Consider the following 121,782-nt stretch of genomic DNA (forward strand, 5'->3'; position numbering starts at 1 on the left):
TCTTTCTCATTTGCTACAGTTGTCATCTCCTCACTGGCTAGATCTGTAGATGGAATAAAGAACAAGGCACCTCCGGAATTGAGTTAGGCTAATAAAACCAGCAGAAAATGGATGAGATCAAATAAACACAAGTGAGCTAAACCAGCAGAATATAATGTAACAACAACAACAACAAAGCCCCCAATTACGTTTTTAAGGCAGACATTATGACAAGGGACATTCTTATGACATTACAACAAATAGGGACATCTCTAATGTCTCTCAGACCAGAACCTCAACTTTCTCCAATTTCTTTTTTTCATGATTGTATCAGAATGAAGCAATAATTTCCAGGACAACTCTATCTTTCATGAATTACAGACTATTTGTCCTCCCTTTAAATATTTTTTATATACTTATCCAGTAGTCAAAGACCCTTCTTGACTTGTAAAAAATCCTGTTGACCTAATTACTGTGTCTAGTTAGGTCCTATACATAGACTGGGACAGATGAGACTCTCATCTTTACAGATGAGTAACAGACAAAGAAAGCAACAACAAAGAGACAGCTAACAGCCTAGAATCTATGAAAGCTATAGGAGACATGAGAAGAAAACAGCGGTCACCAAGAATAAAAGAATATAGTAATTTCAAAAGATATTTACTTAAGAAAACAAAAATAATCTTGAAATCTATTTTATGCTCTCAAAAAGATGTAAAGAAAACCTGGGCTCCATAAAACAAGAGATGAACCACAAGATAATAAGATAACAAACTGATTGGAAAAGGAGCTGGCAGAGTTAGCAAACAATGTCATGGTAGAATTTAAGAAGAATAAAGAGCAGAATTAACAGCACATAAAGCCAAATCAGTTTTGTAAAGTTTCAATATCAGAAATTCTCCCATAATGCCAAGGGGAAGAACAAAGAGATGACAGTTATTGGAGAGGAGATAAACGATATGGAGAGAAGGCAATAGAAATCCAATACATAGATATTGGTTCTCCTGAAGGAGAGTCAGGACAAGAGAACCACAATCATCAAAGACATAATGGGAGGAAATTTCCTTGAGCTGATAAAAGACCTGAAACCACAAACTGGAAGGAATTCACCATGTACCCAGAAAAAAAAAAAACTAGATAAATTGTGATTTGAAAGTATAAAGAGATAATTCTACAATTTTAGAAATATAAGAAACAACTTCTGCTGTGGTTTGTGTACTGCTAATGAACAGTTAAGTTTTCACATTCTTGCCCAGTTGTGAACATAGAGTAGGATCACAACTTGTCAATAGGAGCTGAGGCTTCCTGTGAAGAAAATATATATTTCAATGTATAATCCTGGAAAGGGAAAGATCTTGGTTGAGAAAAGAGGACTTGGAAGGTGAGCCTTAAATAGGAAGAAGAGGGAATTCCTTTCTCTGCCTGACCCTCATTCTCTTAAGCCTGGAATCCAAAGAGTTCCAACGTGCTCAATGTACTTCCAACAGATAAAGGAACAATGGCGTGTGCCATATAGAAGCAAGTCAGGGACTAAATTAGGGAGTTAGTGATTTAGTACGTCAAGATCATAGAACATTACCTGGCTCATAGTAAGCACTTGCTAAGTATTAGCTATTATCATTATCATAAATATTATTTCTATGTGATTAATTACTGTCATTTAGTATAGTGTTATTATTAAATGATACACCTTAGACTCAACTGGGATACAGAGATTTAAGAGAAGGGTTTGTGCACTTGGTCTAGAGGGATAAGAAGGAGAAATCTCCCCTCTCTCTCAGAGACCACTGTTGGCCATGGGGATCAGTGATAGCTCTAAAGGAAAAGAGAAGCTAGGGTGAGGACAAGAAAGCAAAACTCTTGGCTCTCAACTGTAGCCATCTCATCCCTCCCAATGTGGAGTTAGTCCCTCCGGAGCCAACTTTGATTAACAGGATATTTATTAAGTTAGCTAAAAAGGAAGAAAATATCAGGCTGGCTTCATTCTTCTCCATAACATATTAAATTTCAAAAAAGAACATCTGTAAAATATTGAGGATGAAAAGTTTAAGCCAGGAACCCCACAACAAGCCAAATGGCATTCATGAGTAAAGCCAATTGAAAGGCATTCTCAATTATGCCAAAACTCAAAATTCCTGCAAACCCTTCTTTAAAGAAAAATTTATCTCACGATTCACTCAAGCCAAAAGAGAAAGAATTTTTAAAAAGAATTTAAGAAGGCCAAGTATGAAAGAGGCTGGTGATGAATACTGAAGACATTAAACAAAAAATAAATTAAATGTAACTGTAGTAAGAATAGTTACAAAACAGAATACAAATGTCATACATAATTCTAAACACATAGTAATTTTTTAACAGTAAGGCTTAAAATCCCAGCTTATACCAACATAAACTTGGGAACTGTGTGAGGTGGAAGGAGTAAAGGAGAAGGAGAAATATGAGGAAGTAGAGTGCCCTGATATTTTTTACTTACAAAGATATTATTTTATTCTCTATTTTAGCAGTTAGAAAAATATAGGGTTGCGTGTGTTATTTTAAAACAAAATGTATGCCTTCCAAAGTACCAGGGGAAACAATTAAGGAACACGTAGTCCGTACAGAAAAAAAGAGAGAACAGAAAAAAGAAAAATTAACAACAGACACACAAAACAAGAAGGCAGAATCATTAAACCAAACCAAATATTTATTTGTATTGATATAAAATATAACATGGAACAAAGACATAGTATGGATCATTTTGCACTGTAAAATACGGCATCTGTAAGAAGTCCTCAGAAATACAAGGAGATATAGACAGAAAAATAGTAGTAGTTAGAGACTTTAACATGCCTCCTTCAGTTCTTGACAAATAAATAGAACACAAAAATATAGAGGACCTGAATATAATTTACAAGTCCGACTTAGTGGATATGTAACAGAATGTTAAATGGAATATTTCCTATGTCTTAGAGTTTCACCCAAGGCTGCAGAACCAAGGACGATGAATGCTCAGTGCCTATATGTTCTGAAGAGTGAAACAAAGCAAAAACATTCCAGAACTGCTATTTAAAAAAAAAAAGGTGACCCCCCCCCCAAATGGTCTTGCAACCCTTAATCCACCATCTGCTCTAGATTATTTAAGAGAATGATAAGGTTTAATTGTGAAGGCATTCTTTGAAGAGAGTGGTCAGATGAAAATAAAGAGCTGCAATGTGTCCCCTCCCATCCCCTCCAAATAAGCGTTCAAGGAAAACCTCTGAGTTTTTTCTGGGAAACACCTGCTTGGAGGGAAGCCTGACATCTTACTAGTCATTAGCCACCTACTAATCTTCAGAAGTTTGCAGGCCCACCTCAGGCTGCCACAGGAGCCAACCTCAGAGGAGCTAATGTGTGTGGCCCCAAATCTGCTGAGTCACAGACATGGTGACTGCCCTTTGCCCAGGGAAACTTGAGGGCTTGGGTAAGTGTTTCTTGTGGGCCAAATTCTTCACCACATTATTATCTTATTACAGAAAACAAACAAAAACAAAAAAAGCATACTGGTTAAATAAATCATGGCGTAATCAGATGATTGGAATGTTATTGAATCAATGAAAAATGTAAAATCTTTGGCATGAGAAAATATGTTCATGATATATTTCTAAGTGGAAAAAGTATATAACAAAATATCATGCTCATTGTATCCATTGTGGGAAAACTGAAAAATTATACCTGCATAAGGGTGGGCATATAACAAAGTAACCAAGAATAAGACTGAATATCTCAGACTTTGGAAATATGCCAGGATTGAGCTCCTTGGTACTTGTCTTTCCAAAGTCCTGATGGTAAATCACAATCCAGTGAGAAAGGTGGGGGCTTCTCTAAAACGAGGGAATGTTCTTGATGTTAGTCATCCAGAGAAGAAGTTAGTCCTGGAGCAGGAAGTGGTGGGGAGATAAGGAAAGCTTTCTGCTCTGTGCAGGCCCAGAGGACAGGAAACCCAAATTTAAGTGTGGAGAAGTTCACAACAGTTCTTATGGGAAAAGCATGCACATCTTATACTTTTTTTCTTGAATTCCAATTTATATATTCAATTTTAAATTTCCTCTCTATATATTCTTCCCTTTTATTCACAAATTACATGGATCAAATTAACTCTGCATTATAATTATATTAATAAGGAATCCCCAAATTAGCTTTAATAAATGGGAAAAGATTTAATGTTATATATTTTAAATAATGCCTCTGAGTCTTTCCAAATTTGGCAGATATACAATCATCAGTCTTTTCAATCCAATAGGAATAATTGGCAACCAGAAATTTTAAATATATGTTTAAACAGAGTAATAATGAAGGAAAACTGTGAATGTAAATTCATTATAATAATAATGAGTAGGGGCTTCCCTGGTGGCTCAGTGGTTAAGAATCTGCCTGCCAATGCAGGGGACATGAGTTCAAGCCCTGGTCCGGGAAGATCCCACATGCCCGGAGCAACTAAGCCCGTGCGCCACAGCTACTGAGCCTGCGCTCTAGAGTCCGCGAACCACAACTACTGAGCCCGTGAGCTACAACTACTGAGCCCGTGTGCCACAACTACTAAAGTCCACATGCCTAGAGTTCGTGCTCCACAACAAGAGAAGCCACCACAATGAGAAGCCTGCGAACCGCAACGAGGAGTAGCCCCCACTCACCACCACTAGAGAAAGCCCGCGTGCAGCAAAGAAGACCCAACACAGCCAAAAATAAAATAAATCAATTTAAAAACACACACACAAAAAAAACACTCTGGCCCTCGGTCCCCTTTCTCCAGGCAAATCAGAGCTGACCTTTCCCCACTGAGGAAGGGCTTTGAGGTGGGAAGCAGAGTCTCACAACCAGTCCCCCAGTTCTGTCAGTGTATATGGAAGCTGTTAAAAATGCAGATTCCTGGGAGCCACCCTCAGAAATCCTGAGTCCACAGGTCTGCCTTAGGGCCTATGAATCTACATTTTAAACAAGCTTCCCAAGCAGCTACAGCACCACACTTTGAGAAAACTGCACCTATACACTTTTTAGGTACCAAGTATAGATGCTGTCCATGGGACCACTGGGAAGGAAGTGTCTCCTCTCTGAATATTTGGGGTTTCCTGGTCAGCCTACCTTGGTGGATTACTGGGGTATAGAGTGGGCTTCAAGGTCTCAGTGAACCTGACATAGCAAGGAAAGCTACATGGTAGGATGGCCATACATGGAGGGAGACAACTGGAGTAGGATGCCATGGAATTGGTGATGTCATATATCTCAAAAATCCGTTTGTACGTTTAGTACAACTGCATGTGAATCTACTACTATATCACAACAAAAAGTTTAAAATGAAAATTCCTAACAGAAGTCATCCAGCCACTGGCATGGGCAGGAGAAGAGGTGCTAGGATGTTTCCCAAGGATCTAGTGTTTGTGTCAGTTCCTAGGCTCAGTCTTTTGTATGAATTTGGAGGAAGAGGGGAATATAGTTAGCTGTCAGGATGTGGATGGTGCTGGACAGTGTGAGAAGATAGGTGCTGTAGCTGCTATGAAAAAGAGTGCAAAAAATTGATGTGAACAAACACTGGTCCAAGGGACACAGATTGGTCCTGCTGTCAGCAGACTCTTTGAGAGTAGATCTATGTGGCTGGCTGGCTGTCAATCTCTAGATGAATGGTAAACAATGGCCAGCAACTATGAACGTGAACTATTTTGGAAAGCATCCTTGGAAAATGGATACAAACAGGGGGCTCAGTTAGAGCCCAGGTGGCTTGACAGTCCATGGAAGCAGAAGCAGACCTCACTGTTGAACAGGACTGCAGCAGCTAGAGTGAATTGGGAGAACAGTACTGAGGTAAGGGTAAGAGGACAAGCCATCTTGGTGACGGAGTCCACCACCACCAGGAAAGAGACCTGCTTTGAAAGGACAGTCAATTGGACGTTAATCTAGTGTGAAGGTTTTCTGGAGACATTCCATCAAAAGCAGGGGGCAGTGGTTCTTTGGGTCACCCATGCCTGTCTTTGACCTGGACACAGTTGTTAACAATAGGGAGAATCCTGAATGGTGTCTTTCAGGGTTTTACACAGCCCTGGGGCCAATGAGATTGCATACCTTTTTCTGCTGCCAGATTCATTGAGACCCTGATCCCCACCATGCACTCCAGTAAGCCACCAAGGTAAACTGTTTGCCTTGATAGGCTAACCCAGCATTCTGCACTATCCCACAGTCTTGATAGATGACAGTCTTAACTCATCATATGCCTACACAGATGCTACTGTTTCCCTGATAGATGTAGCCAGGGACACAAAGTTCTCTGGTTGAAGCCTTAGTAGGGCTGCCTCCACTGCTCCCTCGCCTTCGGGATTGGGGATTGGACATTTGATAGGTAGTTTGGGCTGCTTAGTATGAGTAGAGTTCAAGTCTAAGAAAGAAAGACACATTCCCTTGTGTGTAATAAATCTGATTCTCAGTTACTCAGATTGCAGTAATCTAAGCACTCTGGTTGAAGATGCAGGTCCACTCAAGGCTGTGCTTCCAGTATTGACTGCAGTCTTGAATCCCACACTGGGTGATTGCCCTCAGCTGGAGCCGGCTTCAGGACAAGACTACAGGGACTGCAAGGAATAGGTAGAGTCCTGGTGGGAAAGGATAAGCCCTACAGCAGTGCATTAAGCCTTCACACAATGAGTATTGAATGGATAAAGTAGTGATTCAGTCTACATGTGAGCAATTCCAACATGGGTGGAGGGGGTGGGGGAAATTATTTCCTAAAATAACTCATCTTCAGACTCTTAAAGAATTATTCCTTGATTTGAATTAAATCTATCTTCATTTAACTTCCAGTCCTTTGCCCTACAAATATCTCTTGGGGCCATATCAAGTCTATCCATTCTTTCAAATGAAGACAGCTGTCAATGTTCCTGAGTCTTCTTTCTTCGATTCCTTTCATCTGTCCTCATCTGGTGGCTCACCTCTGAGCATTCTCCAATATATCTACTTGCCTCTTAAAACCGTGGTAAAAGAATGCAATACTCCAGGTGTGGTCTGATGGGCATCAAGTACAATGAGATGGATCACTCCCTTGTTAAAGATGGTGTGCTTTTATTGTTGTTATCACATCAGAAATTTACTGGGTTAGCTATATTTGCTAAAACCTGCCTTTCCACTCTTCCCTCTTTATGCAGTTGTTTGTGGAGCCAAGTATAAGTTGTAACATCTAGAACACAATGCCTGATTTATGGTCTAACTCATTTTTTTTAATGGTCTAACTCAATATAATAATAATCATTATTATTAACTTCATCTTATTAGCTATGACCATTATAAAATAAAATTACCACTTAAAATGTTAGCTCAGGCCCCACCTCCTTTATCCTCAGAAATGGAAATGCTACCTTGCAATACATCTGCTTTTGAATTTTCAGACCACATTGTTGTATCCCGCCTCTTTTAGCCAGCCCACCTCTAATTAAGGCCCGCCCCCAGGGCGGCCCCTCCCTGGCCCCTCCCCTGGCCCTCAGCTGCTCAGCACCCGCCCACTCCTAGCCCGAGGCGGGAAACGCTGGACGTAGCTGCTGATTGGCTGGCTGGGGCGCAGCTTGATGGCGTCGGGCTGGCGAGCGGAGGTCCTGGCAGTGGCCCGCGGGCGACAGCTGCCAGTGTGAGGGGGCCCGTGGTCAGAGCGTGCCGTGGCCTTGGGGAGTGGGAAGTGGAGGTACGAGCCCTCCTTATACTTCGCCATGAGTTTCCTGATCGACTCCAGCATCATGATTACCTCCCAGGTGAGCCACCGCGTTCCGCCCCAGGACTCCTCAGCCTCCCTTTCCCGAGTCGTCTCCTCCGGGCCTCAGCGATGCGGGCTGGCCCGGAGTCTCGGTCTTCTCGCCCGCGGCCAGTGCCTGCCTCACCCGTGCCCAGAGCTCGGGGAGGGTGTGGGATTTGCTGCATCCGGTTTCCTGCCACCTAGCTGTCAGGAGGCGTCCTGCGGCGGTCCGCGCCCCCCGCCCAGCCTCCATTCCCCCTCACCCCACCCCACCCCCAGGTTTTCCGTTCACTTTTGGGAGAGGTCAGGTGGCCTTAGCTCTCAGAGCGGGTGCCGTGAGAAGGGAGCTGCCCCCAAAGCGCGCCGAAGCTCTGGACTGCGCCGCTGATTCATGGATTAGGGAAGAGTGTGGTTGCGGGCGCGGAGGGAGTGACTCGCCAATCCCTGCTGGCTCCTGGGGACACGTGAGGGCTTTGCTGGTTTAGCTGTCAAATCCTGAATCCGGATGCGGAGAAATTTGCCGCCGTCACTTCAGAGATCTAATAAGTATCAGGTTTCGTTTGTACAGTAACACCTCCATCCTTCATCCTCTATTTGCTGCCCACGCTTTCGGATCTTTTTCTAACCCTCTTTCCTTCCCGATTGGCCACCTTCATTCATTCGTACAGTCAGCAAACTTTTATCGAGCATTATATAAAGTTCTGAGGATACAAACCTAAAATAAGACAGACTTGTCCCTGCTCTATAGAAACTAAATCTAGTGAGCCTTTTGCTTTTACCATGTCAGTTCATTGAGTTACTGTTTTATTTTCTTCACAGCATTTATCATAGCACTGATATTTATGTATTTGTTTATGAATTTATTTTTTGAGATAAATTCTTCATAGCTCTATCCTCCCTCCAAGTGCAAGCACTCAATAAATATTTGTTGGCCAACTGATAAAATTTGTAGAAGCTCAGACTACCTAATTACTGATCTTCCCTCCACCCCACCCCCATTTTTCCAGTAGTTTAAAGTATTCTTTCTTAATTGTTCCTTTTTTTCAAGTGGCACATGACAGAAACAGTTCCTTCTGGGGGTTTAAAGTAAACTAAATCTTAGGGTTTTTTTTTTCTGTTTTTGTATTGCTTTATCCTAATGCTTCTGTCTTCGGAGTGGAGCATTGTCCTTGTTTCTTGAAATCCTTTTATTAAAACATTTTAGAGAGCATGAAACAAGGAACATCCTGATACGATAAATTTTTTGTTTTTAAAATTACCATTCTTTATAAGTTTTCATAACTATAGTTTTTATTGGCTGCATAATATTCAAATGCATCAATGTACAAAAATCTGGACATGTAATTCTCTTGCTTTTCTAACTTTTCCATGGCTTCGTGTTGCCCTTTATGACAACTCAGGGTTATTTTTAGCCCTAGTACCAACTCAAGAAAAATGACAATATTTAAGTAGCATTTTTTTCACTCAGAATAAAAATAAGAATGTCAGTGAGGAAATTGGCATTACATTATAACACTAAGATGGTTATAAACATTTTTAACATGGATATAATTGATTGACAAGTTGAACCAAGAAAGTGGCTTTCTGATCTTGTATGCCATATAATGTAACTTTCACACATGCATTCACATGCAATATTAAATTTAATTCTCAAGCCTACTCTTTACAAGTGAGGAACTAAGACCCGAAGAATCCTTTGTGTGGAATTGTTCTCTGTCCATATATTTATGTGGCTACTTCATCATCATTTAGGTATCAGTAAAAATGTCACTTCAGGGAGGCTTTACCTGACGCCCTACCCCCAGTCAAGGTAGCCTCCATTCCAGCCACCTTCTGTCTCATGTCCCAGTTTTAGTTTCTTCTTCATATCTATCACTTGTTTGTTTGTGTTCATTAGATGTAAACTCCATGAGGTCCAGGATACTCTCTGTCTTGTTTCTGCTGTATTCCCCAGCATCTAGATCAGTTTCTGGCACATAGTAGTCCTAGTAAATATTTAATAAAAAGCACCTTTCTGGAGAGGTGTGAGTACCTTAGAAACACCTTCCCCTCGTTTCTCCTGTTTTGTATGAACTGAAAGATTTATTTGAAACGAAATCTGAAATCAGAGGTCACATATTGAAGCTGGTCTGCCTCAGACAACATCCTGGTGTAGAGATTGTCACAGGATAAAGTTCACATCCTTAATGTGGCTTATGGGGTCTCTTATGATGAGACCCAGCTCTCACCTCTTCACTTCAGCCTTGGCCCTCACCATTTCTCACTTCAATTTATAACACACTAGCCTTACTAAACTTCTTTTCGTTCCTTAACCTGGCCATGCTACCATGCCTCAAGGTTTCCACCAGTCTGTTCTCTTTCTGGACCTTTTCCCCGTATCCCTCCACTTCTTTCTCCTGGCTAACTCGTATTCAGCCTTCAGATCTCAACATGGATATCCAAAAAACCTCTTCCAGACTGGACTAGATGTCCCTATACATGTTTTCCTAGTACCCTTTGCCCGCTTCACTTATAACAGCACTATCACATTGTTTCATAATTACTTGTCTGTCTCCTCCGTAGATTATAAATTCCTTAAGGCAGTGCCCATGCTCTCTTGTTTGCCATTCTACCCCTAGGGCCTGGCACGTATTAGACACTAATAAATATTTGTTAAATAAATAAAAGTGTAAATAAATGATCCAAGAAAGGGATCTTTTATTGTCAGTTCTTTAATAACTGTCCTGCCAATGGCCATCTATTTTTTCAAATCTGTAGCTAATTTTCAATGTAGGAGTTATTTTTTGTAAAAGCAACTGTTATCTAACCTCTGTCTTCAGCCTTCTCTACAGTCGTAAGACTTATCAGTTCCAAAGTACACTCTTAAGTCCCAAGGTCAAGACTTTGCACAATTTCAAGTCTTCTTTTTGAATAAGAGCTGTGCACTTTCTATTTTATTTGCAAAAATGTTTGAAATCACTTTTACCTTTTGCATGCTTTTTGGATCCTCTGTAATCTTGCCAGAATTCATATTAATCTTGGACTTCTTGAATTCTCCTGGTATTTTTTTTATATTAGTTGTGTAAAACTCTTTTTAAGTGTTTCTTCAATGTGAAAGGAGCCCACAATGAAATATAAAGGTATGTATCTCTTTCTCTTTTTCTTCCGTTTCCCACCCCCTCATATAGACTTATCAATTTCACTTGTTTTCTTTTCCTTGTCTAAATCCCATTTCAGATTGCTCTTAGTGAAATATTTTATTCTTTTTTCATCCATCTCCACCATATACACTACTCCCTAAATTTCTAACTTCTCCATCTGCAGTCATGACTTCAGAAGTCATTTAAATATGGCCTCTAAACTATAAATTTAAATGTCTCCTGTGGTAATGTTTTTCTTTTTTTAAGATGTTGGGGGTAGGACTTTATTAAATTTATTTATTTTTGCTGTGTTGGGTCTTCGTTTCTGTGCGAGGGCTTTCTCTAGTTGTGGCAAGCGGGGGCTACTTTTCATCGCGGTGCACGGGCCTCTCACTATCGCGGCCTCTCTTGTTGCAGAGCACAGGCTCCAGATGCGCAGGCTCAGTAGTTGTGGCTCACGGGCCTAGTTGCTCCGCGGCATGTGAGATCCTCCCAGACCAGGGCTCAAACCTGTGTCCCCTGCATTAGCAGGCAGATTCTCAACCACTGCGCCACCAGGGAAGCCCCTGGTAATGATTTATAATAGCCAAAGGATCTCCCAGGTAGTCTAGGGGTATTTTCTCCTAATCTATTCACCCTCTTCCTTTTCTACTCAGTCTGGATTCATGGATCCAAGCTACTTTCTCATACCCTCTTGTTTCTTTACCTACATATAAAAGTCCACGCTCGGATCACTGCTATAGTTTGTCTACTACTAACTCGGGCCTAAAGCCTTCTGTAGAAAATCATACAACTGTGCAGATTGCCAATGCCATAAGTTTATGGACACGCTTAGCTCACTGAATCATTTTTTTTCTTGACTTTAATCAGCTGCTTGTTCCCTTCCCCTCATAATTTCTCTGAGTCTTTATCACTCTTTTCAAAGCTCCCTTTTCCATTTTCACCTCTCCTACTCTTAGCAGACCACCTTGCCTCCTACTTTATCAACAAAACTGAGGCCAAGAGGTATGAGCTCCTTCTATTTCCTATATCTTAATCTAAGCAGTTATTTATATCCGCAACCATTCCCAATTCCTTTCCTCCCATGTGAGAAAATAAGGTGCCCCTTACTCCTGTTTAAGGCAATGTTTTCCACCTGTGCCTTTGATCGTGGAGCAGCTTATTGGGAAGTGGTTAAAAGCACAAGCTTTGGAGTCAGCCACCCAGACTTCAGCTTGAATCCTGATTCCGAAACTTACTATAAATGGGTTAACTTCTGTTAAGCCTCAGCCTTCTCTGTAATGAAGACAATCAAACCTACCTTATCTGGTTTTCATGATTAATGAGATTGCAAGGCTAAGCACTTAGAGTTCCTGGAATATACCACATGGTCAGTAAAAGGTAGCTGTTGCTAATAATAATAAATTAATAACATCATCAACTCACCTCCAGTGTTCTATCAGTTCCTTCTCATATTTGTTTATCTCTTTACTGCTTTCTTCCCCTTGGCCTGTAAATGTTTCTCTTTACCCCACATGCTTCCTTGAGCTACTCTCTAATGTTTTCTCTCTGTCTCATTCTTGGCTGTCCCTTGGGTGATTTGTGCTTATTGTCTCTACTGCCTTACCTGCCCCCCTCCCCACCGCGGGCATCCCCAGCCCACTAGAGTCTGGTTGCTGCCTCCACCTCACTACTCAAACTGTTTTCCAAAGGTCAGCGTTGACCTACAAGTTACCAAGTCCTTTGAGCATTTTCAGTCCTGGTTCTATTGCCCGTCTCTGCTTCATTTAACACTCCTTTAAACTCTATTTCCTTGGTCTCAGGATACCATGGTGTCCTGGTGCCTATTATTTCTCTGACCATTCCTCCTCTGTCTCCTTCCTGGTCTCTTCTTCCCATTCCTTCCCTCTACTGTTTTCTTCCTGGCATATTGCCTTCTTCACTCTACATACTATTCCTGGGTGATCTCATATTCTTTGGTGGTTTCAGCTCTTAGGTGCATCTCAGCCCTGCCTTCCTAATCTGTCTTTTATGTCAATTTGGATTGCCCTCAAGCACTTAGCACATCTAAAAGTGAATCCATCATAGTCCTATCTCCCACCCTCATTCCCAAACCTTTGTTTTCTTGCAGTAGTCTTTGTGTAAAGTGGGTGGCCTCACTCTTCATCCTGTATCCCAAACTAGTCACCTTTGATTCATCCCTGCTGATTTTACCTTCTAAGTACTCAGATCTGTTGCCTCCTCTCTAACCACCGATGTCTTAATTCAGGCCTTTATCATCTTTCATCGGGACTGCTGCAACAACCTCCTATCATGTTTCTTTTTCCACAGTGTTGTTTCCCTCAAATAGCTACCATAATGCTCTATACAAAATAAACCCAGCCATGTCTTTTCTGTATTTAAATAACTCCTCATCACCTACAGACTATGATCCAAGCTCTTTACAGTGGCCTCCAGGGCTTTCAGTCATTAGTTCTCTGTTCCTCCTCTCTTAGCCTTATTTTTAACCACTTCTTTCTTTGAATTTTATCTTCCAGCAGCACCAAACTGTGTGTAGTTACCAGTATATACCATACTATCGGGTTGGCCCAAAAGTTCGTTCAGGTCTTTCCGTAACATAACATCTTATGGAAAAACCCGCACGAACTTCTGGGCCAACCCAATATTTCTTACCTTTGTGCCTTTACTCATGCTCTTTGCTGTCTGAAAAGAAAGCCCTGTTCTTCTACCCCCACTACCTGTCTTTTACCTGCCTAATTCTTTTTCATCTTTTAAGAGTGTTTGTTTGTTTAATATTTTAGGGATGGTGGAAACCTTTGAGTGTGTGGTGAATACCTTGGAACCTCTCTCTAGAGAAATGCATATAACCCCCAAATTTGCACATGATATCAGGTTTTAACCCTAAATTAAATCCTCCTAAGGTATTATCATCCCCAGAAAAATGTGTCCTAACCCCCTGCCAGATTGGTTTAGTTTCCCTCTTTCATATTCTTTTACAATATCATGTGCATGTCTCACATTATGATTAGTGTCTTTGCTACTATACTATACCTCCTTGAGGTAGTAACTATCTTACTCATCTTTTTGTCCCCAGCACCTAGCACAGCACATAGAAGTTATTACCAAAAAATTGAGATTGAATGTTCCTGAAGTACAAAACATCTTTCACTGTGGACCGTTTATCCATTCAGCAAACATTTATGGAGAGCCTGCTATGTGCCAGGCATTGTGCTGGGTGCCGAAGATACAAAGATTAACAAGACAAACATGATCCTTATCTTCACAGAACTTACAGTCTAATGCCTTTTTAAAAAGCATGTATTTGGGCTTTCCTGATGGTGCAGTGTTTGGGAATCCGCCTGCCAATGCAGGGGACACGGGTTCGTGCCCCGGTGCAGGAGGATCCCACATGTCGCAGGGCGGCTGGGCCCATGAGCCATGACCGCTGAGCCTGCGCGTCCGGAGCCTGTGCTCCGCAGCGGGAGAGGCCGCGGCAGTGAGAGGCCCGCGTACCGCAAAAAAAAAAAAAAAAAAAAAAAAAAAGCGTGTATTTAAATTAGACATTAAAAAACTGTGTGGTGAGTGCTTTTATAAGGGAAATACAGGGTAGAATAGGATTATCTAAAAAGAGCAAGTTACCTGTATTTGGGAGACCAGAGAAGGCCTTCAAGAGGTAGTAATAATTAAGTTGCTATCTGTAGGATAAGTAGGGAGGGGACTGGAGAGAAGTTCCCATCAGAGGATAACATCTGCCAAGGTCTTGGTATGAAAGAATGTTGTATCTAAAGAAGCAAAAGCAGTTCCATGTGGCTGAAAATATGAATTTGGTGGGTAGGAGGGACACAACAAGAGGAGGAGGAGTCTGCTAAACCATGCTCAAAAGTTCACACTTGCTCCTAAAGTCAGTGGGAAGGCATAAAAGATTTTTTTTCCTGAAATAATGCCATTTGCAGCAAAGTGGATGGGCCTAGAGATTATCATACTAAGTGAAGTAAGTCAGAAAGAGAAAGACAAATACCATATGATATCACTTATATGTGGAATCTAAAATATGATGCAAATGAACTTTTTTATGAAACAGAAACAGACTCACAGACATAGAAAACAAATTTATGGTTACCAAAGGGGAAAAGGGGTGGGGGAGGGATAAATTAGGAGTTTGGGATTAACAGATACAAACTACTATATATATAAAATAAACAACAGGGTCCTACTGGATAGCACAAGGAACCATATTCAATATTGTGTAATAAGCCATAATGGAAAAGAATATGAAAAAGAATATGTATATATATATGTGTAACTGAACCATTTTGCTGTACACCAGAAACTAACACACCATTGTAAAGCAACTATAATTTTTTAAAAAAATGTTATTCTTCAATAAAGTTCCTAGCCAATATAAGAAGAAAAGAGGAGTTGTGTCAGAGTGTGTGTATGTAGAGAAAGTTCTATTTACCAGTGGAAAACAAATGAGCTTTAGAAAGCTGAACAGAGCTGTCATGTGGCTACTGTCTCTGATGCCAGCTTGAACCAAAACTGACAACGTGAGATCCTGCAATCTTTTGGCTTTATACTGAGATGGAAACCACTTTAGTGGATTAGGCAAGATGGTGGAGAATCAGAGAAAGATCTATGAAGGAAAACATATAGAAAATATCACTCTGTCTACTACTTTCCTTTTTTTTTTTGCGGTACGTGGGCCTCTTACTGTTGTTTGCGGAGCACAGGCTCCGGACACGCAGGCTCAGCGGCCATGGCTCACGGGTCTAGCCGCTCCGCGGCATGTGGGATCTTCCCGGACCGGGGCACGAACCCGTGTCCCCTGCATCGGCAGGCGGACTCTCAACCACTGTGCCACCAGGGAAGCCCCACTACTTTCCTTTTTTAAAAAAAATCTTAAAAATAACTCCTTTTCCTTGAAGTTGTTTTGTTTTTCTAAATACTTGTAAGCAAGAATCATCTGTAAGAAGCAAGTTTCAGTGACTCCTTTTTTATTTGCTAATTTCTCTGGCTCATAAAATGACTATCATAAGATTACGGAAAAATATATACTTTAATTTTTTGTCTAACTTAAACAAGGATAATTTCAAAAATTGAAGAGCCTTTCAACATCTAGTCCCAGTGTTGAGGACTTTAATAAGTAGACCTTATATGGGTGGATGTCGTCTTTAATCTCTGAAATAAGCTATTTAGTTAGGCGACCTTTTATCGTAAAATAGTCTGTAGAAGACATTTCTCAAAAGATTATGTATATTGACCTTCTATCTTCTTTCTCCCCCAGATATTTTTCTTTGGATTTGGGTGGCTTTTTTTCATGCGACAACTGTTTAAGGACTACGAGGTGAGAAGAGATCATTTTGATTATGCTAATATTATATGAATTTAGATTGTTTTAAATGAGACAAGAAAAATACCTCCATTAAAGAAAAATCATGTTCGAGAAAAACAAATATCATATGATATCACTTATATGTGAAATCTAAAGAAAATGATACAAGTGAACTTATTTACAAAACAGAAGTAGACTCACAGACGTAGAAAACAAACTCACGGTTACCAAAGGGGAAAGTGGGGGGTTGGGGGGGGTAAACTGGGAGTTTGGTTTTAACAGATATACACACTACTATATATAAAGTAGATAAACAACGAGGACCTACTGTAGAGCACAGGGAACTGTAGTCAGTATCTTGTAATAACCTATAATGGAAAGGAATCTGAAAACGTATATATATATATAAATATATATATATATCTGAATCAGCTGTACACGTGAAACATTGTAAATCAGCTATACTTCAATTAAAAACAAAATGAGTTATGCTTGAACTTCCATGACCTGTGATGGTCAAGAAAAAAAAATAAAAATCACGTTTACTCCCAAGATGGGAAGTTTTTGCCACTAATATAATTCTTAAATTGGAGAATATAATCAAGCTTAGTTGATTTTTTTTTTTTTTTTTAGGCAAGTCGTGTATAGCCCAGGAGCCAGGATCAAGAAATATCATGCCTTAGTCATATCAGTATATATACCAATAGCAGACAGTTATTCTTTGGGAGAGAATTTAACTTATAATGTCTCATAAATGTGCTCATTCATTTGGTATCTGGCCTTCAGTGTTAATTACCAATCATACATCCTAAGTTAATACCAAATTCTAAGGTTGGTTCGATTCGTATCTTAAGCCTTGAATTCAGAAAGACAACAGCCTACACTGGACATTTCCTAATTAATCTTTCTCATTTAGTAATAAGCTCAATGGTTATGGACTATCTGGGGTCATTTCTAGTATGTTCTCCATTAAACTTCCCCAGGGAGTTTGAGTTATTGTCTGAAATAGCCCAGAATTCCAGAGATTCTGTTCTGCTCAATACTTTAAGGCCTCCTAGGGAAGGTTCTAAAACTGGTCCAAGGTCTGCAGAATGTTGAAGTAACCCTTTTAGCACTAACCTGTATACATAAATCTGTAATTTTTTTTGTCAGTGTGCATCAGGAATTCTAAATGCTGCTTCTGACCCTGTCACTTCATCTTCTTGTGCTTTAAATTTTTCATCCACAGGAGGAGGATGATAATAGTGACCCATGAATTAGAAGTACTACCTGCTTTCATCTGTTCCTTTAGCTCCAGACTAGTTACTGTCATGGCCCTGTTTCTAATAACTTGAGAATTTCCTTAATATAAGTTTTCTGACTTGTAACCAGAAGGTTATCAACTCAATATTTCACATAAGGAAATGACTTTTAGTCTCTATTTGACTTTTAACAGGTGCGTCAGTATGTGGTACAGGTGATCTTCTCTGTGACTTTTGCATTTTCTTGCACCATGTTTGAGCTCATCATCTTTGAAATCTTAGGAGTATTGAATAGCAGGTGAGTAAGAGTACTAATTAGCTATCCTCTTAAAGAGACCTATGTTACTTTCTTTATGGTGCAAGATTTACTGGGATCCCATACCTGAAAAAATGTGTCTGATATGGGGTTAATATCCAAAGCATATAAAGGACTCATATAACTCAATAGCAAGAAAACCAAATAATCCAATTTAAAAATGGGCAAAAGACCTGAATAGACATTTTTCCAAAGAAGATTTACAGGCCAACAGGTACATGAGAAAATGCTCAACATTACCAGTCATTAGGGAGATGCAAATTAAAATCACAATGAAAACAGTAAAACCACACCTCAGATCCATTAGAGTGGCTACATCAAAAAGACAAAAGAGGGCTTCCCTGGTGGTACAGTGGTTAAGAATCCGCCTGCCAATGCAGGGGACACGGGTTTGAGCCCTGGTCTAGGAAGATCCCACATGCCATGGAGCAACTAAGCCAGTGTGCCACAACTACTGAGCCTGCGCTCTAGAGCCTGTGAGCCACAACTAATGAGCCTCCACGCCACAACTACTGAAGCCTGTGTGCCTAGAGCCCATGCTCCGCAACAAGAGAAGCCACTGCAATGAGAAGTCCACGCACTGCAATGAAGAGTAGCCCCCTCTCACCACAACTAGAGAAAGCCCACACGCAGCAGCAAAGACCCAACACAGCCAAAATAAATAAATTTTTCAAAAAATTAAAAAAAGACAAAAGATAACAAATAGTGGTGTGGATGTGGAGAAAAGGGAACCCTTGTGCACTGCTGATGGGATTGTAAATTGATATAGCCACCATGGAAAACAGTGTGGAGGCTCCTCAAAAAACTGAAAATAGAACTACCATATGATCCAGCAATTCCACTTCTGGAAATATATCCAAAGGAAATTAAAACACTGACTCGAAAGAGTATCTGCACCCCATGTTCATAACAACATTATTTACAATAGCCAAGATATGGAAAAAACCTAAGTGTCCATCAAAGGATGAATGGATAAAGTGTGGAATGTATATACAATGGAATATTATTCAATCACAAAAAATGAAGAAATCCTACCATTTGTGATAACACGGATGGACCTTGAAGGCATTATGCTAAGTGAAATAAGTCAGACAGAGAAAGACAAATACTGTATGATTTCACTTATATGTGGAACCTAAAAACAAAAATAAGAACACCAAACTCATAGAAAAAGAGATCAGATTGGTAGTTGCGAGAGGCGGGGTGTTTGAGGACGGGGAATTGGAGGAAGGTGGTCAAAAGGTACAAATTTCCAGTTATAAGGTAAATAAGTTCTAGAACACTGCTGTGTGATATATAGGAAATTTAAGAGAGTAAATCCTAAGAGTTCTCAACACAAGGAGATTTTTTTTTTTGTATCTATACGAGAGAATGATGTTAACTAAACCTTTTGTAATAATTTCGCAGCATGTGTAAGTCAAACCATCATTCTAGACACCTTAAGCTTATACAGTGGTCTATGTTAGTTATTTCTCAACAAAACTAGAAAATAAAATTTATTATCACAACCTGGAAGTTTTACTGATATCTAAGCAGAGGTCAGCAACCTTTCCTGTAAAGAGCCAGATAGTAAATATTTTAGGCTTTGTGGGCCACACCGTTTCTACTGCAACTACTCAGCCCTGCTGTTGTAGAGCCAAAGCAGCCATAGGCAATATGTAGTCAAATGGGTGTGACTGTGTTCCAGTAACTTCATTTATAAAAACAGGTGCCTGGCTGGCCATAAGTAGTGATCTAAGTAGTGTAGAAAGGACTATGACTCAAATAGTCTAAAACCAAAATTATTGTTTTTGGTAGCTGATGTCCCCCAACTTTTGACTCATTTATAATTAACAATCCCATATAGTAAGACACCTCACTCAGTTACTTGGATTTATATTCCTCAAACAGCTTATCTTAAAGAGTATGGAAGTAGCATTGCTAAAATCTCGTTCTTCTTTAGGTGCTTTTTTGGGGGATTGGGTAGGCTGAGACATGTCTTCAGTTATACCTATTTTTTCATACTAACATTTGGTCCTACTATGTAACAGAATTATGGACCGTGATCATATATTATTACCTGTGCATTGACCATTCAGAATACTTTTCAAAGGAAAATCTTGGACCTGACCAAGAGTATTCTTTTGGCTCCTCTCTAAACAGAAGTGGTATAGCCTCCTATTCAAATATGTAATCTTGTTGGTATCCTTAATTTTCTCAAGAGAATGTCATTTTACCCTCAGCTCAAATGACAGTTAAAATATATGATTTGCTTTTAATTGGCAATATGGATTACACGTGTCATTTCAAACCCACTGCCTCCCAATATCTTTCAGAAACTTAGCTGAAATACTAAGTATGATTGCCTGGAGGATGTGCATATTGTTTGTTTCTCCATATGCTCAAAAGTGGGTAATCCAGATGAGCAAAAGCTGTCAGTTTATCTTAACCAAATGGTATTGGCTCTCTGTAGGGTAGCCTTTACTGAATAGCTCTTTATTTTATGATTCCTGCCATCTACACTAAGGAGTAAGCAGAAGAAATAGCCCTCTGAGACTCATCAGTGTTTCTCTTGAAAGGATGTTGTGAAGAACATTGTTAATTGCCCTCATATTTTCTTCTTTATGAAATCTTTGGAGAAATTTCAATATGATTGTGGTAATAATTCAGTAATAATAAATCAGTAGTAATTATGCTTACTTTATGTAATTTGTTTTTCTTACATACACTATGATTTATCTAACTGATCAATTTTTCTATTTTACATTGACTATTAGAAAACGTAAAGCTAAATTTATGACCCACCTGTAGCAAGTTTCTAGAACTTTATGGTGAGCATTTTCATAATAACCATCAGGCCTGCCCTGATATTCTACCTATATTTTGCCACTGTTTTTCCTTCCTTTCTTATTTCCTTATAGTTTATTTCATCATCCTGTATTTTATATGTACTCATAAACCACTTAACCACTTAACCTTTTTTGAAACAAGGCCTAGTTTTAAGTAAGTTTAAAATCAATAAACTTGACACCATCGAGAAAGTGAACAGATATCGCACAAATTGGAGAAAATTTTTGTAAATCATGAATCTGCTATGGGACTTCAATCTAGAATATATAAAGAACTCTTACAACTCAATAATAAAAAGACAAATATCACAATTAAAAAATGGACAAAGGATCTGAATAGGCATTTCTCCAAATAAGATATGCAAATGGACAATAAGCACATGTAAAGATGCTCAACATCTTTAGCCATCAGGGAAATGCAAATCAAAACCACAGTGTAATACCACTTGACACCCACTAGGATGGCTATAACCAAAAAGACAATAACAAGTGTTGACAAGGCTGTGGAGAAATTGGAACCCTCATTTGCTATGGGTAAAAGGTAAATGATACAGCCACTTCGCAAAATAATGGCAGTCTTCAAAAAATTAAATATAGTTATTATATGACCCAGCAATTCCACTCCCTGGTAGATACCTAAAGAGAAATTAAAACATGTCTACACAAAAAACTCCTATATGAATATTTATAGCATTGCTATTTATAATAACTAAAAAGTAGAACAACCCAAATGTTCACCAACTAATGAATGGATAAACAAGATGTGGTATATTCATATAACAGTATGAATATTATTCAGCCATAAAAAGGAATGAAGTTTCAATAGATGCTACACATTGTTGAACCTTGAAAACATTATGCTAAGTTAAAGAAGTCAGTCACAAAAGATCACATATTACATGATTCCACATACATGAGATGTCCAGAATATGTAAGTCCATAGAGACAGAGAGTATATTGGTGGTTTCCTAGGGCTGGGGAGGTTGAAAGGAAAGGGGAGTGATTGCTAATGGGTACTGGGTTTCATCATGGAGTGAGAAAAATGTTCTAAAATTGATTGTAGTGATGGCTGCACAATGATGTGACTATACTAAAAACCATTATATTGTACACTTTAAACATGTGAATTATGTCTCAATAAATTGTTATAAAAAGAAGCCCTAAAATATTTTAATCAATAAGTAAAATATATTTTATAAGCAGTAGTAAAAGTGGTCATGCAAATCAGATGTTTATACTGAGAGTACAGAAGAAGTATTTATGTGTCTTTATAACACATATTAACATTTATTTTCTTTTAACTCATATTGAAATAGGACTCCCAGTGGTAAGTGAAACAAGTCATTCTACCAATAATATATATTGATAAATGTTATTATACATTGTCTATGAATATGACTAGAGCATTAACAGTCTCAATTTAATAAGTAAAATTCTTAGGAGGTTAAGATGGCCATATATACCTTTCAGAACTTTGTATTTTTTAATCTCTATAAATGAGCAGATAGTAACAACCTAGTTGACTAATTAGATGGGATATATTCAGTATTGAGTTCAAAGAGCAAGAAATCCTTTGGAAGACTAAAGAGAGTGAAAGTAGCTGCCCTCTTTCCCTCCTAGTGATATTCTTTGACATTTGTTTCAGCTCCCGTTATTTTCACTGGAAAATGAACCTGTGTGTAATTCTGTTGATCCTGGTTTTCATGGTGCCTTTTTACATTGGCTATTTTATTGTGAGCAACATCCGACTATGTGAGTATTTTACCCTAGTGTCAGCACATAAGATGAGTATTCTTAGGGATTGAGGGTGTAGAGAGTTTCATTTCTATATTACTTTCAGTAGCTACTGTTGTTTGAGGGCACCTCATACACAGCATCTTTAAAAGATTGGTACAAGGGGCTTCCCTCGTGGCACAGTGGTTGAGAGTCCGCCTGCCGATGCAGGGGACATGGGTTCGTGCCCTGGTCTGGGAAGATCCTACATGCCGCGGAGCAGCTAGGCCCGTGAGCCATGGCCGCTGAGCCTGCGCGTCTGGAGCCTGTGCTCCACAATGGGAGAGGCCACAACAGTGAGAGGCCCACGTACCGCAAAAAAAAAAAAAAAAAGATTGTTACAAAATAAATAATGAATGATTAGGTTATTTGTCCTGCCACAGCTTTATTTGTTTCTACTATAATATCTTTCCTTTCATTTTTCCAATGCAGGGTACTATTTGTACTTTCTGATTTGTACTGGGAATTGTTATTAGTACTTTATCAGAAAATGACCTTCCCCCCCCCTTTAACTGTCATTTTAAAAGACTTCTTGCATTCTTTTTCTTTAATTTATTTATTTATTTATTTTTGGCTGCATTGGGTCTTCGTTGCTACACGCAGGCTTTCTCTAGTTGCGGGGAGAGAGGGCTACTCTTTGTTGCGGTGCAGGGGCTTCTCATTGCGGTGGCTTCCCTTGTTGCAGAGCACAGACTCTAGGGCGCACGGGCGTCAGTAGCTGCAGCGCAAGGGCTCAGTAGTTGTGGCTCACGGGCTCTAGAGCACAGGCTCAGTAGTTGTGGCGCACAGGCTTAGTTGCTTCACAGCATGTGGGATCTTCCTGGACCAGGGCTCAAGCCCGTGTCTCCTGCATTGGCAGGCAGATTCTTAACCACTGCGCCACCAGGGAAACCCAAGAATTCTTGCATTCTTAAAAAAAAAGAAATGTCTCCCCTAACTCAACCCGCATCTTAATTTCAGCCAAAATTCTCTAATGATGGTAAGAGGTTTAGAAAACAATTTCTAAAACTTATATTGTTCCATCATTCATTTGCCAAGTGAGCAAGCCAACCAAATATTAATTAGAATGATCCCATAAACTTATGTAGAGAAAGCTCGTTATCATATATCTATTTCACCTTGTCTCCTCTTTCTTAGTGCATAAACAGCGACTGCTTTTTTCCTGTCTTTTATGGTTGACCTTTATGTATTTCTTCTGGAAACTAGGAGATCCATTTCCCATTCTCAGCCCAAAACATGGTGAGTGTATATGTGGTGGGGAGAGGGAAAGTGTTGTTTATAATTTTCTAATTTGAAAAAAATCAATTTTGAGTTATAAATATCAAATATATATACACATAGTAAATATATAGTAAATATATAAACACATAGTTGCCAATTGTGATTATTATCATCACGGAGCAAACAGGTTGCTATGATAGAGAATAATGCAGATAAGGATATCAAATTTAATGCAAGGCCTTAGCATCAACCTTTCTGAGGAGGTGGTATTCAAGCTGAGATTTAAAGGACAAGATCAAAGGTAGACCCAGCAGGAAGGCACAGGAAACATCATGTAAAGCCCTGAGGTAAAAAAAGACTGGTGTATTCAAGAGTGAGTGAGAGACAGAATGGAGACTAGTGGTATAGATTTTTTATTTGGGTGACTAGATAGCCGGTGATGTCATTTGCTGAGATAAGTAATACAGAAGAAGGAAGATAATTTTAGTTTGGAATATGTTGAATTTGATTTGCCTGTGTGCATCTAAGTGATATTCCGTAGGTAATTGGACACACAAGTCAGGAACTTAGGAAAAAGGTATGGATTTATCTGTCCTCTTGGAGATAATTTCAGGAATCTGAAAAGTTAGACGTCAGCTAAATGCCATTAGGTGAGACTGGGGAAACAGGCAAGATCACCCAAGGAAAATATATAGACAGAAATGAAAGAAGGAATTCTGGCCCATGCAGAGCAAAAAAAAAAAGACCAAGAAAAAGCAAGTAGAGAAGGAAATGGGAAAACCAAGGGAAATTGTGGTATGAAAGCCAAGAAAGGAAAATAATTTTAAATAGGAATGATTCAATGTCATAAATGATTAAATAAAACAAGGATTGGAAAATGTTGTTGCATTTTGCAACCAGAAGAAAATTTGTGACCATATTATAATAATGGCTAAGAGTCCAAGCTCTAGAGCTAGACTGTTTGGGTTTTAATCCTGACTCTGCCCCTTGTTAGCTGTGTGGCCTTGACTAAGTTACTTGACCTCTCTGTGCCTCCATTTCCTCATCTGTAAAATGTGATATTCAATAATATCCACCTCATAGGGTTGTTATGAGGATTAAATTAATTGTAAGTAGAATACTTAAAACAGTACCTGTTATATAACAGGTGTTTGGTGAGTGTTACCTATTCTATTGTCATTACAATTATTAATGAAAGTACTTTTCATTGGGTGAAGAAGAATGGGTTAAAAGCTGAATTGCAGCCAATTGAAGAATAAATGGAGTTGAAAGAAGCTTGGCTATTAAGGGGTAGATAGAGAGGACTGGTAACTAGATGTAAACTCAAGGCCAAGGACAGACTTTTTCTTAGGAAAGAGACTTGAAACTGAAAGGAAAGAACCAGCAAAGGAGGAAAGATTGAAGATACAAGAGATAAGAGGACAGGAAATGGAACAAGATTTTGGAGGAGGTGGAAGGGAAATTAGATCAAAAGCACAGGTAGAGAAGTCTTAGCTTCGGACACCATCTTGTTCTGAGGGGGGCAAGTTGGAAGGATGATTACAGATGTAAATATTTATAGTAGAATGAAGGTAGTTTATGTCTAATAACTTCTTTCTTATATAATAAGCACATTAGCTAAAAAGAACAGATTGGAAAAATGAGTTAAAGAGTATCTGCTGAGGGGTAGGGGGAGAAATGGCTGACCAAGGGCGAGAAAAGGATTCCTTAGTAGTGTGTGATTTCTGTTAAGACTGGAGACCATACACCTGTAATGGCATCAGTGTCAGTATGCATTCTAGCAGTTTGGGGCAGCTCAGTCATGGGCACAGGGAAGGCAGAGTGTTAGACTGATCCAGAGTTGGGAGTTTGCAGGATCAGTGCTTCAGGAGAAGAGTAGAGGACTGAAAGTCCTGGAGAGAGAAGTTAAAGCAAACAAGCTTGGAGTCCAAGCTCAGCAAAGAAGGAAATGGAAGGTTGGAGGAGGCAAAAGATTAGAGACCAGCAGTCATAATGACCTCTAAAATGGTGTAGTGGAAATACAGGCACAAGAGGACTCAAATATTGGAAGCTCAGCTTCAAAGCTAGTAGAATTCCTGAACGGCAGCTCTGGCATTAGGCCTTAGGAGTGGTTGGCTGAAGTGATTCTATCCTAGAAATAGGAAGTGAAAACAAACTTAAACTAGTTTTTTCCTGTGACACTAAACTTCCTGAGTTATTCTTAGCATTGCTTTCTCTCATGTATCCCCAATACATCAACAATAGTATTTATTTTAACTACCAAGTTGATTTTCAGCCTTCTCAAATAATAGGAAACCATTGATAATTAGAATACAACTGAGTATCAAAAACTCACGTACTTACATTTGAATTACTCATTCTATAAATTCAGCCCATTTATTAGATGCATTATGTGTGTATTGATGGCAAAAATGAATAAGACAAAGGTAGGTAAAGAGCTTATGACATTAGGGGAAAATGTATAGATTGAAGTTAACTATAGTAAGAAGTAGTATCTGCTATTTATACTTTTCCAGCAGATTTGCTTTCCTAATTTTTTTGCCAAACCTTTTACTAAAAGTACTACCTTACTTTGTTAGAGTTCACACTACCTTGAATAAATAGACAATAAGTGTTACTTATAACTGTTGTTATTATTTTACTATTACCATTACCCAAGAATAGAATGATTCTGGAAGCATTTGAGATAAGAAGAAAATCAATAGACATATTTATTAGAGAAAAATCTACATATTAATAATTAAAATTTAGCTTATGTAAGTTAGCTAAAAGTAATGGTTGCTGTTTTCAGTGATGTTTCCTTTTGCTGTGCAGGTGAAAGCCGTTTTACCTGTATCACCTGGCATTAATGTGCTTTGATATTTTTAGGGATCTTGTCCATAGAACAACTCATCAGCCGGGTAGGTGTGATTGGGGTGACTCTCATGGCTCTTCTTTCTGGATTTGGTGCTGTCAACTGCCCATACACTTACCTGTCCTACTTCCTCAGGTAACAAGAGTTTTGTCTCTTTTCTTTTTCCCCATTACTTATTGAATACATATGTCATATCGTGCCACCATCATTAATACTTAAATATTAGATCTATGACACTGCCTTTTTACTCTTCTCTGTCCTTATGGGCATTGACCTAGGAATCTTTCAAATAAATCTTATCACTTATATTGCTTGCCCTTGTTATTTGTCCTACATTTATTTATTTTTAAAATGGCAATTTCAATCTGACCTTCTCCACCCCCTTTTCACCCCCACTTTTTAAAGACACATTTTTAGTGGACAGCAATGTGAGCTAGTCTCAACTTCAGCAAATCAGTTCCTCCCAAAAGTAGAACAGTAGATGACAATGCCAAGTTAAAACTGTGCATACACGTATATCCTAAATGTCACTGGATCAAAGTTAAGCAAGTCTATAAGAGAGCTAGTTACCTTCCACTTCCCTGAGGCCCCAGAAGAATTAGCTATTAAAAAATGACAACAAAAACATTTTTGCTTATTATAGTTATTTTAATATTCCTCAGAAAAAATACAATTCCTTGAATTATAGGGTAACAATTGAGGTTTATGTGTTTCTCCAGCTGCCTTGTATTATGCCCAGGGATGGAACCCAAAACTTTGCTAACAGCTTGTGCTTATTATAGGAATGTGACTGACACAGATATTGTAGCCCTGGAACGGCGACTACTCCAAACCATGGATATGATCATAAGCAAAAAGAAAAGGTAAGATATCAGCACATTAATGCTGTTAGAATTTCTCAACAAGGAAATTTGACCTGAATTGGTGCTAACAGGGAATTTCATCTCATTTCATTTTTAAGTTAGGGAACCATCAAAGACTTAGTGTCTAATCTTATGTGAAAGAAAATTTTCAAATTCAACCTTAGTTCCTAACTTTAGATAAATTCTCTTGAGATAAATTTTAGAATAACTTTTATATTTGAAGGTATTCTACACTGGATGTTTTAAAAGTCTATTGTGCTGCATTTTTACAAACTTTTTCATGCCTTATTTCAACTTCCCTTTCTCCAACTACTTTAAAAAATCCTTCAAGTCTTCCAGCTATTTTTGTTGTTTTTATTATTTAAAAACTACTTTTAAAATGTATGTTTTCGAGGTGACATTTCTAGAAATCTATATCACAGCAGGTAAAAGCATAGGCTCTAGATTCAGACTATCTGAATCTGAATCTTTGGCCTACAACTCACAGTGTGACTTTGAGCTAGTTGCTTTATTTCTTTATGTCTTGGTTTCCTTATCTGTAAAATGGAAATAATAATAATGAGTTGACTAACATGTAGAGTTCTTAGAACAGTGAACTATACATAGCCAAGGAAAACTATCTAACTTATTAATAATCTCAGCAGGAGAATCATTTGGTTTTAATACTTTACCTTTATTTATTCATTCATATAGTCATTCACTTAATAATTATATAGAAAGCCTACTTTATGCGAGGCACTGTACTAAATGCTGAATACTACATAGAGATAGAATGATGAACGAGGTAATCAGTTCCTACCTTCATGAAGCTTATTGGTCTACTGTTTTAATTAGAGTTATTAGTACTCATATAAAAATGATGTCATAGAAGTTTTAAATTGCATGAGTGTTTTTCCATTTCATGTTTCTTCTTTCAACACTTTACTGTAGTAAGATACATAATCAAGTCAAAACAGACTTAATATAAGAGAGAACAATAGACATTAGAATGATAAAGAGGTCCAGATTCACCAACTAATTATTTATCTCCATTTGTATACATCTTTACTAAGGGAGTGGAAGTAGATACACATGTGTATACATTTGTTTACTTATATATGTTTTGTTCACATTCATGCTCTACAGTTTATTTTACATGAATGAATATGAATGTAGATTTTTAGAATATAACAACAAGAGCAACATTGTTCAATATTAAAAGATACTTGCATAGGAACATACTATTTTGATTCCCATGATCATTCTCCCTTGTACTATATTTATTTTATTTATATAGAGAGATGACTATAAAGTCATGACCCATGTCATTGTGGATGTGCACTTTTAAGCCATTTCATCACTAGTCATGCTGAGGAATTGGCTCTGATCTATACATGTACCCCTATAGACCTTGATAAGTCAGGGTCTGGGATAGTTTGTGGTCCTGCCGTAGGTCTTACTAATTTGAGTGGCTCTCAGAAGAATCAGCCTCCCAACTTAACCTAATTATCACGGTTCTTTACCCAGTGGAGCTAACAGGGCAGATAGACAGCTAACTTGACAACACTGCAACCTTTGAGGGTCATACAATGTCTTAGCTATTTACCAAAATATTGAAAAAATGTTTCCAGAAACACTCGTAGCTGCAGAAGAGTAGTGACCAGAAAACATCTTTCAATTTAACAGCAGAGGGCCCTAGTGAGATGACATACACGAAAAATAGTATCTGTTATGTACAGAAAAGTTAATGGTTGAAAATGGGGGCAGGAAAGAGGCATACTGTCTTCTCACTTGGAACACCGAATAGAGGATAAGGTTTATAGTATTTGGAAAATATTCATCAAAAACCTAGTTCAGATAGTATAAATATGCTGAGTTAGTGATCAAAGCCTTTCAGCTTTTTTCAGTTTGAGAGAATTAAGTGACCTGTTATTTTGTTTTATTTTTCTGTTGACTTAGATTTTAAAGCTTTTGTTTTGGAGATCTATGATATAACTGAAGTATAGTCTTTTTTCACAAACAATATTAGTTTTGAAATTGTAGTTTTGTAGAAGATAAAAAATACAGTTATGCAACTACACACCATGGTATAAGGAAAAGAACTTGAACTAGACAATCACTTTACAAGAAACTTGTTAAGTCATCTTGAGCAAATACTAAACTGTCTCAGTTTTCTCATTTGTAAAATGGTGGGGTTAACTAAAGGGTCTCTAGGATCCCTTTCAACCCACAAATTCTGAATTTATACTTTTTCACACAGCTTATGACATACAAAAACAAAAAACCTAGAGTACGTAGAGTATGTAAAAGTTAATGCAAGCTATTACTATGAGGAAAAACCTTATCTCTACCCTTGAATTAGAAACAGGAAAAATAGTTAAAAACAAATATTCAAAGGCAATGGAAAATGAACAGAGACAGGTAGAAATTTGAAGAGTGTCAGGTAACTGCATGTTTGTGGTTTTCTTGCCTCGGAGTGCTCTTCAACCACTGCCCACTCAAGTATACAGATTGATAGAGTTCAAATCAGCAGAGTAACTGGGAAATTTAAAGGGAAAATTTTGAAAGCAAGAGAGATGCAGAAGGACTGAGATCTACAATCTACATATAAACTCTGCCCAAATCCCTGCCTCATCACTAAACTATGCATGTGTAGAGGAAATACCAGAGAGCTGAGAAGTAGGTGGAAACTAGAAAGGGGTCTACCCTTGAAAGACAGCATTGCCTCTTAATGAGATTTGCAAGTTTGTTGTGTCTTTGACTGAGTGCATTGTCTGAACAGTATGTAAGTTAGACATTGTTGGATGACAGAAAGTGACAGGTATGTAAGTTAGACAAGTAGGATGACAGAAAGTGAAATTCTTACTTGGCTTGAGGTGTCAGAAGGTACAACTCAGGACTGGCAAAGCAATTAGAAATTTAGGAGGGATCCCTAGAAACAAAGGGACCACAGAGAGGGTAAGCAAGGCCTAAAATCTGATTATAAAATCTGCCCAAATTCTTTGTTGACCACTAACCTGCTCAGGCTCAGAGGAAACCACCAGGGAGTCAGGCTAAAGAAAGAGCCGCTAAGAGTTGAAAAGCTGAGCAGAAACGTTAGTTACTGCACACAGTAAGTATGACAGTTTCACATTTCGAGTCCAGGTAAATTAACTGCTTACTAGAACAAAAAAAGAGCAGTCCTCAGAAAAATAAAACAGATTCCAAAGCCACTAAAACATAATATCTACAATGTCAAGTTTTCAATCAGAACTTACTAGACATACAAAGAAACAGAACTGTGCAACCCATATTCAAGATAAAAAGCAACTAATAGACACAACTCCAGGGGGGCCCAGATAACACATTTAGCAAACAGACTTGAAAACAGCTATTATGAATACATTCAAAGAAATGAAGGAAGCATAATATTAATTAGTGAACAGAAAAGGAGTCTCAAAAGAGAAATAGAAACTATATTTTAAAAAAGAAACAAAAGAAAATTCAAACCTGAAAACTACAGTAACTGAAATGAAAATTTTACTATGTAGACTTAGCAGAATTGAGATGGCAGAAGAAAGAATCAGTGAACTTGAAGGCAGATCAATAGAAATTATTCAGTCTGAAGAATAGAGAAATCAAAGATGGAAGAAAAATGAACAAAATCTCAGGATGAAGCAATATCAAGCAGTCTAAATACTTGTAGTTGGAGTCCTAGAAGAAGGAGAAAGGGGCCAAAAAAGTACTTGAAAAAATAATGGCCAAAAGCCTTCCAAATTTGGTGGAAAACATTAATTTACAGATCTAAGAGGCTTAAGTAGGGGAACCACAAAACTACACCTAGGTTCATATAGTCAAATTGCTAAAAGATAAAGAAAAAATCTTGAAAGCATCAAGAGAAAAATGATAAATATAGGGGAACAACAAAAAAAGTAATGGTTGCTGAACAAGGTTGTAGAATACAAAGTAAACATACAAAAATTAATTGTATTTTTATATTACTAGAAATTAAAAATACAGTCACTCAAAAAAAAAGAAATACTTAGGTATAAATCTAACACAACACATACAGGACTTATATGCTGAAAACTATGAAGTGCCGATGAAAGAAATCAAAGGTCTAAATAGAGAAACATCCCATGTTTAATAGATTGGAAGACTCAACGTAGTAAAGATGTTAATTCTCCCCACATTGATGTACACGTTTAATGTAAGTCATTTCAAAATCCCAGCAAGATTTTTTGTAGATACACACAAAATTATTCTAAAGTTTATATGGAGACACAAAAGTACTAGACACTTTTTCAAAATAGCTAAAACAATTTTGAAAAAGTAAAATGAACAGTATCGGTCTATCTGATTTCAAAACTTATTATACAGCTATAATCAAGGATTATATTGGCAGAGGTATAGACACATAGACCAATGGAGCAGAATAGAGGACTCAGACCAACAGAAAAATGCCCAACTAATTTGTTTACAAATTTGCAAAATCAATTCAGTGGAGGAAAGAGAGCCTTTTCAACAAATGGTGCTTGAACAATTGGACATCCATAGATTTTTTTTAAATGAATCTCAGTGTAAGTCTCACACCTTATACAAAAATTAATTCAAAATGTAAAACTGTAAAACTTGGTAGAAAATAGGAGAAATATTTGAAATCTAGGGCTACACAAGAGTTCTTAGACTTGGCACCAAAAGCACAATTTATAAAAGGAAAAATTGATAAATTGGACTTCATCAAAATGAAAAAATTTCACTCTGTGAAAAACCCTGCTAAGAGGATGAAAAGAAAAATTACAGACTGGGAGAGAGTATTTGCAAACCACATATCTGAGAAAGAACTAACTTTCACAAGTTAGAGAAAAAAAAAAAAATCAAATAGTCCAGTTAGAAGTTGGGCAAAAGACCTGCACAGACACTCACTGTACACGTTGTATAAATGGCAATTAAGCACATGAAAAGGCTTTTTAACATCATTAGCCATTAGAGAAATGCAATTAAAACTATGAGCTATTACTACATACCTATTAGAATGACTAAAATAAAAATTAGTGACAACAACAAATGCTAGTAAGGATGCAGAGAAACTGGATCACTCATACATTGCTGGTTAGAATGTGGAATAGTATAGTAACTCTGGAACACAGTTTAGCAGTTTCTTAAAAAAACTAAACATGCAACTATTACACAACATAGCAATTGCACTCCTGGGTACTTTTTCCAGAGGAATGAAGACTTATCTTCACACAAAAATTTGTGCCTTAATGTTTATAGCAGTTTTATTCATATTAGCCAGAAATGGAAATAATCCAGATATCCTTTAATGGATAAATAGTTAAAGTGTGGTTTATCCATACCACAGAATACTGCTGGGTGATAAGAAGTTATGAACTACTGATAGATGCAACAACCTGTATGAATCTCCAGAAAATTATGCTGAGTAAAAAAGCCAATTCACAAAGGGTGCATACGGTATGACTCTATTTATATAACATTTTTTAAATGACAAAATGGAAGTGGAAACAGATTCGTGGTTGCCAGGGGTTAAAGAAGGCCTGGGGGTGGGAGGAGGGAAGTGGGCTATACAAGGGCAACGTGAGGAATCCTTGTAGTAATGGAAATGTTCTGTATTTTGACTCTATAAGTGTCAGTATCCTGGTTGTGATATTGTACCCACAAGATTTCCATTGGGGAAAGGTGGGTAAAGGGTACATGGTATCTCTGTATTTTTTTTATAACCCCATGTGGATTTACAGTTATCTCAAAAGAAAATGTTTAATTAAAAAAGTAATTGCTGACTTCCAACCAGAAGCGATGGATACCAGAAAACGGTAGAATGGAGTATTTAAACCATAGTAGACATTTTTCAGCTTCTTTACATGCAAACTACTACCAAGTACATACTTCTTCTAGTGATTACCTCTTTGCCTGTTGTGGGGCCACAATGCAGTGTCTGTCATCTTTACATGTTCAAGAGGTTCCACTCCACAGCCAGTCATTATGTTTATTGTATTATAGACATTGAAACTAAGGACAACAGAAATGCGCTTCTGTGTGCCCTATCTCCCTCTGCCTTCCTTTAATTCAGCATGGTAGGTTGATGTAAATGAGTGGGATAGAACCTCTTCCCTTTTGCTCCAGCTTTCCCAACTATGAAAATAGGAAAACTAAGACTTAGGAGTCTCGCCAAGTCAAAGTCTCCCTAGGTCTGAGCCTCTTCTTGGCTGTTCTGCATCTTCCAATAATGCTGAGTTACGGTGCACATGCGTAATTAAAGGAAAATGCAGAAGGAGCTAATACAACTTGGGAGCTATAGTCCATTTACTCAGTATCGCGGTAAAGGTCATTTTAAGGAGGAAACAATTAAGTCAGTGTGGCTAACACACTTAATATTCTTTATTGTTAATATCATTTTAGCCAATGGCTTAAAGAATTTAGCCCACAAAAATACCATTTGGTATTTGGTACCATTGGTTCCATTTTTATTGGTCCTAACCATGAATACCAATGCTGCTTCTTTATCCTTACCACTTCTATCTCTTGTCATCCTTTTGAGGTTAACCTTGAGTTAAAGTTTTCTTTAGTTCTACAACTCTTTTTATTAGACTCATTCTGGTTTACTTTAAGCCTGTAGGCCTTGGCCTATTGTACTCTTCAAGAAGCCATTTATGCACAAATGCTCTATTTTTCCTCACAAGGACCCTATTCTATGTGGTGGGCTGGAACATGCCAGCAGCCACCACTGAGGCGGTAGGTCCTTCCACAGACTGACAGGACAAGAGGAAGGACAAGTTTTCCCTTGATTTATTCGGTAGTAGGGGGAGACTGTCATTAAAGGGAGAATGGTGTTTTAGAAGAGGCCAGGTTTATGTGATTTTCTGAGGTTTTTGTTTGTTTGTTTGTTTTTCTTTTGTCTGCTTTTAAAAAGGAAAGAAAAAAATATTTATTGAGTTCCTACCCTGTACCTGATCCTTTAGCTAGGCATGTTAGCTATTGTTTTATTTTGTTTTTAAATGATAATGGTAATAATTAAATATATTATTTCATTGATCTTCACAATCATCCAGAGATGAGGAAATGAAAACTCTAAGGTCTCACAGTTTCCAAGTTGTAGAGGCAGTCCTCAAATTTATTGCCTACTCCAATTCTGTGCTCCTTCACCTATTCCACATTCCTTCTGGGAGTGTATGCTTTTCCCTCAGTTGTAAGCAGTGGAAAAGTGGGACTCCAGAATTTGAATCCTTCCCTGAACAGCTCAGCAAATGACAGGAGCAGTTATGAGACTGGAAAGCAGATGAGAATGGAGTACGAGGGTCCATGCTTCCTTGCTGAGGTTTTATATTTTATTTCAGGATGGCAATGACACGGAGGACTATGTTCCAGAAGGGGGAGGTGCATAACAAACCATCAGGATTCTGGGGAATGATAAAGAGTGTTACCACTTCAGCACCAGGAAGTGAAAGTATCCTTTATCCCTCTGCTTGATTCTTTTTCTCAACTCTGGACCAAGGGCAGAAGAAAAAATAGTATTGGGATATTCTCTTCTAAGATACCTGACTGCAACAGAGTTCAGCTGGCCAGGGCTGGGCTTAGGAAATACAATGTATACAGTCATCTTTCCAACAGCCATAGAAGATCATAAAATAATAAAACCATTGTCTTTGAACTGAAGGGGTGCTAACATGTCAGTCTTTCCATTTTACAGATGAGAAAATAGACCCAGAGAAGTTGTCACACAGTGGCTTGTGGCAAAGATAAGACCAGAACTGTGGTCTCCTCAGTTCTTTCCACTACACTATTGTATTTCCCACCTCTGAAACACCACCACAAAACAGTGCCTCCCCCAGATGGATGGTTTGTATATGAGATTGTAAGGGCCCATTTCTAAAGCAGTCAGTTTTAGAAACAAACAAATTTTAAGCAGCTCTGTATCTCCAGTGACTTTTTGGTTTAAAGAATCAAGGAGATTGGGATAATGGACTTGTCTTGGCCCAGCTGGTTGCAGTGTTAAACTGACTCCCAAATTGAGTAACCAGATCTCTTTGTGGCTACCAGGTTATTAAGCTGGAATTTGGGGTGGGGGACTAGAGGTAAAATAGCATATTCCTGCTTCATTCTCTGGCCTGAGGAAGAACAGATTCCCCTGTGCCTCAATTGGAGAAAAAGAATGTAACCTATTCTTGCTATAAATTATGATATATCTTTCTGGTGTGAAATGCAGGTAAGAATTGGAAAAAGAAAAAGAAAAAAAAGTAGGATGACCACAGGAGAGAGAAAAAAAAGATGACTTTAAATTCATTTCTCATCTCCTATTTCCAGCAGAGTGCTAAGGGATAAAATGATGAGCAGAGGATAGCCTCTCTCCTCAAGGAGCTTACTGCCTAATCATGGAAGAGCCAAACGTGTAACTCATTAAACCGCATTATTCAGTGGCCTGGACCATGCCAACAGCAGCCAGTACTGAAGGAGCTGAAGGGCATTTGCTGATTTGGGTAATAGTGGAAAACTCACAGAGAGGAGGGAGGATTTGGATTAAAGCCAATGCTTCTGTTTTAGAAAGGGCTGTCTTTACTATTTTTATTACTTAAAAATTCATAAAAGCCAAAGTTTAGGTTTAAGCTATCTTAGCAACACTAAGTCAAGTCAAAAAAGTATCGGGATTATTTAAGATTTCTGAGTCCTTTCCTAAATGGAGAGGATAATCACACGACCTCACTGAGTTCTTCGAAAGTGGCATAGCGTAATGGAAAGAGCAGGCCTTGGAGTAAGGCAGATCTGACTTTGCTTCCATGCCTATCAGCTGTGTGACTTTGAGCAAGTTATTTGACTCTCTGAGCTTTACTTTCCTTATCTGCAAAATGGATAATAACACCTATCTCATGGGATTGTTGTAAATAATAGAAGATAATATCGTAAAGAACTAAAGAAGGTAATGTCTATAAATCCCAGCCTGTATTAGAACTCAGTAAACATTAGTTCCCTTCCCTAACATTGTATTTATTCAGATATTTCAGGAGAAAACTTTGCTATATTATAGGTGTTTTTCTTACTATGTAACCTTTTGAGATTCCAAAGATTACATTTGACTTAATCTAACTAGATAAAGCAAAAATAAACAGAACCATCTCTCTGAGCCACTTGAGCTAGTGAGGAACTGAGTGGTAGGTGTTTGGTGGTGACGCTCTTGATGGAAAAGCTTTTATACACCTGTGTCTGAGGTTGGAAAAATCGTTCTAAAGTAGTACTGCTGGCTATAAGCAGGAAATTGAAACTATGGGCAGTTCCTAGGACCCACTGTAGAAGAAACCAAAAGCATATGCTTTCTTTATTGCTGTTCCTTGAAACTTCTATGTGATTTAAACCTTGATGCCCATTTTGTGCCAGATCTTACTCTTATTCAACAGGAAGTGGATGCTTTGGAAGAACTAAGCAGACAGCTTTTTCTGGAAACGGCTGATCTATATGCTACCAAGGTACAGAGCAAGGAAACTGAAGTGTGGTTTTTACTAATATGATAGAAGAGAGAACAAGACTAACTAGCTTTTTAGCATCCTCTATGGCCAAGCCATGTAAGAGGCACCTCATAGCTTCAATATCAGCCACGAAGCACTGATGGCTGCACTCTTTGTGACATTGCTCCTACCAGTAGCAAAACCCTTAATGGAACACTCTCAAAAATAGAAATTAGTGGGATAGTCAGAAGAGGCTTTTAGTCATCTAGGAAGGTGGCACACACCACTTCCTACTGATGATCCAGGATCAAGAGGGTAGCTCCTATGGTAACTCCTCTGTTTTTTGTTCTCTTGCAAGTTAATAATAGTGTAAGAGCAGTAAGACACCCATCTGCCATGGTCTAGCCCTATTTTAAAGGATCCAGATCAAGAAGGGACCTAACTACAAGAAGTAACTTTCCTTTGTACACCTAAAATGCAATGTAATTTAAATATGCAAAATCTATTAGTTAAGGTTGTTCAAACTATTTTACTCCTTTTTGAGGATTACTTCACAGGAATAGCCATGTAGGATAGAGGTGAACATAGGCTTTGAAGACAGATAGACCTGAGCCTAACTTCCCTTACTCACTAGCTCTGCAACCTTAAGCAAGTTATTTAACCTCCCTAAGCCTCTGTTTTCTCATCTGTAAAATTAAAGAGAACATATCTCATAAGAGTTGTTATGAAGATTAAAGTAGATAATGCATGTAAGGTGTTTATCCTAATTTCTGGCTTAAAGTAATCATTCAATAAATTTTTCCCACTACTACTATTACTGTTATTTTAATATTATTATCATGTGTGGTTTTAATTCTTAGCCCGAACAGTGATTCATAGAGGCAGGAATTTTGTGGAATATAAATGTAATTTTGCTGAGACTAACCATGTTTTGTGTTTGTTTTCCCTCAGGAGAGAATAGAATACTCCAAAACTTTCAAGGGGAAATATTTTAATTTTCTGGGTTACTTTTTCTCTATTTACTGTGTTTGGAAAATTTTCATGGTAAGTATTTTATTTTTAATTGTCAGGATTTAGGTGATTTTCCCTGGTAATGGCAGAGAGAGAAAATTGAGTTCGGTTGAGGCATTGAACTAAACTCCAAATCCAGTTGAGTCAATAGAAAATGTGATCTTTCACATCTCTGAGCCTCATTTTTTCATCCTCTCCTTTTTGGGTCACCTAGAAGAGGGAGGTTGCATTTTTCTTCTGTCAGAAATCATGAATAAGTTCTTAGATTATGAAATATATGAAGAGTGAATATTGAAGTTTCTTATTTTACACCCTGCTTTCCATATTACGCATGAGTACGTGATTGTATATAACGCAATTCCTACCTTCAGCTCAGAATAGAAACCACCTGTCCTTTTTAATAATCTGCATATACCCAAAAAAGTAAATTCTAAAACATATTTCTACAGATAAATTCATCTTCTGTGCTTACAGCTCTTATTCTTTTGTGGCTCTCCCTTAACGCTCTATTCTTTATGTGCATTTTATGTACTGCATTATTTGTCTTTACTTGTGACTCATCTGCAGGTATTAATGGATTTCAGTGTGATTATAGAAAAGGCTGATTTGACGTTCTAGTTCGGTGACTTTCCCACTGGGGCTGTGCTTGCACAAAGAGGAGCTTTGTCAGCTTGTTAGTTAATTTTGATCAGTGTAGATGAATGGAGGATTCTGGATTTAACAGATCTAATGTTATAATAAATTGATGCTAATACCCATTCAGATGACATTTTTAAATCTTGATTCATTCAGTGGGAGAGGATAAATGAAGATAGTGTATTCAATTAACTAAGCTACTAAAGGCTTTTCCTGAGATGCAGCCTTTAGGAGAGCATAACATTTTTAACAGCTTTATTGAGATGTAATTGACATTCAACAAACTGTACATATTTAAAGTATACAATTTGGTAAATTTTGATATATATATATATACCTGTGCAACAGTCATCACCACAATCAGGATAGAGAACACATCCATCATCACTTCCAAAAGTTTCCTCAGGCCCCTTTGTAATGCCTCTCTATTACTTTTTTTTTTTTTTTTTTTTTCCTGCGGTACGCGGGCCTCTCACTGTTGGGGCCTCTGCCGTTGCGGAGCACAGGCTCCAGATGCACAGGCTCAGCGGCCATGGCTTATGGGCCCAGCCGCTCCGCGGCATGTGGGATCTTCCCGGACCGGGGCACGAACCCGTGTGCCCTGCATCGGCAGGCGGACTCTCAACCACTGCGCCACCAGGGAAGCCCTCTATTCCTTTTTATTGATGAGTAGTGTTCCATTGTATGGATGTGCCACAATTTGTTTATCTGTTCGCCTGCTGATCGATATTTGTTTGTTTTCAATTTGGGGATATTACAATAAAGCTGCTGTGAACATTTATGTACAAGTCTGTATTTGGACATATGCTCTCTTTTCTCTTGGGAGAAAGCATTTAAGTGTAGAATGGCTGGATCATATGGCAGATGTACGTTTGACTTTTGAAGAAACAGCCAAACTTTTCCAAAGAGGTTGCACCATTTTATATTCCCACCTGCAGTGTTTGAGGGTTTCAGTTATTCCACATCCTCACCAACATTGTGTAGTCAGTCTTTTTAATCTTAGATGTTTTAATAAGTATGAGGTGGTATTGAATCATTTTAATTTGCATTTTCCTAATGTCTAATGATGTTGAACAACTTTTTATGTGCCTTTTTGCCACCTGTATATCCTCTCTGGCAATGTATCTATTCAAATTTTTTTGTCAATTTTTTGATTAGGTTGTTTTCTTTTTATTGGGTTTGAGAGTTTTTCAATATAGTCTGGAAGCCTTTTATCAAATATGTGATTTTCAGATATTTTCTCCCAGTCAGTGGCTTGGCTTTTCATTCTCTTAGCAGTATCTTTCGAAAACCAGAAATTCTTCACTTTGATGAAGTCCTATTTATCTTCTTTTTCCTACTATGGATTATGCTTTTGGTGTTGTATCTAAGAAATCTTTGTCTAGGGCTTCCCTGGTGGCGCAGTGGTTGAGAGTCTGCCTGCCGATGCAGGGGACGCGGGTTCGTGCCCTGGTCCGGGAAGATCCCACATGCCACGGCGCGGCTGGGCCCGTGAGCCATGGCCGCTGAGCCTGCACGTCTGGAGCCTGTACTCCGCAACAGGAGAGGCCGCAACAGTGAGAGGCCCGCATACCGCAAAAAAAAAAAAAAAAAAGAAAAGAAAGAAATATTTGTCTAAAGATTTGTCACAAAGATTTTTTTCATATGTTTTCTTCTAGAAATTTTATAGTTTTAGGTTTTACATTTAGGTCTATGATCCATCTTGAGTTAATTTTCTAATATGATATTGGAGTATGAATCCAAGTTCATTTTTTTCATATAGATAGCCAATTGTTCTAGCACCATTTGTTGAAAAGAGTATCCTTTCTCCATTGAGGTGATTTTGCAATTTTGTCAAAAACTAATTGACCATATGTGTGTGGGTCTGTTTCTGTACTCTCTTTTTTTCTATTGAGATTTATATGTATCTTATATATTTACTTCTGCCCATACCACACTGTCTTGATCAATGAGTTTTCCAATTCATGAGCATGGTACAACTCTTCATTTATTTAGATCTTCTTTAGTTTCTCTCAACAGTGTTTTATAGTTTTTATTACTCTTTTTTTATTTTATTTTATTTTTTTATTTTTGGCTGCATTGTGTCTTCGTTGCTGCACACGGGTTTTCTCTAGTTGCGGCAAGCAGGGGCCACTCCTTGTTGCAGTGCGCGGGCCTCTCACTGCGGTGGCCTCCCCTGTTGCAGAGCATGGGATCCAGGCCCACGGGCTTCAGTAGTTGTGGCTCGTGGGCTCTAGAGCACAGGGTCTGTAGTTGTGGCGAACGGGCCCGGCTGCTCCGCGGCATGTGGGATCTTCCCGGGCCAGGGCTTGAACCCGTGTCCCCTGAGTTGTCAGGCGGATTCTCAACCACTGCACCACCAGGGAAGCCCTTATAGTTTTTAGTGTACAAAACTTTCATCAGACTTATCTCTTAAGTATTTAATTTTTTGATGCTATTATAAATGAAAATGTTTTTATAATTTTAATTTCCAAGTGTTACTAGTATATAGATATACAATTGATTCTTGTATATTGATCTTATATTCTGCAACCTCGCTAAACTCCCTTATTATTTCTAGAAGCTTTTTATAAATTTCGTAGGATTTTTCTACATAAACAATTCCATCCTACCTTTCTTCTGATCCTCCTCCCCCAGCCTTACTGCACTGACCAAAGCCTCCAGTTACAGAGTTAAATAGAGCAGTCATCCTGATCTTAAGGGGAAAGCATCCAGTCTTACACCATTAAGTATGATGTTAGCTGTCGGTTTTTCCTAGGTGCCCTTTATCAGGCTGAGGAATTTTCTTTTATTCATAGTTTCTTGAGTGTTTTTAATCATGAAAGCATGTTTGATTTTGTCAGATGCTTTTCTGCATCTATTGAGATGATCATATGGTTTTTCTTTTTTAGTCTGCTAATATAGTGTTACATTACTTTTTGCATATTAAACTGACCTTGCATTCCTGCAGTAAACTTTACTTGGCCATGATGTATTATCCTTTTTATATTTTGTTAGATTTAATTTACTAAAATTTTGTTAAGAAGTTGTGCATCTATGTTTATGAGGAATACCAGAATGTAGTTTTCTTGTTAATGTCTTTGTTTGGTTTAGGTGTCTAACCTTAGAGAATAAGTTGAGAAGTATTTCTTTCTCTTCTAATTAGCAGAAGAGTTTGCGTGGAATTGTTATTATTTCTTTCTTAAATGTTTGGTGGATTTCATCAGCCATCTAGACCTGGAGTTTTCTTTGCAGAGAGTTTTTTAACTACAAATATAATTTCTTTAATATTTATAAAGTTTATTCAGGGTTATCTATTTCTTCTTGAGTGAACTTTTGTATTTGTGTCTTACAAAGAATTTATCCATTTTTATTGAAGTTGTCATTTATTGGCATAAGATTGTTCATAGTATTCTCTTATTATCCTTTTAATATTTATAAAGTCTGTAATGATGTCACCTCTCTCATTCTCTTTTTATGTAACAGCTTTATTGAGATATAATTCACATGCAATACAATTCACCCATTTAGTGTACAATTCAATGGTTTTTAATATTCACAAAGTGTGTAACCATCAACACAATCAATTTTTATCACCCCAAAAAGAAATCCCATACTCACTAGCAGTCATTCCCTATTTCTCCCCCAGCCTCAGGGAGCCACTAATCTATTGATCCTTTCTGTCTCTATAAATTTCCCTATGCTGGACATTTCATGTAAATGGAATCATACAATGTGATCTTTTGTGATTGGCTTCTTCACAAAATGTTTTCAATGTTCATCTATGTGGTAGCCTCTATCAGTACTTCATTCCTTTTTATGACTGAGTAATATTTATTTCCTTATATGGATATACCACATTAATTTAAATTATCCACTTATCAGTTGATGGACATTTGAGTTGTTTCCACTTTTTGTCCACTGTAAATAATGCTATTGTGAGCATTCATGTATAAGTTTTTATGTGGACAGATGTTTCATTTCTCTTAGGTAGATACCTGTAGGGGTAGAATTGCTGGGTTATATGCTAACTATATGTTTAACCTTCTAATAAACTGCCAAACTAGCAGGCTGTTTTCTAAAGCATCTGTACCAATTTACATTCCTGCCAGCAATGTGTGATGGTTGCAATTTCTCCACATCCTCTCCAACACTTATTATCTATCTTTTTAATTATAATAATTTTAGTGGATGTGAATTGATATCTCTCTAATTCTTCATATTGATAATGTGTGTCTTTTCTCTTTTTTTCTGATCAGTCTCGATAGAAGTTTATCAATCTTATTGAACTTTTCAAAGAACCAGCATCTGGGTTAATTGATTTTTCTCTGTTGTTTTTCTGGTTTTTACTATTATTTCTCTTCTGCTTTTTGGGGGTCTTCTTTTTCTAATTTCTTAAAGTGGAAGCTAAGATCATTGGTTTGAAACCTTTTTTTTAATATAGGTGTCTTAATGCTATAAATTTCTTGCTAAGCACTATTTTAGTTGCGTCTCACAAAATGCAACTTTTTTGATGTTTATTTTTATTTTCATTCAGTTCAAAATACTTTCTGATTTCCTTTTTCATTTCTTCTTTGACTTGTGGGTTAGAAGTATGTTATAAAATATTTGGGGATCATCTGAATATCTTTCTGTAATTGCTTTCTAATTTAATTTCATGTGATCTGCGAATATACTTTGAATCTTTTTAAATTTATTGAGACTTGTTTTCTGACCCAGAATATGGCTAACCATGGTTAATGTTCTATGTACACTTGAATAGAATGTGTATTCTACTCCTGTTGGGTGGAATGGCTTGCAAGTGTCAATTAGGTCAAGTTGGTTGATGGTATTGTTAAAGTTTTCTGTACTCTTACTGATTTTCTGACTACTTAATTACTGAGAGAGGGGTGTTGAAATTTCCACCTATTGTTGTGGATTTGCCTTTTTTTTAATTCTATCACTTTTTTGCTTCATGTATGTCATGTAGGGTCATTATGTGCCCCTTGTTGAAATGATTCTCTTATTCTTATGAAATGACCCTTTTATTTTTTGCTATGAAATCTACTTTGTCTCATATTAATATAGACATTCCAGCTTTCTTTTGATTAGCGTTAGCATAATATATCTTTTTCCATACTTTTACTTTTAACCTATTTGTATCTTTATATTTAAAGTGGGTTTCTTGTAAGCAACTTGCTTTTTTATCTAATCTGGTGCTCTCTGCCATTTAATTGTCATATTTGGACCAGGAGTCAGCCATCTATAGCCCACAGGCCAAATCCAGCCACCACGTGCTTTTATTTTAAAAGTTTTATTGGAACACATCCAAGCCCATTTATCTACATATTGTCTGTAGCTACAGTTATATGACAGTGGCAGAGTCTGCCAACCCCTGGTTTAGACCATTTATATTTAATGTGATTATTGATATGGTTGAGTTTAAAACAACCATGTTGCTGTATGTTTTTATTCATCTCATGTGTTCTTTTTTCCCCTTTTTCCTTTTTTTCTTCCTTCTTTTGGATTAATTGGGTATTTTTCGTAATTCCATTTGATCTTCTTCGTTGGCTTGTCAGCTATAACTCTATTTTTGTTGTTTTAGTGATTGCTATTAGAGCTGTCAGAAAATAACCACAGGGAATTACTCTGGAATTCCTTGATTCTCTTACCCTGAGTTCGTCTACCAAAATGTTTCCTTGCTGGATCCTGTTAAATTAATTTGTATATGTCATAGCCTTATTCCCCTTTAGACTCTACAGAAAAGAAAGATAGTGTAGATAGGGACTTTTGTTTGCCTATGTGTGAATAGCCAAAATAGATTTCTTATATATGATTTAGATTGAGAGTAGAATTGCATTTTTAGGAATATCTACCTGGTAAGGTACATTTGGTGATTAATTCATTATTTTGAATCATTTTTTAAAATGGTGATTACTGAGATACTCTAATGTAAAGGTCTATGTCTCTGCAGGCAACCATTAATATCGTTTTTGACCGAGTTGGGAAAACTGATCCAGTCACAAGAGGCATTGAGATCACTGTGAATTATCTGGGGATCCAATTTGATGTAAGAGTTGTATCAAAATCCTTGTTTCTTATGTTTCTTTCTATTTTATCTGTTCTAAATAACAATTCTTTAGATTCTAACTCCTTATTCTAGGTACTTGCTTCTGCTTTCATTATTCTCACTCTCCTATATATTTTGGCGTATTCCTATGGCAAATTCATAAAGGGCATAAAACCATAAGTGACGACTGGCAATTATTATTGTCATGGTTAGTGATTATCTCTGTAGTTCCTCCTCTTCTTCTCTAGCAGCTACCACTCACCAGCTTCTCCGTAACAAATATTCAAATACTTCTTTCTGTGATACTTGATGACATCTTCAAACATAACTCACCTTTGATTCCTCTGGTAGAAAATTAAATACTAATTAGTGTTTTCGTATTAGAACTGAAATGGTTTCTGCTATAAAAAATTAACTGTATCAATTAATTCATGTGGGTTTTGAGCTAAAAGTGTTAACTGTCACCTGTGCACAAAGGTTTTTTTAATCATCTTTCTACGTGTTTTATAATACTACTGTTATTAAACACATTCTTGTCCCAATTTAAGTTTAATGTCTTTATTTGTAGAATAGTATATTTTCCAGGTATATATATAGCCAGTGATTCTAGCTGATTAGCACTTTGATAATAAGACCAATGTCATGTTCTTAGTCCCTATGAGTGCCATTTAGCTGTGCTATGATCCTGGCCACAGACTGCATGCTACCCCCAGCCAGCCATCTCAGCTGGACATGCCCCTCATAGCTGGATAAAATGAAAATACACCAGAGCAAATTGAGCGCCAGTCCTTGAGAAACAGCTCAAAGCACACATTTTTTTGATGATAGATCAATAGTGTATCCTTTTTCATGTGAAGGAGCATGGCATCTTTCCTTCAAGTAGTGTATAAATTATACGGTGAAGTATGCTTCACTCTTTATTCACATGTGTTTTCCTCTTTTACACTTTTTTACTGGGGTGAGTTTTTAGAAATGCCCTTATCAGTGCTTTGAGGCTAGCTGCTGTGTGTGTATATGTATTCCATCTATAACTCATCTATATACGTGCTTCACATTTCATAATTCTGAATAACATCTCTTAGATGTTAGCAATGCAGCTCCCCCTCAGATGCTTTTCAGCCCTGAATCAAGCACAGGGTATCACAGCTGCCTCTCACTCTGAAGCAATCCAAGAGGAGAAGAAAGTATCATCATGTGATTCAGATGAAGGTCAGCTATTTCCTAGACTATAGCTGAGAATGTCTACATATTCTTTTATTATAAGAAGAAAAGTTTCTTATAGTTTTGGGTGATCAGAGAACTGTCATTCAGGTATTAAAATTATCAGGCTGCTATTTAGTTTCCTTTTAATTCATGCTTTTCACTTGAAGCTGTGTTATTAGCTTTGTGTTTCTTCTGGTTATTAGAGTTATTTTCATCACTTCATTGCACTTGCTTTCTTCTGGCCTTCAGTTTTAAGTCTGCTAGTTAAGATATCCACTGCAGTCTTCCTGTACATGTTTTCGCTGCCACTTACTTGCTAATGAAGTTCCCTCTCACAGCTACATAAGTGATAAGAATGCATCTTCTTAGCTTTCCCATCTCTCTGAACAGAGATTTAACAAATATTTTTCCTTCCTATTGTGTTGACAGGTGAAGTTCTGGTCCCAACACATTTCCTTCATTCTGGTTGGAATAATCATTGTCACGTCTATCAGAGGACTGCTGATCACTCTTACCAAGGTAGGTTGTATCACAGAGTTTAAAAGTACTAATTTAATTACATGTGGCACTGTGAGATGATTTTACCTAGTTAACATTTCTGCCTTCTGAGATCTTAAACAACAGTCGCAAATATTTAAACGACATACAACAGAGTAAAAGAAAAAGTTAAACTAATACATGAGTTGATGATGATGTATTTACATCATACACCAATCAGATAAGTACAGTTAGTTACCAAAGGTCATAGAATGAGGTCACAGTCTGTTTCATTCACTGATATGTCACCAGCATCTAGAACAGAACGTGGCACATGGTAGGTGCTGAGCAGGTATTTGGAATGAATAAATGAGATAGTATTTGAGGGTAGAAGAATAACTGTGAGAGTTGCTTGTAAGGAGGATATGGAAGTAGGAGAAGCAGAATGTTCAGCTGTTTTCTGATCAGCATAGGAAGGCTTCATGGAGCTGGAAGGTAAATCCTCTCTGTCAGAAGAGGTAAGGATTTCAAAATCCAAGACTTGTTTGAATGAAAGGAGAGAAGAGGTTGGGAGGGAAGAAGGGATCACCAAGCATCTAGCACAATTTTAGGAAGAGCTCAGGAGCCTAGTAACAATTTCAAGGGCTTGGAGTGGCCTGGAGTAATTTGTTTTAATGACTTATAATGATGTTAAAATCATATGTATCACATAGTTTCTGATAAGGTGGAATCCTTTCATGTTATAATACCTAAAACCACCAACTTACCCATATGGGAAAAGTATAACTGGATCCTTTTGGGGCAGTCTATTTAAATATCTTATTTATAGCCTTAATCATATGAATGGTTCTATACAGGATTGTGGCATGGAAGAGACATTTTCAATTAAATGTTAAGTGTACTACTTAATGTTTTTGACACAGGAATCTAGCAGTACTATATAAATTCATCTCTCCTCCCTTTCTTGACAGTTCTTTTATGCCATATCCAGCAGTAAGTCCTCCAATGTCATTGTCCTGCTATTAGCACAGATAATGGTAAGTTTAATGAACTAGCTTTATGTGCACAGCTGTAAAATGCCAGAAATGTGCTCTATACTTTTAAATATTTTAACAATGTCCTGGGACTCGTCTGTCACTACATTCAGAGGGACTTCTTGATTAACCTGACTTGCAGGGCATGTACTTCGTCTCCTCTGTGCTGCTGATCCGAATGAGCATGCCCCTGGAGTACCGCACCATAGTCACCGAGGTCCTTGGAGAGCTACAGTTCAACTTCTATCACCGTTGGTTTGATGTCATCTTCCTGGTCAGTGCTCTCTCCAGCATACTCTTCCTCTATTTGGCCCACAAACAGGCACCAGAGAAGCATATGACACCTTGAACTCATGCCTATTATAGACTGCTACAGGCCAGTGGTGTCAGAATTTGGATATAAGAGGGAAAAAATGGAGGGGACCGGGGCCTAACATTTTTTAAACAAACAAAATGTTGTGGTAGCCTATTCTACCTCCAGCTTACACCTGCCTCCTCAGATGATACTGTAATCATGAGTAGCATCAGCTACTCATGATCACAGAAATGAGGGAGAGAAGTAACTCAAGCTAGTACTCAGCCAAGAGCACCCTGTTTGGGCTTGAGGCTGGTGCAGTATGCCGGGTGGTGGGACTGGACAGAGCCAAGAAACTAAGGGGAGAGAATACACTGGAATTCTGGGCTAAGAGAGATCTAAGGTAGCTGGGCCAAACACATGAGATTCTGTTCAAGTCAAGGATCACATGGAGAAGGTTATAACGTTCCCTTGAGGTTGACTATCATTAAAATCAGAGATTGTTAACACTTTGGACTTAGCATCATTTTATCAAGGATAGCTTGGTTAAGAAGTTATGCTTGTGTGATCTAATATGAATTGGCATCCCACCCTTCCTCCCCAGCCCCTGTCCCCTTAAACTAACCAAGAGGTTATCTGTCCTGGGGAAGGAGTGGTATGCAACTGAACTAGAGTCTACCAAGAGAGACTTCAAAGTATGTCATTTTTCTTGATTTCCTTTCAACTTATTATTTAAAAGTGAATTATTCTAAATTCAAGTCAGTGATGATATCTCATTTTTTCTTTTCATCTGCCCCTCGTGCTGTGGGGTAAAACAGTGAATAACTGTTAACTGGAATAAGTCACTTTCCTATCCTACGACTCAATTTCTTCATCTGTACAAGGAAGCTGTTGGAAAATTTGTAGAACACTCAGATATGCAATTTAAGAAAATCCTGAATTTTATTACCAGGAAGTCTCTTTTTATTACTAAGATCTTATTCTGAGTTTTATTGTGTTTTGTGTTTCTAGAGGCAACATGAAGGTTAAAGCATGAAAAGTTTACCAAAAACAAAAGCACTATTAAGGTTACATCAGCTAACAGGCAAAATTTAAGCATACTCAAAAGGCATTTTTAATGGCATTTATTTTAGCAACAACAACATTCTTACAAAGGATAATTTTAATAGGCTTATCTGCTCAGGTACTTTAGTTAGCAGTTCTCACACATACAAATTTATAAATCATCTTTGGTGCTCTAGGAACCTACAGAAGAGATAACAGCATACAGAGAAATGTAGTTAAGTTGAAGCTTGAAAGAAATCAAATGAAAAGCATCTGGCTCCTGCCTTAACTTTTCCTAAGTTGACCATAAATAAGCTATCTGCAGTAGCCGCCCCTAAAACAGATGACAACAGAAGACAATCACACATTGACAAACTGGTTTCCAGAGGAGTTCTTCTCTAACAGAGACAGTAAACCGGTGGTAGCTCATTCCTTAGTAAAGGATTCCTATTAAATACCCAGAAACAGCTATCAGCCAAAGCTATTGCTTGTTCTCATCACATCTCTGTATCTTCAGAATTGGAAGAAGAATGAGAGGCTGTACTGTGGGCCTGTTCAAAAGAAAACAAAGGATCTATAAGTGGTAAGAGTGTGAACATCAGGAGATGGATGATCTATTCTAGAGTTGCATGACTTAAATCAGGGAGTAGAGTCACTCACTAGAAGCCAGGTGACCTGAATTCTATACTTGGCTTTGTTTCCAGTTTGCTGTTTGACACTAACATATTTCTTAATGTCCATATATATATAATTTCTTTTCTATACAGTTAGCATAGTACTATAATGACTTCCTATAGAGTTATTATAGAATTTTTTAAAGACACCTAGAATACAAGGTCAATGGCTATCATGTATGCTATGGTCTGCAAGTCTGTATCTCCCTAAAATGGGTAAGTTGAAATCCTGTTCCCCAGGGTGATGTTATTAGGAGGTAGGGCCTTTGGGAGGTGATTAGGTCATGAGGGCAGATCTCTCATGATTGAGATTAGTGCCCTCATAAAAGAGGCCTCCCGGAACTCCGCAGCCCCTTCTTCCATGTGAAGGCGTGGCCAAAGTCAGCAGTCTGCAACCCGGCAGAAGTCCTTCACCAGACACTGAATCTGTCAGTGCCGTGATCTTGGACTTCCCAGCCTCGAGAACTGTGAGAAATAAATGTCTGTTGTTTATAAGCCAACCTGTCTGTGCTATTTTGTTTAGCAGCCCAAACAGACTAAGACAGCATGTATTCATTAAAAATGAGTATTTGTTGGGCTTCCCTGGTGGTGCAGTGGTTGAGAGTCCGCCTGCCGATGCAGGGGACATGGGTTCGTGCCCCGGTCCGGGAAGATCCCACATGCCGCAGAGCGGCTGGGCCCGTGAGCCATGGCCGCTGAGCCTGCGCGTCTGGAGCCTGTGCTCCGCAAGTGGCCACGTACCACAAAAAAAAAAAAAAAAAAAAAACCCAAAAAAATGAGTATTTATTTTTTATATTACCAATCAATAAAAATAATGTAACAGAAAGAATATAAAACTTTTAGAGTCTTGGCTTTGCCATACACTTTCTTTATGAACTTAGGTCAGTTTACTTTTGGACCTCAAGTTCACCTGTGAAAAGAAATTGAGACTTACCAAGGAATTTATCTAATCCAAATACATATGGAATAATGCTTACTCTTCCCCAGTAATAAAACTTGAATATCTGCCAATTATTTTTAAAACAATACTGTCACTAACCACCACCATTCATTTTCATGCTTACCACGAAGCAGGCACTGCTCAAAGCACTTTAACAGTCTTAATTAATATAATCCTGATAACAATCTGACAAATTATCCTTGTTTTATAGGTGGGGAAACTGAGGCGCGGGGAATAAATCCATTTACCCAAGGCTGATAAATGGTAGATCCAGAACGTGTACATAAATAGTCTGATTCAGTTTCTTCTGGTGGTTCCCATTATAATTTTGATAAGTTACCATCAACTCCATGCTATGAAAAATAAGATGTTCGCTGTTCTTATACCATCTCCTCTCTGCCACGATAAATAAATTTACTAGTTCTCGTTACACTGTCATTTTCTAGTATTTTAGGAAATCTGTGGTAAACATAGACACATGGTGCACTTATTAAGGACTTTACCGGACTCTGGTTAGTTAGATCAGTAAAAGAAATGCATCACCACTCACTCGTTCTTTTGCCGTGTGCGAGTCTTGCTCTGCTTCCTCCGGCGTTCCTTCTTCAGGATCAGGGGTGTCATCCAGTGGATTAGCCATGGAGGAAACGATAGGGATTTTCTTAGCCTGGAAATAATCATAGGCCTTCTTTCCACAGGCTAAGAGTATGACATTCTTGCCACTGCTCTGGATTCTGTCCACCACCTTCTCATAGGGCTCATCCAGTACGTTCACTCCATTCACTTCAATGATGACATCCTCATCCTCTAGCCCAGCCAGGTCAGCAGGGCCACCCTTCTGTACCTGTGGGCAGAGGTTCTGAGTTATCACTTCCAAACACAGAAAACAGAATGTTAGACTAGCTATTCTTCAGAGGAGAGATGAGGACATTGAGAATTTATTCTTAATCATGTTATTATTTCTCCTTGAGGTAGAGAAGTTGAGAATGGTGCTCTATTGCTTTTCTCCTTATGAAAGCTACAACTTCTGTACTCAAATGAGTAGTGTCACAGTGGTTGAATATCATATGTCTTCTGGGTTGAAGGCATTAGATTTCATAGGTCTGCCTTCCCAACTTGAGAGCTGTAGAGATAGCCTCCTCACTGTCAGTCCCTGCAGGGTAGGGGCATTATGCCAAATGCACAGAAGCAAACAAGTATCACTCCCAGAATCATTAGTGACGGTCACCACAGTCATGTCAACTCACTCTGTTTACAGTATTTGATTTGAAAGTATCTATAGAGACAATTAGGTGGAACAGATGTTTAAGAAATGAAAGATGTGAGCTTAGGATGTACTAGTACCTATCTTAAAGGGTACAAGACCATAACAGCATTTATTTGAACCCACGTGAGACCCTCAGTGTAAGCCTTCAATGTAACCTTTTTACTGAGCCATCAGTGAGTGGGAGAAACTGGGACTCTCCTAATTGTAACTGTTTGTTGGGCTGCCGGAACCAGATCACCATACCTCTTTGACGAATGAGCCTGGCTGACCCCGAATCGCATTTAAGTGAAAGCCATAGCCATCTTCACCTTTGACCAGCCTGCAGAGTTTAGGCTTATGATCTGCTACTTCCTCTGTAGTGTCTGGGCTTGAGACCTCCAGAGGGGCAGGAGTAGGAACTGGAGCCTCCTTGACAGACCCATTAGGCAGTTCTTGATTTTGATAGTAGAGTAATGGAGAAAAGCCAGCCTTTTGAAAATAAAGGGAAAAAAAAAACCTCATTAATTGTAAGTATGGGAAGTTACACTTTATTAAATGTGCTGGTTTAATTTATAAGGTATCCTCCATGTTCCACTCCTCTTCCAGATACATCTGGCTGTGGGCTGTAAAATTTCTCTACTACCCCAAACAGAAAAGGTATAAAGGAAGATTGAGCTTGGTTATAGAGTAATGAGTGTAAACGTGTAAACAAATGTAAATATATATAAAATAAAAGCAGTATAGAATGTTGTACAAGGATCCAAAAATAAGTCTAACAGAACTGCCAGTTTATTCTGATTCCATGATAGTGAGCGAGTCACTGAACAAACCATAGGCAATCTCCCTGTTAGGAGATTATAGACCTTGAGTGACTTGCCCAGTACCTCATGCAGAGCAGGTTCACCTGGCCCTTCCCCTTCAATAAGATGGTCTTCAGAACTCTTCAGAGCTCCTTAAACACATTAGAGAAAGTGAAACATGAGACTTCATTTTTACCACTATTTGAATTACACGCAGTAATTAATTGAGGGAGCGGGTAGAGGAGGTTGGCAATCATGTGATCACATATGGTAAACAAAAGCCAATTCCAACCATTCGCTACTTGCTTCTCCCCCTCCCCCTCCAGTCCTGTATCTGCTGTACTCAATTTATTTTACTATTTATTATTGTAACCATTAGCTGACACTTCTGTTAAGCCAGACTCCTCACTATCTTTAAATACTTCTAATCCATCTCGACTCCCAGACCATCCATGTGAAGAAGGCAGTGATGGTCTCAAATATAAAAGAGGCATAGAACAGGAAACATATGACTGGTTTGTGTTACAGAATGAAGAGTTTAGCTGAGTGCGGGTTTTAGTTGAGAGAATTAAAAGGGTATATTTGGGTATAGTAAGATCTTGGATCAGTAGTTAAATTATTGCCCACAAGCATCCAGGACATTTATTAGGCAATGAGTAGAAAATCAAGCAATCGAAGGTGAGTACATGTGCTCTGCCCCAAATCATACTGTTCAGCAACCTGGATAAAACTGGATTTGGGGTCCTGGTATCATCTGTCTTAGTAACCCCAAGACCACATCTTCCTTTCTTATCAAGAGAAGCACCAGCACAGAACCTGCTAGTTACCTAATTCAGCTAACTTCAGACCTTTCAATGATATACTTGCAAATCTTCCCACATTTCTTTCTCTTTAAAATGTGGAAAATTGGAGGCTTCCCTGGTGGCACAGAGGTTAAGAATCTGCCTGCCAATGCAGGGGACACGGGTTCAAGCTCTGGTCCAGGAAGATCCCACATGCTGTGGAGCAACTAAACCCGTGCACCACAACTACTGAGCCCTTGTGCCAGGACTACTGAAGCCCACGTGCCTAGAGCCCGTGCTCTGCGACAAGAGAAGCCACCGCAATGAGAAGCCCATGCCCGACAGCAAAGAGTATCCCTGCTGGCCACAACTAGAGAAAGCCCACGTGCAGCAATGAAGACCCAATGCAACCAAAACTAAAAATAAGTAAATAAATTTATAATTTAAAAAAATGTGGAAAATTGGGACTACCCTGGTGGCACAGTGGTTAAGAATCCGCCTGCCAAATAGAACTACCATATGACCCAGCAATCCCACTACTGGGCATATACCCTGAGAAAACCATAATTCAAAAAGAGTCATGTACCAAAATGTTCATTGCAGCTCTATTTACAATAGCCAGGAGATGGAAACAACCTAAGTGTCCATCATCAGATGAATGGATAAAGAAGATGTGGCACATATATACAATGGAATATTACTCAGCCATAAAAAGAAACGAAATTGAGCTATTTGTAATGAGGTGGATGGACCTAGAGTCTGTCATACAGAGTGAAGTAAGTCAGAAAGAGAAAGACAAATACCATATGCTAACACATGTATGGAATTTAAGGGAAAAAAATGTCATGAAGAACCTAGGGGCAAGACAGGAATAAAGACACAGACCTACTAGAGAATGGACTTGAGGATATGGGGAGGGGGAAGGGTAAGCTGTAACAAAGTGAGAGAGTGACATGGACATATATACACTACCAAACGTAAAATAGACAGCTAGTGGGAAGCAGCTGCATAGCACAGGGAGATCAGCTCCGTGCTTTGTGACCACCTAGAGGGGTGGGATAGGGAGGGTGGGAGGGAGGGAGACGCAAGAGGGAAGAGATATGGGAACATATGTATATGTATAACTGATTCACTTTGTTATAAAGCAGAAACTAACACACCATTGTAAAGCAATTATACTCCAATAAAGATGTGTAAAAAAAAAAAAAAGAATCCACCTGCCAATGCAGGGGACATAGGTTCAATCCCTGGTCCGGGAAGATCTCACATGCCGTGGAACAACTAAGCCCATGCGCCACAACTACAGAGCCTGCCTTCTAGAGCCCGCAAGCCACAACTACTGAAGCCCATGTGCTTAGAGCCCGTGCTCTGCAACAAGAGAAGCCACCGCAATGAGAAGCCTGCGCACCACAATGAAGAGTAGCCCCCGCTCGCCGCAGCTACAGAAAGCCCGTGCACAGCAACAAAGACCCAATGCAGCCAAAGATAAATTTAAAAAATAAAATAGAATGTGGAAAATTGTCAAAGTGACTCATCACATGCAAAAATACCACTGATGTCACTACCCAAACAAGCAAATCAACTGTATCTGACAGTAGCAGCTAATCTTGAGGCAGAGGACAGTAACATTAAACACTTAATGAGTTTTTACTCATTCTTCACTCAAATATTTGGGTGTCTAGTATGTTCCAGGAACTGTTTTAGGTGTTTGTTTTATTCACTGATATATATCAAAGATCCAACCACCTCCCACCTACCCATCTATGGAACTTACTTTGGGGTGGAGGCGGTAGTGAAGACGGAGGAAGAAGATGGCAACAAGCATCTTTTTAGGTCCAATTTCTCTCATATTAACCAAAACATTAAAATTATAGTTCAGTCATGCTGTCATAAGTTTAGGAGGCATTGACAAGGACTTGATGCCAGAATTCCCTTTACAACAGCTACAGCAGTGACCTGACTTCTGCTTGATTTTTTCCACCAACTGGGAGCTCCCTGCTCCGCAGAGCTTGTTCCTGGCAGCTTCAGTTGTCCTTAAGCCAAAAGCTAGCTCCCTGTGCCTTCTCTATTTGGTCAAGCTGTGCCCCATAGAACACCTCAAAAATAAGTCTACTTCCTGCACATAATAGCCTTCCAAATTCATTAGATAGATTAGATAGATAGATATAACATTTTTTAAATCCATTCATCTGTCAGTGGACACAGGTTGATTACATCTTTTGGCTATTGTGACTTAATTTGTGGCCTAACATATTGTCTATTCTGGAGAATATCCCTTGTGCACTTGAGAAGAATGTGTATTCTGTTGTTGGGTAGAGCGTATGTCTGTTAGATCTAGCTGGTTTGTGTTGTTCAAGTCCTCTAGTTCCTTACTTCTGTCTGGTTGTTCTATCCAGTATTGAGAGTGGGATATTGAAGTCTCCAACTATTATTCTAGAACTGTATTTCTCTTTTCAATTTTGTCAATTTTTGCTTCATACATTTTCCCAGCTTTAATGAAGTATAATTGACAAATTGTATATATTCAAGGTGTACACATGATGAGTTGCTAGACATATACATTGTGAAATGATTACCACAATCAAGTTAAATTAACACATCCATCACCTTACATAGTTACCATTTAGCCTTTCAAATTCTTGAAGATGTTCTTTCTTCCCCAAAGTCTATGCTTATTCAAGCGAAATATTCACGTAGTGTCTTACGAAACCTCTGCCCTGTTTACCTTTCTTGACACTGGCCTTAAAGTGAGGTTCTCAGAACTGGACACAATGTTGATTTAACAAACATTTATATGTGCCAGGCATTATTCTGAATGCTCCAAATATTAACTCATTTAACACTCATAGCCACCCTTCACTGTAGCTACGCCCATTTTACAACGAAAGAAACAGGCACAGGGAGGGTGACTTACCCAAGATTACATTACTGGTAATTTCAGGTATAGTCTGACCAACTCAGTACAGTAATACTACCATCTCCAGAAGCTAAGTGTCAATTAATGTAACCTTAAGTTGCATTTTTTGGATAGGGGCAGAGTGTCATCAAGACAAGTGTCTTGAAGTATCTAATCAAAACGTTGTGCTGGGAGGGATTATGGCATAATAAAACCTGCATTCACACACCAGCTTCAGTCTGCTAAGCTGTGTGACTTTCGCCAATCATCACTTAGTCTAAGTTCCATTTTTTTCATCTAAAAAGGAGGCTAGGGGGCTTCCCTGGTGGCGCAGTGGTTGAGAGTCCGCCTGCCGATGCAGGGGACGCGGGTTCGTGCCCCGGTCCGGGAAGATCCCACATGCCTCGGAGCGGCTGGGCCCGTGAGCCACGGCCGCTGAGCCTGCGTGTCCGTAGGCTGTGCTCCGCAACGGGAGAGGCCATAACAGTAAGAGGCCTGCCCATGTACCGCAAAAATAAATAAATAAATAAACAAAAAGGAGGCTAGTACTACCACCACCTCTCATAATATTCCTCCCTCTATATCACTTATACACCTTTGGATGCTTCTGTTATTGCATATCACATAGAACAAGCTCATCTTTGTTCGTTTTTGTGACCAACACCCAGCAAGGCAGATGGTGCCTTAGGAGGCCCCCAAATGTCTGCTAAGCTACAGACATTTGTTCTTGTGACAAAACTGTTATAAAAACCTTAAAATGTGCAGATAATAGCTGTTGTGATTAGAGGAAATAAGGTTAGTTTGACACCAGTTGGTCTTGGTGAATCTGTGTTTCTACTCCCTTGCTAAGGGCTTATAAACTGTTTAATAATCCTTTCTAGGCTTTTACACGGGATTGATAGAATGTATTGGTCTATAGTTTAAAATCTAATTATTCCCTGTTTGGGAAAGTTAGGGCTACATCTGCTTATTTCCAGGCTATTGTTCATAGGTTTTTCCCAGGTCACCAAGAGAGATTCTGCAGTTATATTTGCAAATTCTTTCAAAATCTTGAATCTAAGGACTTAAAACTCATGTACCCATCACTTGGCATTCTCTTATCTCTAACAATTTGAGCTTCAATGCAGCCTTTATGATGATTTTATGCCCCTTCCAGTATGAAGATCAAAGTGGTAACTTAGCCAAAGTTTGAGGGCATGACTGAATGGACCCAACCTTAATTCATGAATATGTGGCCTTGTATTACTTACCAGTTTATATATGTTTTCCGTCTCTTTGTCCACCACCAACAGTGAAGTCTGGTCTCCACCCTTTTTAATCATTTCCACCACACTGTCATGATCGAGGGACTCCACAGACTCGCCGTTGACAGCAACCACCAGGTCATTGTTCTTCAAGCCAGCCTTCTCTGCCGGACTTCCGGAATCTATGTCCTTAACGATTTGACCTACTCACCCCCACCAAAAAAATTAATAAAATTATCAGAAAGACCACTAAAAAACAAACTGAGGGATTTCTGCTGGAACCTAAGGCCCTTATAAAATAGATATAAAAGACATGCTGAGTACAACTCCTGTCCTTCCCACTGGCACCCTAGGATGTCTATACACATCCTATCCAGCCTCATTCTTTGGTCAGAACTCATTCCAAGAAGAAACCCAGCCATTAATAATGAAAGGGTTTTAAAGAATGTTGTTACTAAAACATTCTAAAAGTGTTTGGGATTCAATCTTAACAAAATAGCATGCTCAGCAGTAAGAAGGGTCAGCAAAGTCCCAGGAAGTCAGTGTGCATACTCGTATCTGTACATCTTATGTAGAAGTTGCCGTAAAGAAAAAAGGGGGAAGGGAAGAATGATGAACAAAACCAAAGAATTCAGACCCTAGGAAACCCATGCTGGCATTTTCGTAGCAGTTGGGCAAATTGAGTTGTGAACGCGTTTGTGTGTGGACGCCACAAGGATGTGTCTTTAGCCTTATTCTCGTGACTTAAACTATCTTCACCGGATGCCTCCAGATCTCTCACACTTTTTTTTTGTCCTTCATTCAGTTTTAACAAGCTCCAGTTTCACTTTTCCAGCTAGCTGCTTGGCATCTCCATCTGGATAGCCCATAGATTCCTCCAATGTAATGTATTCAAACCAAAAATCATCTTGGCCCGTCTCCCTCATCTTGGTCACCTGTTAGTGGGAGCACCATCTCCCCAGGCACTGACACTTCGCAACTGATTCTTCCTCAGCATCCACTCCCCATGTCTAATCAGCCAAGTCCTTCAGTGCTACCTTAATATTTTTATACATCTCCTCTTCTCGAGTCCTAGATCCTCTACCTGAACTTCTACCTAAACTGCCACACCACCTTACCAGTTGCTCTCCCTGTCCTTAATGCTCCCCTTCTCCAGTGCAGACCTGCCTCCAGATTCATCCTGATGCAATGTCTGACCGAGCCACTCCCCAGGGCAACAGCATGAACATGGGCTTTGGAACTAAACTGACCTGAATTTGATCCTAGCTGTACCACAACTAACTGTTTGACCTTATAGAAATTATCCTATCTTCTTCAGGTCCTCAATTTCAGCAATTCTTGCAGAATTATTAGGAGTAATTGAGATGTGTAAAGCTCCCGAGACACTGTAGGCTTAATTTTTCTTCTCTCTCACACTGTTCAAAAAACATTTAACTCCCCACTGACTATAGAAACAAGTCCAAACTCCTCAACACGCACTAAAGGTCCATCATTTCTCGCCGACCAAGCTTTCTAACTTGGTTTTCTGTGCTACACGTTAGATGCCAGTAAAACTGTGCCTGTGTTTTCCTGCTTTATTCACACAATCCTGTCTTCATGGACTGGCCTTCCTGTCCCCACTCCATCAGCTTGCCCAAATTGTATTCATACTACGAAGCCTGAGCTCAAGTGCTGCCTTTACTAAGAGGCCTCCCAGTACACTTTTAGTGAGAAAAACTTGCTCCAACATTGAATCTCCACAGTATTTTATCTGCCCTGTATTAAGGTGCTTCTCACCATCTACCTTCAGTTATGGACACACATGTCTTATCTCCTCTACTAAACAAGAGGCTTCTTGACTGAAGAATTCTTGTCTGATTCACTTGATATTCTCAAGGGCCCTGAGAATACATTTTTACATTATATGAACCAAATTAATGTTTCATAAATTAATATAAATATATGATTAAAAGAAAATAGCAACTTCTGGGTGAATAACAGTTCACATGGCCTGAACCTACATTTTTTTAATGTGTTCAGCTTCTGTAGGAGGACCTTAGTTCTTTCCTTATTGAATTATAAGAACCAGAAAGACTCCTGGTTCTCTTCAAGTCCCAGATCCCAACCCACCCTCTGCCTCAGACCTAGGAGTGTGTTGGAGCTGCCTCACACCAGCTCATGAAAACACTTCTCAACTTTGCATTCTGTGACAGCATGTTGGTGGCTTGAAATCAGACATGGTGGGAGTATTTACACCACAAAAAACAACACATGCTACAAATTAGGGCTTTTTTTTTCCAGAGAGCCAATTTACCAGCATACTACTGCCCAGATCCAAAATTCTGCCTTATAATTCTGCTGTGGAAACCTAGGGATGCCCATCATCAGGCCCCCATATGCACGGAGTTAAACTGACCCAGCTACGCTTCCTAGTTTCTTACTACTTCCTTCATGAATCTGATGGGGGGTTGGGGGCCTAAAGGAACTCTGGAGTCAGACTGGGATGAGGAATTGGATGGTTACACTACCAGGTTTTCTGCTCTTCTAGTGCCTTACCTTTCTGTTCTGGGCCTGCCCTCAGATAGAAACCATAGCCATTGCTTCCCTTCTTCATCTCCACAACCCGGGGATGGTGGGGTAGCAGTTTCAAACTGGCTGTTTCTCTCTTGAATTTTATCTTCTGCTCACTATGGTGCTTGTCAGTTTCCTTGTCCACCAGCAGAAACATGACGCGGCTTCCGGACTTCTTCACCTGCAACAACATACACAGGTGAGGGCCACCGTCAATCTCCAAGAATGATGCTGGGAAATAGGAAAGTTTCTGTATCAAGGCACAGTCTATAGATTCAATAGGAAATATGAGATGTGAGGCCTGAGTTTAAGCTGTAATACTGTTTTCTACCACCTCACTGGTATTATGTATCTTCCCTCGTACAGTTGTTGTTTTTCGCCTTCTTAAGTATGACCTCACCCACACAGATGCTAACTGAACCCAAGTGAAAGCTGTGTACCCAGAAAGGTATATAGGTGAAGACTAGGAAAGGAGTTTGAAAAAGAAAGTAAAGGTCTACTTTGAAAGATCCTTCTACCAAGAGAAGATAAAGTTGGTCAATTTTCAAGGTTCTATATGACCCCAAAGGAAAACTTCTGCCGGACTTCCCTGGTGGTGCAGTGGTTAGGCATCTGCCTGCCATTGCAGGGGACATGGGTTCGAGCCCTGGTCCGGGAAGATACCACATGCTGCGGAGCAACTAAGCCCGTGTGCCACAACTACTGAGCCTGTGCTGTAGAGCCCCCAAGCCGCAACTACTGAAGCCTGTGTGCCTAGAGCCAGTGCTCCACAACAAGAGAAGCCACTGCACACCACAACGAAGAGTAGCCCCCAGTCGCCACAACTAGGGAAAGCCCACGCGCAGCAACGAAGACTCAATGCAGCCAAAAATAAATAAATAAATTTATTTTTAAATTTTATAAGTAAATAAATTTATTTTAAAAAATCCTCTGAGTGTTTTCCATGTGTCATGGAACCATGCTAGACATAAGATTTGGGATATAACAGGTCTTCAAATACTCCCGATGTGTAGCTCAATATTCATCACCACACCGGTTATATCTTCGAGCTTGTATTAAAACATTTTAGTAACAGTGGCTCAACATTCACTTTATTATAAATTTAGTGGGGGATTCCAACCCCCTCTAAATTGGAATTAATTCCAATCAATTACAAATAAGATCCAAAAGATAAAGTTAATGGTTCTTTAGAACACTTTTCTTCAAGACAACGTGAAACTAGCAAAGGCCTTATTCAAGACAACATGAAACTAGCAAAGGCCTTATTCCAAAACCCTATATTAACACTTTATACCACTAGTGAGTCTGTTTGCTCTTAATACAAAGGGTTAACTTCCCATTATTATAGTCCTCCCATCATAAACTACCATTCCTGTCTTCCTGTCACTTCCAATGAGAGCAGAGTAAAAGATACGGTAAGAAAAGTACTCCTTTGGGATATACCTTTTCAACCACCTCCTCATGGGTGGCATCCTCTACATTCTCTCCATTCACTTCAATCAAGTGATCCTCAGCCAGGACTCCGGCTTTCATAGCCACACCTTGAGGTTTTATATCAATCATGCACACTCCCTTTTTACCTGAAAGAGGGTAACAGGTGAACAAGTGTCACAACTCCATTACACGGAAAGTCCAACAGCAAAGGGTTTTCTCCCAATAATACAATATTAGAACTTCAAATTTTAGGGCTAACTCCAATAGACTTTGGCTTCTGATTTAGAATGACAATTAGAGCTCATAGCGCAAAGCTTGACAGAGCCATTACTCAGTTGCCTTTTGTTGATTTGAATAGGATTTCTGAGCCCAACTGAATGCAAAGAAGCAATCTCAGGTGGCACTGGCTTCTTGAGCCAGAAAGTACCAAACCATGCCCACACTGCATCCCTGTGTCATACTCCCTTTCTTTGCATTTGTAGAATTAGAAGTCGTCTGCTCCATTCTGTCCTCTTTAATTAATGCTACCACCAACCACCACATCCAGTGGAGTGAATAAATCTCACTGATGCAGGCTAAAGAGGGCAGAGGCACAGGAGGAGAGGAAAGCCTCCACACAGTCATTGTGTATTAGTAGGTAGTATGATTTAGGTGCTTCTTAAAGAAATGCTGTCAGTTCTTTCAAGATATTAACATATCAGCCTAGGCAAAGGATAGCTTCATAATGACTACATAAACAGTTTGCAAAGAATAACAGTAATTTAAACTCTGCTTCCTTAAATACTTAACATTTCTCCTGTTACCTTGCTATGTATTTGTCATGAAGAAAAAATCTTCTTCATAACGCTAACCTAACCCATTCACCATGGACATTACACAAAGGCCAGATGAGTAGAGTCTGAATTACAATTTCTTTTTCTTTCTTTTTTTTTTTTTTTTTACCATTTTACTGATAACCAACCTCTGAGAAATGCCAAGCTTCCCTTGACCACCTACATCACTGTGTTTTAATAACTGACAAACTTGAGAAATACCTCTTATAGCTAGTTTATTTCTCTTGCTACAGGTTAAATAAGCCTTGGAAACTATTTTATGTTTACTATTGGTCTGCTGTTTAGCACTTACCAAGTTATGACCCACTATCAGTACCTCTCTAATACCAGAAAGAACAGGGAAGGAGCCACCTTAGAGGTGGAACCAAAAGGCTAACACAGCTATGGTCCCAACCTTAATGCCAGTGGAATCATTAGAAAACCATGGTCAACTGAGCGTGGGTCAGCCTGCAGCTCTGAAATTCTAGAAACAGAACTTCTAGTGTTTTCTGATGGTTGGGATTTCTCAAATCACTGTACCTCTCAGCTAGAGGTCAGGAAGTCACGTCAGAGCGTGGCCACAGCTGAGGGTACTATTTAAATGCCACAGGAGGGTGGGGATTTTTGCAGTGTCCTCAGCAACTGTAAGAGTGGCTAATACATAAATAGGTACTCAAGAATTTTTTGAATAAGTGACTACCTGGGCATTCTGAGAGATGAAAAGAGATATCATTCCAATTCAAGAGTGGCTATCGTGGAGAACCTCCCTTCTCTTGCCTCTTTTTCTCCATTCTCCCCTCCGTCTTTACCCACGAAGAAGCATCAACCCTCTAATCCTCTGACCTCAAAGGCTCAGACTGACAAACACTGGGGGACCGGAGTGCCCAGTGTCCCCCACACAGTGCTGCTGTGTCTTTGCACAACTGTGCAAAGCAAGGGAAAGGCCAGGGAGGGAAAGGGAGAGAGAGGCTGCTGTTGGATCTCCATAGCAACTGAAAATTAGTCAAAGGAGTCATTAACAGGGAACAGTATCTTTCTTCTGGAAAGCTGTTTGTCCCTGCCCCACCCTCAAGCTCACCTTGGACAGTTTTCAGAGAGAAGCCGTAGCTACTCCCCTCCTTCACCAGGTAGCAGAGCCGTGGCTGTGTCCAAGTCTGTGCTCCTCCATTCATTACAGAGGGCAGCTTCTTATCATTCAAACTCGACGCCTGACTTTGACCCAACTCTTTCAAGTCTACTTGTTTTTTCATAGCTTTCTCATAAGAATCCCCATCCAGGACCAGTAAAATCACTGAATTCCCACTTTTTCTGACCAGATCCACAACCTAGGAGGAAGAAAGAAAAAGGTTAACTTTAACAATAACCCTCTATCAACCACGGGGGTGGGGGCGGGGGGAGGGCTCACCATCTGGCTCATTATCTGGCCCTGGAGATTCTACTAGCTGACCCCTGACACCCGAATAGTTAGCCGATTGTGCCCCAGCCGTCTCTGCCCAGGCCCCTCCCGAGATCCAGATACAGATTAGGCTGGGCCTCTAGCACTACTGTAATAGCCCAACCCTAGCCCAGGGGACTTTTGTCTTTTTTGTTTGTTTGTGTTTTTTTGCTGTCGCGGGCCTCTCACTGTTGTGGCCTCTCCCATTGCGGAGCACGCGCAGGCCCAGCGGCCATGGCTCACGGGCCCAGCCGCTCGGCGGCCTGTGGGACCTTCCCGGACCGGGGCACGAACCCGTGTCCCCTGCATCGGCAGGCGGACGCTCAACCACTGCGCCACCAGGGAAGCCCTAGCCCAGGGCACTTTTACTAGGACTGGTTCTTTGCAGGGACGAATGCTGCCCTAGAGCACAACAGGTCCTCCTGGGTCTATGCAGACAGCATAGTACAGTGAAAAGAGCACCCACTTAGAGGCAGACAGAATTGGGGTAAGGTCAGACCCTCCCCCATGTTCACTACATGCACACATTAGCAAGCTAAGGTGACTGAGCCCCCACTTCCTCATCTATGAAATAGTCATATGAACCTCATGAGTTGTGGTGGGGATTTAACAAAATAATGAATATGAAATTGCCTGGTATAGTTCCTTTCATGTAGCAAATATGCAATGCACATTAGACCTGACACTATTCAAACCTAGGAATAATTTTTACAGTTCTTGGTCAATCATGGGAGACTTGATTAGCCGGCAGAATATAGCTGTAAAGCTGTCCTGCCTTGCCAGTGGCAGCCAGGAAGGCTCCACTGACCCCCAAAACTAGAATCAGCAGAGATGTGGGAGCTGAAGAGATCCTAGAAGAAGAAGAACCCCAAATGTCCCATTTACCTGCGTATGCTCTTTCTTGTCCACAAAGACACCATTGATCCTAAGAACTCTGTCTCCATCCTGGAGACCTGCCTTCTCTGCTGGGCTACCCTTCTCAACCACCCGGACCAGGTGGCCATCAGTGTCCTTCTCAATTCGCAGGGAGAAGCCATAGCTTTGCCCTTCCTGTTTAGACAGCTTGCATTCTCGGGGGTTGAAGGTGGAGGCCATTTCTGTGATGAAAAACAAATGGGTAAATCCACAAGACAGAAAATCTAACTGGGGTGAGAAATCTGTCCTCCATCTCCTATACCTCTATTCTTCTGTCACACCAAATCCAGACTGTTCAGGTAGCAACATTCGGGGTATAGGAAGCCACCTTCCAGGACTTGCTAGTGACTTCTAAATCTATTTCTCCCCAAAGATGACCTTTCACGTGAATTTCAGACCCATGTATTCGGCTAGGTACTGGACAGAGATGCTTCCGTTTCAATAGCTGCAAAACCAAATTCCCCTTTGTCCCCTGACCAAAAGAAATTAGTTCCAAATACATTACCTAAAAATTTTAAGAAAATCCAAGTCTACTTTCATTTAAATATTTGAAGAGCTTGCCAAGTTCTGGGCATTGAAGATAAATCTGTGGACAAGACAGACCTATACTTTGCCTCTCATATCAGGGAGAACATGTTTCTACAGAAACACGTGATGAATGATCTACTAGGGAAGAATAGCGTGATAAGGGAGAATATAACAGAGTGTCTTGGTAGTAGGGAATGGGGTGGGAAGAATTAAGAATGGCTTCCTGGAGAAATGACTTTTCCAAGAGCTGAAGAATTAGTAAGAGTGGTGAGGTGAGACAAGATAAGGAAGACTTCAAACAATTAAAAATCAGAGAAGCCAGGCCTGAGAGCTGACCTGGTACATTGGAAACAGATAGAAAAGTGGTTTCTAGGACGCTGAAGTTCTAGTCAGAACAGAGTGGGGATGCCCGACAGAGAGAGGATTCCTGCTGCCATGTCAGATCTCTCCCTCCTGAAGCGCTTCCGTTTCCACCCATTCTGCCCCTCCTTTCACCCCATTGCAAGAGCAAGGCTCTGGGCCACAGGAGGAGGAAAGGAAAAGTGTGAAAACCAACAGGCACCCAGTCATTAAGGGTCAGATTCCTGCTAGGCACAGGGAACTATATTCAATATCCTGTGATAAAACATAATGGAAAATAATATGAAAAATATGTATAACTGAATCACTTTGCTGTACAGTAGAAATTAACACAACATTGTAAATCAACTATACTTCAACAAAATTTTTAAAAAAAAAGATTCCTGCCAGGGGTCCCCAACACCTCCTGGCTTAAGCACTTGAGAATAGAGGCCAAGAACTGCTGGTGCAGAGCAGAGCCCCGAGAGCAGTAGGCTAGACTCTGCTGGTTAATCTGCCTGCACGGCAAGCCCTCACGTTCCCCTCGTCACAGCTCCCTCCAGTAACTCAGAATAAACCATCCGTTTCTCCCGGAGGGACAGGAGCAGATGACCGCACAGGGTATGGGGGTGGAGGGCGGAGGAGAGACAGCAAAGTGCTCCAGGCTCCCGAGAAGCCACGCCATGGTGACTGGAGGTGGCCACCTCTGACTCTGGGCCCACAGAAACATACAGTACAAATGGAGCAGAAATGGGCTATTGCAGGGTCTGGCAGCCGAGCCACCAGGGGCGTGAATGACTAAGAAGCCAAGGAAACAAGAATGGACAATGTTTCCACACTAGACTATATAAAATAGATAACTGACAAGAACCTACTGTAGAGCACAGGGAGCTCTACTCAGTACTCTGTAGTGGCCTATATGGGAAAAGAATCAAAAAAAAAGAGGGGATACATGTATATGTAAAACGGATTCACTTTTGTCGTATACCCAAAACTAACACAACAGTGTAAATCAACTATACTCCAATAAAAAAATTTTTTAATAAAAAAATAAATAGACAATGTTTCAAGTGACCTCTTATGAGGGCCTGAGGCCTAAGCCCACCCCAATGAGGATCAAGGGCAGAGAAAAGTGAAACCACAGTCACCACGATCACCGTCCGCATCTGGGAGAGCATTGCAGCTCTGTCTTATCATGACCAACCGCCAGGAAGATGCTGCTTTGGGAGGAAAGGGGGAAAGTAGGGAGTTAGGGGAGGAGAGGGCAGCGCCAGAGTGGGGCTTCCTCACATGCAGGAACCTGTGTGTGGCCCCTCTGACTCTGACCCATGACTTTTCTTTCTACTGATCATCCAGCCTGCAAGCATTCCGTTTTCCAACTGGAATCCACATCTATGTCCAAACGTACCCCTAGATCCCTATCAGCTCTCAATTTCATAGGCCTGAAAAGCCTTGAAGGGAAAAAAAATAAAAGCCCTCTGAAATTTGGAAGTATCAATAATTATAGAGAAACCTCATCCAAATCCTACAAAATTTGAAACATGTCCTTAAAACTATTCAAAATTGGGCTTCCCTGGTGGTGCAGTGATTGAGAGTCCGCCTGCCGATGCAGGGGATGCAGGTTCGTGCCCCTGTCCGGGAAGATCCCACATGCCGCAGAGCAGCTGGGCCCGTGAGCCATGGCCACTGAGCCTGTGCGTCCGGAGCCTGTGCTCTGCAATGGGAGAGGCCACAACAGTGAGAGGCCCGCATACCGCAAAAAAAAAAAAAATCAAAATAAGGGCCATTAGATGCTATGTTTTCATCAAGAGATGAGTATGTTTCTGATCAGCATATGAGTGCTCGTTTCTAAGATACCCACCCCTACAATTCAGCCCTCTCACACTCTGCAATGGCAACCACAGGATCTTACTCTTTTTCTCAAGGATGGAAGATGAATCCTCCTTGCTCGTAGGGCGGTCCAGTGTTTGGGGAGAGAAGAGACAAAGTTTTCCTGTATCTCAATAGAGACCTGAAAGTCTGATACACAAGGAAACACAAATCTCTGTTTCTGGGCAAAATCTCAAGTTGTTTGTGTGTTTCTTTCTTTCTTTAAAGTTTCAAACAGCCAGACAGTAATCACTCAGATCTGCACTTATGTCTTTGAAGCCTCAGGTGTTCGAGGTCAGAGTTTCTTTTCACATCTATGGTTGAGGCACAGAGAATTAGAGCCAGTTCACACCGATAAAAATACTGATAGAAATGCTACCACTCTGGGTGGGAAACAGCTGCTGTCCCCAGGCCAAGATTACATCCTTCCACCCTGTCTGCTCTTGCCACAATTCAGCCACTAAAGGATTAATGCTGCCCCCCACACCAAACTGATGAAATATTTAACACCTTCAACTGTACCGATAGAGAAAGCTGATCAAAACCCCCAAAGCTTGGCCTTACATAGGGCCCTGAAACTGTTTGTTTCCTGTGCCATCTTGTAGAGAGACAGTTCAACTAGGAATCACGAGGGCTGGGCTCTGGTCCTGCTCCAGTCCTGGGTTTGTCTAGTCCACAGCCTGGTTTACACTGGCCCCTAAATCAGGGCTGGCATCAGTCACTTTAGCAAGACTCTGTCACTGCTCCATGATAAGGATGCCTGGAACTCTGGAACACAGGGCCTAACTAGGAAGGATCTCTGTATTTAAGGATACTGTTTCCTGTTTCTTCCTCCTTTTCTTGCAAATCAAAACCACAGTGAGATATCATTCACCTCACACCTGTCAGAATGGCTATCATCAAAAAGACCACAATTAACAAATGTTGATGAGGATGTGAAGAAAAGGGAACCCTCGTACACTTGTTAGCGGGAATGTAAGTGGGTGCAGCCACTAAGGAAAACAGTATGGAGGTTCCTCAAAAAATTAAAAATAGAACTACCATATGATCCAGCAATTCCACTCCTAGGTATATATCCAAAGAAAATGAAAACACTAATTTGAAAAGATACACACCCCAATGTTCATAGCAGCATTATTTACAATAGCCAAGATATGGAAGCAACACAAGTGTCCATCAACAGAAGAATGGATAAAGAAGACGTGATACACACACACACACACACACACACACACACACACACACACACACACAATGGAACACTACTCGGCCATAAAAAAGAATGAAATTTAGCCATTTGCAACAACATGGATGGACTTGGAGGGTACTGTGCTTAGTGAAATAAGTCAGACAGAGAAAGACAAATACTGTATATTATCACTTATATGTGGAATCTAAAAAGTAAAACAAACAAATGAATTGTTTGTTTGTTTAAAACAGACTCACAGATACAAACTAGTAGTTACCAGTGGTGAGAGGGAAGGAGGGAGGGGCAAGATAGGGGTAGGGGATTAAGAGGTACAAACTACTATGTATAAAATAAATAAGCTACAAGGATATATTGTACAGCACAGGGAATATAGCCATTATTTTATAATAACTTTAAATGGAGTACAGTCTATAAAAATCTTGAATCACTGCTGTATACCTGAAACTAATATAATAGTATAGATCAAATATACCTCAATTTTTAAAAATTAAAAATAAGTAAGGTAATAGTTTAAAAAAAAAAAAAAGGATACTGTTTGCTATTTCTTCAGCCCCCACCCCCATCTTCTGCTTCTTGAGAATCCAGAGATCAGAACCCTATGGTGGAGAGATATGCAATCAGTGAAGGCCTATGGATTTCCGTAATATCATATCAGCGATCATCTGATTGAGGCTGGAGTCCATCAAACCCTCAGCAGGCCTTACTCCACAGTTCAAACAGCCAAAATAAAATACTGGAAATGGAAGAAAGCTCTAACCATTTCTGAGCTCTGGGGGAAAAAGTCAATTTTTGGCAACAAAGTTGCTTGTCTGTGGGAAGAAGAACAAAGTGCTGGTGGGCAGGAAAGACTCAGTGGTGAGAGGCAAAGAGATTTTTTTAATCAAACTTTATTATTAATCATACCTTTAGACCCCACCTTCTTCTAAAAGGATTCGATTATTGCTACCAGGAAAGGCAATAATATATCCAAGGTCGAGAAGAAAAAATAGGTACATTTTAGAAGTTAGGAACTCTAGCTAATGACAACAGAGGAGGGTAGGTAGGACCTGTGGATGTGACCAAAGAAAGAACTGAAGCCACTGGGTTATTTTCCACAGGAGAAAATAGTCCCTGTGGGACCCAGGGGACTCTCCCAAGGCCAAGGTAGCCAAGGTCTCCCGGCTCCAGGCAGCCATCGACACGGACCCATACACGATCCGAGTCAACACCCACCCTCCCCAGCGGTGCCGCACAGAGCCAGGAGTCCGGGCAGGAGCTGTTCCTGAGAGGAACACAACCACAAACGTGAGACTCAAACAGCCAGAAGGGTTCAGCTTAATTGGCCCAGGCTAAGAGGAAGCCTCATTTTCCCTTCAGTTTGTGTGTTTGGGGCTGGAACCTACAGGACCTTCCTCAGCAGGGCTACTTGGAGAAAGAGTGAGACTCCATTTCAGTTGATTCCCACATCAGTGGGACTTGTAGTGAAGCTTGCCTGCCTTGTCACCCGGCACGTCAGAGAGTCCCCTGTTCCACGACAGGTGCTGTAAATGGAAAGGTCCCATTAAAAAATACCATGGGCGTGAAGGCTTTTAAGCCCCCACCCCGTACCCCTCCAGTGCAGGGGAGGGCTAGGAGTGAAGGGATCTTAAAGCCACTTAGCTCATCAAAAATCCATGATCTCCTGAGAAATATTTGAGAGTCTCAAGGTCAGTGGGAACCTGACAAGAACACAAAGCATCTCCCAATACAAAATGGAGCACAGGGTTCTCCGAATTATTTCCTGCTCTAAAGCAGCGTTATTTGTCTAACTCCTGTAAGCTTCCAGGTATTATTTTGTAAAAGAATCCTGAAATTGCTATAGATCAGCTAACACACAAGCCAGGGAAGAGCAAATTCTTCTGAGGAAGGAAAAGACAACTCCTGGGAAAGCGAAATCAGAAAGAATTCGAGGATATTAATTCGTCTCCTCAGCCCTGGGAGCTGTCTACCCAAAGTCAGCAGCTGGTTTCATCTGAGGGAACAGATCTACTTAGTTGACAGTGTAAATCTATAGACCATCAGGTGATGCCAGTAATAATAAATCACGTTACCGTTTAAAAACTCACCATATGTCAGGCATGCTACATTATCTCATTTAATCCTCACAATCACCTTACAAATTTAATCTCAATCCCAGCGGGCCCACAGAATCACCTGCAGAGATTTATAAAAACAGATGCTTAAACCCCACCTCAGATCTACTGACTCAATCCAGGCTTGAAACCTGAACATAAGCATTTTTAGAATCCCCACGAGTTCAAGAAACTAGTGATCAAAACCACCCTTTGCTGCTCCCAGCTTCCCTTCTCTCCCCTCAGTCTTGGGATAACACCCTCATGGGTCAGAGAAGAACGTCAAGGTTGGGTGAAATATTAACAGCTACCTTGAGCTCACCTTTACTCAACTTGAGAAACCAAGGTGGCAGCCTGGTTAGGAGAGGCCCTCAGGATCCAGCCCTGCCCACAGTCCTGCCCGGCCAACAGCATGGAAGTTTGTGGCAACCTAAAGGCTGTGACCCTGCCTCCCTCCCCACGTTCTAGCTCTGAGCCAGGAAACAGAATCCAGCAGCTGAAAACAACCTTTAACAGCTCCCGTGGTCTCTTTGTCCAAGGAATTAAGTCTGAGGGGGCCCTCCCCTGGCCAGCAAACCTAACCACCCAAAGAGCTGAGGCCATTTCTCCTCCTCCATCACGCTATGGGTGGAAACCCAAGCTCCACTCCTGTCTGAGGCCAATCAATTAGATTCTCCAATTAGCATATGGAAGTGGGTGCAGATTGTTTGGGATCGTGCACACAGGTCCCTCAAAATTCTACTGAACATCAAGAAGACACATTACCCCAAATGCGATTTCATTTGTCCATGCCACAAATATTTGCCTCACACTTATACGCAAAACACTGTTAAGTGGTTGATGGAATAAAGTGAAACAACAACTCCATCCTCAAGGACTTTATAGTTAAATGGGGGTGAAGGAAACGTTTTAGGACAAAAAGAGCTACCACTATGAGCAGAGTATCAATGCCATGAGACCTACAACATGGGACAAATTAAGGAAAGCTTCACTAATTAGGTAGGATTTGATTTAGACATTGACAACAGATAGGTAGGATTTCAACAGGTACAGAAGTAGGGAGAGAACATTCTAGCCACAAAGAATAGTGTGGATCTCAGCCATGGAAGTGGGAAAGTTCTTGGGTATGGTCAAAGAAGAGCTAAAACTCAACGTGACTGAAGGAGAGCCAACAGGGGGACAGCCAAGATGTCCTTTTGTCATGGATAACAAGTTAGACTGTAAAGGCCTCGAATACCAGCCCAAGGGATCTGGCCTTAGTTTGGTGGTCAGGGACCACACAAAGGTTATAAGCAGAGGAAGGACAGGATCAGAGTTGGGCTCCAAGAGGGTTGGCCTGAAGCAAAGACATACTGGAGGTAAGTCAAGAAAGAGGCTCTTGTAATGGTCCTACTCACATGCAATGAAGGCCTGCCCCAGCCGGCAGCTGTGAGAATAGAATGGAGGTGACAGAGGTGGAGGAACTACAGAGAGGACTGAGTGACATGTGGTATTAACTCTTCAATCCTGTCCTCTCAGATTTCTCCATGCAGAGATGGCCTCAGACAGGACAGGTACAACACAGATGTCCAAAATATTTATTTACAATGACCGTGGCTAGTGTCCAGGAAATACAAGAGGTCCCTATTCCTCTCCCTAATTACTGGTTACCTCACTCACGTACAGTTTTGCTGTGGGTTCAAGAGGTCTCGTTGCACAGAGTGGTACATGCACAATTCAGTCTTCTAAGGTCACCACTCAGTGTGAACGTAGCTGTGCTTTTGGCTCCTCTGAGCTCTGAGTTGCCAGGATACCCTAATTCTGTGGCCATCTTTTCATTCTGTCTGTTTCCCCATAAGTGGTATACTTTCCCTGGATTTATTACCCTTGCTCAGTTTTTTCTACTAACCACCCTTGATACCTTTCCTAGACTCCCCTTCTGTATGGAATCAGTTTTGTCACTCCCAAAATTTCTATGTTGAAGCCTTATGACTGTTTGGAGATAGAGCCTTATAAAGAGATAATTAAGGCTAAATAAGGTCACAAAGGTGGGGCCTGGCATCTTTATAAGAAGACACAGAAGTGCATGTACACAGAGAAGAGGCCATGTGAAGACACAGTAAGAAGGCCACCATCTGCAAACCAAGGAGAGAGGCCTCAGGAGAAACCAACAATGCTGGCACCTTGATCTTGGACTTCTAGCCTCTAGAACTGTGAAGAAATAAATTTCTGTTTAAGCCACATGGGCTTCTGTTATTCTGTCATGTGGTATTCTGTTACAGCAGCTCAAGACTTAATACATCTTCCAAGTAATGCTGCCCACTTGGGCTGGGTGTTAGAAAGGAAGAGGTAAAAAAAAAAAAACCCAAAACACAAAACCCCACAAGTTCATGCCTTGGTGACTGGCATAAAAATTGTACCATTAAAAGATGATGCTGGAGACTTCCCTGGTGGTGCAGTGGTTAAGAATCCACCTGCCAACGCAGGGCACACGGGTTCAATCCCTGGTCCTGGAAGATCCCACATGCCGTGAAGCAGCTAAGCCCATGAGCCACAACTATTGGGCCTGTGCTCTAGAGCCCACGAGACACAACTGCTGAGCCCATGTGCCATAACTACTGAAGGCTGCGTGCCTAGAGCCCATGCTCCACTACAAGAGAAGCCGCCGCAATGAGAAGCCCGCGCACCACAACGAAGAGTAGCCCCTGCTCGATGCAACTAGAGAAAGCCTGCGCGCAACAACGAAGACCCAACGCAGCCATAAATAAATAAATAAATAAGTAAAAATAAAAAGATAAAAGATGGTGCTGGGACTTCCCTGGTGGACCAGTGGGTAAGACTCCATGCTCCCAATGCAGGGGGCCTGGGTTCGATCCCTGGTCAGAGAACTAGATCTCACATGCATGCCACAACTAAGAAATCCACGTGCTGCAACTAAAAGATCCCGCAGGCCACAACAACGACCCAGTGCAGCTAAAATGAATGAATGAATGAATAAATAACTAAACATTAAAATAAATTTAAAATATTAAAAATTAAATTTAAAAAAATGATGGTGGGCTTCCCTGGTGGTGCAGTGGTTGAGAGTCCGCCTGCCGGTGCAGGGGACATGGGTTCGTGCCCCAGTCCGGGAAGATCCCACATGCCGCGGAGCGGCTAGGCCCGTGAGCCATGGCCGCTGAGCCTGTGCGTCCGGAGCCTGTGCTCCGCAACGGGATAGGCCACAACAGTGAGAGGCCCGCGTACCGCAGAAAAAAAAAAAAAAAAAAGATGGTGTAGTTATGAGGAATGAGATGGCAAAGTCAGTTTGAGTTAGTTTTACATCAGAGGACTTTGCAGGTAGACAGAAGTGTGGGCCTGGAGCTCAGGAGATGATGGACTAGAGTCCTCATGGCAGTGCTCGGTGACACAAGGGAGTGAGAACATGAAAGGAAGAGAGCTGAGGATAAAGCCTTGCATGATACCGACATCTAGGCGACAAGAAGACGAAGCTGAGAAGGAATGATCAGAAGGCCAAGATTTTACAGTCCAAGCTAAAAGAAGAATTTCAAGACAGGATAGTTAACAATGCAAAATGATGCTAAGAGGTAAAGAGAATGAAAACAGAAAATGCCCTTAAGTTTAGGAAATGCAAGTTCAGGACAGATAAGGGACTAAGAAGCAAGTGAATACTAGTAAATAACAGAGGCCATGAATAAAGTTACATCTTGAAACAGATAAATGAGAGAGTTGGGATAGCAGCTTAAGGGGAAAGCAGGGTTGGGGGATGGTTTTATTTTTAATGTTTGTATATCAAGGGATGATATAGAGAGCACAGCAAATGGGTTTGGCCTTGATGAGATGGAACACCTCTACCGAGGCAGGAGAGAAGGGGAAAAAATGAGATAAAGAGGAAGACAAGGTCAATTTACCAAGAAAAATCAGGAACTTCAAGAATGTGGACCAAAATCTCCACTGAGCTCAAACTGATAAATCCATGAAGGTGGCCAGGAGAGGATGGTGGGTTAGCTGTACTTACCACCAAAAGACAGCTGCTATGAGGAGATAAGAGCCCAGTGTGCCAGACCTTCCAATCTCTCAAGAGAACCTGGAAGTCTAGATTTATGCAAAATGTCTCCATTTTTAAAATCTGGCAGCTATTTCAAAGTTTTAAGAAACTTCACATAAAGTAACAGACTTGAATCCCTGGACGGGCAGGTTATAACCCTGGCAAAAAGGCTACCCAAAGCCGAAGCATTGTTTCACTATGATGAGTCAACACGTTGAATAAAAATTTCTAAGAAACAACGTAGGCTAAATATATTTCTTCATTAGAGAGATAAACAGATCTCACGCATTTATAGCAGAACAATCAGCATGGTTTCTCATGGCTTTTTCTCACTATAATATTTAACAAGAATAGAAGGAGAAAGTGGTAATTTTTACCCCAAGTTGCAGCGTGACATGTTTACAAACAGAAGGCTAGGAGGTGAGGGTTTCTATGTTCACAGTGAGCCCAGAACTCATTAGAATGTGAGACAGTGGGGCCAGCGTGAATTTCGAGGAAGAGAAACCACAAGTGTCCCCTGGGAAAGATGAAGTGCTGCAGGGACTGGCTGGGCAGGATGAATGGGGAGAAGGAAGAAGAAGGGGCTGAGGGAGGAGTTTTGCAAATTAAGGGGTTGACACAGGAAAAGTCTTCTAAGATGATGTCTAGAACAGAGTAGTTTCCAGTTAACAAAAAGTCTAAAGTGGCCATATAGGTATGCAGCTGATGTGAAGGGAGTTTGTATTTTTATTTCCATCTTCCCTCAGCATTCTAGTTTGGGTAAATACATTAGAAAGAACAAGAGTTTTAAAGCCAAACCCACTTTTGGATTCCGGTGTCACCACTTGCCAGCTGTGAGAACATGAGTGACTTCCTTAATTCTGAGCTGGAGATAGAAATACTCCTAAAACAGGAAGTGCATATGGACGCAGCAAAGATTACTGAAGGTGGATCATGTAAAGCAATCTAAGCATAGCATCTGGAGCAGAGAAGCCCACTCCAGGTGCCCCACCTTCCCTGCTCTCCGGTGAGAGTCCTGAGTCAATGGGAATCCCATTTCCTGTGAGGACATTTGAGCAATCTTCCTGATTTTCCTTTTGAAGCAGTCAAGAGATTGAGTAATGCACTAAGGATGGGCAGGAATCTTGACTGTCAGGTCAGGGATTCTCTATCTCCTCACTCTGGACCACCTCTGCAACGTTAGTTTTAGCTGCTGAAAAGTCAGGGCTGAGATTTTGTTCTCCATGAAATCAAGCTCAAATAACAAACTCAGATTTCCCTAAACCCAGAAGTATCATGTAAGTCTGAAAGCTAGGGAATTAAAAAATACAACCAAATGCCATATATCGAGGAGGTATAAGATTCCAGGCAGCTTTTACAGAACTAAGCTGACCAGAGAGTCCCAACACCTGGAGCAGATGAGCTCTAATAGATGTGAGTACAAGATACACCAGCCAAGGGACCCAAGGGACAGAAAAACGTGGAGAAGATGGAGTGAGGGAAGCACACCTGATATACGGATGTATGGGTGGATCATGGTCACCAGGGAGTGATGAGTGAACAGGTTCACTCACCAGACAACATCACTGGATTTCCAAAAGATTAGAGAAAGGATGTGGGATAAACAGCATTCTTCTTAGAGAGGGAAAATCAGAAGGGCACTGTCATCAGTGACAGTCAGGTGCAATGACCACCGTCAAGAAAGAAAATGCCCCAATATTGTCTTCTTTGTCTCCCAAAATCCAGGATGTAGCCGATCATTCTATAAATACAGTAACCCTACAGCTGTTAGTCACGAGTACTCTGGACCCACCACCATCTTATCTAATAGTTAGGAATCAATGGTGCAGTCATTATCAGACCACAAAGAAAACATAGCCTCTCCTCACAAGGCGCTTATGTAACCCACACCTGAGCCATGAAAAACTAAACAGTGAAAACTTAGCAAGACAGTGGGGAATAATGTTTAATCCTAGTTACTGCAACTGGGGAAGGATATTTGTATAACCCAGGATGTAACCATAGAGTAAATTATTTCTGTTTCATTGAGGCATGAAGAGAGGGGAAGAGAGGGCAGCAACTCTCGGGTAACATTCAACTTGAATGTGACTCACTTTGCACTAAACTCCATGCTGGTTTATAAAACACTTTGAACTTCAGCAAGGAGGAAGCTTGACCAGGCATGTCTGCACATCGTGCCCTTGTGAGAAATGCTGCCTCTTCAGCATTTAAATGCATCCATGTCATAAGTAAGACAAAGAAATCACTAGACTTTTGTTGGAAAAATACAACTGGTGGAGACTGGTGATGTTAAGTCAGCAACTGTAGATGGTGAATTCCCTACAACCATCAGCCCTGATCGAGGGGTTCCAGCCCTGATCAAGGGGTTCCAGCCCTGGGTCAGGAATATCTGCCTTCTATCAAAGCCTGCCTCAGAGCCTCGGGACATACTGTTTCTCCAACAGCATAAAAGAAATCCTAGTATAGCTCAGCTGGTGTTGACAGATGTCTTGAGTTAGGAGAAGATAAATGCAATTCAATTTCATCCTTCTTCAAAAATATTTTACCTAGAGCAGATCTAATATCTTTGCTGCAGATTATATTTAAGCCACCTAGATTCCTCCTTTGAAAAGCAAGAGGTATTGGGGACTTCCCTGATGGTCCAGTGGTTAAGAATCCTTCTTTCAATGCAGGGGACCCCGGTTCGATCCCTGGTCCGGGAACTAAGATCCCACGTACTACAGGGCAACTAAGCCCACGTGCCACTACTAGAGAGAAGCTCACGCCTGTACCACAACGAAGCGAAGAGCCCACACGCTGCAAACAAAGATCCTGCATGCTGCAACGAAGACCTGATGCAGCCAAAAAATAAATAAATAAATATTTTTTAAAAAGAAAAAAAGCAAGAGGTGTGGAAATTCAAACACTCAAGTTTATTAATTTTAAATGATTAGTGTCAAAAATAGAAAAATAAGTAGGGCTCCAAAATATGTTTATGCTAATTATACTTTCCCACTGTGATGGTTACTGTTTGGTCTTAGGTAGCCATAGATTCCAAGTGTGGGAAATTAATGAAATGTGTTCCAATGGAGAAGGGTGATCATAGGACCAGTGAGTAATTCTTATTTCTCATCTATGATAAGGAACGGAATCTGCTTATCTTGAAGTTCATTTGGGCTGCTGGTACTAAATGTCGCTTCCCCCTACCCACGCATCATGAATGATACCTTGTCCTACATGGTAGGACTCTTGGTTGGAGTTCAAGACCTTCCCCACTCTACTTGCTTATCTAAGAGTTCTGCAAGTTGGGAAAGAGATAAAGTCGATATCGTGTGGACACAGAGGTGCCCTCGGAGAAAGGATATCCTTGTGCTGCTGATAGAACTGGTACCTGAAAATAGCCGAGGGTTGGCTGGAACAAGAGTATCTCCCAAAACTGGCGTCTTGTTTTACAAGACCCTTTGAACTTGCATTTCTGCACCCTCGCTCTTTTCCTATGTATCCAGCCTCTAGGTTCTCCCAGCCACTGCCCCAAGACAAATTTCCTGATCTTACTCTCACCATGTTAGTCTCTAAAAACAACATTTAAGGGCTTCCCTGGTGGCGCAGTGGTTGAGAGTCCGCCTGCCGATGCAGGGGACACGGGTTCATGCCCCGGTCCGGGAAGGTACCACATGCCGCGCAGCGGCTGGGCCCGTGAGCCATGGCCGCTGAGCCTGCGCGTCCGGAGCCTGTGCTCCGCAACGGGAGAGGCCACAACAGTAAGAGGCCCGCGTACCGCAAAAAAAAAAAAAAAAAAAAAAAAAAACATTTAAGAACCTAAAGTCCAGACTCCTTTCTCAGGCTTTGAGGTTCAACATAATCCAGCCCGACTCCATCCCCCTCTGCTCCCCAGCGATACCAAACTGGCCCACGTGCGGTCACCCACACCCAGCCTGCCCTTCGCTCACACCACATGCTCTGCCTGAAATACTTGCCCCCACCCTCCGATTATTTATTTATAGTAGGTCACATTTTTTCCAAGTGAATGAATTCAAGACCTATTCAAGGCTCAGTTCAAATTTTAGGTCATATAAATACAAATCCTTCCCCAACCACCACAGTCTGAAGGAATCACTCCAGCCTCTAAATTTCAAGTACCATTTATATAATCAACAACTTACATTGAGTACCTCCTACCGAGGCTGAACCCAGATTAGACACTGCTCTGCCCTCACAGAGCCCAGAGTGAAGTGGAGAAAGTTATAGACACAACTACCAAACACGGGTGCTGGAATACGGAAAAGAAAATGTTTGTTATTGTTATACACACTTATTGAGCTCCTGCTAGGCTCCAAGGGCCAGCCTAGGTTACCTTTTATGAGTTCTCATTTAATCTTAATGGTCCATTTTACAAGAAAAAAAGTCCCTGAAAATATAAGTTGGTTTCCCATAGCTATTTGAATAAGCAACAGAACCTGGATTCAAACCCAGTTGAGTTCGGGTTCCTCCGCCCAGCCTCCCAACCTTGAGGGCTGTGTTAGGGAACCCAAGTAGTTAGACTTGGAGGGGGAAGGCATCCCAGGCAAAAGGAGTAGCACAGGGATGTTCAGGGATGGTGACTGGTCCCAAAGCCCAGAGAATAGGCATATGTTGAAAGTCAGAAGCAGGTCAGGTTAGACTGGGATGCACTGTAGACTCAGTTCCATAGACTACAGAGGAGCTTCGGTGTTTATGTCCTGTGAGGCTTGGCCATCTCAGACCACAGCTGCCACTGAGCTGACGAGGGGCTCTCTTTCATATTTATCAAAACTCCTTCCCACTGCCTGGGTTCCTTCCTTCCCTGGGGTCATGCCTGTCATAAAGCTGTCTGAAGATCATCAGGATAGTAGCACTTAAGGTGCACAAGACACTGTGAGCTTCTCCAATCTCATCCTCATTAAGAACTAGGTTCTATTACGCCCATTTGACCGATGAGGAAATAAGAGAGGAAGAATACATCTGCTCTGGAATTCAGGTTTCTGATTTTTAATCATTTAGCCATGATACCCACCAGGCAAAGAGATTATCATGAAGGGCCAAGGAAAGGCATTGCTGAGATCTCGAGGAAAATACATCTAGCTCTACCTTGCTACTCTCATCGAACTCCTATGCAACAAATGTGAAAATCATTTAACCAAGGTGTGACGGGAGACACCCATTCCCACCTGATCAGATCCGGGACCTTAGATGCCTGAGAGACTATCAGAGTTCTTCAGCCCGTCTTTGATAAGAGCATTTTATCCAAACATATTGACTCTATGCCTGTAGCTCCCTCCCTGCCACACTAACTTCCATTTATCATAATAGCTAAGCATCTACTCTACGCCAGGTATTGTTCTAAGAACTGGTATTACAGCAGGTAACACAAAGGACAAGACCCCTGCTCTCTTGAAGTTTAACGTCTGCCAAAGGTGACAAAAAGTGCAGAAGATGACTTCTGATGATAAAGGCTACAAATGATGAGATGCAGTGGTGAGGTGGAGGGAGGAAGCTAAATTTAAAAGCCATTCCTGGGGAGGTAACATTTTAAATCCTACCCAAATGACAAGCAGGAGCAGCCTTCAAAGCTCCAGGATCTATTGTACTTGGTGGGCTGAAAAGGACATTCGAGATCATCTAGTCTCAACTCTTTATTGGTAAATGAGTAAATAGAGGCTCGATGAGATTAAAAGACAAGATCCCCCAGCTGACGGCAAGGCTGCCCCACTGTTCCACAGAGCCCTTGGAAAGACACATTTGAAATGTAAGCACAGGGGTCTCCCTGGTGGTGCAGTGGTTAAGAATCCGCCTGCCAATTCAGGGAACACGGGTTTGATCCCTGCTCTGGGAAGATCCCACATGCCGCGGAGCAACTAAGCCCGTGCGCCACAACTACTGAGCCTGCACTCTAGAGCCCACAAGCCACAATTACTGAGCCCACGTGCCACAACTACTGAAGCCTGCGCACCTAGAGCCCGTGCTCCACAACAAAAGCTATCACGCACCTCAACGAAGAGTAGCCCCCAGTCGCCGCAACTAGAGAAAGCCCGCGCGCGGCAAAAAGACCCAACACAGTCAAAAATAAATAAATTAAATAAATAAATTTTAAAGAAAAGAAATGTAAGCACACTTGTGGTTATGCATGAACACATATTTATAATTTTATTTTCAATACAGCCTTGGGGAAAAGATGAGAGTCTTTGATAGACAATAAAATTGAGGCTCTGGTTGCTGAAGCGACTTGTCTGATGGCCCGTCACAAACAACTGAATCAAAACCCAAGTTATTTGTATTCCAGTCCCATGTTCTTTCCCCAGGATGAGAAACGGCTGTCTAGCCAGTGGTCTATGAACATAGGACATCATTACTAGCCACTTCATGGTTTATGATACAAAGAACAAACAAAAGAGTCAAAGATAAAAACAATTCACTTTGTCATAACACACAAACTCAAAGTCCCTGAGTTATTTGCTGCAGGAAAGAACATGTGATTCCAGGTGACTAGACAACCGTGGCCTGAGACAAAGAGCCCCTGTGACTTTTGGAAAGGGGACTGAGAGCTCGTGGGTGCAACATTGCAGGGACTATCATTAAAGAGGAACGTGTTCCTGCAGAGCCAGCCCAGATCAGGAGTCTCCTTAGCTGGGAAGCCCTGAGATGACAGTCGCATTTATATCCCTTGACCACTTCTGCTTAGGAAATAAGCTACTAGTGGTTCCCAAACCTACCTGCCCACAAGAATCATCTGGGGAGGGAGTGGGGGAGATGTTGGGGGAAAAAAAAGAAAAAAGGTTTTTCAGGACCTCACAAGACCCAAAGAACTAGACACTCCAAGAGGCAGAGCCTGGGGATCTATGTTTTAAAATTCAGCCAGCCTAGAAATCCACTGGTTTCTCCACAATTCTCAGTGCTATAATGTGATAAAAAAGAGGAGAGACGCATGTTTTTATTATCCAGTGAGAAAGTTGTTAGGTTGTATCCTTTAAGGGCTGCTTCCAGAAGAAAATTTTTACTACCCAAAGCCCTTGTACAGTGGGAAGGTCCTGTGAGAGAGAATCTCCCCGTGACCTGTGAAGTCTGTTATCTCACTCCCTTTGGCTGCACATCGAACCCCCATGCAACCCTGGGAAAGCTTTTTCTCAGGATCAGTTTACCAATTCCTTTGTGAAGCAGACCCCAGCCTGCCAGGGTCGGGGCGTCTCAAGCAGAGAGAACCTCAGAGTGTGGAGAATCCCTCCACCTCAACCCCAACACCACCTGGCTCCTTTCCCACCAACCTCTCTTCTGCCCTGGACAGCCAGCTACTGTGTAGAAAAGGAAAAGGAGAAAGAAGGGGGTTTGGGCCCAGGTGGTCAGTGCCCTCCGTCACGGGGAAGCAGACTCATTTCTTACCTGGGTCCTGGAAGAAGAGGAGCCACTGGGTTCACCAGGGAATTCTCTCTCTGCTGGTGAGCTCTAGTCTTGGAACTCACTGGACTTTGAGCAAAGGTTGATTTAAAAGCTGATGTATTTAACAGGGACGTGTGGTCTGAGTTCAAGTGACCTCTGTCCTGCTTCCTGCCAACTGGCTGGGCCCTGAGCTGGGCAAAGCTGGAAAACCCTCAGCAAACCGGACCCGACGCTCCGGCCCACCTGCCTAGTGATGCCGGGCGCCCTGCTGTCCCCACCCCACCCCGCTCCCTCCCTCCCGGAGAAAAGGAGGGGAGAGGGGGAGGCCAGCTAGGGAGGAGGGGCCTTCCTCGGCTCTCTCCCCTGGCAGATGCCTCAGTCACACCCAAACAGCACCCAAAGCCTCAGGAGCCTCCACCATCCCCCATGGCGAGGGCAGGGCTGAGGACCATCACCTGACCATCCTCCAGCCCTGAGGTCTTCCTGGGGAGCAGTACTTGGGTCACCCCCACCCCACAGGAGGCCAGCAGGTCAAGGAGTCCCAGTAAGTGGAGCAAAGCCCCTCGCGCATCCATCCTTCCTCCTCCTCCGCCTGCCTGTTAGTTCTTACTTGCATGCTCCCTAGAAGTTGAGCCAGTAAAGCCCCTTCCTGCTCTTATTTCCCAGCTCCCTTCCTCTTCTCAGATGCTCTCTCCTCTTTCTTTCTCTCTCTCTCACCTGAGGGTGCTCTGTCTCTATTCTCCAACAGTTGCCTTCCCCGTCCACGCTCAGAACCTCTCAGGCAAGCCCCGCTGGGCAGGTGGAGGTACTTGCCGCAACTCCTGGGCCAGTGCCTGGGCAGCGGGCTGGCACCTGTGCTCAGTCCCAGACACGAGCAGCTGACCCCCGTCAGCAGCACCCACACAGGCAAACCTAGGGCTGGGCTTCTCACTGACCTCGATCCTCAGCCCACACTGGAAATCAGGGCAAGAGATTGCTCCAAGCAGCGAAGCAGAGCGAACCACAGGCTGAGGGCAGGGTAGCCTTGCCCTCCTCCACCCATGCTCCAAGGGCCTCTTGTCTTTGCTGGGTCTTGGCTGCCCTGGGGTGAAGGCATGGCCGGAGCCAGGGGGTAAATTGTGGTCAATGACAAACATCTGAGCAGCTAACTCATACCAGATTACCTCTACCTTCACTCTATACTCCCTGGGCCTCCTGTATATCTTCCAAAGTGGAGGGTAGAAGGGGAAAAGTTTGGATTTAAGATCTGAACACCTGGGGACTTCCCTGGTGGCACAGTGGTTAAGAATCCGCCTGCCAATGCAGGGGACACGGGTTTGAACCCTGGTCCGGGAAGATCCCACATGCCGCGGAGCAACTAAGCCCGTGCGCCACAACTACTGAGCCTACGCTCTAGAGCCTGCAAGTCACAACTACTGAGCCCACGTGCCACAACTACTGAAGCCCGCACACCTAGAGCCCATGCTCCACAACAAGAGAAGTCACCGCAATGAGAAGCCCGCACACCACAATGAAGAGTAGCCCCCGCTCGCCACAACTAGAGAAAACCTGCACACAGCAACAAAGACCCAATGCATCCAAAAATAAATAAACAAATATTTTAAAAAGATGTGAACACCTGGGTTCAAATTTTGACTCCATCACTTCCCAAGTGTTTGATCTACAGGAATTCTTTGTTTTTTTAAATTGGAGTATAGTTGCTTTATACTGCTGTGTCAGTTTCTGCTGAAGAATTCATTTTTAACTCTGTCTCACTTACCTTCATCATCTGTAAATAGTTGTTATAATATTATTTTTAGAAACTCTTTTATATTGAATCAAAATATCTCTCATTTCTGTCCCTGAGTCCTGATGGCTCCCTCTGAGCTACACTAAGTCTACTCTTTATTCTACATAGCAGCCCTTCAACTATTTGAAGGCTGATGTATCCCCCATAAGCCTTCTTTTCTCTGGGTAGCAGTGGAGGCCCCTCATTCCTTCAGGTGGTTTGCCTATGTCATGACTTCAAGACTTCTTGCCCTGGGTCCCAGCCAACTTGTCAATGTCCCTTCTAAAATCAAAGGCCTAAAGGGAAAACTTGAAAGTGAGGGAATTGTCCTATATCTTGAGTGTGGGGTGCCTATGCAATTGTCTACGATTACCAAATTTCACCAAACTATACACCTAAAATGGATGAATTGTATTGCATTTAAATAATGCCTTAATTTTTAAATTAAGGAGGCGAAATCAGTAGAATTTATTCTTGAAACTTCTAAAATGAAAAAAGTTGGATGATCAAAAGAAAAGGCAGGACTTCCCTGGTGGTCCAGTGTTTAAGACTCTGTGCTTGCAATGCAGGGGGCACAGGTTCAATCCCTGGTCGGGAAACTAAGATCCCACATGCCACGGGGTCAAAAAAATAAAAAGGCAGCCTTCACAGTGGAGCTTACACTCAGTCCCCAATCAAGAGACTTCTCAAACTCACCGTTTACCCCAGTCCAGGTGGGATAAATAACCACAAGCCTTCAAACTGGGAATAGAAGAGGCCTTGACATATAGAGACAGTGCTGGTTCAAAGTTAAATAGAAATGAGCAATTGTTTGTTTTTTTTTTAATGACAAAACTCTTTCCCACCGTTATGTGGAACTGAATGAGATTTACCAGATCAGTGGCTCTGATCTGGTTAATGCAGAAGGGAAAATAACATTGTCTATTGTGTGTCTGGTAAGCCTTTATATCTATTATTCTGTTAACACTCAGCATGATCTTATGAGACAATATCCCCATTTAACAGATAAGAAGGCTTAAATTCATCTGGTTAATTACCCTGTCTGAGATCTCCTGGCTCCTTAAAGGGCCTGTCTGTCTCCTTAGGTCGTACTGTTTTGCCTCTACAATAAGCCCTCCCACTATCCAGGGAAGGAATGTGCTCTACTTCCCAAAAGGTACTCAAGCAGAGGCTGATGCTGACCTGTGTCATGTTACAGAAAGACGTCTTGCATTGTTAGGAGACTGGAGTAGGAGATTTCTTGGATTGCTTCCAACTCTAAGGTTCTGTGAACCTAAATGCTGTGGGTCCTGCCCATGATGGCATCGTTGAGTCCTGCCCTGGTGTGTAGGTAGAGGACATGCAGATAAGAGTTATGAGCATGGGGTTTGGCATCAGATGCTGATGCCATTAATGGCAGATTTAAGATCTTAAATCTGCCATTAATAGTTTTATATTTTTTATTGTGAGCTCAAGTTTGTCTGGGCTTTATCTCTGGAAACCTTGACAGCTTGGGCGGAGGGTTTTCTGTTGTTTTTGTCAAGCAGCACCTCTCCATACTCCTAGAATGATGAGGAAAGGCATCAAAAACCTGGGGTCAATTTATGTTACTTATTTGCCTTAGTGTTCCCAGATCATGAAAATAATTAATGTCAGTTAAAGTGCTAGCACCTCCTAAAGGCAGATCTGTGGTTGGGAATTTGCAAGAGAGGATTCTTTTTTCTCTCCAGAGTCCAGGCCAAGACAGATGGTTTCCTTGTTATTCCTGATCTGCTTTACCCTGTCCTGTTTTTTCCATAAACATATCTCCTTTTATCATATTTATATGTTTATTAATTATTTTCTGTCTCTTCCCCACCAGAATATAAATTCCCCAGGGGTAGGGATTTGTACTTGTTTTGTCACTGTATACCCAGTGCCTGGAACATAAGTCTAGCTTATAGCAAGCTTTCCAAAAATGAATTGAATGAGTGAGTGAAAAATGAATCTCCTTTTGTCAACAGGACTGCTTTTTATCCCACCCCTTCACTGAGAGTATAGCCTTCTGAGGGTCTGGTGTCATGCAGGGTCTCAGTTTCTAGGTCTTTTCTCTTGTCCCAAAGTGACCCTGCAAAACAGATTGCTTGGTTACTGGTTTTCAGCTTTCTCTTCACTTCTGGAACTTAGAGATTTATTTCCTTTCATCCACGTTCAACTACCTATTTGAAAAAAAGTTTGGTATATTTTACCCAGTATTTCTACGAACTTTGTAGAGAAAGGGTTTTCAGATTATCTAGTCTACCATGTTTCCAGAAATGATTCTATCGCTTAGCAGTTACTTTTCCTCTCAAAACTCCAGCTTTAGACAATACTACAAAGCTACAGTAATCAAAACAGCATTGACACAAAAACAAACATACGAATCAATGGAACAGACCAGAGAGCCCAGAAATAACCCACACACCTATGGTCAATTAATCTTCAACAAAGGAGGCAAGACTATACAGTGGAGAAAAGACAGTCTCTTCAGCAAATGGTGTTGGGAAAGCAGGACAGCTGCATGCAATTCAATGAAGTTAGAACACAGTCTCACACCATACACAAAAATAAACTCAAAATGGCTTAAAGACTTAAATATAAGACATGATACCATAAAATTCCTAGAAGAGAACATAGGCAAAATATTCTCAGATATAAATCATAGCAATGTATTCTTAGGTCAGCCTCCCAAAGCAAAAGAAATAAAAGCAAAAATAAACAAATGGGACCTACTCAAACTTATAAGCTTTTGCACAGCAAAGGAAACCATAAACAAAATGAAAAGACAACCTACAGACTGGGAGAAAATATTTACAAATGATGCAACTGACAAGAGCTCAATTTCCAAAATATACCATCAGCTTATACAGCTCAATATCAAAAAAAAAAAAAAAAGAACAACCCAATCAAAACATGGGCAGAAGATTTAAATAGACATTTCTCCAAAGAAGACATACAGATAGCCAAAAAGCACATGAAAAGATGCTCAACATCGCTAATTATTAGAGAAATGCAAATCAAAACTACAATGAGGGCTTCCCTGGTGGCGCAGTGCTTGAGAGTCCGCCTGCCGAGGCAGGGGACACAGGTTCGTGCCCTGGACCGGGAAGATCCCACATGCCGCGGAGCGGCTGGGCCCGTGAGCCATGGCCGCTGAGCCTGCGCGTCCGGAGCCTGTGCCCCGCAACGGGAGAGGCCACAACAGTGAGAGGCCCACCTACCACAAAAAAAAAAAAAAAACTACAATGAGGTGCCACCTCATACTGGTCAGAATGGCCATCATCAAAAAGTCTACAAATAATAAATGCTGAGGAGGGTGTGGGGAAAAGGGAGCTCTCTACACAGTTGGTGGGAATGTAAATTGGTACAGCCACTATGGAGAACAGTAGGCGGTTCCTCAAAAAACTAAAAATAGAACTACCCTATGATACAGCAATTCCACTGCTAGGCATACATTTGAAGAGAATGAAAACATTAATCTGAAGGATATATGCACCCCAATGTTCATAGCAGCATTATTAACATAGCCAAGATATGGAAGCAACCTAAGTATCCATCAACAGATGCAGGAAAAGAGAAGATGTAGTATAGATAATAGAATATTATTTAGCCATAAAAAAGAATGAAATTCTGACATTTGCAACAATGTGGATGGACCTAGAGGCCATTATGCTTCGTGAAATAAGTCAGAGAAAGACAAATTCTGTATTTTATAACTTATATGTGGAATCTAAAAAATAAAACAAATAAATGAATATAATAAAACAGAAACAGACTCACAGATATACAGAACAAACTAGTGGTTACTAGTGGGGAGAGGAAACGGGAGTGGGGCAAGATAGGGGTATGGGCTTAAGAGTTACAAACTACTATGTATAAAATAAATAAGTGACAAGAATATATTGTACAGGGACTTCCCTGGTGGCGCAGTGGTTAAGAATCTGCCTGCCAATGCAGGGGACATGGGTTCAAGCGCTGCTCCGGGAAGATCCCACATGCCACAGAGCAACTAAGCCCGCGAGCCACAACTACTGAGCCTGCAAGCCACAACTACTGAAGCCCGCGCACCTAGGGCCCATGCTCCACAACAAGAGAAGCTACCGCAACGAAGAGTAGCCCCCACTTGCCGCAACTAGAGAAAGCCGGTGTGCAGCAACGAAGACCCAACTCAGCCAAAAATAAATAAAAGTAAATTTATTTTTTTAAAAAAAGAATATATTATACAGCACAGGGCAAGATAGCCATTATTTTGTAATAACTTTATTTTTTTTTCTTTTTTCTTTTGGCGGCATGGTGCAGCACGTGGGATCTTAGTTCCCTGACCAGGGATCTAACCAGTGCCCCCTGCAGTGGAAGCGCAGAGTCTTAACCACTGGGCCACCAAGGAAGCCCCACATAATAACTTTAAATGGCATATAATCTATAAACATATTGAATCACTATGTTGTATACCAGAAACTAATATAATATTGTAAATCAACTGTAGTTCAATTTAAAAAAAAATTCCAAGGCTATGCCCTTTCTACTACCAGTCTGCCTGGTTTAGTACAAGATTCTAGCCTCCACCCTTCACACTTGAGATATTCCCTGATATGTTCAAATTTTTACTCCAACTTCAGATCTGATTATCCTTGTCTTTTTAGCAGCTCATTAACTTACTCAGAGCCTGACATTTTAAGCTCCAGTGGTTTTCTGTCCCTGACCTGAGTCAATGTTTATGACAATCTCCCCTTTTATTCCCTGTGTTACTCTGGCCTTATCCAACACCTGAAGAAGCAGTCTGTGTAGTCTGCATACCTTTGGAGGGATTTATTAGGCCAGGGTCCAGATGCAGAACTGAGATAAATGTTTTACAGCAGTGAGAGGCAATGGGCAGCAGGAAGGGCAAAGCCGTGGTCCTCGGCTGGTTCACACATTGTGGCCCCATATGACTGCTGATCTAAACTTTCTAGTTTTTTTCAGCAACCAGGTAGCAGGTCAGGGCAGGCCTGAGGACCCCTGGAGAGCTGTGACTTATTAATACTTGCAAGCTGGCTGCAAAGGACACTTTAGTAGTCATTCCCTCCCTCTTTCTTTTCCCAGCTGAGGGGTCAGAATACACAGTATTTTTCCACTGGGGGGAAAAAAACTGACGTGCAGAGCAAGAACAGGCCATGTCCTGGGTTCCTGAATGTACCAAAGTTTGGGCACTCTCGGAGTATGGATTAAGGTCTCTACTTGCCTCTTTCTGAAAGACACAGAAATGGAGGATCAATGGTCCTTGGGAAGTTCGGACCCTGACTGAAAGAGCCAGTTTCTCAGGAACCCCAAAGGGACAAGCTTAGGGATAGGAAAACAGCAAGGAAAGTGCCAGGGATCTCAAGGCCAAAGCCTCAGCCTGACTCCAGTCCTCACAGAGAGACTGGGGACCATCCTATACATGGGTGAAAGACCAGTGAGAGAGAATCAAGACAAGGAACAGCCTAGTGGGCCCAAGTCTGTGGCATGATTTAAAAGACACCCCTTAAAAAAAATAAATTTAAATAAATTTAAAAAATAAAAGACACCCCTGCCTCAAAGTATTGCCTCCTTCAGGATGGTCCCAGGACTTCCTGACACTCTAGTTTGGAGAACAAAGGAATTCATGTGCACCCTGTTTTTCCCCATTGCTTAGAATTCTAACATGCCAGAAAAAACAAAAAAAAAAACCCCACAATACTCATTATCCACTGAAGACAGTACATCTTCTTCTCAAAAGCCCAAGTCAGATTAAGGATGATCCCATCTGATCTGCCTCAGCCAGCTATGGGACTGCTGAAATCCTACCCTCAGCAGTGGATCCTCTTCTAAACACTATCTTTTCCTTTCCCCTACATCAGACTGGAAATATTCCAGAGGACAAAATGTGAAGTCCCTGATTCAAAGACTTGGGCATCAGGAAGTCCTGGGATTCTTAGCGGCTGTGGGAAGGCTGAAGAAGTGCAGATGTCACAAGATGTGTGAGGCTACTTTCCTCAACTCCCTTGGCCAAAGACAAAGCTTGGCAGGAGGCTTAGCGAGGAGCTCAGCCCTGGGACTCACAAGCCTGCAGCTTGTGGGGCAGCTCTCAAGGGGCGATAATCGGAGGAGGACGGGGATCTGCAGCTCTAGAGCCACGTGCTACACGACATGGGCATCCAACAGGCAGGGAGATGCCGAGAGGAACCATCTTCCTATTTGCTCATACAGCACAGTGTGGCTTTGAGGTGGCGGTGAGGGGACATCCCAGCCCAGAAGACAGACAGAGCTGCAACTGCAGCCATTTCTGCCATCAAGCTGCTGTGTCCTGGAGAAGCTCAGGTTATCCCCATACAGATCTGCGTGTGGAGCAGGTGGCAGTGTTTGGGCTGCCGAGCCAGCAGTTCTGCAGGAGGGAGGGCTGGCTGCAAAGGAACTGCTGTCCTCGGTGACCAGGAAGAGACAAAACAGACTCTCCCTCATCCCAGTGAGTTGGGCAGACAGATTTTCTCTGCCTTCTATTTAAAAGACAGAACTTGAGGTCAATATTCCCAGTGAGCCATTCACTACAGGCTGGAAGTTAGAATTGAAACTGAGAGGTGTTGTTCTCAGGGCCTACCCTGTCGCCCTGATACCCACACCCCCGAAGCTGCCACCCCGTCCTCGCAATAAAACAGCCCTGACTCCCTCCTCATATGATATTACCAAGGGCTCTGGGCAAGAGGCCAGTGGAGACAGCGGCGGGATTGAAATGCCTACACGGCTTTGCTCTAAGTGCCCTCTGGCCCTGAGGTTTGGTTTCCTTCCAGAAAACTATTGGCTGTGCCAGAGGGGTCAGTTCGCACTTTCCCAGGGAGACTCTGGGTCTCCCACCAGGCCCGTGGAGCCAGGAAAGACTGAGGGCAAGGCAGAGAAGGGGAGTAGATCCCTTTTCTCTGTCAGCCTCTGACATGCTTCCTCACATGGCCTGTCACCCAGGTTGCCGACTGTCACGCCCGTCACAAAGCAAGTGTAAGCCCCAGATCAGACCAAGGTTCAGAGGTGCTCTCCCTACCCAACACCCCACACACTCACACACAGTAAGAGCCACGTGTAGATGCAGCCAGGTGAGCTTCAAGGGGAAATACGCCAGAATAACAAAATTTACTCTACATGCAGATGTGGTCTCAGACATCTTCATTGCCTAAAAGTCTGACGTGGTGGAGTGAAATGTGGAAATTAGTCACAAAAGCTAAAGTGATCTTTGGCTGCAGTGAATATACTAAGCTCTGACTATGCTGAGGCCGGTGGCAGGTCTGAGACCCACACACACTTGACAAGGGAACTTTACAAACTAGACTCCGGAGCAGAGTAGCAAGGATGAAGGAAATATTGACACTATGCCATAAGGAATAGTTGAAGGAACAGGATATTTAGCCCAGAAGGGAGAAATGTTAGCTAGAATGATTAGGTTTCTTCACAGATGTGATGAGACCCCATGTAGAAAAGGAAAACCAGGTGATGCCAATAGCCAACATTTATTGAGTACTTACTATGTGCCAAGCACCAGGCTAATTATTTACCACACATTTTGTCATTTAATCTAAACATCAGTGCTATGATTATTCCCACTCTACAGATGAGGAAAATTCGAAGAGGTTGAGAGTCTTGTCCAAGGTCACATACCTAGTGGTAGAGTCAGCAGATGAGCCCAGGCCTGAGACTTAACCACCATCCAGAGACATGTTCTGTGTGGAGCCCTTGGCAGAACGAGACGCAGTGGCTGGAAGTGAAAGTGAGGCAGATCTGAAGGTAACATGAGAAAGACTTTTTAAACAACTGGAGGCAACAAAGAACAGTGGGCGGGTGCTTTGGGTGGTCATGAGCTACACACCACTAGAGAGATGAAAGCAGGGCAGGCAAGAGGTGTTACGTAAGACAGTTTGCAAGGAGAATTACAGCGGCAGCAACAGCATCTGGGAACTTGCTAGGAGTACAAATCCCTGGACCCCACCGCAGCCCTACTGAATCAGAAACTCTGTGACTGGGCCCAGACACCTGTATTTTAACAAGCCGTCCAGGTAATTCTGATACACGCTCAAGTTTGAAAACCACCGGCATAGAAGTTTCTGCACCCGGCAAGCGACTGGGCTAGCTGACGGTGTTAGTTCCTTCTGTCTCTAAGACCTCACAGTTCTGTAGAAGCGAGATACAAATATGATTTAACATCTAACCAGATTTTCTTTTAACATTGAGCGCATTCGAGTAATATCTTGGAAACAATATATCAGCTGCTAAATTGTGTGATTACACTCAGGTAACTTAGACATCCCAAGGCTGACAAAATAAATATTTGGAAGGCTGTGGGCAAGGGGCTGCCCCTCCAGCCCCCCACCCCCGACCAGGAAGCAGCCTACATTCTAGCCACCTGTCGCTCCACGGGTTTCCAAACAAGTCCCGAACGTCCCCACTCCTTGTTCGTTCCTGTTGTTCCTCTATCTGAAAAACACTTACCTTTTGAAATCCTCCCTTCTCTGAAAGCTCAATTCAAATGTCACTGTCCGTGAAAGTTGCCGACAGTATCTGGTGCACGGGGCAGCCTTCCTTTCCTCTCTCCTTCCTGGGTTTTGTCTCACTTCTGGGCAACTCGCAGCACCTAGAGCGGTCAGCCTCGTCTCACAGGGGTGGAGCCTCTCAGCAGAGCGGCGTTCTCCTGGTGCTTAGTCATGTGAGCCCCCCAGCACCTACCATACGATGATGCTCAATGAGGAGGGATCAGAGGCAACATTTTAGGAAAATGATGTATGCAACTATTTACAAGATGAACCGATGCTGCCTGACGGGTGAGAAGGGAGCCCTCTGTGATTCAGTTTCAAGTCCTGAGGTCTTTGCAGAACTTTGAGGTTTTTGCAATAACCACTGTGAATGCATGTGTGCGCTGCCGGGATGAAGGTGCCCCACCTTCACGCAGCTACAGCCCTGTTATCTTCAACTCCTCTTCATGTTCGTAACAATCTTCGTTGCATAATCCCTGGATGATGTGAAATACTGAATGCCCTCTCAGCCAACCTTCCAAGTATCCCACAGAGACAAGCATGGACAAAACTCCTTTTTAGAGAACAGAGAGGTCATAAATTAGACCACTAGTGTAAGGACAGCAAAGAAGGATACTGGGTCACCAGATACCAGGCCCAGTTTAACAGCTTATGTCTGCAGGGCCAGGTGTCCTGTGGGCTGTGGTGGACTGGCCCTGTGACCAGGATGTTGGTGAGAGACAGGGAAATGGGATGAAAGACCCCCCTCCCCAACAAGGTTTTCTGTATCCCAGGCTCCTGGAATTGACTCATTCTACTGTGAAACCTGAATACTTTGGTGGAGTAACGAGGTGTTCCTGATGTCTGTCTCACCTGACAACACTTAGGATGATGGCTTCAATGGGGCCACGTGAAAGGACCTCAAACCCCAGAAGTCCTATTACAATTTTGGAGCAGGGAGGCACAGAGAACTACAAAACAGGAATTCCCTGTCCACACAAGGGTGAAAGGGACTCTAGATTAGTCATGAAAAATTTCCCCCAACCCCACTTGGCCTCCTGGGTAGCACAGCACTGGTTGGCAATCATGACAGGTGTTTGCTGCAGAACTAGGAGACTTTCTGTTGTGCTGGGTCCCCTCTGGCACAGAGCCTGGCCCACTCTTGCAGAGGTTAGAACCCAAAGCTTCTCATTCTCAGACCAATGCTCTTTCCACCAAAGTGCACAACCCTAGAATTTAGGAATAATCGTTGCAATCTCCCCAGCCATCAACAACCAAGGAGGAACAGAACAGAACAGAAATGGGTGAGGGGGTCACAAGTGAAGAAATAAGGTCAGTCATCCATCCCTTCACCCGTACATACAGGACCATTTTGGCCGCCCTCACCCCTCATCTCCCCTGCTCCCCCAGCCTCCCTGCATCGCTCCTAGCCCATCTTCCCCTTCATCCTGCAGCAGCTCTGTTCTCTGTCCTACTTCTAAGCAAAGTCTTCTCTCAAGAAAAGACTAGGCACCTTTCTTTATACTTGAGGGCACATCCTGTCCTTATATCTTCTAGTTATTCTATTATCGGTCTTATCCTTATTATGAACTATCAAGTGAAAAAGCTTTCTCCCCCAAGGTGAAGAAAATAATTTCAAAGAGTGGTTTTTCTCAGCCCTTTCAGCACATTAGTCTATTTCTAACATGCAACCAAAAAAAAAAAAAAAAAAAAGGATAAAGTGGCAAAGGAGGACGCGGAGGAGAGAGAGGAGAAAAACTTTCACAGTGAGGGTGGAGGAGAACAGCAGGAAGACCCCTGACTGCTAAAAAAGAACCCATTCTCTGGCTTTCAAAGACCATAACTACCAGTAATGAAGGCACCTGCAATGGCAGAAGTGGGGGATGGCGTTTCAACAAAAATGAACAAGTCAAGGGCTGAGAGCTCATTCAAAGTGCTTTCACCAGAGCCCCCAGCCTGAGAGCAGGAAAGAATTTCTGTCCTGACGTAAAGAGCCCCACTGGGGACCTGGGGTCTGGGAGCAGGGATGGGACAGTTGACAGGACTGCTCAGACAAGGACAGGCTTCCAGTGAGGTCCCTGAAAAACCCCGTTTCTTGAAATGTTCTTTGCCCTCGGGAGCCTGGGAAAAGAAGTGTTCCTCATGCCCACGGGGCTGGCATGCTCGCTCTTCTCCAGGAGGCTTTCAGGGATACAGCCTGTTCTGACAATATCCTCAAATGGGAAAGAACCACACTGTGTGTTCATGGGAGGGAAATCCAGGTGAACTCCTTGAAGTAACTGCATCTGACAAAGCCTAAATTCCTTGTGCTGTTTTAAATCCTCCAGGCTACTTTCAGTCTTCATGGGGGATGAATGACAAATGGTTGTTCTTATCAATGAAAAGGAGATAGTTACCAGAGGAAAATTACCAAGGTTCGAATAAACTCTCCTCTGGATCCCTCAAAGCCTGGCCTGGGAAAAGCCACCGGGCTCCATGGAACTTGGTGCTCGCCGTGTGAGGCACCTTGAGGGGAATTCACATCCCAGATGTATGCTCTGGGGGTGATGGGAGGGAGACTTCGGGTCACTGGCATGTTTCTGGCAGAGTAAACCTGGGAATTCCAGGGTGAAGATAATGGTTTGGAGATAGTTTTCCCCAAGTTCCAGAGTTATACACTTTAGTGAGAAGAACCTTCACCTAGGAATCAAGAGAGGGGGTTGCCTCAGTTTCCCTACATGCAAAATGAGGACCCTGTCCCGCAGGAGCTCTTAACTGAGGGTCCATGGGATCGTGAATCGGGGGGAAACATTACATCTTTTTTTAACTTTTTTTTTCGGTACGCGGGCCTCTCACTGTTGTGGCCTCTCCCGTTGCAGAGCACAGGCTCCGGACGCGCAGGCTCAGCGGCCATGGCTCACGGGCCCAGCCGCTCCACGGCATGTGGGGTCTTCCCGGACCGGGGCACGAACCCGTGTCCCCTGCATCAGCAGGTGGATGCCTGCGCCACCACTGCGCCACCAGGGAAGCCCAACATTACATCTTTATTTTCACCAGTCTCTAGTTGAAAGCATTTGCTTCAACTATGATGTAGGCAACAAACCACATTAGAACTTGCCATCAATAGAAATTAGTTACTTTCAAATCTCCTTACGGTTGTTACAGATTTCTCAAAATGTCCTATATGCTCATCACTATTATGAAATTACAATAGTTTATTAGGTTGATGCCACATCTAAAAAAGCATGTATACTACTCTATCACACATTCTTCTAATGTTTGGACAACCATTTTGAAATGATTTGTTTCTTTTATTATCTTATATATTTTATTTTATGAATTTTTTAATGTTATTCTGAGAACAGGCTCCACAGGCTTCACGAGACAACGGAAGTGTCCACAGCACATTTATGTTAAGGTTGAGAAGCCCTCCTCCAGTGTGTTGAGAGGGGTCAGAGCCGGAGGCCTGAGAAAGCAGACAAGCGCTCCAAGGGCCTCCTGACCCTAACTTTGGCTTACATACAAATCTGGCTCTACTCTAAGGAATTTGGTGTTACGGTGATTACTGAGATCCCATCTCTGGGCCTGAGGCATCTTTTTCACGTTTGTGGGAGATCTGCAAACAGAGGTATTTGTGGAGCGGATTGCTAGTGTTCCAGCTCCTCTAACAGGCTAGGTCTGGGCTTTGCTGGAGGAGAGAATGGAGCCTCTCCTTTACAATCTTGTCCCCACCAGAAAACCTTGGGCACAGCTTCATGTGTCATTTAATCGTCACAACATTCCCATGAGGCAGCTTTAAACACAAGAGGAATGTGTGGCTGGGCAATTTTACGAACGTGCACGAAATCACACGAAGCTTGGATCTGAACCCAGGTGCCTCCCGCTTTAAAAGGTCGGGGAAAGGAGGGCGTGTCCTGTCGGTTGCGGCTGCGAGCTCTCAATACTGAGAGTCCACAGGCCCTGGGCAGCCAACGGAGTTCAGGAATCCCCGGGAAAAGGCTGAAAGGTGAGGGTGCCAGCCTGGTGCCAACCTAGTCTGCACCCTCATCCTTGCCCGCTCCGGGGCTGGCCACATTTTATGAGGCAGAGGAGACTGCCTCCGGCACCTGGTGGACCCAAAAGTCCCCAGACTTCCCTCCCCACCACCTCTTCCTGCTAGTGAGGACCAGCTGCCGCCCTAGTACAGGCTGTGACCCCAGGAGCCACCAGACCCGATCTTGCACCCCCCAGACCTCCGCTACTAGTTTAGGTTTTCCCTGGCTAGCCCGCATGTCCCCTGCGCCCCGGCAGTTCAGGGGGCCAAAGGTTGGTCTCAGGAAGGCTTCAACTGGAAGGCAGCGCCCTCTAGCGGTCAGAGTGCAGAACCAGCAGTGCCCTGTGCACCACACCAGTGTGCTCCCGGTCCGGAGCACAAAGGTCACCTATTCCAGGAGCATCCTTGTCCCATGGACCCCACCTACCCACAGCCCTCCACAACGGCCCACGACAGACTTACACACTCTGTTTCAGCTCGGCCGTAGGCACCGCGAAGCCCGGCCACTTTTGCATCAGCGCCTGCGAGCCGGCCAGCCTGTCTGCCGCTCTTTTCTTGGAAGCCGTCCCTACCCTGCCCCTCCCATCCCGCTGCACCAGTCCCTAAGGAACCACGCCGGGAAAAGGCATATGACCTTCTCAATATCTCACAGCTAGCTAGTACAGAGCCAGGACTGGAAGCCAAATCTCCCCAGCACACTCACCGCTGTACCTGTAAGGCACCAGCTCCCCAAAGTCAGCAGACATCTGTCAAGGCCTAACTCCCCTGCCATCTTGCAGCCTTTCCAGATCCCTCATTTAGAATTTCTCCTTCCCTATTCCTTGATATACTTTATGACCTTATTATCGTTATCAGAGTCCTCCTTGTGTTGCAGCTGTTCCTGAATGGCTGGATGGGTGTGAGAAAAGAGGCAAAGGAAATTCCAAGAGAAAGACCCCATGACTTGGGGGTTAGAATCCTTGCTCCCGCACTTAGAAGCTGTGATTTTAAGCTGGTCACAATGCCTAAGTCTCCATATGATTAGTTCAAATGACAGATTTTTAAGTAACCATAATAGCTCAGTGTTTTATAAGAACTAAACACAGTCATGTGTGTGGATGTGCTTGAGACACTGTAAATTGTCTCAAATATGAGGAACCATAAAAATAATCATGGCTAACACTTACTGAGCCCTGACTCTATGCCAGGCACTATACTAAGTAGTTTACATAGGTTGCTTCATGTAACCTGCACAACAACCCTGGGAAGAGAATATTATCATCACCATTTTATAGATCAATAAGCAGATTTTCAAAGAGGTTAAAACACTTGCCGAACATTATACAGCTAATAATTGTCAAAGCCAGATTACAAACCTGTCTTTCTGATTTTAGAGGCTGCATTTAACCACTAAAATAGTCTGTCTCTCTTTTAGTTATCTCTCTGTGCCCTATGTCGCCTGACACGTCATAGTTGCTCAGTGTTTGTCAAAGACATTCATTTATTAAGGGCTGAGCATAGTGCCTGTCCCAGGAGCCTAAGAAATTTGCTTGTCACCAAGTTTTGGGACCAGGGCTTGGCCACAAGCTGTCTGGCTCCAGAGTCTATGCTTTTAACCACACCCCTTGGCTGAAGGAATAATTGCAATCCTCTTTCTCTTTCTTTTCAAATCAGATAATGCTTGTAGTGAGACACAAAAGCATATCACTAAACTTTCAATGTTTTGTATCAAAAGTCAGCAGGACATTCTGTTGGAGACATGGTGAAGCACGAAGGTGTAACAACATAGGAGAGGGAACAAGAGGTCGAGGCTAAGGCAGCAGCACTGGGGGCCAGATCACTGAGCTGCTGTTGCTGCTGGGATTTTTATTAGGATTGTGACAACTTTATAGGTAAATATAAAGAAAATTAACAATTATCTCCATTTAGATTTTCTTTCATGTTCCTTAATAGTACTTTATAGTTTTTATCTTATAGGTCCTAACAGAAATCTTGTTAAAGACAGAAAGAAAAACATCATATGATATCACTTATATGTGAGATCTAAAAAAAAAATAATGATACAAATGAAATTATTTACAAAACAGAAATAGACCCACAGACATAGAAAACAAACTTATGATTACCAAAGGGGAAAGTGGGGGAGGGATGAACACACTATATAAAACTGATAACCAACAAGGACCTACTGTATAGCACAGGGAACTATACTCAATATTTTGTAATAACCTATAAGGGAAAAGAATCTGAAAAGAAAATAGATATATACATATATGTAAAAAAAAGATGAAAACAAAAGAAAAAGCCAGATTCTTTTGAACTATTGTCCAGATACTATTTGTCCAAATACAGAGTCAAATATTCTGTATTTATTTATGTAAGACTATATTCAATGTCAGCAACACTCATCAGATATCTGGTGAGCAACCTTCTGAAGTGTGTAACTGAAATACCTTCAGAATTATTTTAATTCTGAAAATATTTATTGTACTAAAGAGTTTATTTATTTTTATCTATTGGAGTATAATTGCTTTACAATGGTGTGTTAGTTTCTGCTTTATAACAAAGTAAATCAGCTATACATATACATATATCCCCATATCTCCTCCCTCTTGCGTCTCCCTCCCACCCTCCCTATCCCACCCCTCTAGGTGGTCACAAAGCACCGAGCTGATCTCCCTGTGCTATGCGGCTGCTTCCCACTAGCTATCTATTTTACATTTGGTAGTATATATTAGTCCATGCCACTCCCTCACTTCATCCCAGCTTACCCTTCCCCCTCCCCGTGTTCTCAAGTCCATTCTCTACATCAGCATCTTTATTCCTGTCCTGCCCCTAGGTTCTTCAGAACCATTTTTGTTTTTTTTTTAGATTCCATATATATGTGTTAGCATACGGTATTTGTTTCTCTCTTTCTGACTTACCTCACTCTGTATGATAGACTCTAGGTCCATCCACCTAACTACAAATAACTCAATTTCATTTTTTATGGCTTAGTAATATTCCATTGTATACATGTGCCACATCTTTATCCATTCATCTGTCGATGGACACTTAGGTTGCTTCCATGTCCTGGCTATTGTAAATAGAGCTGCAATGAACATTGTGGTACATGACTCTTTTTGAATTATGGTTTTCTCAGGGTATATGCCCAGTAGTGGGATTGCTGGGTCATATGGTAGTTCTATTTGTAGTTTTTTAAGGAACCTCCATACTGTTCTCCATAGTGGCTGTATCAATTTACATTCCCACCAACAGTGCAAGAGGGTTCCCTTTTCTTCACACCCTCTCCAGCATTTATTGTTTGTTGATTTTTTGATGATGGCCATTCTGACTGGTGTGAGGTGATACCTCATTGTAGTTTTGATTTGCATTTCTCTAATGATTAGAGATGTTGAGCATTCTTTCATGTGTTTCCTGGCAATCTGTATATCTTCTTTGGAGAAATGTGTATAAGAGTTTATTTTAATGTAGCAAATAGCAAAAAGTTTATAAACTTCCCAAATATCTTACTGCAAACAAAGCCAGTTTTCAGGATCTGGCCTCAAAGTTAGTTCATTATAATAAAATTATTGAGTATTTGCTTTAAAAAAAGAGTTGGAATCAGAGTTCCTCTTGGTTTTCTGGATTTAGGAATGTTTAGGAAATACCCTGGAGGAAAAGAATGCAAGCATCCTTCCCTGAAAAGAGCAGATAACAATATCTATGAAAATTAAATGATTCAAAGCATATAAAGTACCTGACATATCATAGGCCCCTACAATTACAGTTGCTTTTTCCTCGTCCTCCATTTCATTTCTAAAAATTACTTTTTATAGGTTATGTGCTTGCAATACACTCTATGTTTCTTGAAAAAAAAATTTAATTAAAAGTAATATGTCCCTAAGGTAAAATAAATCAAGCAAAATAACATACAGTGAGAAAAAAAGTTTCCTTACACTTACCTCTCTCCCTACCCACAGTACACCCCCCAAAAAAAACGTTCACTACTTTAAAATTTTTTCATTTAACCCCTTTGATGGTTAAGGTTATACTTTTAATTATATACCTTTATTTTCTGTTACTTCAAAGAGTATCTATTGGCCCTCCTCCATGAGGAATTTAACACCCTGACATCACCTCCTGCTTTCCAATATTTGTTAATGATATTAAATGTTTTAGTCCTTCTAGTGGTCATCTTCATAAATTTAAAAATACTTACATCTTTATTGCTTTACTAATTTTACATGTTTTTTTACTCCCCTCTGAAAATTGAGGAAATACCAGTTAGACTTCTTTCTTACTCTCCTTTAACTCTAACCCACCTAATTTTTGTAAGTTACTTTAAAACTTTTTACATTGTCAAGGTTTGTAACATTTATATTTGTTCTGTAATACCAGTTAACTGATCCATGTTATGCCTGTAGGTTTATTCTATAAGGAGTACTAACAACATTACAATTATGTAAATATTCAATTAAATCAAGCAGTTTGATTGGATCCAGAGAAAAAGAAATATAATCTTATGACATTAATTAAATCTTTGCCTCAAAAGAGAATGTTACAAATGTCAAGGTCAAATGGACTTCCTTTTCATTTCTTTCCAGATGTCTTCCATTCTTCAGATCATATTCAGTGGCTGGGGTTTCTTATATCTTACAGTAACACTATGTTTTTTCTTCCTTTATGGCTGTGTAGTACCTACTTGAGTAATTTTCTTCATAAATGGTGGGTGGGTGGTAAACCTTCTCAGATCAGTGTTCTCAATTTTATATGCATGGTGTCATAGTGTGTATGTACATAGGTATGTAAATATATGATTTTATCATATATTTTTAATATATTATTTTATATGTACAAAATATGTAACATATATCTAAAAATCTAAAGCATAACAATATAATTAACACCAGTGAGCCCACGGCACAACCACAAATTTAGAACATAAACAAAAGCATCCTCTACCTATGTATTTCTCCCCATACCATCTTACTGACAAAGAAAGAATGATAGGCAAAGAAGATGCAATTTGTGAAAAATAGGATTTAAAAATCTTTTTTACATCTATGTTAATTGCATTATGGCAGAGAATGTGATCTTTTTGACAAAGATTCTTTGATATTTGCTTTATTGGCTAGTACATAAGCAATTTTGTAATAAATAAAGCTAAGGAAAGTAGAAGGAAAGAATCAAGTTAAATGTGGAAATCAACAAGAAAATAGAAAATGATAGAACTATTAAGTAAGTTGAGCAGTTTATTCAGGAAAAACAAGCAATAAAATAGATAATTAACTAATATAATCAAGGAAAAAAGGGAAAGAAAACACAAATACACAAAATAAAAAAAGAACTATGAATGCAGAGGAAATTTAAAGAACCATAAAAACCCCTTTTCTCAATTCTATGAATATAAATCATAGACAAAGCAGATACTTTTCTAAAAAACAATTTCAATGCACAAAAACTGTTTCCAGTAAAGAAAAAATACTAAATAGAATAATTACCAAACAAGAAATAGAGAAAAATTATTATGGCCTAACTTTCTCCCTAAACATTTGCCCAGTTAGTATCACTAGAGAATTCTACTAAACCTTTAAAACACAGATTATTCCAATGCTATTGAAATTGTTCCTGAGCTTAAAAAAGAAGTTTCCAAATTCTTTTTGTGAAGTGAGCATAACATTTATTCCAAAACCCAATGAAAGTAACACCAAAAATTTAAAAAAATCAATCTTACTGAAGAATATTGAAGCAAATGTCTTAAATAAAATACTATGAAACAAGATTGTTTTGGCTATTCAGGGTCTTTTGTGTTTCCATACAAACGATCCCAAATAGCCAAAGCAATCTTGGAAAAGAAAAACGGAGCTGGAGGAATCAGACTCCCTGACTTCAGATTATACTACAAAGCTACAGTCATCAAAACAGTATGGCACTGGCACAAAAACAAAAATATAGATCAATGGAACAGGATAGAAAGTCCAGAGATAAACCCACACACTTATGGTCAACTAATCTATGACAAAGGAGGCAAGAATATACAGTGGAGAAAAGACAGTCTCTTCAATAAGTAGTGCTGGGAAAACTGGACAGCTACATGTAAAAGAATGAAATCAGAACACTAACACCATACAAAAAAATAAACTTAAAATGGATTAAAGAACTAAACATAAGGCCGGAAACTATAAAACTCTTAGAGAGAAACACAGGCAGAACACTCTCTGACATAAATTGCAGCAATATCTTTTTTGATCCACCTCCTAGAGCAATGAAAAAAAAATAAAAACAAACAAATATGACCTAATTAAACTTAAAAGCTTTTGCACAGCAAAGGAAATCATAAACAAAATGAAAATACAACCCACAAAATGGGAGAAAATATTTGCAAATGAAGCAACCAACAAGGGATTAATCTCCAAAATGTACAAACAAAACAGCTCATGCAGCTCAATATCAAAAAAACAAACAACCCAATCAAAAAATGGGCAGAAGATCTAAATAGACATTTCTCCAAAGAAGACAAACAGACGGACAAAAAACACATGAAAAGATGTTCAACCTCACTAATTATTACAGAAATGCAAATCAAAACTACAATGTGGTATCACCTCACACCATCAACAGAATGGCCATCAACAAAAAATCTAAAAACAATAAATGCTGGAGAGGGTGGGGAGAAAAGGGAATCCTCCTACACTGTTGGTGGGAATGTAAATTGGTACAACCATTATGGAGAACAGTATGGAGGTTCCTTAAAAAACTAAATATAAATTAAGAAAACACTCCCATTTACCACTGCAACAAAAGGAATAAAATATCTAGGAATAAACCTACCTAAGGAGACAAAAGACCTGTATGCAGAAAATTATAAGACACTGATGACAGAAATTAAAGATGATACAAATAGATGGAGAGATAATACCATGTTCGTGGATTGGAGGAATCAACATTGTGAAAATGACTCTACTACCCAAAGCAATCTATAGATTCAATGCAATCCCTATCAAACTACCACTGGCATTTTTCACAGAACTAGAACAAAAATTTTCACAATTTGTATGGAAACACAAAAGACCCCGAATAGCCAAAGCAATCTTGAGAACGAAAAATGGAGCTGGAGGAATCAGGCTCCCTGACTTCAGACTATACTACAAAGCTACAGTAATTAAGACAGTATGGTACTGGCACAAAAACAGAAAGATAGATCAATGGAACAGGATAGAAAGCCCAGAGATAAACCCATGCACATATGGTCACCTTATCTTTGATAAAGGAGGCAAGAATATACAGTGGAGAAAAGACAGCCTCTTCAATAAGTGGTGCTGGGAAAACTGGACAGGTACATGTAAAAGTATGAAATTAGAACACTCCCTAACACCACATACAAAAATAAACTCAAAATGGATTAAAGACCTAAATGTAAGGCCAGACACTATAAAACTCTTAGAGGAAAACATAGGCAGAACACTCTATGACATAAATCACAGCAAGATCCTTTTTGACCCACCTCCTAGAGAAATGGAAACAAAAATAAACAAATGGGACCTAATGAAACTTAAAAGCTTTTACACAGCAAAGGAAACCATAAACAAGATCAAAAGACAACCCTCAGAATGGGAGAAAATATTTGCAAATGAAGCAACTGACAAAGGATTAATCTCCAAAATTTATAAGCAGCTCATGCAGCTCAATAACAAAAAAACAAACAACCCAATCCAAAAATGGGCAGAAGACCTAAATAGACATTTCTCCAAAGAAGATAGCCAACAAGCACATGAAAGAATGCTCAACATCATTAATCATTAGAGAAATGCAAATCAAAACCACAATGAGGTATCACCTCACACCAGTCAGAATGGCCATCATCAAAAAATCTAGAAACAGTAAGTGCTGGAGAGGGTGTGGAGAAAAGGAAACACTCTTGCACTGTTGGTGGGAATGTAAATTGATAACAACCACTATGGAGAACAGTATGGAGGTTCCTTAAAAAACTACAAATACAACTACCATATGACCCAGCAATCCCACTACTGGGCATATATCCTGAGAAAACCATAATTCAAAAATAGTCATGTAAAAAAAAAAAAAAAAAGTCATGTACCGGGCTTCCCTGGTGGCGCAGTGGTTGAGAGTCCACCTGCCGATGCAGGGGACACGGGTTCGTGCCCCAGTCCAGGAAGATCCCACATGCTGCAGAGTGGCTGGGCCCGTGGGCCATGGCCGCTGAGCCTGTGCGTCCGGAGCCTGTGCTCCATAACGGGAGAGGCCACAACAGTGAGAGGCCCGTGTACTGCAAAAAAAAAAAGAGTCATGTACCAAAATGTTCATTGCAGCTCTATTTACAATAGCCAGGACATGGAAGCAACCTAAGTGTCCATCAATAGATGAATGGATAAAGAAGATGTGGCACATATATACAATGGAATATTACTCAGCCATAAAAAGAAATGAAATTGAGTTATTTGTAGTGAGGTGGATAGACCTAAAGTCTGTCATACAGAGTGAAGTAAGTCAGAAAGAGAAAAACAAATACCGTATGCTAACACATATATATGGAATCTAAGAAAAAAAAATGTCATGAAGAACCTAGGGGTAAGACAGGAATAAAGACACAGACCTACTAGAGAATGGACTTGAGGATATGAGGAGGGGGAAGGGTAAGCTGTGACAAAGTGGGAGAGTGGCATGGACATATATACACTACCAAACGTAAAATAGCTAGCTAGTGGGAAGCAGCCGCATAGCACAGGGAGATCAGCTAGGTGATTTGTGACCACCTAGATGGGTAGGATAGGGAGGGTGGGAGGGAGGGAGACGCAAGAGGGAAGAGATATGGGAACATATGTATACGTATAACTGATTCACTTTGTTATAAAGCAGAAACTAACACACAATTGTAAAGCAATTATACTCCAATAAAGATGTTAAAAAAAGAACTAAATATAGAACTACCATATGATTCAATAATTCCACTCCAAGGCATATATCCAGAGAAAACCATAATTCAAAAAGATACATGCATCCCAATGTTCACTGCAGTACTATTTACAATAGCCAAGACATGGAAGCAACCTAAATGTCCATCGACACAGGAGTGGATAAAGAAGATGTGGTACATATATACAATGGAATATTACTCAGCCATTAAAGAAGAACGAAATAATGCCATATGCAGCAACATGGATGGACCTACAGATTGTCATACTGAGTGAAGTGAGTCACACAGAGAAAGACAAACATCATATGATATCCCTTATATGTGGAATCTAAAAAAAATGGTACAAATGAACTTATTTACAAAACAGAAATAGTCATAGATGTAGAAAACAAACTTGTGGTTACCAGGGGCAAAAAAGGCAGGGAGGGATAAATTGGAAGATTGGGATTGACATATACACCCACTACTATATAAAATAGGTAACTAATAAGGACCTACTGTATAGCACAGGGAACTCTACTCAGTACTCTGTAATGACCTATATAGGAAAATAATCTAAAAAAGAGTGGATATATGTATATGTATAACTGATTCACTTTGCTGTACAGCAGAAAGTAACACAACATTGTAAATCAACTATACTCCAATAAATTTTTTTAAATATTATGAAACAGAAGCCAGCAGCATATTAAAAGACTAATATACCAAGACCAAATGTTATTTTTGTTTTTGTTTTGTTTTTTAGGATTGTAAGGATGCAGCAATTTTAGGAAATCTATTAGCATTGACCACCATACTAATATGTGAATAAAGAAAAATCATAGGGTCATTTTTGTTGATGTTTAAAAGCCAGTTAATAAAGCATTCAGTATTTATTCTAGATATCTTAAAAACTCAATAAAATAGAAATAAATATATATTCCTTAACATAATAAAATATATCTCATCCCCAAAGCTAGCACAATGCTTAATAAGGAAACAAATGAAGAATCTCCGATTAAACTAAGAAAAAAGACAGGACTCATTATCACCACTATTATTTAATATTTTCTGGAGATATTAACCAATACAATTAGACAGGAGAAAGAAATCAAGAGATATAAAAATAGAAAAGGAAGTAATTATCATTATTTACAAATAATATGATTGCATGACTAGAAAATCCAAGAGAAACAACTGAAAAATTATTTAAAACAATTACAGAATTGAGTAAGAGAAGGTAACTGGGTATGAAATTAATATTTAATCATCAGTTATCTTTCAGGTGTGAAAAACAATGAAGAGTTAAAAGATATAATGAATGATATAAATTAAAATGATGTAAAGAGGCAAACAAACATAAAAGATGCAATGGGGGCTTCCCTGGTGGCGCAGTGGTTGAGAGTCCGCCTGCCGATGCAGGAGATACGGGTTCGTGCCCTGGTCCGGGAAGATCCCACATGCCGCGGAGCGGCTAGGCCCGTGAGCCATGGACGCTGAGCCTGTGCGTCCGGAGCTTGTTGCTCCGCAACGGGAGAAAAAAAGATGCAATGGGAAAGCGATAATATTTTCAGCAGTGACATAAAATATTAAATACTCAGAAATAAGCTTAAGAAATGGACGAGACCTTTATGAAAAAACTTCTAAACATGGCCGAGCTATACACGTATCAAAACACAAGACTTTAAAAACGGTAAGGAATATCATGTTCTTGGATCAAAAAATTCAATGTCACAAAAATTTCAGTTCTAAGTTAAAATATAAATAGAACATAACCCAATTTTAAAAATACCAGTAGGTCTTCTTCTTGGTAGATGGTGGAAAAGGAGAGACCAGATAAGCAGATTATAAAAATTAGATAGAAAATTAAGTTAATAGAAAAATTCTTAAAAAGAGGGGGACTAAATATTAAAATATTCTAAATCTATAAAAATGATTAGACATTTAAAAATATTAACAAATATATAAATTACTATTTTCTAGGAATTAAAATATAAATCTAAAATTTGTCAGGCACATATATAACAGAATGAATGTACAGAAATAGGCATGCATACACACAGATGTATTGGATATATGACAAAGCATTTCAAGTCAATGGTGAAAAGAAGTTTCACTCAACTAAAGGTACTGGAATGACTGGTAGACAACTTGAAAAATTAAGTTGGTTCTGTACCTCACACCTTACACCAAAATAAATTTCATGAAGACCAAAAAATGTAACGTAAAACATGAAAAAATATGAATACTGGAAGAAACCATGGGAGAATTTTTTCAGTCTTGGGGTGGAGATGGTCTGTATACATGTCACATAATTATATGAAAACAAAAAGATTCCTGCAAAACAAAAACTACCATAGGGAAAGATGAATGGCAAACTTGAAAAATATTTCTACCTCCTATCACAAAGGACTAATTTTTTGAGCATATAAAGAGCACCTACAAATCAATCTGAAAACACCACCAAAGACATCAACCCAATAGGAAATGGGCAACTTTATGGAAAGGGAAAAACAAATGTCTCTTGAACATGTAAAAATGTGCTTAACCTCGGTCATGATAAGATAAATATAAATTAAAACTACATTAAGGCCATTTTTCACTTCTCAAATTAGCATCATGTTGTTGGCATGGGTATGAGGAAGCATTTCATATGTTGCTGGTGGAAAGGTATGCTGGTGCAACCTCTATGGAGGAAAATATGGCAACATTTCTCAAAATTGCAAATGCATATACCCTTTGACCAGCAATGCCATTTCTAGAGATTCATCATTTGCAAAATGATGTATGTCCAGGGTAGGGTTTGGAAAAGAAAAGATTGGAAATAATCAAAATGCTCACTGATGGAAATCTATGTCAATAAATTCACATAATTATAAATACCGTGCAGCAATTTTTAAAGAGGGAAAGCGCTTTATGTACTGATATGGAATGGTCTCCATGACATACTGGTAAGTGAAAAAAGAAAAATGTAGAACATCATTCGTTGTTGTTATTATTGTTTTTTAAAAAAGGAAAAATAGGGAATTGCTTATATATGCACAGAATATCTGTAGAAGGGTCCACAACAACAAAGCAACATTGGTCAATAATAGATCACTGGGGAGTCGGTGTAGGAAGAAAACTTTTAACTATATACCCCTCTCTACTCTTTGAATTTTAAACCCTGTGGATGTAATTACCTATCCAAAAATCCTATCCCATTGTAGTTTGGTTACAAACTACAAAAGTGCTTAAATATATTTTTAACATCTACACAGAGGATTTTTTTTAATAAAAATATTTATTTTATATACATAGCTCTGCAATTTGCCTTTTTTTGACATGATGGTATATTATGGACATCTGCCTTTAGGCCCATATTTATAGAACTCATTCTTTTTAATATACAATATTCTATTGTGTAAATTAATCAAAATTTATTCAACCATTTCCCTTTTGATGAAAATTCAGGTATTTTCTTGGTTTTGATTTTTGTTCAGTTTGGGTTTTTTGACATGAAAATAATTTTTCTTAGCTAAAATTAGAAGATATAAATATAAAGGTAAAATAATAAAAATATTGGAAGAAAATTATAACCTCAGCCTGAGGGTAACTTACTTAAACAATAAAGGAAACACAAATGACTTAGGAAAGAGAAGTATATTGTATTTAACTACATACAAATGTAAATTTTCCTTACGGAAAAAAAGTCAAGAGACAACAAAGTGAAAGAAACTATTTGTTAAAAAAAAAGAAAAAGTGGCAACAGGTTAGTATCTCTAATATAGAGAAAATTCCTAGAAGTTGATTTTTTTAAAAACATGCAAAGAATATGAACAGGCAATTCATAGAAGAGGAAATACTAATGACCAATAAATGTATGAAGAGATCCTCACCCTCACTAGTCATAGTTTTGAAGGCAAAGCAACAGTGAGGTCTAATTTTTCATCCATCAGATTGGCAAAAATGTAAAAGATAATAACCAGTATTGGCAAGTCCATGAAGAAATGTACATTAACTATTCTTGCTGAACATCTGAATCTCAACCATCTTTTTGGAGACCAATCCAATAACATAGTAGAAAAAAATTTTAATGTTCATATCCTTTAACCCAGCAACCCAACTTAATCTAGGGGAAAAAAATCTGAAAATATAGCCTTTAGTGTCTCCCTATGCCTCTTCTCTCTTTTCCCCTATCTTCTCTCCAGTACACCTCATTTAATTAACTGTGTTACTTCCCAGCCAGCTGACTCTCATGTCCAAGCCCTCCTCCACCTCCATCAGACTCTAGCCAACCGAGGCTACTGCCTGAAGCAGGGGGATGGTCTTGGATCCCTGTAAGGCCTTGTCTAGGAGTTCCCCTTGTGCTTTCAGAAAAGCGAGGCCAAGGACATCAGCAGAGCCAACATCTGCTTCGAGTTCCTGGGGCTCTTGACAACATGCAGCACCTGGCAGAGGCTGCTTTGCCCTGGCCATTCTGCTGGCAATTGTGGAGAACAAGCTTGGTCGTGAGGACAGCCCATCCCGAGATCCCCAGAGCAGAGACAGCCATCAGGGAAAATCCTGAACTCATGAGGGATGGATCCCATGATTATTTTCTGGTGGGGAAGAAAAGGACCCATTCTTCTTGACACTAATGAAAGGGTGAAAAATATAGTTTCTTTTTCTTTTTTGTTAGAACTAATACTATTGCCCTCCCCACCAGACATTCTGCCCCTGCTGTATGTGGCAAAAAAGCCTGGTAATCTGGCCCTCAGGCTCTTACACACTATAAATGTATGAAATCCAGGTTTGACATCTAGATACTACAATATTTGTCAACTTTAGCAACCCACTTAACCACTCTGTGCCTCAGTTTAACTGTAAAATGGGAACAATAATACCTGTCGCTAGGGCTATACCAAAGATTAGATGTATACAAAAGAAGTTCCAGTTGAAGAGTAGAAATAAAATATAAACCAATTCTGAATTAATGAAGAACTGGGATTGCAGATCTCCCTCAGATACGGCTATAGCCTGTAGGCTACTCTTCTAAGAGGGTGGTATTTAATGTCTATGGAGCAGCCCTCATCTCTGCCTCAACATTTATATGTGAGTGAATTTAGATTACCATGTATACACCCAGCTTCCATGGCTAACACTTCTCTTCCTATTCCAGGATGAATGCACATCCTCAGTTCAACTTCCCAGGAGCGGAAGCAGCTGTGTAGCTTAAAAAAGAAGAGGCTGAGGTGGGTATGGTGTTTTTGTGCAAGGACAAGTCTTGAGACTGTTCCCCTGAGACTAGCTTGGAGCAACTGAGACTTAAATAGGATCCTGGGAAAGATGGTATCAGTGAAATATCATCTCAGTTGGTGTTCACCATAAACCAAGCCATGGCATTGGACAGTGAGACCTACCAGTGAGTGGTGTGCCAGAAGCCAGAAGCTGGATATCCGCCTTCAGGGCCATTATTTCTCTGTTTGAGTCACAGGTGGTCTCCCGATATCCCCAGTGCCACCAGGTGGGACAGTAAGCAGGGTCAACAGCTAAAGACAGAAGTAGATATTTCAGGTCCTGGATAGGCAGCCTCCTTGGAGAAGAGTCCTTCCCATTACTCAAATCCTTTTCCATCACTCCCATTGGCAAATGCTGCCTTTCCTCAAAGCATGGATACAAAGGTATCTCATTTTGTCTTTAATTTAAAAAATCCTTCTGAGGTAGCCATCCCATTTTTATTGACACTGAGACTGAATCACAGCAGGAAAAACAACTTATCCAAAGCCACTCACTGAGCAGTGCCAGTAAAAGCAGAAAGGTCTGGAATTTAGGCCTCCTGATTCCCAATTCAGTCTCTCAGAGATGTGGCTATATTTCTAAATATAGGCACTGAGCCTTCAGGCTGGGAAAGAAAGATGGATAAAATGGATAGTTGTCTTAAAGAGCATTTAGTCATAAGAAACAGAAACCCACTCAAATTGCCATAGATTAAAGGGGGGAAAATAATAAAGAAGAAGTATAGCTAGCCCTCATGAGTTCTGGTTTCTGGAATCAGAAACCAGAAAGCCAAAAGAACCCAAAACAGTCACTGTGTCCTCTCTGGGGCAGCAAGTCCTCCCATCTCCGCATATTTCCTCATTTTGTGCATGCTCCCCTGCTCTGTTACTACTTTGGCACAGCCTAAATATGGCCGCTGCAGCCTCAGTTTTATATATATATGACTTCTTCATACTCCTAGACAATGGAGCAAGTCTTCAAAACTGAAAATTATGTTCTACTTAGAATTCTATACCCAATCAAACTACCAATCAAACATGAGGAAAGAATGAAGACACTGTCAGTCACACAGTGACTCCAAAAAAAAAAAAAAAATTTGCCTTTCATATGACCTTTCTTAAGGAGCTACCAGAGGATGTGCTTCAGTAAAGCAAGAAAGTGAATTGGTAGAGTGGATAAAATGGGATCCAGGAAACAAGAAATCTAACAGGGGGAGGGGATAAAAAAATTCTAGAATTAAAAAGGGCCAAAAAGGGCAGTTAGTCCTGAAGAAAGCAAAAGATACAGGACTCTGAAACATCTCTAGGGGGTGAAAATGGAATTGACCATTTCTCTGATGGCCCATGACAGATCTGACGAGGGATTAAAGACATGGATATGGAAAACTCTGTCTGTTTAAAAAAATTAAGGTGATCATCATCTCCAGGGAAAACACTAAATTTTACAAAAGGAAACATAATCATAGCACACAACTTGGCTCTGTAATAAGTAACATTTACAGAATCCAAATTATGTAAAAACTAAAATTTATAATATAATGATTTTTTTGAAAGATGCAAAGAAGGGTAGGGGTTTAAGAGAACCATATCCTCATCTTCTATAACAGAAAATCAATAGACAATGTCTAAACTATCATCAAGAGTGGTAATATTAGCATTTTATGTAGGAATATGGTAAAACACCTCAAAGAGTTGATAGTGGTTGTCTCTGAGAATAAAAAGACACTGCTATTACCTTTTATGAACTTTCAAATACTATCTTTTTGACTTTAAGAAAAATAGATGTAAATTACACCCACCCGCCCCCAAATAAAAACCTGTCCCAGAGCCTTTTAACAAATGTTTTCATCATCACCTACGGTTCGTAGTTAATCCAAATTTTCTACTTCAGTCTAGGTTGATTTCTATTTTCTTCCTTGCTTCCTGGTGTCTTCCCATCTGACCTAACTAGCTTAGCGTTCAGCACTTCCATTCTCTTCCTTATCAAACTCTCATCTTTATTGGCTCTGTGACTCTGTCCCACCCTGGTTTTTCTACTTTTCTGGCTGTTCTTTTCTCTCCTTCTCTGCCTGTTTCCTCCTCCCACCTCTCAAACATGAAAATTCATTCCTCAAGACTCATTCCCCACTCCTTCAATCTTTTCTCTCTACTACCTCTCCCAATTTCTGATCTACCCTCATGATTTAAACCTGCACCTCCTGGGACTTCCCTGGTGGTCCAGTGGTTAAGACTCCATGCTTCCAATGCAAGGGGCACGGGTTTGACCCTAGTTGGGGAACTAAGATTCTGTATGCCGCGTGGCACAGCGCCCCCCCCCCCCACAAAAATTTAAAAATACAAAATAATAAAGTCTTGGCAACGCCCTGGTGGTCCAGTGGTTAGGACTCAGTGCTTTCACCAATGTGGGCCCAGGTCAAAAAATAAATAAAAAATAAAGTCTTAAAAAAAAGAAAGCAAATCACTCAAAATCAAACCTATCCTCCTGAGACCATATTTCTGTCCATGATTCAGTCAAAACCTTGGTTCCTCCTTTTTTCTCTTCCCCCATCCAGTCAGTTACTAAGTACTACTAGTTCTTTCCCACATTCATTCCTTTCTTTCCAAAGGTGTTTCCCAGGTCTTCATCATCTCACACTTAAAATATTCCAACAGTCTCCTAAGTGGTAAGCCCCAGATCTCAAATCTGCCCATGTTTTACTCATCTTTATACCTCCCACACCTACCTCAGAGCCTGGCACTGAGCTATTGCCTAGTAAGTGGTCCATCAACTAGATACTGTCTCTGCCTCTAATCCATCCTGCCACCAGACGTCTTTCTAAAATGCTGATTTGTACATACCACCCCAGAGTTTTAATGGCTTTTCACTGTCTATGAGACAGTGATTAGTTTAGCCTGGCACTGGAGGCGCTCTATCTCTATAAAATTTCATTCTACTACTTACGTGAATACTCTGTCCCAGTTGATCTCACTAATGGAAACTCCTCTTTCATTCATCTAAACTTATTGATTGCGTATCCCAGGCACGGTGCTAAGTCTTGAAGAATAGAATGGGAGTATGACGAAGCCACTGCCCCTTATAATCCAGTATTGATGTTCTCCTAATACACCTTAAGTAGTTCTACTTGTGATGGTTCTAAGATAGAAAGCCTTTATCATCCTCTCAGCATATTTAAGTATTAGAGTCAGTAAATATGGATGCTCACCAAATGTGGAAATAAGGTTCCTTTCCGAACATGAAACTAGTAAGGCCAACAGGTAACAGATAATATCAATAAGCAACGTCTACCATTTACTGAGTGTTTACTGCGTGCCAAGCATTGTGCTAAGTGATACATTATTTCATTTAATCTTCATGGCCTTTTGAGTTAGGTACTATTCTTGTCCTGTGACAATCAGGCTCAAAGGTAATTTGTGTAAGTTCACTCAGCTAGTAAATAATGGACAAAAATCCATATCTATTACAAAACCCAAGATTTTATTTATTTTTAATTAATTTATTTATTTTTGGCTCTGTTGGGTCTTTTTTTTTTAACATCTTTATTGGGGTATAATTGCTTTACAATGGTGTGTTGGTTTCTGCTTTATAACAAAGTGAATCAGCTATACATATACATATGTTCCCATATCTCTTCCCTCTTGCATCTCCCTCCCTCCTACCCTCCCTATCCCACCCCTCCAGGCGGTCACAAAGCACCGAGCTGATATCCCTGTGCTATGCGGCTGCTTCCCACTAGCTATCTACCTTACGTTTGGTAGTGTATATATGTCCATGCCTCTCTCTCGCTTTGTCACAGCTCACCCTTCCCCCTCCCCATATCCTCAAGTCCGTTCTCCAGTAGGTCTGTGTCTTTATTCTTGTCTTACCCTTAGGTTCTTCATGATTTTTTTTTCTTAAATTCCATATATATGTGTTAGCATACGGTATTTGTCTTTCTCTTTCTGACTTACTTCACTCTGTATGACAGACTCTAGGTCTATCCACCTCATTACAAATAGCTCAATTTCATTTCTTTTTATGGCTGAGTGTTGGGTCTTTATTGCTGCACACAGGCTTTTCTCTAGTTGCCGCGAGCGGGGCTACTCTTCGTTGCAGTGCACAGGCTTCTCATTGCAGTGACTTCTCTTGTTGCGGAGCACAGGCGCGCGGGCTTCAGTAGTTGTGGCACGTGGCGCACGGACTTAGTTGTTCCGCGGCATGTGGGATCTTCCCGGACCAGGGCTCAAACCCATGTCCCCTGCATTGGCAGGCGGATTCTTAACCACTGCGCCACCAGGGAAGCCCAAAACCCACGATTTTAACTTAGACTAAACTGCTTGACCCACTCCAGAAGATGGTTTTTAAATGAGACTTGGAGACACCCAACTCCAAGGTAACTAAGCTATTTTAGCTGTCTCTCTGGCAAGACTTGAGTTCCTTCAAGGTAGGCCTATTTGCATCCCCACTGTGACACACATAGATTCTATATTTATTTATTGCCACTTATGTACGTCATCATCACCACCCACAAATGTTAAAAAATACTTATGTGGGCAACGGATTATACTGAGAGGTATCCTTGGGGATCATAAAAAGGATGTCCTGAGATTATGCAAAAGGAGGTATTAGTAATTTCCAAAACTCTCTCCTGATCCACTGATTCTCTTCTGAACCAGAGAGTGAACTACACAGTAATGGGATTGAAACAGGACACCCCAAGTTTGGCCACAGTAAAGGTGCTCTCAGTTCAGGCTTCCTGCAAGAAAAGGTCTGGATGATGCTGGTCACCAGCCTAGTGGCCCTTCAAGGTATGTTCAGAAGAGCTTTTAGCACCCCAAGAAATGAGGGTGTTATACCTTTAACATCTTGATTACTCTCCAGGAGAAGGGTGGAAAGGAAGCCCAGAGTGGGACAGGGAAATGCTCCTTAGGCCCTGGCTGTCCACATGAAAACATCACACCAGTATGAAGGCAAAATCGGTCCAAAGGGACTGAAGACTTCATACTAACTAGGGGATGATAGATGAATCAGACTTTCCATTGGGTAGGAGGTCACACCCATGAGGAAAGAAAGCCTGTGGGAGAGGCAAGCAAATACAAATACCTCTACTTACTGGATGAACAGAGGGCTACAAGTTGAGGCAAGAGATGTTTGGCTATAATGTGCTGAGCAAGGCAAGAAACAGACTTGGTCTGGAGGTGGGTTTTAAACAATGCAGCTCTTCAGCAAAGGTTGATGGCCAGATTGAGTATATAAAACCCTTGTAGTTGAGTCCTCTGAGCATCGTTTATCAATGTCAATTAGTTTTCCCTATTAGATAAAAATGATATTGGAACTTGCAATGACACGTTTGCATAATCAGTAACTGATGCAGGTTTTTGCCTCTCCTTGGCATTCTTAATTCCAAGCCTTATTTAGGCCTTCCTCAATTCAGTAACTACCACTGTGCCACCAGAATGTAAGCTCTATATGTGCAGAACCTTTGTCTTGTTTACCCCAAACAAAAACAGTACCAGGCACATAGCAGGCTCTTAATAGATTTGTTTAAAGAATTTGTATGACAGGTTAGGCTTTCCATATGGTGACTCTAACCTCATGCAATGCTTCCAGGTAAATATTCCCCAATTACTCACCAGCAAATGGGTATAAGGAGGTTAAATGTTGCCCCAGTGCATGGGAATTAATACAGGACTTTCTCACTCCAAAATCCGTGCTCTCAGTGATTATCTACTACATGCTAAGCACTTTCTCTCTCAACTCCATCACCACTCTCCCCATTCTGAGATTGCTTCCTCCTATTTCCAGAAACAGGACCACCTAACACTCCCTTATTCCAGCCCCTTAACTGCAAACTATCAAAGGAAAACAAAGACCACATCTGTGATCCTTGGCAAGCCCCTGACAAGTGTAAGCCTACTCCAGTTTTCAGGGAGAAACTGGTGAACATCAAGCAGTCTGACCCTTCAGACATAATTCTTTATTGAATCTGAATCTTCTCAACGGTTAGGCTATTTCATTGGCAAATTCAATTTTATTTCTTCATACATATTAAAAACTCTAAAGAGAAAAGGAGATTGGGTCTAGCCATACAACCTACTATTGACTCCCAAGTTATGCGAGAGGAAAAAATCTCTAAGCTCTTTTTCCTTTTCTAGTCAGGTGAGGAGAATGAACTACTGATAGGTCATTCCTTTTATCACTCTTCCCACCTCAAGACTCAGCAGAATTATGGAAGTGGTAGTGTTCAGCAGTACCAAAGTACACACATTTTCTCAGGACCAGAGAAATCATGTAGGTCAAGTTATCATGCTTACATGTGATAAAATGAGGGAACTTTCCTGGATCTCTATGCCTCCCTCAGCTCATGAAACTAATTGCAATGAGTATCCCTGTCCTATCACTGTGCTAGCCACTCAGTGCTATACACGGAAAACCAACCTTGAACTTGTTGAGTGGCATCTATTTCTTCGATTGTCTTACCTTCCAGCAAGAAGAGATCAAAGGTTGGCTTCTTTCCCACTTGCATCAGGATCAGGTAGGTTTCACAAGATCACAACTGCAACTTTAAGCAGTAGACACAACACATACAATACCTCCCCTTCTTTCCTTTTCCATTCCCTCTAGTCATAAGGGCCTATCAAACACACATCCCAGGATGAATTACATCAGGTATTTTGTTACTATTCTAAGTTTGTAGCATAAAACAAACTTAGCTTTTTCTTTCTACAGCTTTGTAAGCCTTGTGCCAGAAGAAACTTAAAAAAAAAGTTATAGAGGGACTTCCCTCATGGTCCAATAGTTAAGACTTCGCCTTCCAATGTAGGGGGTGTGGGTTTGATCCTTGGTCAGGGAGCTAAGATCTCACATGCCTCGTGGCCAAAACACCAAAACATAAAACAGAAGCAATATTGTAACAAATTCAATAAAGACTTTAAAAACGGTCCACATCAAAAAAAAAAAGTCTTAAAAAAGTTACAGCAAGATAAATCTGACTCTCTTTAGCTTGGCATCTTTCACATTACAATATGCATAGAGAAGGAAATAACAGGGCACAGGGGAAGAGATGCTAAATATGCCAGGAATCTGGAGAACACAAGATGGGCAAATGAATGTGTTCCCTGACCTCCCCTCCTCATTGCCAGAGCAAACCTAACTTTCTTCCTACCTCAGTCACCAGTAAATAAAAAAGCAGCTCTCACAAAAGCAGCTGGTGTACAGTTCTCACTCAAATATTGGATAAGTGTGTTTTTGTACCCAAGAAGAACTTTTCCTCCCTCCCCTCCAACAAAGTAAAATAAACAAGTGAGTCAAATAAAATGAGAACACCAATGTTTTTGGAAGAAATTTTTATTTGACACTGTTAAGGGAAGAGAGAGGAAACAAGCAAAGACAGGTAGGATAGGAGAGGAAGGGCACCAGACCCAGTAACTGACTTGGCAGAAAATGAGGAAACGAAGAGACCCTGGTGTTGAACGGCATCCACATAACAGTGCTGGAGGAAGAGGAAGATTTGTGCAGACCAGACCAGGTGCTCCACAGATCTTAACTGTCTAGCTTCAACTAAGTACTTGTCAATCTCTCTGGTCATTTCTCTCTTTTTTTTTAAGTAAATGTCAAAGCAATTATCTGCAGCCTTTTCTTTTCTCTCTAAATTCATAAATCCTCTTGTCTCTTTGGACAGATAACCTCTTGTCTTAGTTAAGCAGAGAGGTGGGGGCAGGATATTCCTGCTAGGAGGAACTACATGAATAAAGAGGTAGAAACACAGACAATTTAACTGGGGCTAAATGGCAAGCCATCAAAGGGAAACAGACACCTTACCTGCGATCCTTGGCCAGGACCTGCCAAATGGGGGAGCTAAGGTTTGTGGGACCAGAGAGACAGAAGGCTGAAAGAGATGGGTAAGACCCTTATTAGTGATGGCCTTGAACCTCAAACTAAGGATTTTGGATTTTGTGTCTTATGGAGGTAGAAAGCTAGGCATGGAGTCAGAAGATCTGGATTTAAATTCTGACCCTGCAACGTACCAGCTACATGTCCTTGGGCAAATGAAGTTTTGAGATGCTACTTATCTGTAAAATGCGGTATTTCCTACTCTATCTTCTGTTTCCACAGGACTGCTCTGAGAATCAAATGAGATTCTGGATTTTAAACCCAGAACCACTTGAATTCTGACTCAGAAGTCTCCAAAGCTTTCTCCACTGTACTACACTCACTTTAACCTTTACCTGTTTTATGTGTTAGTTTTGTTTTTCTAACTAAATTTTAAGCTCACATGAGTAGAGATGTCTTTTACTTTTCACTATTCAAAGACTCTTATGAAACCACTCAATATTATACAATCACTGGAAGTCTCACACAGAAGCCATGTCTAACTACAGAAAAGGTTTTATCCATTGTGCTATTATGCTAATTATAGTCTACATAAAAAATCTGCAGAAAGGACACATGATTGCTGGCCAAGTTTATCAAGACATTCAAGAGCATTAGACTAATAGCTCTGACTTGAACTAAGCAGAATAAACAAAGCAACAGCAAGTCAAGGGTCCCACTTCTAAAGAATTTATTTTATTTATTCTGCTTATCTCAAGATGGTTAAACAAAAATTTGAAATACTTATATCTCGGCTTTCAAAGTGTATTGATACCACTCCTTTCAAATAAGTCTATAAATTTCCATGCATGAATAGGTAGACTTCTGGACACACATCTTAACCTCAATCTATATGAGTGATTCACAACCCAAGGAATTTGAACCTCTGTGGGGCCATGTAGTTATTTTAAGAGGTCTATGTAAGCATTATCTTCAGTCTGAATAAATAATATATCTTACAAATATGTATATACTGTACTTCAACTGGATATAGATTCTGGTGTGACTAATAAAGACAAACTGATTTAAAAGCATTACTAAAATCATAGCAGCTTTTTGCTATGTGTTTTTTCCATCAAAAGATACTAAAAACACAACTATAATCTCGTTGGGAGCGAGTCTAATAATTTGGGGACCTTAAAAATGGTATATCTTATTAGAAAAGGTAAAGAACGACAAGCCTACATCTCATGATTTACAGATATAAGTGTTTCAGGTGACAGAGGAAAGGCAACATATAGACTCCACTTCTGTGGACACCATCTAAGTATAATCTGGCAAAACACAAAGTTTATATGTATAAAATTAGAGAGTTGAGTGCCTGTAATTCCACTTATCTGGCAGGTATGAGAGATCAAAACCTCTTAATGTCCATGAGCTAAGACATTTTGATCCTGTCTCGATCCTGGAAAAGATCTCCAGTTGTACTCATTGTATTCTACACATTCCATTTTAAACCCATGGCGCAGACCTGGGGTTCCCAGCCTGAGTGCTGAGATGCTGACATTACTGCAAGCTATAATTTCCCACTGTAGGATAAACACCTGTGATATGTTTACCCCACCAAATCTTTCCCCGAACTCCCTACATCAGAACTTATGTTAGATTCATTTTGGAAACTCTCAGTAGGAGTACTCTCTCCTGCTAGTCCCCCCGCAAACTCCCAAATCTCCACTGGTTTATTCTTGTAAACAGCACCTTTATCTTCCCACCTCTCTACCACAGAGACAAAAGAGGGATTTTCCCTAACATCCAAATATTTATTCACCAGCCCTGTTCCTTCTCCTCCTAAAAATCTGTTTTCCTTCACAGATGTCAGTGGCCTGCCTAGATGAGCTCTAAGAACCAACTCTGAGGTACCCTTCACCTCCCAAAACCCCAGGGGTTGTTTTGTTGTTGTTTAAAACAGACAAACTATGATCCCCTCCTGATTAGTTTTTGTTAAGTCTGATATATCTGTATTCCTTGAGGAAATAGGACTTGGACACCAGGAAGAACGAAACTGAAGCATGCAGAAGTTCATGTGAGAAGTCAAGTTGTCATCAATAACTTATCAAGAAAATTTTTTGAAAGCAATAGATAACTGTGTCTTAGTTCAATTAATTATAATACAGAAACAAGAGATGACCAACACCCTTTCCTCAAAGCCATTTATCCTCAACCTTCAGAAATGACCAGACTTTTAGCTCCAGTGAATCCATTTGCCACACCACATAACGGGGTGCCTGCCCAAGCTAACAGTGCCCTGTAACAGAGAACTACAGAACCATGGGCCTGAGGCACATGCAATGAGAGAATCAGACTAAAGCTCCAGTCCTCTGCTGTACCCCTGCTCACTTTATCTACTTCGGTGCCCACCATATCCCTTCTTCCTCTAGAGTGAAATGTGCATATATGCATATGTCTATGAATATACACACACACACACACACACGCATATATACAAATGTGCAATACAAAGACATAAACAAGGAATTTTTCTCCTAATAACTATTTAATCCAACTGAGACTTGTTGCGGGGGGGAAGAAACAAATTCTTGCCCCCAAATCCTCCTTCCAACTTGAGAACTAACTATTGGACCAGAAGAGTACTGCTCAAGGAAAACATTTAACAAGCACTTGCTCAATTGTTATGCAGCAAATGTTGACAACTAAGGAAGCTATCTGGATACTTCAGGTTTCCCAACTCTTCAGAGAACTGGCAATAGGAAATTTGCAGGAAAATTAATTTTTAATACAAGGATTATTCCTTCTCTCTGTTGGAGATATCGGTTAAATGTTCACCACTCTGCCCTGCCCACCCAACTGCCCAGTTCTGTCCAGCCAGAATAACCCATCTGGAAACTACCCAAGAAGCAATAATCACTTGGAGGCCAGCAAGGAATTGCCCTACATAACCTCTCAACTTTCAGGTCTACCAACCTCTAGCAAGTCCCTCCTAATTTTGTGCTAACATAGTTTTACTTCCTCTTTTATTTCAAATTACAATGAACGAAAGGAAGAATAAGAAAAAAAGACATTCATGAATGGGAAAACAATCTGTTTATCTATGCATGGAACTCAAAGGGTAGGCCATTTAGTACAAATCTAAAGGCCTCAAGTCTAAGGGCCCAAGATTTGAAATGGCAACTTTTTTCTATTCTCTTTGACTCCTAGTAAGGCTCCAGTTTCCTGAGTCTGTAAACCCTCCAGCTGTAAACGAATGAACACCTGAGAAGTCTGGGTTATGTAGTCCTCTGCCTTGGGAATTATATCAAACTGTGTACACACACACACACACACACACACACACACACACACACAGACACACACACACACACACACACACACACACACACACACACACACACACACACACACACACACACACACACACACACACACACACACACACACACACACACACACACACACACACACACACACACACACACACACACCCCCCCCCCCCCCCCCCCCCCCCCCCCCTTACTGGTTCTGTTTCTCTGGAGAACCCTGACTAATACACTACCTAAATTAACCTCGAAGTCTGAGATGCCTCCTATTCTAGGAAGAAACACTACAGATTCATTAAGTAGGAGGGGTCTCAGAAACAGCAAACAGATTTATGCACTCTATCTAAAAGCACAAAAAAAGTGAAGAAAATTTCAGATAACTTAAGACTGATGCGATTTGCTCTTCCGTATATTGAAAAGTTAAATCCCTGTCCAGCACTTTGTTTGCATCCTTTTGTAAAGCTACTCAGATTCTTTCTAGTTCTCTAGTGTTAAGTAAAAATACACCTGCCTGTTCTGGCATCTCCAGACACTAACAAGCAGACAAAAACTTCCAGGCTGGCATCATTTTTCTGAGACAGCTGATATTGTTCCACTTGAAAACTACAATGTGCTCCAACTTCAGCCTAGCCATTCTCCATCTAAGTAATGGCCATTAAATATTCACAATATACCTCCCATGTCCCCTCAGCCTCATGACCCCTCACCATTCAAAACCAGTGTGTATTTCTGGGCTACATTTCAATAGCCATAGT

The 121,782-nt window shown here is 40.7% G+C and overlaps 3 protein-coding genes across 4 annotated transcripts; 2 read left to right on the forward strand and 1 right to left on the reverse strand.

The window, feature by feature from the left end:
- The first annotated feature begins 7,560 nt into the window (after positions 1-7,560).
- On the forward strand, positions 7,561-47,972 carry GPR89A (G protein-coupled receptor 89A). Its single transcript, XM_060028517.1, has 14 exons — positions 7,561-7,721; positions 16,085-16,144; positions 17,568-17,671; positions 22,163-22,269; positions 23,428-23,529; positions 26,380-26,500; positions 27,148-27,228; positions 34,542-34,651; positions 36,574-36,662; positions 37,593-37,685; positions 44,221-44,316; positions 45,949-46,038; positions 46,968-47,033; positions 47,173-47,972. The coding sequence occupies exons 1-14, from the start codon at positions 7,680-7,682 to the stop codon at positions 47,377-47,379; spliced, it is 1,368 nt and encodes a 455-aa protein (XP_059884500.1). The 5' UTR covers positions 7,561-7,679; the 3' UTR covers positions 47,380-47,972.
- An 820-nt stretch (positions 47,973-48,792) lies between these two features.
- Positions 48,793-81,608, reverse strand: PDZK1 (PDZ domain containing 1). 2 transcript variants are annotated; one of them, XM_060028504.1, is made up of 9 exons: positions 81,529-81,608; positions 64,065-64,276; positions 62,823-63,069; positions 60,942-61,078; positions 59,484-59,679; positions 56,955-57,151; positions 51,491-51,715; positions 50,534-50,824; positions 48,793-48,920 (listed from the first exon to the last, which is right to left on the reverse strand). In XM_060028504.1, the coding sequence occupies exons 2-9, from the start codon at positions 64,272-64,274 to the stop codon at positions 48,867-48,869; spliced, it is 1,557 nt and encodes a 518-aa protein (XP_059884487.1). In that variant the 5' UTR covers positions 64,275-64,276; positions 81,529-81,608; the 3' UTR covers positions 48,793-48,866. The 2 variants fall into 2 exon arrangements, with proteins under 2 accessions (XP_059884487.1, XP_059884478.1); XM_060028495.1 differs by lacking the exon at positions 81,529-81,608 and adding an exon at positions 66,874-67,444.
- On the forward strand, positions 71,233-114,810 carry CD160 (CD160 molecule). Its single transcript, XM_060010154.1, is given in 7 exon segments — positions 71,233-71,488; positions 109,094-109,156; positions 109,807-109,857; positions 109,860-110,050; positions 110,052-110,124; positions 114,561-114,587; positions 114,590-114,810. Coding segments are annotated over 7 exon segments (882 nt in total).
- Positions 114,811-121,782: the final 6,972 nt, after the last annotated feature.

This window comes from Delphinus delphis, chromosome 1, assembly GCF_949987515.2.
Source record: "Delphinus delphis chromosome 1, mDelDel1.2, whole genome shotgun sequence".
NCBI classification, from domain to species: domain Eukaryota; kingdom Metazoa; phylum Chordata; class Mammalia; order Artiodactyla; family Delphinidae; genus Delphinus; species Delphinus delphis.

Coding starts and splice junctions, on each gene's coding strand:
- PDZK1 (XM_060028504.1), bottom strand. CDS start 64,274: ATGGCCTCCACCTTCAACCCCCGAGAATGCAAGCTGTCTAAACAGGAA. Junction 50,825..51,490: donor CAGGCTCATTCGTCAAAGAG/GTATGGTGATCT, acceptor CTCTGCCCACAG/GTACAGAAGGGTGGCCCTGC. Junction 48,921..50,533: donor CGCACACGGCAAAAGAACGA/GTGAGTGGTGAT, acceptor TCTTTTGAACAG/GCCCACAGTACAGCCTCTCA.
- GPR89A (XM_060028517.1), top strand. CDS start 7,680: ATGAGTTTCCTGATCGACTCCAGCATCATGATTACCTCCCAG. Junction 17,672..22,162: donor TTAGGAGTATTGAATAGCAG/GTGAGTAAGAGT, acceptor CATTTGTTTCAG/CTCCCGTTATTTTCACTGGA. Junction 27,229..34,541: donor ATCATAAGCAAAAAGAAAAG/GTAAGATATCAG, acceptor ATTTTATTTCAG/GATGGCAATGACACGGAGGA.